Genomic DNA, 144,179 nt, shown 5'->3' with positions numbered 1-144,179 from the left:
TTAAATGGCATCAAATGTGTTTCTTTCTTTTTCAACATCCAGCTCTCACAGCTGTACATGAATGCTAGAACAACTGTTTAACTCTCCTGAACTTGATCAGGATAGTTAAATAGCTTCATCCTTCATAATCTTCTCAAAGTTTGGCATTAATCAGTGGGAAGAAGGTAAACTCCTCTAAAACAAAATGATATACCATCTTCACTTCTTAACCATCAGCTGTAAGTTTTCTAAACATGTTGGTTGACATTACTTTTATCTTAATATTTACATTAAAATGAATTTTTCACTTTCTATTTTTACTTCTTAATGAATTCTTTTCACCTAAAAATGATATATTCTGCATATCTCCAACCTCAGTTTTGATTTCAGATGGCAACTTTTCCAGTCTTCACACTCTTAAGTGTGCTGTATTATGCATCCTTGTCTTACTTCTTTTCCTATTCTGAGCAATGTTTCTTCAGATGCAGTTCTTACAGTAGCTTGTTGGTCATTGTCAATTTTCCTCAGAAGTATAATCAAACGTTCTGACACATCCATCAGACTTAATGTATTCCACAGTCTGGCATGATCTATACAATCAAAGCCTTGCTGCAGTCAATAAAGCAAAGGGAAATTTCCTTCTTATATTCTCTTGCTCTGTCATTATCCATCTTACATTAGCTATTAGAATGTCCCTTTGCCTTTTCTTAAACCAGTCTATTCATTTGTGGTTTCTTTCTCCATGTATGGTTCTATTCTTCTTTGTAAGATCTCAGGCAAAATTTTGCTTGAGTGACGAATTGCTGCAAGTGGATTTGGTAACTGGGATGTTCTCTTGCATCTGTCTTATTCAGTAGAGATATACCAAGCTAAAAATCACTATGAGTTGTCATCTCTTTAAGATTGCAGGTTATAGTGTACCAAGGAACGGAGTATCTGCAAAATAAAGGCAGTTGAAACACCACTGCAAAATGCTTATGCACTATTGCCATTTGTCAGCCATGTACTTTAGAAATCATTAGATAAAAGTCAGATTCTAAATCTGTTCCAGTTGTGTAAGTTTCATGGAGACTGTGCACACTTTTGGATATCCTCATTTTGTATCAACAGTGACCTTAGCTCGGTTTATAGTCCCTGCTTGTTTTTTTTCTGAAAATGCTCTCCTAAAGTTAACCCTCAAATGGGTTTGCAATAAAAGTTATTGAATATGCACAAGTTAAAGAGGAAAAGAGCTGCTGTGTAATAGAAAAGCTGGAACCTTGGCACTTTGTTTTTCAGATGAGACAAACTCTATTATGATTAACTGATCAGTTCCAGTGATTATAGCTATATGAACATCCAGGCATTTATCAATGGTTGCTTGCATGTATGCATACATCTGCAGCACACAAGACTGGTAAAGACTGGTATAAGGCAATTACTTATATCCAGAGGGTCTCCATATTCTTTATCCCATTCCTTGTTTACAATGTACGGTGCTTACAGTCATTATTTGTAAACTGCAATAAGTGAAATAAGGTACAAATTAGTGGGATGTCATCTGTTCTTCAGATTTATGAGTTCCCATCTGGGGACAACAGCTGAATCTTAGTATTTTGTGGTAGTAATTTGAGTGCTCGCCTGAGGTTCTAAAGCTCAGGGGAATTATAGTTTTATGACCAAATATGGCAACCAGACAAATAATGTGTCCCTTTTTGAATGCTGAAATCTTACTCAACTAATTTTTCACCATTCCTTAGCAGCCCTTTTAGGCATTGCTTGATGTTCCTCCATTTGTCCTGAATGTGGGGCTGATATGGCATTTATTCTGAGATCACATTGATTTCTATGGCCACCAAGGATTAATGCACTCAAGGCATAGCAAAAGAGAGTTTTCCATTCTATTGTCATGCTTGGTATCCAGATCAGTATCAGCAAAAATAAGTGGGAAAGTGTGGTTTTGGCAAGTACATGTGAAAATATAATTGGAAATATTAAGTACCCAGTAACACTGTTAGCAAATAGTTACAGGGCTGAAAGCCATCTTGTTATACACACTTTTGCTGACCAAATATGCACATTCAAAAGTTTTACATAAATCAGTATGACAGAAAGGGGTTCTTAGGATGTAGAATACTACCTGCTGTTAAATTTCTGTCTTCCTTCCTTCCCTTTCAATCATACATGTACTATTGAAGTAGCTTACAAATAATCACATTTAATATAACAGCTCAAATTTGCTAAAAAGCTTTAGCAAGGAAGGGCAATCCAGAACACATGTAGCCCCCAAGCCCCCAAGCCACTGAAAGTGATCAGTTTGGACTGGTGTTTCTCAACCTTGGCAACTTTAAGATGCATGGACTTCAACTCCCAGAATTCCCCAGCCAGCCATCTTAAAGTTGCCAAGGTTGAGAAACCCTGGTTTAGGCCTTGGTAAGAGCTATACATTTCTTTCCTGGCAGCCCACTTGGGAGAGAGAAAAAAACAAGGGTCAGAAAGTGCATGAGCAGGAAATCAAGGACTATCTGAAAAAGAAGGGCTGGCCCCATGGAAATCCGTGAAGGCAAGGGGGGCAAATGATGACATGTGTGTCATGACATGTAATTATGTACTTGTGTCAGATGTAATGATGCAAATACATCATATATAATTGTGCCATTTTGAGGGATGACGTTATGACACACATATCATTATTTTGCTGTTCTTATGTCTTATTACAGAGCATATGGGTGGCCCTACTCAGTTTTGATTCTGTCTACAAACTCCTTTCTTCAGATTTTCATTTATTGCTCTGTGGTCTTCAAAGGATTACTGCTGAGAGAATGCACCTCTCAAGAGCAAAAGAAGCTAATTTCCTTTTTTTTTTCAAGCTCTTTCTTTTTCTTCTGACACACACTTTTTTTACTCTTGCTGGGCCTTGATTACAGGCCAATAGCTTTTCAAATTAAATTGAATATATACTGTAACTCTATGTCCATAGGTGGATCACCTCTTGTATGTTAGGAGAAGGATGAATAGGAGGGGGATGGAGTAAAGGTATGTTCACCACCTTGAGTTATTTATAAAAATAATAAAGGTGGGATAAAAAAAATCAAATAAATAAATAAATGATGATATTAAAAGTGCTTACTTTTGAATTTAGCCCTTGATTATAATGTGTGCAGGATAAAATCATTGTTATGCAGAAAATTATAATTAATTATTTGTAATGTTGTATAATCACTCCTAGCACATAAATATTAGTGTGTGAATCAGCCAAGATCTGATTCCAATTCAAGATTCAAAGATTCAAAGATTCAAAGATTCAAAGATTCAAAGATTCAAAGATTCAAAGATACAAGATTCAAATTATTATTATTATCTTCATTCATTATTCAAATTATAATTATAGTTAACTAAGTGTAATGTTGTAATGCTGTATAATCACTCCTGGTACATAAATGTTAGTGTATGAATCAGCCAAGATCTGATTCAAATTAAGATTCAAAGATGGCATAACTTGGTTTGAATCTGCCATTTCAGATTCAAGGCAAAAACTGATTTAAGATTTAGATCTAACCATAGGCTGTAATGGGAAGCAACTAAATGGCATCAGCTGCTTTTTTTTTTTTTTTTGGCAGAATGGGACAAAAATAGCAGGGAAGGTAGGCCCTTCAGAAGATATTAACTCTTTAGAAGGCATCGTCTGTTTGACAGATGGTTTCAAGCATTTCTCTATATTACTTTTTTAAAATATTCCACTCTGAACCTGTTTTAAGAGAAAAATGGCAGAGGTTGTCCAGGAAGGAGAAATTGTGCTGAACAAATGTAAAAGTTGGTATACTCCAGCTTAAAAATAAAAATAAATAAAAAATAAAAACTTCTAAGAATAAAGTTTGACTAAGAATTAAAGGATTTATCACTGTCTGACTACCTGCTTTTCTGGGCTAGCTGGCAAGACTAGCCTCTTCTGAGAATGAAGAGGAAACAGAACAAAAAAGTTTTGTGTGATGTACCATACAGTGTTGTTGCTTGAAGCCGAAACAAGTCTAATTGGAGCCAGTTGGGATTGGTGATGGAAGATGGCTGGCATGCAAAGAGAAAATGGCCTTCAGAACTGAGTGACTATTCTAAGCAGGGGCAAGAAAAGGTGTTGGAGCTGACAGAGAAAAGTTAGCAGGGCTTTCCCCCCAATCTTAAGATCAGTAAGCATTCAAATTGAAACCTGTTGTTAGCTTTGTCCTTATTCACAGTAAGTGAATTCACTTATTCACTTTATCCTTATTCAAACTGAAATGCCCCTAGAAAACAGAAAAATAGACAAAGACCCAAGATTGAATATTGGTCAGTCCTGAATCCATATTTAGAGGGTTAAGAGTTGAACTGACCTGCAAACAATGGCACATGATGAATTTGGGCAAACAAGTTATATACTGCTTGTGCAACTTTTTTTTTTAAAGGTTCTGATGGGTATGTGTATTGTTACTGTTGTGTATATACTACAAAGTGCATACTATAAAGAATTAGCTTAACAGCAAGGAGACTAACTTGTACCCACTCATGCAATGAAGAGGACTCACTCTGCACCAGAAAAGGCATAGTTGGACAAGTAGCGTAAAGAAAATAGGAATTTGGGAGGGAGAGGTTATTTCTGGAGGTTGTGGGGGGGAACTGAAAGAGCCAAGGAACTACAGGTAGTCCTCACTTAACATTAATGTTACTATTTGTTTAACGACAGTCCAAAGTTATGACAGCCTCAGAAAAAGTGCTTTATGACCAGTATATGCACTTACAACCATTGCAAACCATCGCACCACCTCCACAGACATGTGATTGCAATTCGGGCATTTGGCAGCTGGCTTGCATTTACGACCAGTTGAAGTGTTCTGCAGTCATGTGATCATGATTTGTGAACTTTTTTGCCAGTTTCCGGCAAAAAATGTCCACTGGGGAAGCTGGATTCACTTTAACAACCATGGTGATTCGCTTAACAACCCATGATTTGCTTAATGACCATTGTAAAAATGGTTGAAAAATTGGGTCCTGTCACATGATGACTCACTTAATGACTGCATCACTTAACAACCAATTTTCTGGTCCATATTGTGGTTGTTAAGTGAGGACTACCTGTACAGACAAACTAGACACAAAGACTGCCATTGTCATGAGTAAGGATGGCGAGCAGGGGGCTCCCATCCAGGCTGTAAAGCGCATGCGTAGCACTGAGGAATTAGGTAGCCATTCCAAGAGACACCGATCGGGCCCGCCTTAGCCTTTGGGGTTTATATGTCTGGGTTTTTCCCACGCTTCTTCAGTTTGTTAGGATTTCCCTGTTATGTAGCAACAATAAAACACTAGAGACCTGTTCCTTGTCTCAGCGTGGTTGCTGGCTGTTAGGACAGCCATAGGCTATAGGTAAGGCAAGTAAACTGAAATTTAAGGAAGAACAAGGATGAAAGGACATGAACCTGGAAAAAGTTAGAGGTTCACACAAAAAAGAGCAAACCATGTTTTTTTTTTAAAGCATTGCAGAAGAAATCTCTTTTGCCCCCACCCTTCCCTTTGTTTAAGCAAACCTGCCTAAACAAATGCTATCAGAAAGGTTAAGAGAGACAAAGTAACAGTCCCCTCTGTGTTCTGATAGGCCCCAAGACACACAAAATAAGAGGGCATTCCAGGATCTCCAAACGCTAATGATTAATTTTTAAAACTCCAAATTTTGTGAGATCATCAAATCTCACAAGAATTTGATATTCAGCCCTGAAATCATATGAGATTTGGGCAAGAATGCCAAAATTTTGTGACATATCAAGCAACAACACCAAAACCTTGAAAGATTGGATCATGTTAAAAATAGGGACCCAGAATTACAAATTGGGTTCCCACTTGGGAATCTAGTGATAGCAGGGTTAAGGGTTGCATTATAAACTCATGTGTATATTTATTGACTATTTTTTTAAAAAAAATACTTAAATATATAGAAGAGCAATCAGAGAACTTGGGTTGGTGTCAAAAATAAAGAATATGCACACCCCCAAGTACATTTTAGCAGAATTCATCAGTTTTCTCAGTCTGAAGAATTACAGTGGAAACTGCTGTATTGCATGAATTCTTTCTTGTTGGGTAGTAAAACCCATACTCTTTCATTAATAGTAGAATGTCTTATCTTTATTCATGTCTGTAACTAAGTGAACACCTGAACCAATTTGGAAGGCTGTTAAGTATAATAATTCTAACATCATCTCTGTTTTGATTGATAGGTTTTCAAACTTTGTTGCTCTTTGTGCAGACTTGATGGAAGAAGCACACTTTTTTTTTTTTAAGTGAACATCTGGGCACACTGCTATGCAGCCATCAAAATTGATTTCAAATAAAAAGAAAATGGGATATATCTACATATTCTCCCTTGCAGCTAGTGAAGCTGGGTTCAAAGGAAACTGTACCCTGGTGTCCAGAAAGCAGGGTAAATAGATATTGTTCTGTTCTACTTTTTCCTCTTTCTTTTCCTCCTTTTGGCTGGCAGGCTTGGTAGTGACCTTCACAGCTTTTGAGGCTCGAAAATGCATATGAGATGTAGTGTTAGCACTACATTGCTAGGTTTGTATTGGCTGCATACTCGTAAGAGTTTGATAGGACAACAGAAAGATATGACTCAGGCAAATGTTCAGTTGGACTTTGGAACTTACCTAGAAGTTTCCCAGGGTTGATAAATAAGAGGTCTCATTATTAACCTGAACATGTTGCAGTCAGCAGGAAGCAGAACCTGATGGATTCAAGCTCCATTCTGACCAGAGGGAACTTTAGTAAGTAGTCCTTGAAATATCTGAATCACTCATTCTAAAGGACAGAAGGGCAGGAAAAGCTTGAGGCAGAAGAAGATGGTAATTGTTTTTTTTTTTTTTTTGCTGGTTGGGAGTGATTGACTGGGATAACTATTAGGGAGATCCGGTTTGATGGAAAACTACTGACAGTTCATTTAGTTGAGGAAGACTATTATATACAGTATATTGGGGATAATTAAGTATATTTAATAACACTGACAATACCCCTAACCTTGTGCTTATCCTTCTAATTCAAAAGTAATTCTTTATTATTTTATGTAAATAATGCCTTCAATATATGATTACTTTTTCTACATCTGTTGGAACTACTGATGTCTGTCAAAAATCTTTATGTGTCAAGGAGTTCCACAGATCCAGTTCTCAACATATTTAAAATGATAGCCTATTGAAAGATAGCCATATTGTTCTTCCACAGATTGAGAGATACCTCTGGAAAATATGGATACCCATATCTGAAACATGACAGCAAAGCCGCTGTAAACATCAAGCTGGCTATAGAAGAAGAGAAAGAAGGGGTAGAGTTTTGTCCTACAAACTAAGTCTAATTGCCAGATCCTTGCCCCATTCTCCTTGTCTAGGTGTGACAATATGCTTGAATGGGACAAAAGCCCCACCTCCAAAATTATCATGCAAGACTGAGAGGCTACTTCAAAGTCGTAGAAGCTCTTCACAGTGACTCTTCCCTGGTTCTTCCCTTCCCTCAACCCCCTTTAGAGAAGACACACAAGTCCCAAGACAAACAACTGTGTTTTGTCCCCATACCAACTGAGCTGGAGATTGATCTGAAGGACACACTAGATCCAGCTGCATTTTTGGGCATCCAGCTTGAGTAGCTACTAATATGGCCGCTGCTGATGAAAATGACTGGAGGGGGGCTTCTGGTTGGATGAGTAGGGTTTGATATTTGAGAAGCCTCATTTGAATACCTGCAGGCTGGATGGCCCAACCTGATTAAGCTGGCCAGCCAGATTTCACCCACTCCAATAATACCCTGTAGTTATCATTAACGACCCTTGGCATAAGTTTGGAGGTAGTCAGAAAATATGTCTGCTTGAAGGGAAACCTGAAAGCTTTTCATCTTTTCTATGTGACTACTCAGTAGAGAGGAAGGGATGCTCAGATGAAACTAAGGTTTGAGCACATAACTGGACTGTGGTTTAGCATTATGTGCAAATGAAATCACTGGGTTTCTTAGGGTTTCACTGGGTTTCTTGCAGATCTAGTGATCTGCTGGAATGCATGTTGTGCAATAACACAGTTGCTTTAGAAAAATAGAGGCAACAGCCTTGGAAACTGAGTTGCTGAAACCACAATGTTTAGTATCTGTAGATGCATGTGGAAGTTGGGCACTGCAAAAATTTTCCTTTAAAGTAGGGCTGCATACTTTTTTCAGCTTGAGGGCCCTACTCCAAAAGGGGACAAGGCCAGGGACAATTTTAAGAACAAGTTTCAGGAGTGTTAAGCGATAAAATATATGCCTTAAGCACCTGAAAATCTTAAGGTTCCTTGAAAACCTGTAACATGCCAAAAATTGGGGTGGGGGTGGGGAGGAGTCAGATTTTTGGGCCCCATCTATTTTGGAATGTCTCTGACAGTAGGCAGCCCCCTGATTTTAACACTCCTATTTAATCTAATAAACAACATGCACTGATTTTGTGGCTGCAGGTTACTTACAGCAGATCCTCCTCTTGATACTTTTGTTTCTTCATTTCTTTTTTCTGAATTCTATAATTGTCTTTGTCCCTGACATGATTCCCATTATTTCCAATATGCTTAGGATGTCAGCCTTAATTTGAATCCAGCCATGGAAAAATATTTGTACAGTAAACCACTGATCTGGAGTGCAAAATTTATCTCGAAGCTTGAATGACCTACCCTATTCTTCTCAAAGCCTGCTTTTTAGCTTGTTAGCTCCTAGCAAATTTTATTCAGCCACTCCAAAATAACACATGAAGAGGCTGGTGTCTCCCAGTTTTTTAACTGACAGATTGAGACCCTGACATTTAGCAGTCCTATCTCTTAAGTCTCTTTGTAAAGAACCAGAAATGAATTACCCGAGGTCAAGTTCTGTTTATACAGTGGACTGTTCTTGCTGAATTACCTTCTTGACTTAATAGCTTCCTTTTGGGTGACATTTCTCCCAGAAAGAAGACAAATTGTCTAAGGTCACCCTGCAGATCAATTCAGAGTGTAGGAGGAAATTGCATGGGATCAGCTCAATTGCACCAGGTCTACCAGCTAGCATTTGGCAGCACGCCGTCCGTCACAAGGCACAAATGCGACCTTCCTTTAGTGGGTGGATTAAAATGCAGCCAAATGTGTACAGAACAAGGTACTTAAAATCTGCCACTGCATATCCAAGGGCTTAAATGTTTTATTATTTAGGCAGTTCTTGAATCTAATCAAGCATAGAAGTGTTGTGGAACTGAGATCCTCAAATGTTTAATTCCAAATTCACAGAAAATTCCACAAATGATGTTTTTACTTGAGACAATTAAAAGTACTTAAAAATGATTACCAAAGCTAATCAGCTTTGTGATTTGGATCTGTGAAATTACAATAGATAGAATTTTCTCCTTGTTTGACTAGCACAAGGAAATATCAAAATGTATTATCTATAATGCATGACCATTTATTTTCTCTTTTACTTAGTGCTAATAAAGTGGATGTGTGTGATATTCCACTTCCACTAAGAAATATCCTCAGATCACTTAAGTGATGTAAAATAATTTATTGGATTTAGGTCCAGGTTAACTAGCCAAATACTGAAATAATTGTCCTATCTAAACAATGTGAATAGCCATGACTAATTTATATTCCACTTGGTCTGCCTTTAACCCATAGATTTAAAAACTAGGAGCTGTATTTGAAATGTAAGAATGGAAGGTTATTATAAAATCTAGAGTAATTGCCATTGGGATAGAGTGAGGTTGGAGCCCAGAACTGTATTGTTTGATGGATTGGAGATTTATGGTTAAGGCACCAGATTTTTGGTTTTCATTGTTGTTGTGAGCGGCCTAGAATTGTGTTTTGTAAGATCAGACAGACAGACAGACAGACAAGCAGATGCCACACTATCTAAAATAAGTAATTTATTTTAAGGTCAATTATTTTTCTGGCTCCTAATAATTTGAGGGCTAAGAAGTTGTGATATAAATATTTTGTATTTGATACTTGGGAGCAATGTTTCCTGCTTCATGTTCTCATGAACATTTTGGAGAAATTTCAGGAACTGAGGTGAACCAGTTTGGTGTAGTGGTTAAAGCATAGGCTAGAAACTAGGAGACTGTGAGTTCTACTCTTGCCTTAGGTGCAAAGCCAGCTGGGTGACCTTGGGCCAGTCACTCGCTCTCAGCCAATTAGAGAAGCAGGCAATGGCAACCATTTTTGAAAAACTTTGCCAAGAAAGCTGCAAGGACTTGTTTGGGCAGTTGCCAGGAGTCAACACTGACTCAAAGGCACAGAAAAAAAAATGGAGGTGATGAAATTTTTTGAAAATAATATTTATTTTGGCATGTAACAAACAAGCGGAGAGATCACAATTATTAATCTTCTGAAATTCTTTTGAAAAGGAAACTGAGCCAGGAACTAAGAAGCTGGAATAACATCTGTACCAAATCAGAACATTACCGAGAAAAATACAAGATCAATCTTCCCTTTCATTCCATTTCAAACTTGCCACATTTCTGAGGAAATATACTTAAATGTTGCTGACTACAACTGCCAGAATTCCTCACCATTGGTCTACCTAGCTAGGAATTCTGAGTTATAATTCTAAGTATCTGGAAGGCCACAGCTCTCTCAGTCCTGCTGTAGAATTTCTTGAAAACATTATATGAAATATAAATTAAATTCAGTCAGTATTGGCACTCTCATGCATTCATTGCTCTATCCTCTCTGAGCCACTGACACAATCTGATCAATGTTCAATAAAGAATATGGGCTTCTCTCAGCAAAACAAACTGGAAGGAATGGAGTTCCAGCAATACATTTTATCCTACAATTACCTGGTAATGCTTACCTTCAGATGTGTCCACAGGTCACAGGGTTGGCCCAACTACACATGTGAATAAAATGAAGTTGTTCAAAGTAGTACATGAAGAAGATTTAGGTTTATGTTAGCAAAGATTAAGATTATAAAATAACAAGAAAAAGTGAAAGAACCAACAAAAACGTACACTTTGTCATCTACGGATAACATCCTGTTTTTAAAACAGTGGCAAAAGCAGATGTTAGGAAACAGGAAAAATACAGGACACATTGTCATAAGATTAGTGCTTACTATAGTAAATAAACATTTGTAAGAAAAAACTAATGGGCATGGAAATACTGATAATGCTCCCCTCCTCTTATCAATTCCTTGTAAATGTTCTTAAATCAATTTTCATCTTATTTTCTCCAGCCATGAACTCAAGAAACAAACCTTGACAATTAGACAAATGATAGTTGGAGTAAAGGGGGGGGGGAGGGAATACCTGTGGAGAAAAAGGTTTTTTTCCTCTGAATTAGCAATTTATTTCTGAATTCTGGCATGCTACAACATTTAGATTCATTTTTGCAAATATGAGGTGGGGTGTGCATGCATTTGTCCAGCCGGGGATTATATGTGTGGGCGTCCAATGCATAATTAGCCTGAATAAAGACTGTGTACCAATTTCTCATTTTTTTATGCAGAAAGCATTGGATTGACAGTTGAATTTTACTTGACAGGTGACAGGACAACATCTTCAACTATGCCTGAGGGTAGCAGGAGACATTAGGTTAATGTACTCCATCTTTATGATCCAGTGGACACATGTGGAATGTCAATAACCTGTTATGTGTTCTGTCACAACATGGCTACCGTAGTGGGGCATGCACAGCCTATCACAAATCACTATAAGCAGAAGACGCAGTGGTGTGGTCACGTCCTACCAACCTATCTAGTCTTCCAAGTGTCTCAATTTACCTCTGTGTTTTTTTGGGGGGGTCAAATGGGGTCACTTCCAAACAAAGCATGATTTATCTTTTCTAAGAATATATGTGGGCCCCAAAGTATTTTTGGAAGTACCAATGATGCTTGAAGCTGAAGCACTGCTTGCTTCCCATCATCAAGAGGGGGGTTCGGAAGTGCCACACTGTGGACTCAGACTTTATGGAGTATCACATGGCACACACAATTCTCTCTCCAGTCTAGTGAATTGGTGAGCGAAGAACAATTGCTTCCATTTCCCATATATTCTCCAGCAATTTCTGTTTGGGGCAGTTTTTAAACCTGGCCTAATGGCAGGGCCTGATCCTGTGCGTTTTGTTTTGTTTTGTTTTGTTTTGGGAAGCTATATATATTTGCTTCAGGAAAATAGAAGTGCAAACGGTAAGATTAAGACGAAAGGGCTATACCGTGCAGAAAAAAACAAGGTGTGTAAATAATCGAGATGTGGTTTTATTGAGATGGAATTCTGTAGGTATAGAAATAAGGAAGGGAAAGCCCTCCGTGGCATTTGAGTTCCTCAGTATTTCATATGTGGACTGATTTCCAACAGCAACTGCTTCATATTTATAAAATCATGAAGGGATTAGAAAGATTTGCAACAGGAAAAGAAAAAGGTATTTTTCCTGCCATCCTATTGAAAGGACAGCATTGGGGAAAATGAGGGTGGGGAGGAGGAATAAAAGTCTCTTTTTAATTAAGCTTCTTATCCTTTGAAGTTTCCTGATTTTTTTTCACATTGATGATGTAATTTATGTAAATAATCATCTATCTATGAAAGGAGTGTGTCTGTCAAAACCTAAAATGAAAAACATCCGTCATTTTGAAGTGATTAACATTCTCCAGATGTTTAAATCCTCAGATTTCAGGAGTTTCTCTTTGTTGTGATAATGATGTAGTATCCAGAACAAGAATGTTTACTTTTTTTGTATGGGTCAAACACAGATTTTTCACAATCCTATTAAAGCATGCCGTGCGTTGTAATTGTATGTACAGATGAAAGCATATCCAGTTATTATTATTCCCCTTTAATGGTAAACTGCTGCTGGTAATTTTACTGTAAGGCTGAAACAAAAGGAGTCTACATGAAAGGGCCACCATTGCTCACTTATGTAATCAATTTATAGATGTCAAGTTTGCACAAAGATGGTTATCCTTTTCTGTTACCAGACATGAGACATGCTACCACCCTGCAGCACTAGGAAACATACTGCTCACTTGGGCTGTTTCTCCCCCTTTTCCCCCACCTCCCCTTTTTCAGATTGCTTGAGAATACAGTAGATGTAACTGATAATATTAAATGACAGTTAAGCATTGCTTTACTCTAGGCTGTCCAACTTTAGAATCAAAGGAGGCTGACGCAACATTAATACGTCCCTCTGTGAATAAGACTTGAGGACCTGCCCCACTCCTCTTTTAAGGCTTAAGGTCTAAAAAATATCAATTTGAAATGAGTTTCTTCATTTCTCAGGCAGTTTTTTCACTAGCAGAGTTAATGTTGAAGACAGTCTTCCCTTCCCTTCCCTTCCCTTCTCTTGGGACTCCCAGAATGGGAACATTTATTTATGAACTGCTAAATCAAGTTTATTTACAGTGCATACCAGAGGACTTTTAGTCACATAAATGGATTGTTTTTGTGGGTTATTAGAACTACTATTGTTGTCAGTTAAAGAGAAGAAAACGTGTATGGAAAGGCTGTGACTTCTAGTCAGTTCCGGGGCACAAAACAAATTACTTAACTCTGGGTTTCTTCCTTCTAAGCATGCACATCAGGCTCTGACTGGCGTATTTTGAAGTACCAGCTAATGAACAAACAAAAGACCCGGAGGCCACATTTTAATCCTAGCTTATTTTAATGAACTTTGGTTAAAATAAAATGCAACTCTCCATGTTGCTCATATCATGATGTCAAGCTGTGGCTGGTTCTAAAGTAAAAACAGAAATGCCCACTTTCCTCTTCTTCCATCCCCTGTGTTCATATTAATCATATTAACTGTGGTTTAGGATTGCCTTCCTCAACCTGCTGCTCTTTAAATGAGTTGAGATTTCAACTCCCAGAATTCTCAAAGAGCTGACACTGGGGATTCTGGGAGCAAGAGAAGAAGACATTCGATTGGAGAAGGTTGGTGTAGATAACCAGGTTACTATCTGCAAAAGAATTGGAATTTGTTGCTTTCTATAGCTCCAATTACAATAATTTAATTTCTGTGCAAAATAATGTTTATGTTTTAAATAAAATCAAAGGACATTCAGGAGGCAGAATTTTGAAAATACTGTACATTATGACTCAAGAACGAAAAATACTTGTTTAGAAGACAATATGCCCAAGAGACTGGTGGTTTATATTTGTCCTCACTTCCAAAAAAAATCCACAGTACCCCATGGCTTCAGTGATATTTGAAAGCCTGGAAATGACCATCTAGTCCATAAGTCCAGAAATTGCGATCGTCACTGTGGTAAGTGGTTTTTTTAAGCACTTTATACTGAATAATTGCAATTCTATTGTAAGTTCATTCCAGGACAGGATATTTCAAGGGAAGAACACTTTAATACCTTTTCTTTCTTCTTCTTTTCCTAACTGTATTACCACACGGAAGTAGTTAACCATTATCCTTCCTGTGCTAGCATAATTTCTCATATCTATATTAATTTTCATCAATATGTATTATAGAGTGGGAGGTATAGACCTTGGTCAGCAATGATCTAACCATTCAATTATAGTAAGAGCACTTATTTTGTTGTCAGATATGGAGTGGAAAGCACAAGAACTGTTCTCTGAGAGGCAAGGCAATTAACTCAGTGTGCCTATTTTGAATAATTTGTGTAAAGTTATTAAAAAAGAGAAACAAATATTTCTTTTTAAGAAAGAAGGGGGAAAAATCACTTATATTTTCAGAGAGATTTGTTTCCAGTGCCTATAATTTTGTCTATTTAATACCAATAGATTATTTCAAAAGATATTTTAGGGTGTAGTTTTATTAGTAATATATCATTGCATTTTTATATTAGATATTCTTAGCTTGCCTCCAGTAATCAGTTGTAATAGCAATTCTGTTTTGAACTGTTAATTTTTGTCTCTGAAAAACTGGAAAGATTTATTTCAAACTCCTTAACATTTAGAATCCTAGATTATGAATCCAAGTGTCATCAGATTTGAAATCAGGCTAACTACTATGAAGCTCTGAGAATATAGAGTGCATAGAATGAAGATGGATTGACAGGCGGACAGACGAGTAGATGGATGGATGGATGGATAAACAGACAGACAGGCAGACAAATGGATGGATGGATGGCCCTATTTGTGGCTAAATCTGTTGGGTGGATATTTATTAGAATTTCGGGGACTATTACAAACACTTCGCTAAATAACAAATCGGTAGTGTTATAAGCAGATAGAAACCTAAAGCAATAAAATGTGAACTAGCTTTTAAACTTTAAAATGCTTTGTAAATAAGTAATTTTGTCTTGGCACCTGAATGATAGTAAATGGGCAACTGTTGACTTTGATGAAAAGGGTATTCCTAAGACTCAATTTTATAACTTCCCCCCCTCAAAACTGGTTGTGGATTCAAGAGATTTTGCTGGCTACAGTAGATATTTTGCTAGCTACAATAAAGAGAAAGAGATGCTTTTATGGAATGAAAATTTCATTTAAAAATATACTAGTTTTTTCCTTGCCTAGAAAAGGTATTAGGAACCATTAAAATAAATTCCAAAGTCTTTGCTGAAAAAAACCAGAGAGAATTTAAGGAAGACATTCCTTAATTAGAAAGAATTTGTTCCTATTAGTTATGGCATGGAATGGAACACTGACTTTGTTGGAAGTACTGTACATAGGAAACAGGTTGCTCATAAATTTGCAGGTTTATGCACCTGATCGAATGGAAGAGCTATAAATCCATGAACTATTTTATTATATATTTTGGCACACTCTTTGGCAATTCAGGGAATAGACTGAACTAATCAGGACTGTTGTGTCTAATTTATTATGAAGCTGAAGTCTGAAAGTTGCAGCAAGAGCATTCATGGTATGCTCCACTTGTGCCTGGAATGACGATACCTTGAGTGTTGATTGGTGATGCATCCTGAGAACTATTTGCAATGAGCAAACCATTGGAACTAAATACATCTATTTACTGATTTGTTCAAAAATATCCGAATCGCCTTGATTTGATTATTGCATTTACCACCCATTTGTAATCTAGCAATACATTTGCTGAATTCATGTGTATCTAAATCTCTCTTCCCAACATCCTGTTTTAGAAGGGCAATATAATCTTCTTAAGGATACAAATAGAAGTATGGAATAGCAGATAATTTGGGGGAAAATCTGCTCTAATCCAAGTGCTTGATGTTTCAAACTTTATACTGTGTGTGTGTGTGTGTGTGTGTAAATGTATATCTCCTGAAGGAGGCTAAAAGGTGGCAGCTGTGCCAAAGTAGTCGACCCCAAATCGCTGAGCAGAAATGAGCAGAGAAAGCTTTGATTGCTTCTGAGCAGTAGTAGTAGTGTGTCTCAACTACAAATCAAGCAAGCTATAAGGGGGAAAAAAAAGACCCAATCAAGGCAATAATGGCCTCCACTTCACAATCAGACAAGTGCTCCTACTTTAGAAATCCTACCATTTATGGCTGATTGCTAAGCCTGGCCTCATTTCTAATCTAAAGGCGAGTAATAATTTAAGAAAGGAATTATAACAACTTCCCAACAATTTGGTAAATTGTTTTTATTTGGAGGGGGGGAAAGAAAAGAGGTTGTTGTGAAGCTATTGCTGTTTGTAAGCTATTTCAACCCCCCCCCCCAATCTGGTGTATTATTATATCATCCATTCTTTTCAGTTACATCCTAAAAGCAAAAGTAAAACCCCATGAAAAACACCACAAAAATCTGGAAGGAGTCTAGTATGATATTGAATGTTTAATCATTACATGCTTACCCTTATATGAGAATTTAAATAAAATGTTCTAGTTGAATGAGCAATAGTGGGACATAAGTTGGCCTCAAAGACCTAGAAGTCGTTTGTTTGTATCCGGGTTTAGTCAAACTTAAGTTTATATAGTGATAGTAATGTGATTTAATCACAATTCAAACAAATTTACTTATTTCCCTTAATTATTACACTGTAGTGGTATGATCATTGTAGATGCAACAAACATAAAATGATGAAAGTATATTAAGATATGAAAGATAAACCTATTTCTAAGCAAAGATGCTACTCTCAAAGGGCATTCTCTATTAATAACTGTCAAAAATCTGTACTTCTCTGGATACAGGCGATTTATATTAAATTGTTTTCCCAGCAATAACAGATTTATCTGAATTATATTCTTGGGGAAAACTATTATCTTGTCATATTAAATAAAGAGCGCATGATACTGCTCTTGCAAAGCCTGTGCTCAACTCTCCGATTGAAATTATCTCTTAACAGTGCTTAACTGGGTAGAGGATGTCCTTATGCTATAACAATTAGAATATTTACTTGTTTAACAGACCAGTACAATAATTAACATCATTAATAACCCAATCCTAAATATATTTATGGAAAACTTTTATTTATATCCCAGTGAAGATGCCTAAAATTATAGAGAAAGATTTATAAACAAACCAGATGCAAATCTGTACATAACAGCATTTTGGATATCACAATTGATGGGAGGAATTAGTATGCATTTTAATTTCCTTTGTCAATTGCATGTTGCAAAATAATAGTTTTTCCTCCATTTAAAATTTTTTTTATTAGATCATGGTTGATCAATCTATTATTATATTTTTTAATGTCAGCAGTATGTTCTATAACTTTCTAACTGCATATTATGGAGTCATAGATGCAGAAATTTATTTATTTATTTATTTTCTATCCTGCCTTTATTATTTTTTATAAATAGCTCAAGGTAGGGAACATACCTATTACTCCTTCCTTCTCCTATTTTCCCCACAACAACAACCCTGTGAGACGAGTTGAGCTGAGAGAAAATGACTGGCCCAAGGTCACCCAGCCACCTTTCATGCCTAAGGCAGGACTAGAACTCACAGACTCCTGGTTTCTAGCCCATTGCCTTAACCACTACACCAAATCCCTTCTTAATACTTTTCACTTTAGGACTAACATGGAAGCATGGTAACTATTGCTACAAACGAACAAGCAAGCAAGCAAACAAACATTACCAGATATTGTTTGTAGTTTAATGACCACATGCTGAAGCCAGACAGTGAATTAGGGTTTGCTCCTAGTTGGTACTATTTTCATTCCTTATGAATGCAGATTAAAAAAAGATGCGTATAATGTGAACTGTAGGATTTGGATGAACATTTGAGCTACATGCAAGCTTCATCATGTAAAATAATGTCTGGTGGGCAGATAAACCTTCCCTCTTTATTTCTGGAAAGATATCTCAGGAAATAATGTATAGTTCAAACATTTATGGTGATAAATGAATATTTTTTGTATTTGTTAACTCATGTTCTATCCATAAACCCTGATCCAGAAGTTCTGTGTCTTCATACAATTATGCAACTTCTATGCTAATCTGCTACCCTATTAATTTAACCAGCTTAAGCAGACATTTTACAGCTTTAAAATACAATCCTATATCTCTCCTCTCAGAAATCAGCCCCATTGAAGTCAATGACTCTGACCTCAGGTAAGTATGTGCAGGATATCAATCTCAGGATGCAGTGCTAGTTCTATTTACCTGGCAGTAAGCCCACTAACACAGTGAGATTACATTTGACTAATATGATCAGACTTTTTCTGGGGATTTGAAATTAATTTAGTGTTCTCTAATATGGTGCTTTCTAAATAGGTTGTGACTAGGGATGTCCAAAGGGTATGGTAGGAAGAGTCAAGATGGTGGCTATGAAGGTAAGATTGAACTCTGCTTGTTTTTTATGAGTGTATGTGTGTGTGACATGCATTAAAAAAAAATGAAAACAGAGCTTTGTATTGTCACAGCCACCATCTTGACTTTTTTTTTAAACTATACCTGTGAACACCCCTGGCTGGGGCTTTAGCTCCAAGCTCCATATTTGACCCATCTGGCTGGGAATTCTGAAAGTTGTTCAGCTGACTAAAAATAATTTTCTTGACTTTCATTAAACAAATTCAGAAAGAGGATTTTTTTATGATAAATATCTCCCTAAGTTTGAGTACACACAACTATCCATTCAATGTCTTGCTCAGTGTGCTAACTAATACACAACTGCAAAAAGCACACTGGAGATCCTGTGTGAAAATCAAGCCCAGTTGGGGCTAACTCATTCTCAAGATTCACCTAAATTTGGTGCACTGCTGGCAGAAGATTAGGCACAATATGACAATTGTGATTCTTTGATAACATTAGAATTTCAAATTCACTACCCTGTCAGGTTTTCAGAAGGTAAAATTATAATATACCACACAAGGAGGACTTCACTAAATTCCCGAATGTTACAGAAAGGTTTTTAAAGGAAAAGATAATGCTAACGGAGTTTGAAGATTATCTGTATAGGTACAGAAAACAAAATGTCACATCTCATCCCTAACACTTTTGAATTTTGAGTGTATTTTGCCTCTAAGAACTCTTTCCATATTTGGAAATATAACTTACTAAAATAGAAATTAGATCTAAGTTGATAGTTCATCTACAAAGATTGTTCAAAGTGTGTCGCTGCTTTTTTGCCCCTCCTAAGGATAAGGTTATTGTGAATTAACTGAAAATCTCTGCATGTTGTGTATGCTAAAAGTTATCTTAGAAAATATAAGAAATCTTTCTAGAAATCCTCTGTGCAATTCTTTTTTGATGGAGAGTTCTAGTTCCTATCAATTGTGAGGTAAATTGAGGGGAGTGGTTGGGTGGTGGTATCTGTATTTATATCTGTATCTATAGCACGTGAGGAAGGTTGGAAATGAATTATCAGATATGATCTATAAGCCACAAGAAGAAATTGAAAGTGATATGCTGTATATGTCTACTCTAAAGTAAGCCTCAGTTCCATGGGACTTCTTTTTCCATGTACAGAATTACAGCATTACCTTCTCATTCAATTAAATCCAAGCAATGGCATATGTATACATTTATTTATTCAATAATACTCAAATCAAACTAACAGCTGGGATAATAATAGTGTATCTGGTGTTCTGTGATGGAATTTATTATAAAAAAGATGGTAACTTTAAAAAAATCTGAAATCTAAACCTCTATAAGAAGCTGAAATGTTAAAAGAAACATAAATAAACCTGTAGAGTTGGCCTAAATCTTGAGCCCAGTGGGAATGTTCCCTTGTGCAAAAGAAAGGAAATTGTGAGAATCTGAAAAATAATTACATGAAAAGCCAATAATGGGATATGCAGTTATCTTTGAAATCTTCTTTCAATTAATTAACAAGTGTTATTTTATCACACATTTTAGAGTTCAGGAATTCACAAATGTATAATGGTGTGACATTTTCAATGGGGAAATAATCCATTTTATTATAATTCATATTATTTAATTGTGAGGAAAGGAGAGGGGGATTTTAAAAAGCCTAACATAATATGGAAGTAGCGGTATTCATTTATAAAATTTATGATGCCACAAGGCCATGTGGCTTTGATTGATATTTTCACAGATATATCACAGATCAAACATTTGTGCATGCAATGGGATCAATTTACAGCCATATTAACAGAAAATTGTCAGTCAGGACTCAGCAAAATGGTTTTCTTAATGCCACTGCATTCTGAGAAATTTTGTATTCTCTGAGTGTTTAGTAGTACACAGTGGGAGTGCAAGCTTAAATGACCCCTAATGTCAGAAAGCAGCATGCTTAAAACAATTACAAGCACTGAATTTTTTTTCCCCATTCAAAGATAATAGTGCATAAAGAGAGGGGGGCAAATAATCTAAACTACATTTATGGTCTGATCTAAAAATAAAATGGCTATCAGTCTCCCCATCATGAGAAATTGTTGGAAAATCTGTTAAATGAAGAAAAGCTGACTATTTGTCCTTCTGCTCCATTCAATTTATTTAGCTTTTGTTGTTTGGGAAATGTGTACTGTACAATATGAATATTGTCAACAGAAAATGAAATGATACTATGCTGTCAATTTTTTCCATATTCATAATGGTATAAATAATGATGAATATTTGCTAATATAATTTTAATACAAACATATCCAACAAAAAAGCCACCTATTCATTTCAATCAAGGAGATAAATATGCCTTTCCCCCCCCTAATTGTAAAAGCTGGTTTTAAAGGCTAAAATGTTTGAAAATCAATTAGCCATGCTATTCTGCACTTTAATTTTTCTATGATGATTTCTTTCCTTTAAACACTGAATTATACTAGAAACATTTTCTTAAATGCTAACTTGAATTATTAGCAAATATGCTTCCCTGATAAAGTTGACTTATTATAATGAAGTAAAATGTTTGTTTAGTTATTGCAGTGAATTGACTGAGACACAAAGGGATAAAACAATGAAAGAGTACATAAAAGGGACTCTTTTCAAATCAAACTGCAAAGATCTTTTAAAAACTTTGGAAGGAATAGCATTTTCCCTAAAAAATGTAATTATCTGAAATAACACACCCCCAACTATATATGGAAAATATGTATGTGCATGTATGTGTGTATTTTTGTGTAACATGCTCATATAACTGATGGATATAAAAACACTTTAGTATTTGATATAGTAAGAGTTATAATGGTAGGGACATTTTTTGTAGATCAAAAATACTTAGCATACATGATATATGGTACAGCTGACCTCCCAACTTTCTGTTGATCTGCTGATAAACTAGAAGTGAAGAAGTGAAAAGGTCCTGGGGTGTCATTTCAGATTTCATTATTGGGGCATGAAGGAAAAGAGACAAGATGCTTAGTGAAGTATTAAGGACTACATTTGGAAATATTTAAATACTCAGTTGCAGAAAGCAGTGTGTTAAGAATGTAAAATGGTTTCATATGTATGTATGAATTTGTGTATGTGTTGTATGTAATCATAATAACTATAGCAACAATATAAACACATGACAAAGATATCCTTTTATTTATGAAATTGTGGGCATTATGAGTTTATTACCCAAATATATAGTGCATTCTCTCTGTCCCTTTCTTTCTCTCTGTGATAGTCACATGATGTGTCAAACCAATCAGAAATATAGATAAGACCATTTCTTCTATATAGAAAAAAAAAAGGTGGTGGTGGTATAGAAATGGGTTAGGTTTCCCTCAGTAGGTATGCAGAGGACTTTCAATGGTCCAACTCCTCCAGGACTGTTAACAGCTCTCAGGCAGAAGTTTTTATTGGTCCTGCCAGTAAATTAAGAAGTTTTAGACTGCACCGAGGGACTGAACCTGGAGCTTCAAATATACAAAGCATGTGATTTACTGCACAGGTATATAAGGATTTTTTTTTAGTTAATGAGACAATCTACAGAGCACACTGGAGACCCATTCATCCAATAGTTTTATTCTTTATATTATAATAAGGGATATGCATAGGTGTTGAGAAATTGTATTCGTTAAAACATTGTTTCCCTTAAGACTCTTTAGCTCAAGAAGAAACTCTCAATCCACACTGTAATTTTCATTATAACTCCCAGCAAAGCTTGTGTACACTGCTGTTTACAAAATTACTTCTTTGTAGTTAAAAGAAATTGCAAAGAATTGTAGTTTATATTGTGGTTTTATTGATGCATCATAAAATTTATTTCTCATCAACATACTTTTATGGGAGAAGCTCTGCTGAAGTGAAGGATCCACCACAGAATTGTCCTTCAATGAAATGTATGTGTTGCTAGACTGAAAGCATGGTCTGAACTATCTGCCAATAACATAAATTATGGTACAATAGTTGAAATTTTCAAGTCATTTAGTCCTTGCGATTCTTATTAAACTGGCTGGACTGTGGAGTCTTAAGTTTCAAAATTAACCCTGCTGTCTTCTCTGATTAAGTGAACATCTACTTCCTTGTCAGCAAAAGTATTAGTTTTCAGGAAAAGATAATTTTCACAAGAAAATTGAAAGAAATTTTTAAGTGTATAGGCAATTATAAGATTGAAAAATATTAAATGAAATATTAGAGGTAGTAGATAACAATTCTACCTCTTCTGTCCCACCCACAATTAAGCTAGGTAAACAGCATGTGTGGTGAAAGTAAGCATATAATTTTATTCTGAATGCTCAGATTGCTTCACTTGCTTTTGCCACAAAAACAAGAAAATGTACTGAGCAGTGCATAATTTGTCCTCCCACTAGAGCTTCGATATCAAGTTTTTGTTCTTACATAAAGTGAGCAGGGGATCGTGGAAATTGTTTTTTGAACCAGTGCAAAAAAACCCAGACAAAATGTATTCTCAGTCACTATCCTGAATGAGTTTTAAAACATTTTTTTGCTCACTGCTTCAGGAGTCTTTTCACTGCCTGGAAGTAAGATGAAGGTTTTGTGATCAGGAAAATAAATAAAACTGTATTAAAAGAATGAATGCTAAGTTAAAAAGTTCAAAACCATTTGCCAATATGGTATTTATTAATATCAGTTTAATAGAACAGAAGTGCAATTTAAGATCTGGAAAGTGAAAGAGTAGAAAGCCATTTCCATGAGGAAATGTTTTGCCTACTTTTGAATAGCTTCGATAAATGGTTAAATTATAAAGAAGCAAAATATTTTAAGAACACATATGAATATTTTCCATTGATTAATACCACACTTGGCCAATAGTTGTACTTCAGAGGAGGAACGCTTTCCCAAGAATAATTTGTCAGATACTGATGACAGCATCTATATGCCATTTTTTAAAAATGTTTTTTTCACCTCATGTATTTATGGTACAATCCAATAGGTATCTGCTTAAAAACAAATCTCTTTGAGTTTTGAGTAGAATTTAATGATAAGTCACTGTGTACATTAGTTGATACTTAAATTATTAGATGCTGACTCTTCCTTAATAGTCTTTAAAAGTGTGACTATCTGTGGGATTTTATTGCTATTATATTTGGTTAGCTCTCTTAAGGTTTTTATAGTCAAAGGTTGTTTTACTATAATGTGGTAAAACAAAATAAATAAGAATTTTAAGCAGGAGATACACAAATACAGTTTTGGAGCAAAGATATTTACATCTTTGACTGATATCCCTAGCACCACAGAGCTAGTCATAGCTGTGTCCTGCAGCTGCAGAAAATGCCTGTCATTTGCCAATGCTTTCTATGCCAGTTTATCAAGTTTGTTAAAACATATGCCTGTGTGTATATCCTCAAATATTTGTGTAAATGCATCTAGGAAAACAGCCCAAATTGTGTTTGACATAAAATTATTTCAGTGATCGTAACATATTATATTTCCTACGTGTATAAAACATGTGATCTTGCCAGAGTCATAAGTGGATACATGACACAATCTTTTGAAGTGCCAAGCTGAGGAACTGCTACTCTCAGCGCCCCCCCCCCCCTTTCACTGTGTATAACAGGAGTAGTGAATTGGGGCCTCCTGATACTAGAAGTTCCATAAACCCAAGCCAACATGATACAACAGTGTGATGAGTCTTGTAGTCAAAGAATGTCAGGAGGACTGCAGGTTCTTACTTGGTATATGAAAAGATTGTTGCATACTAAATGCACAAGTATGTAAGACACTCTAAAATATTAAGAATTGAGGGTAGGGATGGATGATTCAGCCAATTTCATTTTCCCTGGAGTGCAATCATCATGCTGAGGATACCTTTGCCAAGTTGCATAGTCATTGACATTTCTCTCCAAATTGCAGTCAGTGTGCATATTGTACATATAGTTTGGCCCCACTCTTCAGGCAGAGAGGTTTCACTTAAGCATTTCTATTCATTTTTGTGCTTAATTTTCCCCATTTTTCCATGTATCTTTTTTGGTGTGCCTATTTTCTTGTGAAAAGCACACTTTTGATGTGTGTTACTCTCTAAGATAATATTTTTGTGAGCATCTTCTCAGTGGAAAAAGTTCATATATTTCAAGTGTTCGTATATTTTAAATGACAAACCATGTATTTATTATTGGACTTACAAATAGTCCAGCTTCTTTCTATTCAGCAAGTCTGAAATTGGTGTAACTTGCAGACCGTGTTTAAATGATTTGTTTGTAGCCAGTGGAAATTTAACACAAATATTTCTTTGACATTATTATTTGATATTATAATGATAATAAATTTATCATTGGCAACTAAGTCCATTTTTTGCTACCAAATGCTTTTCTTTCACTTTTCTTAAAATGTTTACATCCCAAAAAGGTTAGCTTCAAAGTTTCTGCATTTCTTCTGAGGGCTGCAAAAAGTCATATTATATCATTTTATTTTTAATGGCATTTCGGGGGAGGGGGGAGGAAATTTGTATCAGAGAAGGAATCATGCTAGCTGGTGTTGAATTATAATTTTTTAAATCATGTATTTAATCACGTATATAATTTCTAAAATCATATATATAATCACCTATATAATTTTTAAAATCATATATATAATCACGTATATTATCAGAAATGATTATATAAGCTGAAGGATAAATAAATATAGGATGCCTAACTAAGGTTCTACTCTAGCCCATTAGCTCTTGATCTGGGACTTATTACTATGATCAATAGTAATAAGGCATTATTAAATGTTAACTGTGTGGACGTTGCATAGCACTCCAACAGATCTACCTGTGTAATTTTAGAATGTAATTTGGTTGAAATTTGTAAACTCAGACCCTCACACTATCAGCTTCGTCCTGCTCCAGAGACTGCTGCCAGTGAGAGGGACTTGTATCCACTTAAAACAGACTCTTAGCTGACTAGGTTTCCTGAAATAAAAAAAATAATTAGTTGCTAATTTGTTGAATTCTGGTTAGTGACTGTAAGAGAGTACTACTACTAGTAGTAGTAATTTTTTTTTAAAATATGCATTGGACTAATTTTCTATATTCAAACTGTCATTTTAAATAAAGGCAATGTCTGCCAATGGGCAGAACATTTGAAACTCATTCACAAACCTCCTATATGTCCTCAGCAAACCTAATATTTCTCTCCAAATACAATATTTAAAATTTTCTTTTGACTTGTACAATCTTATATTTATTTGCCATTTCAAACTGATTTTTTACCATTGGTCTCAGCTCTATGATATACTATACCATCTAGAAAAGTGTTATTTAAGTAACAAAAAAAAAAGTTCAAATGACATAATCCATATATCTAGTTCTCTAGGCTAAAGTTTTTAAAGGCATAATATTTTAGGACAAGTGTAATAGTCACCTATGGGATAATTTTTCAGTTTCTCTTGCAAAGCTTGAAGTGTACACTTCACTCGGGAAATTCCATTCTGTGAAGAGAATACATGCACCTATTAATGAATGTAATAATGTAATAATGAACGTAATAATGAAAGGTTTTGTTTTTGTTCTTTGATCAGAAAAAGGAATACTTAGTAGGAAGTAGGAATACTTTTATAGTCCAAGAAATATAGAAGACAGTTCTACTCATAAACTTATGGTCAACTGATAGTTACTCAAACTGCCTTTAATGGACAGCTGTAATTTTTATACATGGGACTTAGATGATAGCAGTATGATTATTTATTAATTTGTGATTTTCTTTCTCTTTGATTTTTGTCTTTGATGCTAATGACTGGATCTCTGTTTTTCTTGGCCAGGCAATTAACACAAAATATAATCGCAGTATAAATGCAAACATATAGTTCATCAGGTCATTTTTTTAAGCCCATGAGTTAGAGAACGACAGAGTTCACAGCTACAGTTCAAGCAAATTAATCTGGATGAAAGTCTTAATTTTCATTCTATGTATGCTTTATTATTTTTCTCATACTTTATAGTTGCTTACAGGACATTTCAGTGCTACTGAATATTCATTTGTGCTGAATATTATTGACTAATCAAGTAAGGAATAAATGAGTTCCTGTATTTATGCATCAGGAGTGTACTACTTTTGTAATGATTCCCTGAAGAAATTAAAGACTTATGAGAATGCTTGGACTCAAACTATGAATTGATCCATAGTTATTCAGAACTATGCAATCTTTTAGTGTGTGTGCATGTATGCTTTGAAAATGCCTCCAAGGTTGTGTTTTGAATCTTGCTCAAGCATGAGCCGAGTCTTTTTCAAGTTTTTAAACAAGCCTGAAGAAATGGTATATCACTGTAACATTCACCTTAATTGCAGTGTGTGGATTCCTCAGAGCATCATAATCTTTTTTTCAGGTTCAGAAAAAGATTGGCCTACTTTAATTAATAACAGAGAATTATTAATACAAGAGAATTACTAATAAATTAACAGAGAATTGCTACATTCACACAAGGTCTGCACTGCCCTGATAAAATATTATAGGGTGTTTGAATAACAAGTTTGTCTACTTTTTAAAATAGCATTCCCCTGTCATACTTATTGTGTGATTAACTTTTTCTCCTCCAGGCCAAGATTCTCGGTTTCTTTTTGTACTGTCCTGGATCAGTCCTCCATATTTTAATCATGGGCTACTTATATTTGAGATTATGGGCACTGTTATATCTCTTGGTTTGCTCTGTGAACAATATTTAACCCCTGTATACTTTCAGTGAATATTAACACTGTGTATGCATTTAAAAAGTTTGTGAGAGCTGAGCATATTAAAAATGGGAGAATTATAGCATTTGCACATGGATTGTACAAACACAAGCAGTTCTAGGAGAGCAAAGTGCACATTCCAGTCACGTTCTTCGTGCCGTCTCCTTTGCTGCGTTTGAGGTTCCCTGATATTCAGCAGATGGGGTGCAAAGGGATTTTAGAGGTTGATGGAAAAAGGCATGGTATGTTCATGCTGATGGCAGGGCATGGTTGTACTTCTTTGGACACCAGCCAATGTATGCAGCAGGTTCATTTCTCTTAGAAATAGAAATATGAAAATAAGCAGGGCAGGATAGCAAAGGCTCTGGGGAAAGTTTTCAGTTCTGTTCTTAATGTGTCCAATGAAAATGACTGTAGGTAGAATAGCTGTTGAACTTTTATTGAGTATTGGAGGGGTATAGGAGAGGTATTTGAGAGTTAATTATCAAGCAGATTAGAAGCAAGACTCATTGGAAGAAGGCCTCATGACTTGGATTCAGAGATAACTACAGGAGATTTGTGTGGTACAAACTAATTTGATGGTGATACACATCCAGTAGAAGATAGCTATCATGGCTGATAATCCATCCTTAAACCATCACTTCTGTGAAGCTTCTGGCACCAATGGCTAGTTCTAAGTTCTACTGGACTTCATCTTCCCATGTTCTAAAGCCTCAGCCAGGATAGTCACTGGTGAGGCATGCTGGAAGATATAATTCAGCAATAGAGAGATCTAGAGCTTAGTTATTCCTGATGTTATAATTTATATTTCCTCAGTTATTTTTATTTTATTTTTATTTTTATTTATTTATTCATTCATTCATTCATTCATTCATTCAATTCATATTGCCACCCATCTCAAACTAGTGACTCTGGGCGGCATATTTTCCACATGTTTTTGTATTGTAACCTACTTGGGGCAAAACCTACAGTCTGACACTCCATAAAACTCCATGTACATTGTTACAGATCTACAAATATAAATACAAATTACTATTAATACTGCTTTGACCAAGAATGTCAATAGGCCACCTCAGCTGTCCTTGTCTATCTGGTCGTATTTAATGACAATCAAACCTGGAGTATAGGACTGTAGATTCACACTAAGATTCTGTGTATTTTTCTGGATAGTTCCTTCTATTTATGTTTTTCCAGGGTTATCTGTATAGAGAAATGATAATTGTTTCCACTATACTGCATAGTGTTATGAATAAATAAAATTTGTTGCATTGCCATCCTGTACAATTTAAATGGAATTTACTTCTGCGTAGACACACAGAGGCTAGCCTGGCCAGGTTTCAATTCAGTCAGCAAAAATCCATTGATTTCTTTTATACCTTAAGTATATCTGCTCTGTGAGAAAGGTAACAATCTAAAATGAGTTTGTATAAAATATAATGTTATGTGCCTTTAACACACACAAACACACATATATTCATATTCAACATTCTTATTTATCATAACTGCATAATATTTAAGGCTTTATATATTCCATTTATCTCTGCTGTCAGCTTAATTTCATGGTATTCTGAATGAATTGAGAAACTGTTTTCCCACAACAGAACAAAACAACAAAATTCCTCAAATCTAAAGTCCCCTTTGTTTGTTTGTTTATACATTTTCACGTATAAAATTTGGAACAGGAACTTCTCAGCTGACTATATGTAGGATAGTGCCACCTGGTGGTCCCTCGTTAAAATGAAAACAAAAGAAACCACATACCCAAATTCAAGAGTCCATAATTTTGTGTGGTTTGGTCTGCATTCTTCATTTATCATGGCTGGCCTTCTCATCAGGAAAATGTTTCTGATAGCCACTGAAATTTCAGAACTGGTACATAACCAAATAGCAAATTTTGTGTGTTTGCATTTATTGAACAGCTTGCACCAATACATAATTGTTCATTTAAAGGACAGGCTCAGCAAATATTTTATTCCAGTGTTTTGAAATGACCACCATCTTTGTCAGAGAATGGGCATCTTGATTTGAACTGCAATATGCATAGCTTCCACATATTGAAAATCTATAAGTAACAGTAAATGATTCATTGTATAACAACTATCCTGTTCCAAAATGAAATTGTTTCCCAGATTAATTTGTTTGGCCATTAAAAACTGCATGATCAAATTAGGGAGATCCAGGTGTACTCTGGCTTTTTAACATTTAAAATTCCCTTCCATGAGATCCTTGGACAAGTACTAGGCTTCCTTGGTTTCTGCTAACATAAAAGTGCTGAATTACCTAAGTAGGGTTTTACTTAATTTAAGCCATGAGAAGTAGCTGATCATAATCATAGTTACAATATTTGATTGTCCTTTGCAAACTGCAGTTTAGACGCAATATTGTTAGAGTTTATTCAGATGGAGTTCTAATACTAATTTAGTTATTAATATCCCACTTTTTGATACATACTGTTGTCTTAGCTCCCATCAGTGACAGGTAGATTGCCTCAGACCTACATACTTAAATGGACAGCATGCTCAAAGGAAAAAAAGAAAAACATTGAGAAGAAAGATCAGTTTGCCAATGCCAGAACAAAACATTTAGTTGTATACTAGCATTCATATACACTTGCTGCGAGGCTGACCTTTCCTTATTTGGGTAAGTTGTCTTACTTGAATAAGCCTGTTGCAGCTGAATCAAGATGATGGAAGAAATGCAATCTGATGGCAATTGGCAATTCAAGACTCTGTGTGTGTGTGTGTACACCTACAAAAGTCAGGATCAGTCTTCTGTCAACTTATTTTTCTTGACAACGATTATTTATTTATTTAGACAAGACTGCCCATCATACATACATAAGCACAGTACAATAACTGAGGCACAGTAACCGATTCACAACACAATTACACCTATATTGAACTCAACTAACATCCTGGTCCAGTATTTGGGGGAAAAGCCATGTCTTCATAGACTTCCAGAAATCCAGGTTTGAGACTCTCCAGATTTTGGGGAGAGGCTGTTCCATAAGACAGGTGCCATAACTGAGAAGGGATGTAGCAGACACCAGTTTGCCGTTGTCTTCTTCTGCAATGTCTATGTCAGCCAGTTAACTTTAGAAAGGCCTTCCACAGAGTGATTAACTATCTTCATTCATACCTATAAAACAGATATTGAAATATCCATAAAATATATCTAGGATGATAATTGAATAGAATCAGTGAGCAGCATTGAAATTAACTGTTAAAATCAGTATGTGTATGCATATATAATTCCAAATCAATAACTATGAGTTATGTAATAGTCATAGATTGTCTTGTAATTTTGCATATGCATTGTATGCAATTAAATTAATTTTCTTACATCTGACTGGGGAATGAACTAATCCCCCATCCAAAGATAGATACCTATTCTTTTTGCCAAACCTAGGAGATGATCCCAATCTACACATTTTAATGTTCTGAATTCCTCTGAACAATTTTCAGCACTATACACAAGAATTTTCAGCAGTTTCACTGTCCATGACCTTCTAGGTACAGATGGATCTACAAATGTCTTTGACCATCTTCATTCATCAACTAGGAAGCAGCTGACATAGCAAATTTAAAGTTTCAGGTTCTAAACGTATGAAAAACACAATTGCCTACATTTCTTCTCTTTAAACTTTATGTGGGAGAGGTATTATTATATTTAACAGGCATTTTTTTTCCTGGGATATATTTAGCATTACAGTGACAAACCATCTACTTTTGATATTTGCTGACATAAGCTGCATTTGGCTCCCAGTAGTTTGTAATACACACTTCGTTCATATTGAGACCATTTTAGATACTAGAAATCAAGTATTTGATTCACAAATCAATTTACAACTTTTAAGCCTCTCACTTATATATAATTAGCTGGTGAGTTGAAAACCCTCATTGATGCTCTGCTGGGTGGGTAAGGCAATGATAGTTTTAGTCTGAAAGATCTGGAGGGCACCAGATTGTGGAAGACTAAAATAAAGTGTAAAAATAAGGACTGCACACTGGAATGCCTTTTGAATGCATTATTAGTAAGATGCTTAAAAAGTTTTAAATTAGCTTTTGAATTAAATAGAATGAGTACACCAGTAAGATGATCATCTTTTCATCAGTAACACTTTATACTTCTGGATGTTCCTATCAAAAATTGTTTTTTGATTACAAGTAGTAGCTGAGATATATCTAATTATGCCATTTTATTGGTGAATACTACCTCTACCAGTTATATGTATCCTTCATGCTGTGTGACCCGTACATCAGTCTGGAGCAGCCTTTCTCAACCTTTTGACCCTGGAGCAACCCTTGCACATTCAGGCTCAAATATAGGCCAGAAGTGACAAAATTATTGTATTCATTTCATGTGTAGGCCTGTATATATGCATTAACAGTGTTCTTAAACTAAAAATAAAGAATGAAACTTACCTCTTTAATGTGAAGTTGCCTGAATTTGAAATAATTTTTTAAATAAATCATGATCTCCCAGGAAACCCCTAGTGACCTCTCGTGGAACCCTAGGGTTCCATGGAACCCTGGTTGAGAAACCCTGCTCTAGAGAAATATCGAATTGTCTTAAGTAGGATTTGTTATGTGTGAGGAGGATGGAGGGCAAAGAACGGCTGTAAACTAAATACAGGTGAGTGCAAATCAAACTCACAGGGTCGGGCGTAGCCTATTACTACTGTAGTTTACTCAAATCTAGTTATTAGCCACTTGTAATTTTTGGTGAACTACATCCACATCAATCCAAACAGCATAACATAGAAAGATGTAGTTAAGGAGATATACATAAAAGAATAAAGTTCTAGTCACGTGTAGATTAGAAAGTAATGAAACGTCTCAAAATGATTATCAACAGTGGGAAAGGTTAATACTTCTTACAATTATTTATTTCAGTAGCTTAATCCAGGATGCATTTGTTTCCTGCTTTTCTTCCACACACTAAAGAGGTTTTGCTCTCAGAAGTGGACTTATGGTCTCAATTATCCATACTAAATGAAATAGGAAGAGCAAAGTAATTTTAATAGCAGAAGTTTCTTTGGTTATATTCAGAACAGTATTTAACCCTTTAAAGAACATTTTCAAATAAGAAAATCACACACAGAGCAAAACCGTTTATTGTGGCCATGTCTTAGGTACAAGTTTGAGATATTGCACGTTTTTTACGTTTGTAAAAAAATGAAGTCACTTTCTCCCAAAGTTATCTGCCCATCTTACATCCTGTAACAGGGAAAGCACACTCCGGGTCCAAAAATGTCCATAAAAGTTTTGAAGTTCACTTATATGTTGTGGCAGTTAAGACCTTGCTAATAACTAAACATGTTACCTTCTAGAGCACAATAATCTACTAAGCTCTTATAAAGAGCAAAGAAAAAACAACATTATACAAACATAATGTGTATATGGCTACTTCACATAATTCTATCCGCAGCACATCTCAGTGGAAAATATTAGTATTGCTTTGACTACTGTCTTCACTTTCTAAGCTTTTTTTTTGTCTGAAGAAGGACTTCCAGCACCCTTTTTGGTTGCTTGAGATTTTTTTCTTCCACAGGAGTCCATGCCATTTCCTTTTTCTTTCTCCTCAGAAGGAGAACTGGAGTGATTCCTGTTTTCTAGTGCAAACTTCAAAGAACTGTAAAATCTAGAGAGGAACAAAGACTTAAATAAGTTTCAGGTTAGCAATTCAATTAATTGGCTCTCATAAGACAGAACCTGCAGCTCAGAAACACTAACAACAAACTAAGTTAATGCAATACCACAGCTGAATCACATAGTTTTTTTCAACTGATTTCTGAGATGCTAAAATAGCACAGCATTGGTATATTTTATTTATTAAATTTCTATCCTACTGCAATTATATGACTCTTGGCAGGACACAAAAACAACTGTAAAACATCTACAGTATAATAAATAAAACCTCAAAAGTACAAAAGACCAATAATCAAAGATCAAAAGCAACCAAGATATGACCTGAAAATGGAGCAGTGAACAGAAAGAAAATTCACAGGACGGCATCATCTTAATTAAATCTATGCAAGAAGATAGAGTTTAATATGGTACTTATACAATAAATACAAAGAAGTAGAACTAGTTTAATGGGGCTTTTTATGCTATGCTGTTATCTTAAAAACTGGAGACCAGCAGAGATCAAACCTTACCAAAGTGACTCTAACAACGGTTACTCATTAAACCTATCCACCCTTACTCAGGAGAAAAACCTATTGAATGATGTGAATTCCTTCCAAATCACCGTGCATAGATCAGGATAGTAAATAAACCAAACCAAACCAGATATCCTGCCCCCAAGCTCTTTTTTTCCAGATCCAGGGAATATTAAGAGAGTCATATATGGAGTGCCTTACCTGTACCTCAGAAAAGGGCCTACAAAATAATAGATGCGGTAATAATAACAAGTTATGATGCCTTTGCTCACTGTTGACCCATGTATGGAAAGCCACAAAACTATGTATTATTACAATTTCTATATGGTGGAACAGCAGACAGGTAAGAGGGGAATTCATACCCCTTTTTGTGTTAGAGTGTATGGAAGTCTACTAAAGACATACACTGAAGAACCAGTATAACAGCATAAGGCACTAACATAATACTTTTGTAATGCCAGGACCATGTATTTTGATCACTTTAAACTCTGCCAACGTATTGCTGTTACTATCAAATATTTTCCATGTATAGGCCAGAGAGACAGACAGACAGACAGACAGACACACACACACACACACACACATCTTTGTTTGTTCGTTTTTAATGCACCCAAAATGAAACTTCTGGGGTGGATATATATTTTATATATTGCTAACAAACCTGTCAATTCTCTTCCCATTTTCTTCCATCTTCCGATTAGCAACTTGAACTACGAAGTCAACATATTCTTCACTGACCATTAGTCTTCCTTTCTGGGTTAATGGAACTTCTAAGCAATGGGTACTTCGGACAGCCTAGATTGATGCAAAAGGAGAAACTTACATATTAACCAGTTTTATTAAATCTTATAAAAGATGAGCATACATTTTTGAATTCTATATCAAAAACTTGCAACTTATTGCTAAATTAAGAATTATGGACTTACTGAGGTTGGGGGCAGCCAGAAAGACTATTTTTCACTGTTGTTGAGACTGGGCAACCCCATATTTACAGCCTTGGTTCATTAATATCTATTTGCTTTCTGTTCATGCCTTGGCTCTCTAGCAGTGTAATGGAAAGACTGGTCAATGTAGTCAAGGTTTAATTGTGTTTAAAAATAAAGCTGAATTATTTCCTTTATGTAACACAGTATGTTTTTGTTGTTACACTTTCCCCCTTTGCCTATTTTTTTCTTTCTCTCCTTTTACTTCTTTGGGTTTTTTCCCTCTATTTTTTCTTGTATATTAAAGCAATAAAATATAATATTTTTAAGAGGTCTGACATGGAAATAGTTCTGAGGATAGGTAAGATCGTTAAAGAAAACGTAATCTTTTATGGTATTTAATGGAAAAGATACTTGACATGGCAAAGGAAGGAATATATATATTTTCTAATGTACAATTTTTTTAGTAATTACAAAATATTTCACATTGCTTCCATCAACCCAGATGAAATTGTTGATTTTGATTAATATATGCCTGCTTCTGAAAATGGCTGGGGCTCTTGGCTGCACCCAAGATTTGACTTAAAGCTTTTAAGGAGACCTCAACATGGCTGAGACTTGATTCAACCTGCTAATTAAAACATGTATTTTCACAACTTGTCATACTGATGTGATGTATTTGGTTTATTACTGGGTACTTCGGTGATGGTGATCTTATTCTGTGAAAAGAGGGAATCAAAGAAGTGTCCCTGCCATCAGGGGACCTGTGATGGTCATGCACTTACTTTCCATGTACAGATGCTGGTTCACCTTGGTGTGGTCTGTATGCAGTTACACGCTAGCAATGAGCTTGGGAGGATCTGCACATATCCCTTTGGTCAAACTAGAAAAAACAACATACCATCATAATTTTTCCTTTCCGGCTAACTGTAATACCAGAGTTGCGGAACCCAGCTTCTATAGCCACGGTGTGCTGTAAAGATAAGACCGAACAGCTGGTATAAACAACCTACTTCATCTAAATACTATGTCAATTTAAGAACTTTCTTGGAAAGATATACAACAGTGAAACAAAGTGTATTTTCAAATACTGATTTTTCTCCTAAACGTTTCCAGGAATATAAACATATTTGTTATGTCTGAATCCAAAAAGTAGATTTTGTTCTGCACTACTCCAAAATATTTCAGGTAGTCTTCGTACAGTGACCACAATTGGGACCGGCTACTCAACCGGTTAAGTGGTTGTTAAGTGAAACCTGACTGTGCTTATGATCTTACTTCAGCTTTCCTTTGTTTTACAGACCCATGAAGGTCATAAATGCAAGAATTGGTCATAAAGTTACTTCTTCATCACTGTTGTAACTGCAAGCAGTCACTAAACAAGGCAGTTGTTAAATGAGGACTACCTATATAACAGAAAGAAGTACTTCAAAAAGTACATACTTGGAAAGTATTTATAACAACAGGCCCATAGCAATGTGAATCCACGTTCTGAAGCAGAAAAATAGAAGTAACAGTTAAGCAAATTCTCCGGTGCAGACCTATCATGGCATGTTTAAAGTGAATTGTGAAGAATCGTGGTACCTTAAAAGCAGCTTATAACTTAGAATGGACTGCCAATTAGAGATAAAATACGTCTTTTTTATAAGAGCTGTGCAAAACATTTTGAAGTGCAAATATTCCATCTTTAGAACAGCACTGATCTCACCTTACTGGAAGTGTTTCCACCTCAAAACTGGCTATGCTGATTTCTGTTTTGCAAACAACAATCAGTTTAAAGGTTCGAATACTGCTAGTCAGATTGGAACATCTTAAATTATTTTTGGTGACGTTGGAATGAGTTGTCTCTGGGTTCAGACATTTTGATCTATAAAAATGTCCATACTTCTAATCTCTTCCTCTTTCTGAATTCTGTTTATATTATCTACAGCATAGTAAAACAGTAAGAAGACCCAACTGTAGCATATTCTTGCTGATGTGAATCAAAATAATAAAAAGGACCTTACAGTAGTTCCTTGCTGAAACAGGCTCAGAGCCAATATCAAGTATTGATGAGTAATGACTACATAATTTGATGATAACCACCAAAAATTGCCAGCCATATAGAACTGTGTTTCTGAAATTCTCATTCCACATCACAATCCCAACAAAACATGCTTTCACTTACAGTATGAGTATCATATCTGTAGAAACAATAGAAATCCTATTTCCTCCATCAGCACTTTCACAGACCCAGTTATTTAACACATAATGCTTCAGATAATGCCTTTAGGTGTGAAATCAGGGAGGAATCAAACATTACTTACGTAGCAATAATAGTGTTTCAAGCACAATACTTTACCAGAAGTTGTGCATCTTGCAGGCCTTGACATTGTACATGGAGAACAAATGGTTCAAATTTGAAGATGGCATCAGCTGCAGCTTTCTGCAAGGCTGTAAGCTAAGAAATAGCAAAAGGTTAGTATCAATGCTACATCTGTTAGCAATGAAATATAAGCAGCTTATTTAGCATCTAAAAACACCGCATGACAGAAGCTGATTCGACTTGCTAATTAAAATACATTTCTACATGTTATAATACTCATATGCTCTGTCTGGTATATGCTCTGCTTGGTTTTTATTTTCTTTAGTACAACATTCTGCTGGGATTTAATTTTCCAAAAGACTGTGTAATTGATGATAGAGTTTTAGAAATCTTGATGTTGTATGATCTAGCTATAACTCTAAGGACTGCACATCCAGTTTTAAGAAAAGCCTCTGATCAAATCTGGTCTATCAGTTTCCAGATGTCATTCAAACAATACCTTGAAAAATAATAAATTCCATCTAGCTACAAGATCTGCAGTGCTGGAAAAAAACCCTGCACATTTAGAGTGATAATGCATGTGTTTACAGAGTACTTCAAAAACTTTCCTGACCCCAAATGTTTTAGTAAAGATTTTATCTACATACTGACCTCTTTAATCTTTTAAAACTGGTGTTTGGAAGAAAAGGATAATACAAAGCATTGTTTCCCTAAGAATGCTTTCGTTCAATAAAAATTTATTTTCTCTTCAGATCACAACATCTTAGAACAGTGTTTCTCAACCTTGGCAATTTTAAGTTGTGTGGACTTCAACTCCCAGAATTCCCCAGCCAGTTGAAGTCCACACATCTTAAAGTTGCCACGGCTGAGAAACACTTGTCTTAGAATGTTCAGATTGGAGGGTATTTTGGAGATCGTCTAGTCCAACCCCCTGCCAAGGGTTGGAATCCACTTCTACAGCATCACTGGAAATTGTCCTCCTGCTTCTGTTTAAACACATCCAGTGAAGGGAGGCCATCACCTCCAGAGGTAGGCATCTTGCAGGTCTTGCAGTGAGGACTTTTTTCCTCTGGTGTTTGACCAGATTCTTTTTCTTTGTAGTTTAAACAGTGTTCTGGAACAACTCTGAAGAATTCTGCCTCATCTTCTATATTTCAGCCCTTCGGATTCTTGAAGACACCTGTCTATTATGTTGCCTCTCTGTCTCCCCTCCTCCAAGCTAAACCACCCAACACCTTCTGCCATTCCTTGTACATTTTCCCCTCCAGGCCCCTTATCATCTTCGTTGCTTTCCTCTGGATGTGGTCCAGTTCATCAGTCCTTCCTTCCTTTTTTTAAAAAAGTTTTTATTAAAAGATTTTACATATATAATAAGTACATTCACAGAAAAAGATATAGTAAATGTGAAAGAGGAAAAAAAAGGAAAGGAAAAAAGAGATAAAGAAAAAAGGAGACAGGAGAAAGAAAACAAAAGAACAGAAAACATGAAAAGAAATGGCTTCCGACCTTCCTCTTAGCAGTCATACATACAATTCTAATCAAACCTCTCTCTCTAAAGTTACACAATAATTCCCTTCGTTCTATAACCTATTCTTTTTAATCATCAAAACTGTAAGTTATCAGTCCTTCCTAAAATGCAGTACTCAGGGCTGGATACAGTATTCTAGGTTTGACCAATGCAGAACAAATAACAAAGACTTCTCTTAATCTTTATATTATACTTTGATGGTGAAGCCTAAGAATGTAGTTGGCTTTTATGCAGCAGCTGCATTATACTGTTAATTCATGTTCAACGTGATCCACCAAGACATCCAGTTCCATGTACGTCTGCCCAACATAGTCCCTTGCTGATCCTATACTCATACCTTTCATTTTTCCTAAATGAATGTAGACCTTGCATTTGTCCTGTTGAAATTCATCTTGTTTGCTCCTCCCATTGTTTCAGCTTGTCAAGAACCTTCTGGATCTTGATACTGCTCTCTAAGATGTTTCCCATTGATCTATCTTTATGTCATCTGCAAATCTGATCATCATATATTCTAACTCCTTATCCAAGTCTCTAGATCTCATGTTGGAATCAGCTGTGTCATCTTTAAATGAAACATAGTAACATTTCCCCATATGTTTAAACAATCAAAACAGAAACTAGGCCTCATAAAAAAGTTCGTAATATATATAGCTGACAGTTGTCCTATTTGCATTGTATTTGCTGAATTAAAGATTAAAATATCTTTAGCTATTTTTGTGCAACCAGGAGTATATACCCTTATCTGAGCAATACTGGGAACTGGTACAGGTCTCATCTAAGCTCCCAAAAACATATAAATATGCATATTCCTTTCAGAAGCCCGCAATTTTCCACTGCAGAAAAATCTCTTATTGTTATGGCTTTAAAACAAGTTGGTCCTATCAGCAGAAGTCATCATCAAAACATTAAAACATTGAAATTAATAAGGCAATTTAATAATTTGATATATTCAGCTTCTTAGATAGCCTCAAACTTAAGACAACAGTAGTCATTACACATGAGTTAAACATCTGATGGAAAAAAGCATCAGAAAGCCAGTCATGTCCAGCATCCATTGAATGACCCCTCACCACTCCTTAAAAAAGGAGATACAATGTCCATTTACTTTGATTGATAAAGACCAGCATGAGCTACAAACTTAAGACAAGGCATGGAAGAGCAGACCCCTTTCCTTACTGATTTTGTCAAATGAAATGAATTATACAAGCTTAGTAATTCCTAGAATATTGTTAACATACGGAAACAAGCAATATTCTAAAAGTTTGTGTAATAAATAATGTATTGGCCCTTACCACATCTTTTGTAGTACATAATTGATGGGTCACCATAAGCCAAGTGCAGCTTTGCTTCTGTATTTCAAAGCCAGCAGTATCCTAGTTAGAAAAAAAACCCGGTTTCATACACAGTACAAATCTCTTAGTCATAGAAACATATTCAGAACTACTGGCCATATTTCCAAGTTTCCAACATTAAAACACTACAATTTCCCAGCTTGCTGAAGAGAAGAAGAAAAGCCAGAGAGGACAGACAGGGGAATAAAATTTCGCAAATGAATCAGTTTTAAGCTGCACATGCTGGTTAGTTAGAGAAAAAAAGAGTAAGAAGTCATATTTGTGGGGATGATTATCACATTGATCTCTGACAGAACAAGCCTTGACTGGGCTAAAGCAGTAGCACTTAAAACTCTGAATAAGGCATATCTTGCCATCACTATATTTTCAAAAAGGGAAAGGGATAGGCCAATACTTCAGTATATCAGGTGCAACCTGAAGCACCTGTTAACTAAATGTATTAGGTGTTCCATCTCCTTTTCAGAGGGACTCTAAGGTCAAAGTTATGGCCAATGCATCTCACCCAGGTTCTGGATGTTTTTGCTCTTTCATCATTGTCACTTAGGCTGGTGAAGAATTCTGGACAGCTAGCCAGCTTGGAGTAGTAGTTAAGGCACCAAGCCAGAAACTGGGAGACCGTGAGTTCTGGTCCCAGCTCAGGCACAAAGCCAGCTGGGGGACTTTGGGCCAGTCACTCTCTCTCAGCCCAAGGAAGCAGGCAGTGGCAAACCACTTCTAAAGAACCTTGCCAAGAAAACTGCAGGGGCTTGTCCAGGCAATTGCCAGGAGTCAACGCTAACTTGAAGGTACCAAAAAGAAAAGCTTCCATCCTGTGGACTATTTCACGGGATCTATCCAAAGGTGGCTTTTCAAGGCTAAATTCACCGAGCTTCGTCTTCAAGTCCCATAATCTGAAAGAGGGCTGAAACGAAGTTCTCATAGCAGGAACGGGATTGGCAGAAACGACTTCCTCGATGGATTGGAAGGTACTCAGCACCCAATTTAAGGCAGGACAGGGCTTCCAGACTCTGAGCTGCAAAATTCCGGGCGGCAGCAACGAGGTGGAAAAAATCCCAACACTTCGCGGGCATCTAGTGGTCGCGCGGAGCTTTGCAACCCAGATGGAGTATAGCCTTAACCCAGCGGGGGGCTTCCCTAAAGCAGCGCGTTAACTCCAAGGCTTTTTATCAGGTTATAACCCCATAAGAACACAGAGCAGAAAGGGGAGACGGAGCGGTTCCACCCAACTTCAGCTCAGCTTCAGATCTGCGGGGCGAAGGGGAGCCGAGGCCGAAAGCGGGCTTACCGCGCCCTGGGGTGCGGCAGGGGGCTGTTCCAGGACTACCACGCGCCCCGAGCACGAGCTGGTAGTACAGAAAGTCTCGCGGCCATTCAGGAGCCGGACGATCCCCTCTATAGGCTCATCCACGCTGCCCTTCCGGCTCGCGTCTGCGCGCGACAGCCGCTGCTCTTTCCAGTGCTTGAAATCGGCCATCAGCGGCGGCGGAGCCTCTTCCTCCTCCCCGCCCCCCGCAGCAATGGCGGCCCTCATAGTCTCCGTCCCTGGGAGGCGCCATCTTAGCCGGACGGCGCCTTGCCTGGGACAAACTTATTTTCTGAGCCCCAGATACTCGGAAGTAAACGTTCGATGATCCCTTTCGGGCTTTACCCTCCCTCCGTACATCCTTAGAAGCAAAGGCCTGGGAGAGTCTTCTCTGCTTATCCCAGAACCCGAGGTGACGTTGAGCCGAGAGGTACAAAATTGTAACGACGGTTTGCGGCATGACTCGACTGTGATTGTAGGCGTGGTGTCCTTTAGATTTATACACCTCCTGTTTTACGGAGCTACCTAGTGCTTCCTCTTCCAGTTTTTCCCCACGACGACCTTGTGAAGTGGCTCGGGCTGAGAGAGAGAGAGAGTGACTGGCCCGAAGTCACCTAGGATGCCTCTGTGGCTGAGGGTGGACTAGAGTCCGGGTCTCCCTGGTGCCAGTCTTACACCATAGCCCTGTGCTTTTCGACCTTGGCAACTTTAAGATGTGTGGACTTCCAATTCCACATCTTAAAGTTGCCACGGTCGAAAAACACTGGGTTAACCGCTACACCACTCTGACTTCTCCACCAGGTTGCCCCGGGCTAGACCAAGAAGTCAACAAAACAGCGGAAAAAGGCAGCATTAGCCTAGTTTTGTATTGTTCCCAAGTACCTGGACATACCCATGAAGTCACCAGAAGCTGAGATCAATTCAAGGATTCATTCCTCTCCTCCTGACCCCCCGCCCCGGGGATCTATAACACTCCTGATAGAAAGCTCGACTAGACAGCTGTTTAGCACAACTGGGAAGCCAGGGTTCTTTAGTTGTTCAGCCGCAGCACCCCTCCAGTGCTTGGTATTAGCTGCGCTGACTGGAGCTACAGTCCTGCAAACTTCAGGAGGGCCACGTGTCTTTGCTCAAAGGGCAGTCATTCATATTGTGTAATAGCGAAAGGTCGGGGTTGTTTCCTGGCAGACATTCCAGAGCAATAAACCACAGGAGGATTGTTCGTCCAGGAATAACTCTTACTTTGTTCTTTGGGTATGAACGGGATTGAAATCTAATATTTATTTCCTTTATTTATTGGATTTTGAGGCTGCCCAATTCCAGAAAGTCTCTAGGCAGCTTACAGTATTTAAAAGAATATAATTTAAAAGAGACGTGACTGCCTGGACAAAACTCCATAAATGACATCCAGAAAAATTGCAGTCGTGATGGTGGTTGCTTAATTAAGAAGAAATCTGCATTGAATGATAACACAGCTAAGTTCTGAATAAAAAAAGAACTGCTAGGTCTGTCATGTGGAAATGCAGATGCCCACTATATGGCAGCAGAGAGATGTCAAAACTAAGTCTTTGCCATCGTGTGGCCATCCAGATTTCTAGTAAGTACAGATTTAGTAGCCCTAGAAAAGAGAATAGGGATAGGGATACAGTTCTTGCAACCTTATTTTGGAATAGGTCCCATTTAAGGCAATTTTTGCCTTTCGGCTTTTGGTGAGGAGAATGGCAGTTTGAATAGGTCTTTTCACAAGCTCCACGGATTGATCTGTCAGTGCAGCAATTTTTGGGCTCAGGCAGGTATCCTTGGAGCCCAGAAGTGTTCTCCAGATCAAGAAGAACCTCAGGAATTACCCGTCATGTCCTCCAGATCACTGGTCATAGCCAGAAGATCGCAAAACCAAGTTTAATGATCAAACAGCTGGGAGATGGGGCTGTCATCTTTTCCCAAGCTGCACTGAAGCTGAACAAATGGACTCTAAAACCAACCACCCCGTTTCTTAAATCACTAATTTGTTTGCTACTTTTAGTCTAAGAGGGGCTTTCTTCAACATGGATATGTGATTTCTCTTGGTGGCTTTTTCATTATTTTTGAATTTAATTTGTTGAAAAGTTGAACTTGGCTGGATATTTTATGTTTTGGGCAAAAGAAACCAAAAGCAGAAATTGTGGATACATTATTTAGAAACAAAAGGTTTTTTTTTTCTTTTTTAGATTTAACTGGCGGTATTTCTCATTGTTTTTTGTGGGATTTAACATATCTGCTTTTTTGGAATTGGGAATTTCATGGCTACTGTGGGGAAGTGGTTATTGTTGCTTTTTCTTAACAAGCTTATTGGATACTTCCCATAAACAACTCTAATGGAAAGATTTTCGCTTTCCTCACATGATCTTTGACTGCCTAGTCTACCCCTGTTGACTCTGCTATTTTGGTTGTGTTGGCCACTTTTAGTTGCTAAAGGGAGCCAAAGACCATGGCTTTAAGGAGGTTCCAACATTGTGGGTCTGATGATTCTGAAAAGATAAGAAACATGATTGAAGAAATTTCTAACACCTTTAAACACTCTTTTGAGTCCGTTGAAAAGAAGATGGAAATTAAATTCTCTGACTTTGAGAAAAAGATTGAACAACAATTAGAAAAGATTGTTGGAGAGGTGAAACAGGTAACAGATCAAGTGGATTTTTTAGAAACTAAGATGGACAATTTAAGGCAATTTTTGGACAAATGCTCATGCAGTAGATTTTACATCAACAATTCAATACCAGTTTACTAGCGCTGAAGACTAGGACTAGCCAATATAGGTGTGATCTCTTCCAAGACAGATGGAATCAACCTTTGTGCATTCCTATGGCAACTTTAAAAGCTAATGTGTTTGCTAATTTGACCCATGAATCCTGTAGAAGGAGTTTTCTTGGCTGTTCAAATAATGCAGAGATAAAGAAGGACAACAAAGAAATTCAGTGACTCTGGTGAACTATATGTTATATATTTGGGGCAGAAGATGGAAATCATAGCAGAATGAGAAAATGGAACATGAACACAATTGAGAGTCCAGCAAAGAGCCAAAGAATATATTTTAAAATAGTGGGATTTAATTCAGACCTTTGCACTATGATCATTTATAAACTACAATGCTGAATTATAGTTTATTTATTAACTTACGGTAAATGACCAACGAAGTAGTTACAACATTAAATTAAATTTAATTAATTAAAAAAATCTAAAAGCAGGCTCAAATACAATAAAAGCAAATAAAACCCTAAAGACCTGCTAGTTAAAATTTACATGTATAGAAAGTAAACATAATAAAACATAATAAAACATAATAAAACAGAGCAGGACAAAGTAGCTAAAATTACAATAAATTTAAAATAAAAGAATGAAAGAACTTCCTCATTACAGAATTCCAAGATTAGGACATTTTAAGCCTTCTTATGGCAATAGTTGCCAATAAGAACGTGGAAACTGTTCGTGATAATGGGGTTCCAGTCCAAGAGTAGGAACTCAATCACCTCTTCCTTTTAGAAGCTTGATCTTTACAAGGAGGAGGTATAGGTATATCAGTACGTAGGTTCTTATAAAAGGAACAGTGCAGGAATATGTGTGCTAAGGTCTTAGGTTCATTCTGGCCACAGGGGCAATTTTGTTGTTTATTCGTTCAGTCGCTTCCGACTCTTCGTGACTTCATGGACCAGCCCACGCCAGAGCTTCCTGTCGGTCGTCAACACCCCCAGCTCCCCCAGGGACGAGTCCATCACCTCTAGGATATCATCCATCCACCTTGCCCTTGGTCGGCCCCTCTTCCTTTTGCCTTCCACTCTCCCTAGCATCAGCATCCTCTCCAGGGTGTCCTGTCTTCTCATTATGTGGCCAAAGTATTTCAGTTTTGCCTTTAATATCATTCCCTCAAGTGAGCAGTCTGGCTTGATTTCCTGGAGGATGGACTGGTTTGATCTTCTTGCAGTCCAAGGGACTCTCAGAATTTTCCTCCAACACCACAGTTCAAAAGCATTGATCCTCCTTCTCTCAGCCTTTCATATGGTCCAGCTCTCTCAGCCATATGTTACTACTGGGAACACCATTGCTTTAACTATGCGGACCTTTGTTGTCAGTGTGATGTCTCTGCTCTTAACTATTTTATCGAGATTTGTCATTGCTCTTCTTCCAAGGATTAAACATCTTCTGATTTCCTGACTGCAGTCAGCATCTGCAGTAATCTTCGCACCTAGAAATACAAAGTCTTTCACTGCTTCTACATTTTCTCCCTCTATTTGCCAGTTATCAATCAAGCTGGTTGCCATAATCATGGTTTTTTGAGGTTTAGCTGCAAGCCAGCTTTTGCACTGTCTTCTTTCACCTTGATCATAAGGCTCCTCAGTTCCTCTTCGCTTTCAGCCATCGAAGTGGTATCATCTGCATATCTGAGATTGTTAATGTTTCTTCCAGTGATTTTAACCCCAGCCTTGGATTCCTCAAGCCCAGCATGTCGCATGATGTGTTCTGCGTACAAGTTGAATAGGTAGGGTGAGAGTATACAGCCCTGCTGTACTCCTTTCCCAATCTTAAACCAGTCCGTTGTTCCGTGGTCTGTTCTTACTGTTGCTACTTGGTCGTTATACAGATTCTTCAGGAGGCAGACAAGATGATTTGGTATCCCCATACCACTAAGAACTTGCCACAATTTGTTATGGTCCACACAGTCAAAGGCTTTAGAATAGTCAATAAAACAGAAGTAGATGTTTTTCTGAAACTCCCTGGGTTTTTCCATTATCCATCGGATATTGGCAATTTGGTCCCTAGTTCCTCTGCCTTTTCTAAACCCAGCTTGTACATCTGGCAATTCTTGCTCCATGAATTGCTGAAGTCTACCTTGCAGGATCTTGAGCATTACCTTACTGGCATGAGAAATGAGTGCCACTGTTCAATAGTTTGAACGTTCTTTAGTGTATCCCTTTTTTGGTATGGGGATATAAGTTAATTTTTTCCAATCTGATGGCCATTCTTGTGTTTTCCAAATTTGCTGGCATATAGCATGCATTACCTTGACAGCATCACCTTGCAAGATTTTGAACAGTTCAGCTGGGATGCCGTCATCTCCTGCTGCCTTGTTATTAGCAATGCTTCTTAAGGCCCATTCAACCTCACTCTTCAGGATGTCTAGCTCTAGCTCACTGACCACACCGTCAAAGCTATCCCTGATATTGTTATCCTTCCTATACAGGTCTTCTGTATATTCTTGCCACCTTTTCTTGATCTCTTCTTCTTCTGTTAGGTCCTTGCCATCTTTGTTTTTGATCATGCCCATTTTTGCCTGGAATTTACCTCCAATGTTTCTAATTTTCTGGAAGAGGTCTCTTGTCCTTCCTATTCTATTGTCTTCTTCCACTTCCACGCATTGCTTGTTTAAAAATAATTCCTTATCTCTTCTGGCTAACCTCTGGAATTTTGCATTTAATTGGGCATATCTCCCCTATCACTGTTGCCTTTTGCTTTCCTTCTTTCTTGGGCTACTTCTAGTGTCTCAGCAGGCAGCCACTTTGCCTTCTTGGTTTTCTCTTTCTTTGGGATGTATTTTGTTGCTGCCTCCTGAACAATGTTGTAAACTTCTGTCTATAGTTCTTCCAGGATCCTATCTACTAAGTCCACTCCCTTAAATCTATTCTTCACCTCCACCGCATATTCTTTAGGGATATTAGTGAGCTCATATCTAGCTGATCTGTGGGTCTTCCCTAATCTCTTTAGTCTGATCCTAAATTGTGCAAGAAGAAGTTTGTGATCTGAACTACAGTCAGCTCCAGGTCTTGTTTTACTGACTATATAGATGTCCCCCACCAGGGGCAATTACAGTCTGTTAAATGCAAGGAAACCCTTTTAATGTGGGTGGGCACAAGGGAATCTATAGTCCAATATATCTGGAGAACAAGGCTGTGCATTGCTTAGAATTCAGTTCCAAAAACATCCTTTAGAGCATCTGTGAACTTTGCACCTATCTGCAAGTCTTTTAAATCAACTACTTTAGATAGCTGCAGACTTTAAAGTAGCTGCTTTAAAGAGTTGCAGACAAGCACTATGTTTGTTTCCTAAACTCTCCAAGGCACTGGATCCAAAAAGGTTTACAGTCCTACTGGAGAATGCCATGTTGAAGAAGACTAGTGTGGGTAAAATGTGCTGTATAATACTTACTGTAGTGGGTGACTCTTCACTCCTAGTTGGACTTCTAGATGTTTAAAATGGACAAAGAAACCAACAGGAAATTCTTTCTCTATTACTGTATTGTGTCCACCCAAACCAGGGTTCTCAAACTGTGTGTTGTAACCCGCATGGAAGTCATGAACAACTTCAAGAGGTCATAGAAAGTGGGCTTAGAGTTTTGAATATTACTACCCTTGCAAATAATTTTTCCACTTGCTTGCTTTTCATTCATTCATTCAATTTTTATCCTGCCTTTATTATTTTTATAAATAACTCAAGGCGGTGAACATACCTAATACTCCTTCCTCCTCCTATATTCCCCACAACAACAACCCTCTGAGGTGAGTTGGGCTGAGAGAGAGTGACCGACCCAAGGTCACCCAGCCGGCTTTCATGCCAAAGGTGGGACTAGAACTTTCAGTCTCCTGGTTTTTAACCCAGCACCTTAACCACTAGACCAAACTGGCTCATACCAGAAGCATACTTTCATACCAGAAGGACAAGGATTCTATGAATTATCAACAGTATTATATTATTTAAGCTATTACTTACGTTATAAAACTTTATTTTGAAATAAATGCAAATTCATCCATTAAAATCTATTGATTATTTATTTATTTATTTATTTTCTATCCTGCCTTTATTATTTTTATAAATAACCCAAGGCAGTGAACATACCTAATACTCCTTCCTCCTCCTATTATGTCAGAAATCGCAATAAATAAATAAATAAATTGCTTTGATTAAAGTATAATGTATTTTGTAGAATAGTTTTTTTAATGCAATTGAAAAGGACAAAATTCTTATTTCTGAGAGTGTAACAACTGATTCCAATTGATCATGTGAACAAATTGTTACAAGATATTGACGATCCACTGACTGTAATGATTGCCTATTCTAAAACATTATCAGACTTGCAGTCAGAAGTTTAAGGATATCTGATTTATTGAAGAACAGTATGCAGGATTGCAAAGAAAGCTGAGAATGATGAAAGCGCGGCAAATTCAAACTAAAAACCCTTGGTGCAAACGAAATCCCTCCCCCGGTAGAATCTTCTCACGTCCACAATCCCAGGTACTCCTAACGGTTCCTGATGGTCTGCGGGAAAAGTCCTTGAACAGAGAACATAACCCAAACATATTCCATTCCCCTGTTTCCACATACAGATCTTGGTACAAGGTCTCACAGCAGCTCCCTCCCAAACGGAAACGCACGTCAGTGCCATGGCATGTGAAATGTTACGATGTATGAACTACATTGAATCAGTGAACATGACACTGACTTTGACCACTGATAATCGGACTCAGCTGTTCTCAGAAATATTAGTATATCTCTGACTTCTCTACTGATATGATCTGTAGCCATATATCACTGGTGTGTCTGTAAGTTTTCATATATTTTGGTTTCACAAATCTTTTTGTTACTGCAAAAGGATGGGCTCAATATGTTTTTTAAATCAGAAAACACTCTTCACTGGGAATATGAAACAAAGCAAACTGAAAAGACATACGGAATGACACCATGCAGTCTTAGCCAAGAAACCTTGAATTTTTTCATTTGAATAGTTGAAAGGAAGGAATAAAATGTGAACTAGTTAATTCAATCTGCAACATTCAGTTTGTGCAAATCAGGATTTTCTATAGTTGGCACTCTGGGGAGCAAATATTGATCTGCAGCCAAATGTTCTCAGGAAAAGGCAAGGCTGCTTTAAGGTGTTTCACACAAGTCCTAGGTTCATGCTCCCATGTACCCCAAATCACTTTTTGGAGACTGGATCTAAAACACTGCATAGCCCTTTATTACTGTTTATGTGTTCATCTGCCAAGGACTGTTTGCATTTTGCCTAAAGAGGAGGGTTTGCATTTTTGTCCTTTATTGGTTGAGATCACATAATACACTAAATCCAAATTAACGAAACAGTGGCTCCATTTTACCGTAGTCTAGCATGTTTTGCAAACCCAGTCATTCTGAGTTCAGGAAAGATTTTTCTCTGTGAATGAGCATTTGTCTGGAATTTGAGCAGAACTGAGCATACTGTACAGTAATAATGCTATGTTATGAATAGTATTATTAAGTTATAGGTATGCCTTTGCTTTCTTTTGGTCCACAAACAAAAAGAAGGTGCCAGTTATTTGCCTGTCAGATCAAAGTCCCTGTAATCCTAATTTGAATGTTTGTTGATTTTGCCTTCCCTGAGATTTTATTGGCACCAGGATCCTTCAGTCTATGTGGTATTTTGATTCTATCCTTCCAGGAGCTCAAGGTAGCACATGTTGTATTCCCCTTCTGGTTATTTTCACAATTCTGTGAGGTGGGCTAGGTTGTGTGGCAATCCTCCTTGTGAGTTTCATGGTTCAGTAGGGACTCACCAGTCCTAATCTAGCACTCTGTTCCCTCGCAAAGTCCTGTTAACTTTGCAGTGCAGTAAATCATTCAGAGGATGTGATGCATGATGCCAGCTCAAAGTAATATATTTGTTTATACGTACTTTGCTACGTTTGATTCATGATTCACATTGTGGGTGGAATTTTATCCTTTTAGGGCTAAGAGTCAGATGGCCCCATGGGGAACATAAAGTAAAACAGAAAGAAATAGGTAGAGAACTACTGATTTAAATTTCAGCTGAAGAGCAAGTCATTTGATTCTCTTTGAAGTGAAAAAGGTAGCAGATATTCAGATACTGTAGTTTTATATTTGTGCATTTTCAGGTTGTCATGGCAACAGGAAGAAATTTAATGAGAGCCATAAAAGTGTTTGAATTTGGTGGGCCTGAAGTGCTCAAACTGCAGCTGGATATGTTATTACCAATTCCAAAAGAGAACCAGGTAAAAACAAAGAATATGGAATCTTGTTGGTTTTGCTACTGCTACTGTTAATACTATTCTTAAACATAAGGTCCTGCTCAGATAATGAAAATGCAAAATACGCTGCAGGTTGACTAAAATTTGATAGGATAATGCAAATAATTCCGTTTCAGAAAGTACAATGAAGAAAATAATGGCAATGGCAGCTTAATAGGAACCCAGCATTTGTATTTGGATAATTGAAATTGACATTAACAGTCTGGAACATATTCCTGGACTACTCCACCAACGGTTGTGGTGGATCTGTGTGTGGATTCCCACTTAGTAGGAAGACAGCAGGGAAATAGGATGATTAATCATTCCGGGGGGATGGACGATAGGAGTGAAGATATTGTCCAAGCCATCTTGTTCAGTGACTGACACATCCATGTGGATGCTGGGGGTTGTGATTTAATGCCTCTGAAGGGAGGCAAATCAGGGGTGATTGCAGTCTTATCTCTGACCTGAGAGACCTTAGATTGTGGGGTTGCACACTTAAAAGTATTCTCCTTCCTTTTGAAGTGAGTTATTAAACATAATTTTTTCTCCTCCAGGTTCTCATCAAAGTTCATGCATGTGGGATTAACCCACTAGACACCTATATCCGTTCTGGAACTTATAAAAGGAAGCCATCTTTACCATATACACCAGGTACAGATGTAGCTGGAGTAGTACAAGACGTTGGAGAACATGTAACTGCTTTCAAGGTACTGGATTGCTAGTTGCTCACTTCCTATCTCTAACACATTAATTTTTAGGCCTGGGAAATAGATTCTTACTTGGGTTTTCTGGCCTTGATACAGTTCCCATACCTCATCTCCCCAGATGTGTGACATTTGATTTGTTGCCATTCCTTGCTATATTGCTTCATTTTATTACTGCCAGTTTGCCTTTAAAGTGTAGTCTTTGAAAGCTGAATTATTTCAGGCACATCTATATCTTGTATTCAGAGTCTTGTTTGTTGATTTGACGATTCCTTTGTTGCCTGAATACGCCCATCCATTATTGTCATGAGTGCCGTTGAGCTGAAGACATCAGCGCAATGGCACACATGACAATAACAAGGAAACAGGGGAAGGGGCTCAAGATAAGTAGCCATCAACTTACAAAGACTGAAGGACAAGAGACAATGGCTAAACGGATCGCGAGGCACACCCAAGCTGTTAGCGCTAACGCAATGGAGATCGCCCAGCTGACAGCAATCACCGGAGGAATAGGGAAACCGATGATGGGCGATCCCGGAACGCCAGCGGGGCCTCGCAACCCCTCACCTACCGGCAGGACAGCGTGTTGGACAAAGGGGGGTGACGTAACCGCGAGTGAGGGGGCGCTGACCGGCGCGGGGTATTTAAACCCCACACCGGCGCGCTCCTGTCACTCTCAGCTTTTTTCCTATACTGTACCTACACTGCGAATAAATCAGAGCCTGTTCCACAGAATCAGCGTCTGAGTATTACTCGGAGGTAGGCAGCGCATGACAATTATTTACTAAGGATTTCCACTTAAAGAAAAGGTTCATTTGAATTGCTTACCCTACCTTTATTAACTATCCAGAGTCTCTCTTTCTCTGAATAATAGTGCAAGAATTACATGCATAGATACTGAAGAAATAGCTTCAGATTGTCAAGTTCAAAGGATATTTTGATTTTCCTTATTTTCTGTGTGCAACGGCATCATTCTGCTAATAGCCAGAATTCCTGTTAAAAGAAGATACCTCTGCCTGGTTTTCCCGCTTGGTTTTGTGAGGGAAATACAAATTCTGCACACTCTTTTCTAAATAATATATCTACTAATATAAGGAGGTGGGTTTTTAGGCATCAAGAATTACCTGAAATGTATCTAAAATCTGGAAATCTGGGAAGTTGGATCTCATTTTGGAAGTTTGTCATTTTGCTGGTATTTTTATGATAATTTTATTAAACATTATTAAACATTACAGTTAAAAAGATAAAAATTAATACAAACTAAAAAAAAGAAAAGAAAAGAAAAAATAGGAAGTGCAGAAAAGAAAAGAAGAAAGAAAAATAAAGAAGAAAGAAAAAGAATATAGTAAAGAAAAAGAAAAGAAATATATAATTGGGACTTAATCCTTTCATCCCAAGTGTAAACAATTTTAGTAACTTATCACCTTCTCTTAAAATACAACAAATGATCTCTTCTTCCCATATCTCATCTCTTATCTATAAACAAATCCTTAAAGCCTTGTCATTCAGTCTGGGTCTGCAAAAGTCCATTAAGGACAACATATCTATTTTAACCTTGATCAAGTTAACCAACTTTATATTCCTTTCTTTTACTTTTAATAGTCTTGATCTCTAATCCTTTCAAATAATGTCCTAAAACTTGATTTCTTTTCATTTTTGATTTGTCCCTTCTCACAAAATCCTTCAAAACTTTAACAAATCTCTTTTGTAAATCCAATATAAAAAAGTTATCCAGGTCATTCTTTTGGTTTGTTATATATATATATATATATTTAATTGCTAAGACATCAGCCAATTTCATTTGTACATCCAATATAGCATATTTTTTCCATATCATTCTTAGATCAGTCTCAGTCTTGTCTGGTAAAACTTGTTCCTCTTCCATAACATCTTTTAAATACAGTCTATCTATAATGACAGACGCTCTTAAAATTAACTTCTAGGTCCATTGTTCACAAATATCCTTCCATAGTCCAATGTTAAAGTATTTTGCTCCATTCTGTATTAGTAAGTCAAATTTAAGTGTCCTTCTCCTTTAATTGTAATCTTAAGTTCCTTCTGGTTCCCGCTAGGTCCAACCTTCAAAGTCCCATCCTATCATGTTTTTTTTAAAAGAATTCAAAACAACAGCATTTTCACATGGAAGGCTTCTTATAATTAATTTCAAAATCTTATTTCAGATCCATCTGGACCTTTAATCTGTTTGTAACTTTCCAAAATCAACGTTCTAGTCACCTTTTTGCAGTTTATTTTTTTTGAAAAGAATGTTTTAAAGTCCTTAAACTTGTATTTAAAACTTCTTTCACTAAGGATTGAAGGAAACTCACCTGGTGTTTTCAGACTTGTCATGCCAAAGGTTCCTAATAGCTGAAAAGTCATTAACAAGCAATTTCCAAAAGTGATTTAAAAAGGCAGTATGTGAACCCAGTGTTCTTTGAAAAGATGCCAACCATGGTTTGAGCTAAGGTGCTATTCCCTCATCTCCCGGAGCTCTAAACCCTCTGGAGACTGCTGTCTTGCAGTCCCTTTGCAAGGAGCAACTGTCTGGAGCACTTGTGGGCGATCTCAAGTCCTCTCCTTGTCCGGAGAGGAATTACAAAGAGCTGGTCTATTTGCTGGCTCTTCATTTGCCGTGGTTGTCGGCTCCGCTTTTAGCAGAGCTCTCTTCAGTTCACCATTTCTGCCCCGGAAGTCCCATTTTGCTGGTATTTTAAGAACAACCTGATATACTATATATGCATTTTTGTTCACCTCATGTTTCTCTTCTAACTGTATTTTGTCAGGATTTCATTCTGTTTTTATGTGCACACTCGCAAAAAAACGGAAACACCCCCCCACCCCTTTTGATTAATTTTTGTGCATTTGTTTACTCCTGTTAGAAAGGTGACCGGGTTTTTACCCTGGGCACTATCTCTGGTGGTTATGCTGAATATGCTGTCGCATCAGTTGACACCATTTTTCCTTTGTCTGATAAACTGGACTTCAAGCAAGGTGCTGCAATTGGAATTCCATATTTTACTGCATACCGAGCCCTCTTTCAAAAGTAAGATACCACTTCCTAAAACTACTTTTAAGCTCTTAATTAAGACACACACCCCTGGCTTTCCAAATTTACTCCTATTAATTCTTTCTGAATTAGAATTGTAAGCGTAAGCACTTTATGACTTTAGTGCTTTTCCGTTTTGAGCCTCAGGAAAAAGTAACCATATAAAAAGAAATCTTCACAGAGGTTGCTGGAGACATTCATTGAATATTATTTTGCCAGTGGTACTGCAAGCAAGCATATGTCTGGTTGTTGGTTTGTTCTGTAACAAGAGCCTACCCTGGTATTATGCAAGTGATCAGATAAGTAGATACACAGACACACACACGGACACATTTTTATACAAATCTGTACAACTTATACATCAGCATTTTCCAAATAAGTGCCCTTCAAAGGGGATGGACTGCATCATCCCAGTACCATCCAGAAGCTTAGCCAATTGATATGCTGGCTGTGGAATATGGGAATTGTAATTCAACATACCAAGTTTGGAAAGGCTCGGATCTGCAATGAATATTTTTTTGTTTTTAATATTATTATATTTCTTGCTCATCTCCTCAGTGACAGTATTAATTTATAGGCATACAGGTAGTCCTTGGTTAATGACCACTCATTCAGTGACCATTTGAAGTTACGTGGTGCTGAACAAGTGGTACTTATGACCAGTCTTCGAAGTTCTAGCTGTCCCAGTGTGCCTGTGGTCACATGATTGTGGTCTAGGCACTTGGCAACCATCTCACACTTATAGTGGTTGCCACATCCTCTGGTCACGTGATCACCATTTGCCACCTTCTCTGCTGATTTCCCACAAGCAAAGTCAATGGAGAAGCTGGCAGGGAAGGCTGCAAGTAATTCTGTAAGTCTCCCCCACCTAGCAGGAGTCACCCTAGCCTGGCCACCCTTGCACCCTCCCCCACCTGGCAGCAGCCATCCCTGGCCTGGCTATGCTCGCACCTTGCTGGCTGCCTGCAGACCCTCCCTCACCTGGCAGCAGCCACTTACCGGCCCACTGGCCTGCTTACAAGCTGCCTCGGACTTGCAACTCCCTGCCGGCTTCCCCACTGTCTTTGTTTGTTGGAAGCTGGCAGGAAGTTACATGCAGGTAGTTGCTTAACAACTTGAAATCCTTGCTTAATGGCAGCAATGGGGACCGCCATTGCTAAGTGATGCAGTCACGTGACATCGTGCTTTATGACCGCATACCTTAGTGGCGGAAATTCCGGTCCCATTTGCCATTGTTAAGCAAGGACTACCTGTACTGTAATTTTTACATGTAAATAAATACTGACAGTCACATAAATATACAGGCAGTCCTCATTTAGCGACTGTTTGCAGTTAAGACGGTGATGAAAAAGTAACTTTGTGACCAATTCTTGCATTTACGACCTTCGCAGGTCTGTAAAGCAAAGGAAGCTGAAGGAACAGCATAAGCACACTCAGTTTCACTTAGTGATTATTTCACTTAATGACCAAGTTGCCAGTTCCAGTTGTGGTCACCAAATGAGGACTACCTGTAGTTGCCATAAATGGGTCTTTAGGGAATTAAAAATATTGAACTGATCCCGACTTAATTATCAAGAGTCCACTAATATAATTTTGAATGGATGATACTTTTTTCTCTGGCTCTGTAAATACTAGATTTTTGGGCTGCACAATGTGAAACTGTCAGACAGTTGTTACATTCAAAATATTCTTTATGTTTTTGCAGAGGATCAGGCAAAGCAGGAGAAACTGTGCTAGTCCATGGAGCAAGTGGAGGAGTAAGTGATTCTGTTTTTATTGCTGTATGCCACCCAGAGTTGCACTTTTGTGAGTTGGTGGCCATATAAGTCCTTTAAATAAATAAATATGTATGTATGTATGTACTTGGAAAAATTATCTTGTTCTTAAGCGGGGTTGATACTCCCTTTCAGGGTAAGCAACATTACACAGAGTGCAGAAAAGGCATAAGAAATGTTAAGCCCCCTCCCCCAAAGAACCATGAGATAAGAAAAAGGAAAGGAAAAGTACAGTACCTAAAGGTAGTTTACACCAGCGCCATTCACTATATCTATATGTATCTATCCTTTCAAAGTATCCCTTTTTTCACCACATCTGTTCACTGGCTCACACATTGCTTTTTGTTCCTTCGCTTCTCACCTTGCTCTTTTTGAGGTTCTCATCAACTTTATCCAATCACAACCTTCTTGGTCTGCCACTGCCACTTAATTCAGTCATTCTTCCTTCACTTTTTTCCAATTTAATTCTCATTTATACTTCTATCTGACAAAACCACCTCAGTTTTCTTCATTCGTACTGGTCACTTACTTTTGTATTCAGTCCATACTTGTTCCACACTGACCCATTCTTGATGCTTCTTGTTTTACGATACACGTTCTTTCAGTAGCCCATTCCACCTGCGTTCAACTTTTTTTTCCTGATCTACTCAGATCTCAAGTGGGCAGAAGCATACTTCATACACAGCTATTTTCACTTCATTGGACAAATGTTCATTCCATGCAACTGATCACACGACCCATAAAACCCATTTGTTTGTTTGTTTGTTTGATTTTTACCACCGCCCATCTTCCCCGCCCCAGGAGGGACTCTGGGCAGTTTACAGTAAAAACAAGTTAAAATTCAAAACAATTATAAATACAAAATACAATAAAAATGAAAATATGATAAAAGCTAGATGGCTGAAAGTTCTCTATCAGCCCATGAGTCTGAGGGCCGTTCCAGGATCGTCCTAGGATGCCAGCCATCCCCAAGAGTGGCAATTCTTCCCACTCCAGGCCTGCTGGCAAAACCAGGTTTTTAATTTTTTGCTAGGAGGTGTATGTACTATAAACGTCCCTTCTCAAATCCACATATTTCTCACCATCTGCTGAAGAGCAGAAACCTGGCCTATACGCCCGGTGAGTAGCAAAAAGCCACAGTGCAGTTCCCAAATTTTGTGCACTATTACCTTTAGCGCCTTTCAGGTAATTCTGCCAAATACCTTCTCTCACACACTTCACAAATAGCCCACTTTCTTTTTCTTGATTTGTCTTGTCTTTCCATGACACTTAAATATTGGATCATGTTCATTCAGAACTTTGTGCAATTTTTCCCCAAACACATTTCTAGTTTGTCCATCACATTATATAAAGCAGAATGACATTTGATTTCAAATTATGTAACGTATCCAATGAATCCCAGTACATTTCACATACAATATGCTTAGTGCTCATCCTACAGTACCCCCATAAAATATAAAGGGTTGCAACAAAGTGGTCCTCTGCTGGCAACTTCTTAAGCATTAAAAAAGGCTTATGATACTTGGAAATGTGTTGCTTGGAAATGCATCTTCCATAATGAAAAGTATGGGGTGTCTGCATTGCTTAGAGGAGTATTAAAAGGAGTAGCTTAAAGTTGATACCTTGGAAATGTGAAGGGAGAATGGTTGCATTATAGTGGTAATTGAGCAGATAGATTTTATACGCTACCTGAAATGGAATAACAGTATACCCTGATGGTTGATTTAATTATTCATTTGCCTGCTTTTGTTTCAGGGATGTTTGCACTATTGTTAAGAGAAAGAGTAGATTGTCTCATGCAGATGGTATCAAATAAGGGTGAGCTATAAACATATTAAACGCTATAACAAGTGAAATAATAGTTAATGAGTTAATGCTATGTGGTTGAATGTCTCCCATTCCGTAGCACTGTTGTTATGATATTATTATGCTGGAAACATGACCAATTCTTATCACTACCTTTGCTTTGCTTTCTCTTTCTGTTTCCTAGGTTGGAATAGCAGCATGCCAAACAGCAAGAGCTTATGGTCTGAAGGTTTGGGGCACAGCTGGGACAGAGGAAGGAATGAACCTAGTTTTGAAAAATGGCGCTTGCAGAGTATTTAATCATAGGAAGACAGATTACTTTGCTGAGATTAAGGTGATTTGAGAGTGCTGTCTGCTGTCCCACCTGTAACCTTTCAAAGATAAGTTCCCTTTAATTCCAGGAGACTCAGCTTTTAGGTAAACAAGTTTAGACTGCAGTCCTACTATGCTTTCCACATCTTGTTGAATTATGTGGGCTTTATTCCAATCGTAACCTTAAAGGTATGTACTGATTTCATTTCTCCCTTGTTGAATAAATATATAACGTTTGCTTCAGACTGCAGGTGGCAACATTTTTAGATGCTAACTTTCTCTCAGTCTTTGATACCAGTTTACTCATTCATTTTTTGTTTAGATCACTCCCTACTTCTTCCATATTAACGTGATGTGATATTTGTTGCAATGTTTGGTGGCAAACTTTGTGGGATTTTTTTAAAGTTAAAAAAAGACATCATTGAATTAGGGTAGGATCAAGATTATGTATCACACTATACTGAAAATGTGCCTATTATCATGAGTGAGAAACTTGTGAAGTCTTTCATATTCTTTTACTGAAATCTACTTCATAAATAACTTCACTGGTTGTTATATTACTTAATATTTTACAAATATGGAAGTGAGAACTAATGAACAAAATAAGATTTTTTAAAAATTTTTTTATCCCGCCTTTATTATTTTTACAAATAACTCAAGGCGAGCAATTCCTCCTATTTTCCCCACAACAGCAACCCTGTGAGGTGAGTTGGGCTGAGAGAGAGTGACTGGCCCAAAGTCACCCAGCCGGCTTTCATGCCTAAAGCAGGAGTAGAACTCACGGTCTCCTAGTTTCTAGCCCGTTGCCTTAACCACTAGACGAAATTGGCTCTAAGGTATATGTTTCCTTGAAGACATATATGTTTGTTAATAAAATAACATAGATTTCATACATACACATATACCCTTTGAGTCTGTATATTCCTGGCCACTGCTTGGACTAGTTCCTGCAGTTTTCTTTGCAAGGTTTTGGAACTGGTTTGCCATTGCCTGCTTCCTAGGGTTGAGAGAGAGGAACTGGCCTGGTTTCTAGCCTAGTACCTTAACTACCACATCAGACTGGCTCTATTTCTCTCATTAAAATACAGGTAATCCTTGTTTAGCAACTGCCTTGTTTAGCAACCATTTGCAGTTACAACTGTGATGAAAAAGTGACTTTACGACCAATCCTTGCATTTACAACCTCCACAGGTCTGTAAAGCAAAGAAAAGCTGAAGTAAGATCATAACCAGAGTTGCGGTTTCACTTAGTGATTGTTTTGCTTAACAACTGAGTTGCTTGTCTCAATTATGGTCACTAAATAAGGATTGCCTGTATTATTTCTGGCTAAATATATCTATCAATCAATATATATAGATATATAGCTATTTTTCTTTTATGATATAGTAGCATATGTGGAACAATTTTTTGGATTCTTTTAGGCAAAAGTTAACACCATAAAAAAAAGGTTTGGGTGTGAGAAACCACCATCCTTTCAGCCTTAAAGTTGGGCAGTTGAGGGAATGAACAGAGAAGGGCAACCGCCTGAGAATGCAAGAAGAAAGATGTAAATTATAAATGACCATTTGCATCTGTTTGGAGTTGGAGCTTATCTTCCCCACCTGGTCATCTTCTCTAGAGTTGCTGCACCTGATACCCCTGCTTGCTTTTTAAAATTTGTTTAAAATGTGTTTAACCCCCCTTAACATATGGTCTAGTGGTTAAGGCAATGGGTTAGAAACCAGGAGACTGTGATTTCTAGTCCCGCCTTAGGCATGAAAGCTGGCTGGGTGATTTGGGCCAGTCACTCTCTCAGGCCAGCACACCTCACAGAGTTGTTGTGGGGAAAATAGGAGGAGGAAGGAGTATTTGGTATGTTCGCTGCCTTGAGTTATTTATAAAAATAATAAAGGTGGGACAGAAAATAAATAAATAAAATATGGGTAGGGCAAGAGATAAATGCAATAATACTGTATCTATATTGATTTTTAAAAGTAGGTTATAGAAAATAATAGTTCCAATAGAAAGACTCTGTTGGAGCAAGGACTCCACGAAATAACAGTAACAATTCATAAATGACAAAATCTGCCAGTCTTCCATGGTTTCACAATGCGGCTGATTTATTTATTGTGTAGGAAATTGCTGGTGCCCAAGGCATAGATGTGATAATAGAGATGTTAGCCAACGTCAACCTTGCAAATGACTTGCAACTGCTGTCAAACAGAGGAAGAGTGATGGTAAACAAGCAGTTCCACTTTTTAATTAGTGGCTTACCATAAAGCATTCTATTTTATAATTTTCTTTTCATTCCTCTCTGTGACAGATTGTGGGTAGTCGTGGCCCAGTTGAGATAAACCCTAGGGATACTATGGGGAAAGAATCAAGCATCAGAGGAATTAGCTTATTTTCTGCCTCTAAGGTAAAAACTAAAATGATGTGACATGATAATAGGTTAAACTGAGCTGTTTATCTTTTCTGTTACACAATCTCAGATGATTGCCTCCATATGGAGAATTCTGGAAGTCTTTCTAACTTCCAGTCTGTTTTGTTTTGCCTTTCATTTAGCCATATAGTGTGAACTTTTCCATGAGTTGGGGGGGGGGGGCGCTTTACATTTACTTCCTGTCCAGGAGCTTTGGATTGGCTAATGAAGGGAATGGCTGGGTCTTGGTTTTTATAAGGCTTCCTTGGGACGAAGTAGATCAATGCTGACATTCCCACCAGTGTCAAATCAAAAGTCTGATTTCTGGAAAGGGCAGAATGTCTGAAATCTCCTTTAAATGCTTGATTTTAAATGTTCTCTTCTCCATTTAGGAAGAGATGCATGAATGCGCAGTGGCAGTTCTTGCAGGAATAGAAGCTGGTTGGCTGAAACCAGTAGTGGGCCCTGAATATCCAATGGAGAAAGTGGCAGAGGCTCATAAAGACATAATCCACAGCCGAGGGGCTTTGGGGAAGATGGTGCTTCTTACATGTTAATTCATGTTGTTAAGTTTCTCTGCAGAAATCATATAAATGCTGATTGCAGTCTTTATGCAGTGCATTTGAAATGCTATACAAAAATGTGATGTGGAAGTAAAAAACAACAGATACAACTGGTGTGAATTTGCATAACACATCTAAATATTTGTATCAGGTTTCACATGATTAAATGATTTACTTGTACCTTTCTGAAAGACTGCACTGTTTCTTCTTCTATGTGTCATTGTAACAGATATTTGGATTGTACTGCTGAATCATGCTTTGCTACTTTGTCTTCATAAAAATATATTTAGGCTGATGCAGAAATACCAGTAATGCATACCTTCTGAGATTTACAGATCACAGAATCCTGTTCCCTCAGAAACAAATGCAGAGATAATAAATCGTTTTATTATCTTACACATTGGCATTCATTAGTTGTATCATTTGCCAATGTACCATACTGTACGTCTAGCAGTAACGACAGCAAAATTCCAGCTCATCCAACTACTGATCTTTTGTGCAAGCTGGAGAGGTGTGGCTTGAATACTGTGTAGGCACAGCCTTTACCCAAGAGGATGGCCCAACACAGGAGGAGCAACACCACAGGACCAGAATCAGCAGTTTACCTTCAGCTAAAAGAAAAAGGACAGTCATTTGAGGACAAGAATGTTCATATTTTGGACACAGAAGATAGGTGGTTTGAGAGAGGGGTTAAGGAATCCATTCATGCCAAAGTGGAAAATCCTTCCTCAATAGAGGCGGAGGCCTCAGACACAACTTGTCCCCCATTTTTCATGCTGCTCTTTTATCAGTCCTCAGGAAGATTAAGACCACCAGGAAGGCCACTCTTAATGATCCACTTGGGGATGAACAAAGGATCTAGGAGTAAGACATCCAAAAGGCAATCCACACCTCCATGGCACAATTAGAAGCCATTCAGGTGTAGGGACAATGCAGCCTGGAAGACATATATGGGGTCCCCTCACCAACCTTTGCCCAGACTGAAGAAGCTGCTTGGACAAGCAGCGAAACGTTTCTACCAAAAAGAAAGAAATCCAGTTGCCATGACTCAACCTACCAACAATTCCACCTGGATGACTGAGAATCTTCATCGACATCCATGTGCCCAACTTACACAGTCCTTCTGCTCAGAAAAAGCAGGGAGGAAATTACACAAGCTTTCCTTAAGGCGAATATTTCCATTTCCATGTGTGCTTGGAGCTGCAGTTTCTGGTATTCCCGGCAGGTAGGGATAATGCCCATATTGTCTGAGGAATTCTGGAAGTTGCAGGTGTAAGATATCTAGAAAGTGCCAGGCTTTGGAAGGCATACTTAGGTGCATAATTTGCTGCCATCAGTTGTGGTGATTGAGATGGTTTTAAAAAGAGATTGGTGGGATTCAAGGAGAATTGGGCTCTTGCTGAATAGTACAGGCAATATGCCTTGAACCAGATGCTGGGGTAACAGTGGCCTTCTTTCTGTTGGCCTGTCAATGTTTATGAGCTTCCTGAATATATCTTGCTGGCCACTCTAGGACCCAGAATGCAGGAGTTGATGTATCATCATTAGCCTAATCCCCCAGGGCTCTTACATCCTGACACCAGCAGTGCAGTCAGGATCTTCTTTTGTGAACCTCTTGCATATAGTAACTTCATTTGGATGTAATACAAAAGTAATAGTTTAACACTATGAGCCACAGCGAGTCTCAGGGTGGCCCACATTACACCTGTATAAAAACAATATAATGGAAATAACAGACAACAAAATCAGCCTAGAATAAAAGAAAGAAGAGCAAGATGGCAATCCATCTTTCCTTTCTCTACTCCTTTTTAACATCTGTGTGAAACTTTTGGGAGAAGACATCTGTCAGCACAGAGTTTGGTATTGTCAATATACTAATGATACCCAGATACACATCTTGTCCCTGAGCCAAATGGTGGATGCAGTGGAAATACTGATCCATTGCCTGAAGGCTGTCAGAGTTAGGATGTGGAGGAGCAGAGTCTGATTGAATCCCTCCAGAACAGAATTGGGTTTGTGGACCTAATGATTCCTGGGAAATTCCATCTTTGAATTTGAATGGGGTTGTACTCCCCTGCTTAGAGGAGGTTCACAATTGGGGGGTTCTGGACTCACAGCTCTTGCTTGACAAGGTGACAGCCGTGGCTAGGAGGCCTTTGCCCAGTTACATCTTGTGTGCCAGTTGCAACTGTCCCTAGACTGTGAGGCCCTGCTCACCTCACTCATGCTCTACTCACCTCCTGTTTGAATAACTACAATGCGCTCTTCACAGAGCTGCCTTGAAGAGCATTCAGAAGCTACAGCAGTTACGGAATGTAGTAGCCTGAGGAGTGAGGGGTATGTCCCTATATCTTGGGTGAGCCCACTGCATTGGGAACTACATTGGTTGCCAGTCAACATCTGGGTGTGATTCAAGGTACCGGTTGTCCGTTTAAAGCCCGATGTGGCTCTGGACCTAGTTATCTGAGGGACTGCCTTCTCCTGAATTTATCTGCCTGTTTAACAAGATCAGATAGGGTCAACTCCCTCCAAATCCCATCCCTGATGGGCTTCAAAACCATGCATTTTGACTAGCCACCCTCGTCCTTTTGGCTCTCCCTTCTGGCACATGGTCAGCTGTGTCCCTCTTGGGCTCCAGGAAAAGGCTGAAGACCTACCTGTCCCATCTTGCACAGGAGGAAGGGGGTATGTTATCACCGAAGGTAGGGTTTGCAGATGCATGGCAATTCTATGTTTAGTTTTAATCTTTTCTGAGTTTGTCATTCTTTATGTGTACTTGGGGTATTGGGGTATTATTTTATTCTATCCTGGTATTATTAGCCACCCAGAGCCTCCAAGAATGAGCAGCCTACAAGTACAGTAAGAAAGTAAAGAAGTAAATAACTGCAAACAATAAAGAGAAGAAAGATGATGTTCTCTGTTTCTCAGTAGATGGATAGTGGGAAAGGAAAAGTAAGACAATTTAAACAAAAACAGGATCTACTGAAAGCAGTGTAACTGACTTGGGTGGAGACTAGAAGCATGAGAAATGAGATACCCATTCCCCCCGCCCCCACATTCCACTGCCTGTGTTTCCTCTATAGTAAATACCAGCTTCCCGAGTGAAGTTTAATACATTCTAACAAAAACTAGATTTGCTGATCATGTGCACAGAAAAATTATTCCAGCATTGAAAAGGCCCTCAAAGCCCCTCAAAAGTACTGGGGTGGAGAAGGTTGATGATCCAAAGCATTCTGAGGTTTGCCAGTCCCAGAGCACATGCCTAACCTTGGGGCAGATTCAGGCTAGTAGAGCATAAACACTAGAATTTCCAACAATCTCTTGTTGGAAGAGATGGAAGGAAAGGTCAGGATGGCCTCTTTATTATAATTTGGATGTAAATATGCATATTGTATTTCCATAAGGGACTTCAACTTGAAAGAAAGCATTATTTAAGGCGGGGATAGGAATCTTCTGTTCTACAGTATTTTGGACTGCAGTTTCTATAAATTTCCCTTGGCATGGGATTACTGGAATTCTAGTCCAAACCATCTGAAGAGATAATTTTAAATATGTATAATTTTTAAAACCATTACGGAGATGTCCTGCCTATTTTATATTGGTGAGACTTCTCAGGGGTGTTAAAGTAATTATGAGAGTTTGCTGAGTTCCCACCAGAAGGTGTCATACTAGTCTTATTTTAAACACATTTCTTCTTTATAGCTTTTGACTGTGATGGGGGAAAATAATTGTAACGGCATTTGCCAGAACACAATTTCACACCTTCTACTTGAGATGCACATGGGATTCTCAAGAAAGATGGAAATTATTGGAGACCTCCCTTTGTAATAGATTGTGTTTTGTTTGCAAGATCTATGACAAACCCCCTTCACAAGGAATGAGCAAACAAATCGGTCTGAAATCCTATGAGCTCGTAAGAAGTTTATGAAGGCAATATACTGATGCCAATGCTATAAATGTATTTGTAGGAGATACAAGCTATTGGATTAATATAGTGTAGTAAAAGTGTCAAGGTCTGGAGGACCAATTTATGCTGACATAAAAAAGCCTGTTTCATACTTTTCCGTACAAACAGATAAGCATAATGTTTTAAAAAGTGTCCAGCTGTTAAGTGTGAAGCTCTGGTGATTTATTTGCTGTGACTATATGGGTCAGATTGTACAGTGAAATAAACATAACATGACAGTATCAAATTCGTATACTTCAGCTCCATTTTGTTTAGCATTTGGATCCTTGTTCTAATGTGCATTTTAAATGCTTTTTCCTAAGATGCATTTTTAAATGCTTCTATGCATTTTAAAATTCTTGATAATATATTCTTAATTTTTTAAGGATTTCAACATTGGATAGTACAAAGCAAAGGCAATAGGGGCAGCTGTTCACATTTAGGGCTCTGCACAGTAATATGAATGTAGGAAACAGAAGAACAGAAGATTTGGTCCCCAGCTTATTTCTATTTAGCTTAAATCTTCCTTCTGGTATATTCTATCTGAAGTTGGAACTAGGTGATAGTAAAAAGTAAAGCCAATGAAGTAGAGTTGCAAATTTTCCTGGTATTGTTAGCAGGATGGAATGATAACTTTCAAATCAGTGAGCCCAATCTTCTCTAATTTTCACTGTTTTTCTAACCATGTTTTGCTTGGTAGTCTGTGTTTTTTACAGCTTTCTAATTCTTTTCCTCATCACAGTTGGAATGAGGGAAATTTATAGGACTTCAAAAGAAAGACTTAAAAAGTATTTGTTTTGATCAGATATTGGGAAATATTCCTGAGGATGCCTTTTCTTTGTTTTCAAACCAGAATGTTCTTGTTACTATTCCTGTTCTTGTATTCTTGGTCCTCCAATATTTTTTCTCTGTCATTCAGTTATTGCTGAGCTACAACTCATAACAGTGCAACCAGCATAATCTTGTTGAGAAACAGCATGGTTGTAGTTCAGCAATGTCTGGTAGACCAGAGTTTCCCATTCCCACTCTATAGAGTCTCTGACCTTATAAATACATGTGATTTTCAGTGCCGTTTCTAGACTGGTCAGATCCAGCTATATTACTCCAGCCTCACTTACTTCCCTTATCTATGTGGTATTTGATACATTTATATTCTACCTTTTTCCTGCCATTTGGGACAGCATCCCTGGCCTCTTCTCTACACACTAAAATATGTTTTATATGTATGTTAATCCCATGAAGGAAGTCCCCACATAGAAAGGGGAAATGGGGCTATTTTGTGAGTTCCACCTCTAAGGCTGTACATCTTCCCATTCAGGGAAGCTTTCAAATACAGATTTTAGTGTGCATAGGCTTCTCTGGCAATTGGAACCAAGCCTCTATGGAAATTTTTGTGAATAAGATATTAACACTCAGGCACTGGAGTGTTTATGGATCAGACTGGAAATGCAGCCTGCTTAATTACATGAAGGGACTCCATGTGATGAACCAGGAGAGATGACATCTTGTGTTTCAAGCACGTCAGAGACTTTGGGGTCTTTTATCAAATTTATATAGCCACCCATCTCACAAATATGACAAATTTCTATGTGTCCATTTTAAGAACTACATTCTTCACTACATACTCGTTTGATCTGGCTTTCCAAATACACAAGTATTATCCACGTGAGGAACTAGTTCATTACTGTCAAGACTTTACAACAAATATGACAATAAACATCAATTCTTAACAACCCCATGTTAAGTAACCACTAGGAATGTCAAACTTAATCTGGCTAGATGAGTTTATTGCAATATAGAGAAGATCTGCTTCCCACAGAACAGAGGCGTCAAACCCTATGATGCCAACACTAAGTCTTTGCTTAGTGACCACAGTTGGGACCGGCAACTCAGTCACTAAGCACCACAGTTGCTAATCACATGACCACAATGGGTTTACAACTTTACATCCCCTTCACTTGTTAAGTGGAGTGGCACAGTCAGTAAGTGAAAACCATGACTGCAACTTACAATTTTACTTCTGCCTTTTCCATTAACTCTGCCTGTCGCAAGCCAATGGCAAAGCACACAAATAGTGATCACATGACATGGGATGCTATGATGGTCCTAAATGCGAGGATTGCTTGCAAAATTGTGGTTTTTTCACCGTTGTAACTTCAAACAATTGCTGCATGAGGCAGTCGATAAGCAAGGACTACCTGTATATATGTTTCTGCCTCAGGGATTAAAACCTAGGCCTTTATCCTGTCCTTTCTAGTCATTGGACTGTCTTTTTTTCCTGGCCTTCTAAGTCAGAAACATCTATTCCATGAGGCTTCCAGTGTGAGTCATGGCTGACTGAAGACATCTCCGTGAAAGAGTGGAGTCAATGACCGCTGTGAAGAATGAAAGACTGGCGAGTATACTGGTCCTTCAAATCTCTCTGGAGAAGGAGAGAATGGGAGATCACCTACGAGTGCTCTGAATGGCAGCTCCTTGCGAGGAAATCATAAAACAGTGGTCTCCTGCAGGTTTGAGTGCCAGGAGTTGAAGGAGACAACATTTTTGCCCTCAGTAGCAGCAAAGATTTTAATAAGGACACCAAGCCAGCTGAACTCACTTTCTAATCACATCCAGAAATGTTCAATTTAACCACTTACGGATATTAGAGATCTTCAAAATGATGAGCTTAATTTGACACCTGGTGAGTTTTACCTTTTTCTTTGGATTTAAGAAATTTTAAACAGAGGCTTAAGAATTTAAAATGATACACCATTGGCAAAAAGCAAAAAAAGGATTTTGTTTTAAGAAACTTTTAGATGGATTTGGAGACCAGAGAGATTTGGAATATTTTTGCTGCAAGATGTGAAAAACAAGTATATAATCAAATAATATACTCCTGGGAAACAACTGAAATGGAACTAAATCCATATTAGGAACTGAGGCTTGATGAAGGTTGCAAACGGACACTAGAGGAAACTAAAGGACCAGGCAGAAAAGTGTTAAAATGGCTAAGCCAGCTATAACTTTTGTTTGTCTTAAAGAGTCTTTTGAAAGATGGACTGAGATATTAATAACTAATATCTCAGAAAGCATACAGGTTTCAATAGATAACCTTTTAGAAGATGATAAGAAAATTAAAATTTTTTACCTGGCATAGGCATTATAGAGTTCAAAGGCGTGGAAGACAACACAATTGATATTACCAAAATGGGAATACAAAAGACAAATCAAGAAAAGGATCTGAACGTGAAACAGCTGTAACAAGAAATCCTGAATGATGTCTCTTTATGGGATTAGGCTGAATAGATTCTATTGTCAGATTAATATATCTAGGAGGCCAAATCTGTTTACAGTGGAGTCTTTTTAATTTATACCCATCCTGTGAGATGGGTTATGTTGAGAGGGTGACTGGCCCAAAGTCACTCCGTGAATTCCAGTGGCTGGATCTTCCTAGTATAACAATTTAACCACTACATATCAGAGCTAACTAGATATCTCCAAAAATCTTATAAAGAAGCTGATGTCATTCTTCAGTACCTGGCATTCCTAGAATACTGTCTGTGTACATTTTGGGTAACTATCAGGAGTAATAATGGTTACAAGTCTCATCATGAATATGTTTAATTGCTTTGAAAATCATCAAAGCATGTGGCCATTGCTACATGCTAGATTAAAAAGTAGCCCTTTCCTCCAAGTGGAAGTCCAAGTAGTCTTCTTGAGAACAATACAGAATGGGTTTGCTCCTACTTTCTTATGGGATTTTATTTTATTTTAACCTCTTAGTCCATCCTATAGCTCTAAGATTTCCTAGTGGTCTCTTACCCAAGTACTAGTTAAATCCAAGTCTAACTTTTCAAGATTAGTCAGCATATTCAGTGTCAAGAAACAATTCCTTTATTGTCTCCTGAATCATCTGCCACTTCTAGGATCATGAGCAAAAAGGAAAATCTCTACCCCAGGCACGATTCTACCCATCTCAACCATGCTTCTTTCTACAATTGCCTTTTAACTAAGCTAAAAGGGCTCAGCTCTGAAACTTCATCTTGAAAGTTAGATGCTCAAGCTGGCTACAAAGTGTATTTTGAAGCGGGGCAGGTGAAAGAATGGCTTCTGCACCGCAACCAGAATAAAGGTGTGTTTGGGACCTTCTCTGGTCTGTTTACTCCCAAATGTAACTGAGTTTTAAGTGCACACACTTTTTTTCATTTCTACCCTTCCATTCCCGTTCCTCTACTGCACTCTCCATGGCTGCTTCTTTTAGATGCAAATACCTTAGAAGCGGCGCCTACCTCTTTAACTGTGGAAGCTGCACCCTCACAGCGCACTTCCTCACAGATTTCAGAGTTCTGATTTTAGAAGCGTCAAACTATTGCTGACAGGTCGGGCTTGATCCTTCCCCGGCGACCCAAGTGAGTTCCATATTCTGGGAGCGGCTGGCCAGCTGTTACCTTAACCCCGAGTTGGAGAATCTTAACTTAATCAGCATTCAGGCGTGAGACTAATGCCTCTATGTATAAAACGAAGCCCTAAGCGAATTTGCAGAAGACAACTGCGCAAGAGCAAACAGCTCGCTTCTGCTTCTCCCTCTTCCTTTATACTTGTCCGCGTCGGGTTACAGGCGCCTAGGGAACCGGCTCGCCGCAGAGCAGAAATGGGCAGCTCAGTTTCCCCTATCAGCGGGAAGAGCCTCTGCAGCCTCCCAATTCATTGGGTCAAGGGAGAGCTTTGCGCCCACCTCCTTCAAAGCATCACCACGTGGTCCTCTCTTAGCAACGCGCAGATCTGCGTTGATACAGGCAGCTGGGGGCGAGGCGAGGGCTTCCCCCCTCGAGGGCATCATTTGGGTCGGGGCTTTTGCGCGGGGCTGGGCAAGCCAGCGCAGCATCCAGTCGCTGAGAATGAACGTTCTCATTTAAAAGCATCCAGCCTATTAGCGCCCAAACCTGCCCTTTGGGTTTCCAGTGCAACATACCCTCACCAAAAAGACCTATTCTGTAAGCATGAGTCATCCTCACTCTGGGTAAGTCAGAATCTTCCAAATACTCCGGTGAGGGTGGATGGGATAAGATCCAAGTCATCTCTTCGACTGCTGTCAGCCTATCTATCGCCTTAGCCCGGGTTATTAATTCATTAAAAAAACAAACTGTTTTTCTATCTATCCCTCCGAGAGCAGAAGCTTTTTCTCCCGGTTACTGAAATGCCGTTTCTTTGCAAATTGAACAGGCTGGTGACTACACAGGTCACTTCAGCAGCCAGAGCTGCAGGCACTCCTTCTAAATCCCAGGTAAAGGAGATGCTATTTAGCGTGTCATGTTTTAGACTAAATAGCGTTCTGACTAGTCTGGTGTTTCTCAACCTTGGCAGCTTTAAGATGTGTGGGACTTCAACTCCCAGAATTCCCCAGCCAGCAAGGCTGGCTGGGAAATTCTGGGAATGGAAGTCCACACATCTTAAAGTTGCCAGGCTTGAGAAACACTGGACTGGACTGAAGCTCATCCATCTTCTTCAGGAATGATGGACTGGCAGGGAGCATGGAGGAATATTTCTAATTTGCAAAAACTGCATTTCAGAATGAAATGGTTATGTTCTTCATTTTGGACAGCTTGTTGGAATATAGATTTGGCAGCTCCTGCTAGTTCGTCAATGAAGTCTTTCAAGCAAGGAGAATGAGAAAAAACACTAATCTAAATCCCCTTGCTGTGGTGAAGTTTTTGTTTGTTTAATGAACCATAATAAATATTTTTAAGCAAGTAAGTGAATGGCTCAAGAGCTTGTCCTATTGCAAAACCTGTCCTGTTGTAGGTAATACAATCCCTTGTATTTATTACCTTTCTGAAGAAAAAAAAAACAAATAAATTAATGCAAAACCTAAAGGCAGCCAATTTAAATTATTGTAAGATTTGTGCATTGGAAACTTAATAACCTTGATGTTGAATGTTCATAGTCAACACTGAAAGTTTTCTAATTAATTCTTGAGGGATTGTGAAATCAAATTTTAAGGAAATATGAAGCAACCTTAATAAATTCACAATTGACAGAATGCTGATGGCTAGAAACTCTGAAGTTCATCATGGAAAAAAAAAGTGTGTGTGTGTTTGTGTGTGTACACCTCTGTGTTCTAGCAGTTAAATAAAATATTCCACTAGAAAATAATGGCAGGCTCCACATATTGCACTAAACATAAATCACATTTATTTAGATTTATCAATCTCAGTCCCTGATTTTCAAAACATTTATATTGTAACACTAGATATGGATCAGTCTACTTCTCATAAACTGTTATGCTCATGTAATATATAGAGGGGGAGTAAAACATTTGTGTTTTCATGAATTGAAAACAATTAGTGTAGAATCTGTCATTTTTCTGTACAAGACTGCAGCAGAGAATTGATTTCTTTTTTAAAGTACTTCTTCATATAAAAAGTCCACCCATGTAGAAAAATAGTACATTGTAGAAAAAGGAGCTATCCAGATTTCTCAAATAAGTTAAGTTTTCTTGGCACAATGAGATGTCTCCTCTACTCCCCATATAGAGCACAGACCATATAGGTCAGCTCCCAGGTACAGTGGGAAAAATGATTAATCAAAATCACCGGGTTAGTTGCAATTAGTTTAGTCAATCAGATAAGTCACCCTGGAGAATGTTGTCCTTTTTAGATTATGCTGATGCAGTAAGAAGCAGTAGTCACAAGAGGACAAAACTGTCCTTCTATGTAATTATTATTAAAGATAAATAATCCTTACATTATATACTGTATATCAGTCTTGCTTAACATGATAATATCCCCATGAATTTGGATTAAAGTTCTCAAACAGTATGGCTGCACAGGTCCTTGCTTAATGACCACAATTGGGACCAGAATTTGGTTGCTAAGTGAAGCAGTCGTTAAGCAAATCTGACCTGATTTTATGACCCTTTTTGCAGCAGTCATTAAGCAAATCACTGTGGGTGTTAAGTGAACCATATGGTTGTTAAGTGATCATGTGGTTCCCCATTGATTTTGCTTGCCAGAAGCTGGCCAGGAAGGTAGAAAATGGTGATCATGTGACCACAGGACACTGTGATGGTCATAAATGTGAACTGGTTGCCAACTGCCCAAATTGTGATCACATGACTCCAGGGACACTGCGACAGTTGTAAGTGTGAGGACCGGTTGCAAGTTGGGTTTTTCAGCACCGTTGTAAGTCTGAACTGTCACTAAACAAATGGTTGTTAAGTGAGGTCTACCTGTAAGCCACAGAGACTGGGAATTCTAGAAATTGTAGTCCCAATACACTAGGCTGAGAAAGGGAATGTATAGTCCTGCTGTAGCTGTCATGCCCATCTGCTAGACCTTCCTTTGCTATTGACTTTGTTGTGGATTGCTTGCTATGACTTTGTAGGAGATTTTCTCTAAGCCACCTTTGTTCTTCCTATCTTTATCTTGATTGCTTCTACTCATTGTTTTCTCCATCTACTGATCCTTTCCCCTTCTCAGATCATCCCCCTTGCATTTCAATTTCCTTCTCCCTGCAAGATCTCCTAACTGTAACCACAGTGATATTTGTTCAGTACCTTCTCATTAATTTCTTTATGCCTCTTTTCCTTGTTCCTTCTTCCTTCAAGCCTTGCCTTCTACCTATTCTTCTACCAGATCTTAAGGTTCCATTTATAATTGGCAACTTCCTTTAATCACTAAACTTCTACGTTCTTTGCCCTTTAACTTCCCCATCTTCCAGGACCTTTTCCATCTACCTTGGAAAGTTAGTTCAGATTAACTAATCAGCACCTCTGTCATAGTGACTTTTTATCTTAGGCAGAGTAATAGCTTCTTTTCTTCACTGAGGTTGCATTGCAAATATCCTGACAGTTTTGTTTCTGGAAATTAATATATTCATAAACATACTAATGCCCTTTCTCCATGTTAAAAATTTCACAACTGAAAGAACTACAAGAAAAAAACTCATTTACGAATGGAACATGTGAAATGTGTATATTGGTACAAAAGTAATTTGTACAAATTTAAGGAGGTTGATGGGAATCTTCAGAAGAGAAACACTTTATAGGACATAAGACCTCAGATTTCTGGGTGAAGGTCCTTTTGGTGTTTTCACAAATAGAGACTGCCAACAAAACTGATGCTGATTCTGTGAACTTGCAATATGAATAGGACTAACAGAACCAGGCCAAAATCTGGAAGACCACTAGGTAGCAGCAGAGAGATAATGAAACTCTTTGCAACTCTCTAATGCAGCCTTGCCTCTGCTCTTAACTATTTTATCGAGATTTGTCATTGCTCTTCTCCCAAGGATTAAGCATCTTCTGATTTCCTGACTGCAGTCAGCATCTGCAGTAATCTTCGCACCTAGAAATACAAAGTCTTTCACTGCTTCTACATTTTCTCCCTCTATTTGCCAGTTATTAATCAAGCTGGTTGCCATAATCTTGGTTCTTTTGAGGTTTAGCTGCAAGCCAGCTTTTGCACTGTCTTCTTTCACCTTGATCATAAGGCTCCTCAGTTCCTCTTCGCTTTCAGCCATCAAAGTGGTATCATCTGCATATCTGAGATTGTTAATGTTTCTTCCAGCGATTTTAACCCCAGCCTTGGATTCCTCAAGCCCAGCATGTCGCATGATGTGTTCTGTGTACAAGTTGAATAGGTAGGGTGGGAGTATACAGCCCTGCCGTACTCCTTTCCCAATCTTAAACCAGTCTGTTGTTCCGTGGTCTGTTCTTACTGTTGCTACTTGGTCGTTATACAGATTCTTCAGGAGGCATACAAGGTAGCGTGGAAAGGGATGACTTGGTATCCCCATACCGCTAAGAACTGGCCACAATTTGTTATGGTCCACACAGTCAAAGCCTTTAGAATAGTCAATAAAACAGAAATAGATGTTTTTCTGAAACTCCCTGGCTTTTTCCATTATCCAGCGGATATTGGCAATTTGGTCCCTAGTTCCTCTGCCTTTTCTAAACCCAGCTTGTACATCTGGCAATTCTCGCTCCATGAATTGCTGAAGGATCTTGAGCATTACCTTACTGGCATGTGAAATGAGTGCCACTGTTCGATAGTTTGAACATTCTTTAGTGTTTCCCTTTTTTGGTATGGGGATATAAGTTGATTTTTTCCAGTCTGATGGCCATTCTTGTGTTTTCCAAATTTGCTGGCATATAGCATGCATTACCTTGACAGCATCATCTTGCAAGATTTTGAACAGTTCAGCTGGGATGCCGTCATCTCCTGCTGCCTTGTTATTAGCAATGCTTCTTAAGGCCCATTCAACCTCACTCTTCAGGATGTCTGGCTCTAGCTCACTGACCACACCGTCAAAGCTATCCCTGATATTGTTATCCTTCCTATACACGTCTTCCGTATATTCTTGCCACCTTTTCTTGATCTCTTCTTCTTCTGTTAGGTCCTTGCCATCTTTGTTTTTGATGATGCCCATTTTTGCCTGGAATTTACCTCCAATGGTTCTAATTTTCTGGAAGAGGTCTCTTGTCCTTCCTATTCTATTGTCTTCTTCCACTTCCGCACATTGCTTGTTTAAAAATAATTCCTTATCTCTTCTGGCTAACCTCTGGAATTTTGCATTTAATTGGGCATATCTCCCCCTATCACTGTTGCCTTTTGCTTTCCTTCTTTCTTGGGCTACTTCTAGTGTCTCAGCAGACAGCCATTTTGCCTTCTTGGTTTTCTCTTTCTTTGGGATGTATTTTGTTGCCGCCTCCTGAACAATGTTGCGAACTTTTGTCCATAGTTCTTCCGGGACCATATCTACTAAGTCCGGTCCCTTAAATCTATTCTTCACCTCCACTGCATATTCCTTAGGAATATTAGTGAGCTCATATCTAGCTGATCTGTGGGTCTTCCCTAATCTCTTTAGTCTGATCCTAAATTGTGCAAGAAGAAGTTCGTGATTGGAACTACAGTCAGCTCCAGGTCCTGTTTTTACCTACTGTATAGATATCTGCCACCTTTGGCTGCAAAGGATATAGTCAATCTGATTTTGGTGTTGTCCATCTGGGGAAGTCCATGTATAAAGCCGTCTCTTAGCTTGTTGGAAGAGAGTGTTTGTTACGCAGAGTGAGTTGTCTTGGCAAAATTCTATCAGCCTATTTCCTGCTTCGTTTTGTTCTCCCAGGCCATGCTTACCTGTAATTCCAGGTGTCATTTGACTGCCCACCTTAGCATTCCAGTCTCCCGTGATGAAAATAACGTCTCTTTTAGGTGTGTTGTCCAGTAGGTGGTGCAGATCCTCATAGAACTGCTCTACTTCTGCTTCTTCAGCATCTGTGGTTGGGGCGTATATTTGGATCACTGTGATGTTAGATGGCTTGCCCTGAATTTGAATTGAGATCATTCTATTGTTTTTTGGATTGTAGCCAAGCACTGCTTTAGCCACTTTCCTATTAATTATGAAGGCTACTCCATTTCTTCTGTGGTCCTCTTGTGCACAGTAGTATATCTAGTGGTCATTTGATGTGAAGTGGCCCATTCCAGTCCATTTCAGTTCACTGATGCCCAAAATGTCTATCTTTAATCTTGACATCTCACCAATAACCACATCCAATTTGCCCTGGCTCATAGATCTTACATTCCAGGTTCCAATGGTGTGTTGATCTTTAGAACATCGGATTCGCCGTTCACCACCAGCACCGTCGGCCGCTAGCCGTCCTTTCGGCTTTGAGCTAGCTGCGTCATCACGTCTGGGGCTAGTTGAACTCATCCTCTGTTCCTCCCCAGTAGCATTTTGACCATCTTCCGACCTGGGGGTCTCATCTTCCAATGGTATACCGATATATCTCTGGTTGTACTGATCCATTTAGTTTTCACGGCAAGAATACTGGGGTGGGTTGCCATTACCTTCCCCAGGGATCGCATTTAGTCTGACCTCTCTGTCATGACCTTCCCGTCTTGGGTGGCCCTTCACGGTTTAGCTCATGGCATCATTGAGGTGTTCAAGCTCCAGCACCACGACAAGGTAACGATCCTTTGCTGAAGGTCTTCTAGCTACATCAAGACAATGTCAAGTAGGTAAGTTGAGTTTACATTTTTAGAACAATTTTTAAAAAACTAACTTTTGTTAGTTGCACATCATATTCAAACTAAACTTTGAAAATAAGGCCACACTTTTCTCTTTGTTCATAATACACACTCCTGAATCATCTAACTAAGCTGAATAGTAGAAAGTTCATAGCCAGAGAGTGGCAGAATTTCTTCATGTAGAGCATAGAATTCACTTCCACATGATGTGGTGATGGGCATCATTTCTGATGGCTTTAATTGTGTAGACAAATTGATTGAGGGATAAAGCTATGAATGGTTCCTAATCATAATGGTGTTGTACTGCCTTCAGAATCAAACAGCATGGCTTTGAATCATAACGCCTGGGAAAAACAGTGGGAGAAAGCCATTTCCCTTATGTTCTGTTTGGTAGGCAGATTGAAATGAAATTGACTTTTGATCTTGACTAGCATGTTCCTTTTTAATCAATATTTCCATGTTTTCCCTCACCCCACATGAAGATGTTTTATTCACTTTTATCCTCAGGTATGATCAATAAAGTTGTGGTAAACAAAGTAGCATTCCATTAATGGTCAGGGACAGGTAACTTGGAAGAGGGTTGCTCCCCCCTGATCTTTCCATCACTGTAAACATTTTACCTGTAAATAGTTTGCTATTAGCACGTAGCAAAGAAAGCCTAGCCTAGGATTTCAATAATTTGTGCATGTTTGAATGAAAGGGACACACTTCATTAAGTTGGTGGAAACTATATCTATGCAGGCAGCGAGTGATGTTACATTATATGGCATTGTATTGGAGTTCCTGGGCAGCAGAAAAGCTAATTTGGTTTGAGGATTTAGGCTCTCCTATGAACTGTGCTACCTTACTACTTAATTTTCAAACAAAAGGGGCTGAATTCCAGGTCTGTCTAGAACAGTGTTTCTCAACCCTGGCAACTTTAAGATGTGTGGACTTCAACTCCTTGGCTGGGTAATTCTGGGAGTTAAAGTCCACACATCTTAAAGTTGTCAAGGTTAGGAAAAACTGGTCTTGACCAACCAAAAGGCCACTGACTTGTTTGCCCTCATTGTTCTGTGGTGTACTATTACTTCCCAGTATAAATACCAGTACCTGACCTTGCTTCTTTCCAAGAATCAAGCATGAACAAACTTGTGGTTAGATAGCAACCAGATCAGCCTTTCACTTAGTTTCCAAGACTGTTCCTCATTATACTTTCCTAATAGTATAACTCAGTGTTCCTCAGCATGCTGGCTGGGGAATTCTGGGAGTTGAAGTCCACACATCTTAAACTTGCCAAGGCTGAGAAACACTGGTATAACTGCTCTGCTGTAATGCCTAATTTAAACTCCCAAGATTCCCAGGTTCCTTCTCTGAACCTTCTTGTTGGTTTCCAGTGTCCAGAAAGATCTGGGTGGCCTTGTACCCCTTAAAAGTTTAGCCTGGCAAAGCAGCCTTTAGCAAAATCTGTTTCCATAGACTCATAATACATCTGTCAGGTCCTGATTTCCTCCACTCTTACTGAAACCTTGTGAAGTTGGTTAGGCTAAGAGAAAGTGACTGGCTTTGCATTATCCAAAGGGCTAGCCATATAACAAGCTGAACTGAAGTCCTATGTTCAAAACCGTAATCATGCAATGACTGAATTAGGACGATTAAGACTACAGGCATTAATACACTAAAGAAGCCATTTTTGTCTTTTGTAATGAGTCTTTTCAATGTAAAGACTGAAACCTTGACTTGAGTGCTTGTTTGACTTATTCTTTCCTGATTTAGTGTAGCTAATGTTGAATCACAGTGGACAGATATGCTGTATTTTAGCTTGTTAGGTAGGCCATGAAATACTGAGAAGGAAGTAAATAAAAGGATATTGGGTTAAGCATTCCTCCCCCCCCCCCCACTTTCATGCAGAACACCAGAGCCAGCAAAGCACACTAAATCAATATTTGGTATAATTACCGTAATCTGGCAGTTTCAGATGCAAATGCAAACAACAGGAGAAAGAAAGTAACATAAAACAGTTGCTATAGCACCCATGTTTAATCACCAGGCATAACACAGCAAACTAAATTGTGTGTTTAAAGTTTAATTTATCTCGTGCAGGCTACCTGTGGGATTATTGTGAAACCAAAAATAAACTTCCTGTAATTCTCTTGCCTTTGTCATGTTTTATAAAGAGAATAGTTTATTCCTTTTTTTTCCCTCTCACCATCAGAGTGTTTTTTTTATTCAGTAAAACTAAATATCCTGATAGCATGTAATCTAGTTTCAAAGGCACAGGATTAATGCAGAATAAAAGAGCAGAAAAATTGATGACTCAACCCATTGAGGTGTTTATCATTTTCTTATGCTGTGCTGGTACCTCCTTGTTTTGCTTGATATCTAAAAGAGGTACTATTTTAATCTCTCTCTCTCATGTCTTTACCACTGTAGAGCACGGAAAGTAACAATGCAGGCACACAGTTTTAAGTGCACCATGTATAGACATCAGAGAGCTCTTGTCCAGTCACTGTAACTGTTCAAGGGTTAGCTATAAATTATTCTCACTGTTGTTAGTAATTTTTTTTCACAATTTATAGCTAACAAGCTAAGCTGGGAATAGCTAATAGTCAATGCTGGAATATTAATATTAAACACAATACCCTGATGAAATTACAGAGGGCCTTTCCCAGTCTAACCCCTGTTAGATACAGCAGACTTTGACTTTCATATTTTCCAGCCAGCACACCAATGCATTGCAGCCTGGGGATGAAGGAAAATGGATTACAGTTTAGCTGGAGGACTCTAGGCTGGATTCTAGGCTTGGGCAGAGCCACTCATAATTCTGAAAAAAATAATCCTGACATCTATGCTATTGTGGGTCCCTTTAATTTTCTATTTAAAAAAAACAACTATATTCTCATACTATGCTTCTATGGTTATTTCAGATATCTTGCAAATTATAACAGCTTAACAGACGAGCATCTTGCAGGCTATTTCAGCAACACCAGGATAAGACGTCATCTGCGGAGATCAGGACTGGTAGGTATGCAAATACTTCCTAGTTTCTCTAGATTTATCTTAGCCATTTATTTACCAGCTTTCTCGTAAGGAGTTTAAGAGGATAGACATGATTTCCTCCACTCTTACTGAAACCTTGTGAAGTTGGATAGACTAAGAGAAAGTGACTGGCTCTCCATTATCCAAAGGGCTAGCTGTATAACAATCTGAAGTCCTATGTTCAAAACTGTAATTGTGCAATGACTGACGATTTTTCCTGTTTTTCTTGTTCCATAATACCTCATCTCTCGAGCTTATTAAAATAGGCTTGTTACTTTGATCAAATCTATCCAAAAGAGACCTGATGCCTTACCTGTACTGGAAATGCACAGCAATGCAACTGATATCACTTTTATCACAGTTGTCATAAATCATTGTGACAGCACCCAAAGTTACCAATTAATGTGACAGCATAATATAGTAACCAGTATACCTAAAGGCTGCAGACCTATGTTCACTTTCTAAGGAGTGTCCAACTGAATTTTGTGGGACTTACTCCTGAGTAAACATCCATAAGACCGTGCTGTATGGGAATTCTCACACATAATGGAAAGAATGCCATGGGTACCTGACCTGTAACTTGACTCATCCCACAGTCAGTGTTACCTGAGACAGTGGGAACCCGAAAAAGCCTAAATGAAGAGATGAGGTAGGCAACCACCACTATTCATATAGCTATTTGCAAGTTATTTTAATAGGGATTGAATTATGAATAACTTTGGAAGTAGAATGGTAACCTAGAGACACAGTCATTGGCATGGCTGTCTCCTGTTATTTCTTTTGGAGTGATACTATTATACTGATTTCAGTGTTCCTGAGAATGATCCCCACTTCTGAGAAAGCAGTCTGTGAGAGTGAAGCAAAACATTGGCCTCTGATGTTACATTCATTTTGAGGTACAGTCTGCTTCTCACAGAATAACCTGTGTCCATAGATATCTGTGACAAACCACAGTGGCATGAAATGACATATACATCATGTCATTGTACCATTGATGACAATTACATAATCTGCATCAGTTACATCATGTCATGAAATCCAGTGCAAGTATTTAAGTCATGTTATTTGTGCCAAAATGTCATGACACATGTGTCATCATGTCCCTGCCCCTTGTCTCACTCTTGTGAATACCCATGCTATCACCTGGCAATGTCATCTGACCATAAACAGTTATCTAAGCAGCATCTGCCCCTCTTTAAAACATACATAATGTCACTGGCAGATGCTCTCTTTTGTGCCAAGATGAGGGATAAGTGGGACATCTAACATTAAAAAGCAGAGATGTCAAATCCAAATATTTCAGCTATCATGGTAGCCATGCACCATGGAACATGAATGATTAGTAGAAACAATGGCTACTCCAATATTATACACTTGCTTTTGCTTTATTTATTTAATAGAACAGAGAGAAAGAAGACTAAGAAAAAAATAAAATCAAAGAATGTGTTGCATACAAATATATTAAGCTTTATTTCAAAATCAAATTAATGCCTGTAATTGCTTCTTCCCAGAACAGAGTAACATTAGGACATTGCAAAAACATGTGTTTTAATGAAGTATTCCAGTTTCATTAAAAACATGAGGATTTGCTCATACTCCAATATTAGACATATTGAAGTTAATGAGTAGGATTCCTGAACTAAATTCTGTGTAGTTAATATTGGGTGAAGATGGGGAGAACCGATGAATTAGAGAATGCCGCAGGAAAGTAGAATGCCCCCTGGACTTGCAGAGCTCAGCCTGCAGGCATAAAAGCCAGTCTAGGCTATTTTCCGTTTTTTCCCCACCAATTGTGCTATTTTAAAAATGTTGTTTTCCTTCAAATCTGTGGGAGGGAGAATATCTAAAGTAGCCTGAGAACAATGGAAGAATGACTTATGCTTTCAGTTCAGCAGATCCAAAATTTAATCACCTAAGCTTTTTGTAATATAGGTGTGCCTTTCCAGGATGATGAAATGATTGTCACAAACTTGGGTGGCTTCATTGATTTATTTCATTTATATCCTGCCTTTTCTTTAAGGAACTCAAGGTGGTCTACATGGGATTAGCCCTCATTTTTATTCCCAGAACAGCTATGCTGGGAGGTAGATTGGACAGAGAGTGTATTAGGATCAATGTCTCCCAGTGAGCTTCAAGGCTGAGTGGGGACTTGAACCTGCTTGTTGTAGTCTCAGTGCAACCAATCTACCATTACTATCACATTGGTAAATTGGACAAATTCATGGGAGCTAATCCAATCATGATGCTATTTATATTCTTTTCAGTACCAGTGACAAAATGCCTGTCAACACTGGCTGCTGGGGAACATAAATGAGAAGATGCTGTTATAGTCCTGTCCTGCTTGTGGCTTCCAGAAGTATCTGGTCAGCCACTTTGAGATTAGAATGCTGGATTAGTTAGATCTTTGGTTTGATCTGTTCTTATGATATTCTTTCCCCACCAGCCAATATGCTTTCTACCAGGAGAGGGCACTTTCACACCATCTTAATCCACCCAGTTGCTTGTCTGAAAGGGCTAGAATTGCTTCTCTGTATACCTTTAGACCATGACTCTCAGTGGACCTTAAACAGTTAATGAATGTGTTGCTGCACATCCTAGAAAACCCGTGTTTCATTAAATGCCTAATAGTGCAGGAAGAAGTACAGAAATAAGTCCATCTGGAATATCCATTCTTTTGTACTGTCTTGCCCTTACGTTATAATCCTCTACTTAGTGGAAGGATTTGGGGTTTCTTTTGCTTTATGTTGCCATTTCTGTTTGTTTATAGAGTTAAAGGATCTTAACCTTCTCTGAGAAAAAAAGCCTTAAGCCTAAATTGCAATCAGTCAGAATTTTAGTTGAAGAATTGTGCTATGTCCATCTGTGTTGGTAATGCAACATTTAGTAAAGATAACAGTGTGCGTGCCTGTAGATATGGAGCTAACTATTTTAGTATTTGTCTTGAAATAATGTATTTCTCCTCCATTCCCATAATAATCTGCTAGGCTTCAGTGAGAAGATAATACTTCCCAATATCAGAAAAGAAGGTCTCTTTTTTACTCTTTGCCTTCCTTTTTATTCAAGGAAGCCTATAAAACTGGGAACACGAAGAATTTAACGGTAGGATTCTGTGCGTGTTTACACACATACGTAGATACATCACCATTATACTATTCGGTTTGGGGGTGAATAACATTATGCAAAGAACAAAAAGGAGTAAGAACTTGAAATCCAAGGAAACAAAAGATATGAGATAAGGAAAGGAATAAATCGAGTTTATTCCAACCTCACTGACTATACTTTTACATATCTTTCTGTCCCTGCAAAATGTCTTGTTTCCAACACATCCATGGACTGCTTCATATCTTGCCTTTTGTTATTTAAACTCCTCACTGCTCTCTTTTTGAAGATCTAATCAACTCTACCCAACCATGGCTTTCTTGGCTTCCTCTTGACTCATTCGTTCTTCATATATTTGTTTTGCACTTTGATCCTCATTCATTCTCTGTGTATGATCAAGCCACCTCAGTTCTTTTGTGGTGACCACTCACTTGTATACTCAATTCACATTTGTTCAGTACCCATTTTTTCTTGATGCTCTTTTTGTTTTACGACTCTCCACTCATGTTCTCCTATATTCAACCCATATTCAACTCAAGTTTCTTCTGACAATCCAACTCTCACTACCATATAACAAAGTAGGCAAAAGCATGTTCTTATACACAACCAGTTTCACTTCTTTTAACAGACATTTATTCCTCACTTTCCATTACCTTTTTACCAATATCAAATGTCTTCAGATTTTTCCACCCACCTTCTCATCTTTAGTAAACTTCTAGTAAAATACCCAATTTAACCTATATCATTTATTCCATTTTCTCTATACATACAGTACATGTTCCCAACCAATTACATTCCATATATATATAATACATCAAATAATCAAGGGGACATCATATACCCCTGTCTCAATCCTTTGTGAGTGTTGAACTAACCACTAAGCATTTCCATTTATTTATTTTCATTACGTGCTTCTTATACTGCTATTATTGCTATTATTGCATTCAGCAACCACTTTCAATTCCACATTCACACAAAATGTTCCGTAATTCCAGCCTATTCATTATACCGTACACTTCTTCTAAATCACGAAACATACAGGAAATGTACTTTTTTACATTCATCTTAATGACTTGCTGAAGAGCAAAACTCTAGCCTGCATATCCCTTGCTTGATGTACAGTATAGCTATTTCCCAAATTCTGCTGATTATTTCCTTTCATATCCTTTTGAACACAGTTCTGCTACACATGCATCTGTATATTAACTTTTCTCCAGTAACACCACCTACACCTTTTTTTTTGTATGTGTGTATGTGCCTTCGAGTCAGCGTTGACTCCTGGTGAGTGTCTGGACAAGTCCATCAGTTTTCTTGGCAAGATTTTCAGAAGTGGTTTGCCATTGCCTTCTTCCTAGGGCTGAGGGAGAGAGACTGGCCCAGGATTACCCAGAGGGCTTCATGCCTAAAATGGGACTAGAAGTCACAGTCTCCTGGTTTCTAGCCTGGTGCCTTAACCACTATACCAAACTGGCTCTTGGCTACACCTACAGCCTTAGAATTTTTAACATTCTGACAGCTTTTGTTATTTCCTCATTGTCATTCTTTTCCTGGACACCAGCATTTATTCCATGCCATGCCATGCCATGCCATGCCATGCCATGCCATATAGTATCATTTTCTTCAAAATCTCTAAAATTCTTCTAGCATTCCCTCATTTAAACTCCATTGCAAATCATTTTCTTACTTATATTTTTAATTAATTCACTCTCCTGGTAGCCTTTTTCCCCCACTTCCAAAATAATGTTTATTTTAATCAAAATCATTCTGACTTTTCTTTAAAATGTCTTTCTCTTATCATTTTTTTGCAGCAATCATTCTCTTATAAGCATTTTTTCATCCACAGCCTCTTTCACTTCATCATTCATTCAGCATCTTTTTTTTGTAAACTTCCCATTAGCATTACCCCACACACTTCTGTGGCTTTCTTTGTAACATAACTCTTTTCAATCTGTTTCAAGCAGCTACCATATCCTTTTTTTAATGTCCACTTTCAATTCCAATTCAATTTAATTCTGTTGAGAAATTAATCTACCTTATAATGTTGTTCATATAAAACTTGTACTTTCTTTTCCTGCAGTCATTTTACTTTCACCTTCCTATCTTTCCTTTTCTTCCACAGCCATTTTTGTTTCCTGAGAATCACTTTTGACTCTATGAAAAAATGCCCTGTCCCACACTTAGCACCCTTCTGGGCTTCAATAATTCTCTCAGGCTTTCATTATAAATAAGCAAATCAGTCATGTTTTAGATATATTAATTGTTTTACTATGTATATGCATGAATAGACTTCTGCCAAAAGCTGTTCAAAACAAATGTATCTTTTCCAATGCAGATGCTGCAAAACAGTCTTCATTCTCGTTCATTCTTAGTCACTGAATCACTTCTGTAATCTCTTGTTTAGTTGTCATCATCCATTCATTTCACTTAACAGATTTTTTCTTTCTTTCTAGATTGCATTCATTCAGAATGTTGCACAGTTTTTTCCCCCAAAAGCTCATCTTTGGCTGTTCTATTAAGTCCATTTACTGGAGTCAGTGACATCTGCATAATTTAGCCGCACAGTTTAGCTTGTGTTGCAAGTTGTGCCCCTTTGGGCGTGTGTTAAATTTTGTGATGGATGTAAAAAAGGATCAGGGCATGCACTTCATTAGTCTGACCCTCCCTATTTCCCTTGCAGATGCTGCTGTCTGGAGTGTAACATGCAGCTGCCATCAATATATGAATCCCTAATTTTATTCAAGTCTACAACACTTAGATAACACCAATTCATACCTGTTGACACTCAGTTTAGCCCTTTCATTTCCCTGAATGTTTCATCAACCCTATTCCGCAGGATCAGACAACCTTCATTCACATCTACAGTACTATATCTTTCTCCTTTCTCAGTTTCACAAATAGAAACCCTATTGTTCTTTAATTTCATTTATTAATTCATGCTCATTACTATTTACTCTCTTACATTCTATGTTTCAACCTTCATTATGTCATGACTGCCACCGAGTAGGCTCATAATTATTGACCTCTACTGCATATCATAGTTTTGGTCAATTTAGGATTTCACATAATGCTTTTTGTAATAGTCTTTATAGGTTATCGGTTTTAATTGTTTCTGTGTCTTATGTAGCATACCATTCTACAGCATTCATTAGTATGTCACAAGTGTAACCAAAGCCTAGTTTTACTCCATGTATGCTCATCCTGTTCTATGCAAGCTAAGATCTAAAACCTAGGTATACTGACCTATACCCAAGATGAATATTTACTCAGAGGTGTATCCACAGAGTTGAATGATACTTGCTACCTAGTTTGTGTGCCTGGGATTGTAATTTAATCTAGTGGGATTTCTATGCAAATACTCAGATTATGTGATTTATAAAGAAGTGTCTTAGGTTCTGCTGCTGAGTAAGGAGGGGGCAATCTTCAGTTTCAAAGGAGGAAGGCAATATTCTAGTGTATTAAAACGGTTATGGATTTTTTTGTGTTGGTCTGCTGTATAGGAAACAAGGAACCCTGATAAAATGAGAATCCAATAGGTAATCTTGGTAATATGGAACAGTAGACTGTTTGGTCAAAAAGCATTTGAATAAAAGCCATGTAGAGAAGAATCATGCTACCAAATGAGCCACTTAGCATTTTCAAGTGACATTTGAAGCTAAATAAGCCTGTTCTGTGCTCAAGATGTCTAACACACTGGGAATGACTGATGAAGAAGTATTAATGGAATTTGAAGCTTTGTTCCATCTTAATAAACCTGGCTCACTATCAATAATACAGCAGCAACCTATTTTAATGCTACAGGAGACCTTTTGGTGACATGGATTGATTAGGTTCTACATAGACTTGCTATCTTGGCACAGAGCTTGGGCTTTTAGCATAGTTATATTAAATCATTATTACCCATGAATGGCACCAACTAGAAAGCTTAATATTAAGCTATTTCTTACCAGGCTGCTGTTCCATACTTTTTCAGGCATGATTTGTTCTTGAGTGGCTTCATAAATCTGGTGTGTCAGTGCATGTTTCCAGTTGATAATTGGAAGGCTACTCTTCAATGCTTGAAAGGATGTGAGTGTTTTAAAAAGGATGCCAAAATTAAATTCCAGCAATTCAGCTTTGGGAGTTTAGAAGCCCTCCTTCTGCTTATAATAACCAACATAGCTATAACAAACATGTGGGTCAGAAAGGCCTCTTGGGCTCATTTTAAATCCAGAAAGCTAGTTCAACTCCCTATACCACATGCTTGGGAAAGAGAAAGGAGGGTTTTGGAAAGAGAAGGGGTATTCCCACCCACTAGTTTCATCAACATTGCCCACCATATGGCCTATCAGGTTACCCCTGTAGGTAAACGTGGCCTGTGATGGAAGAAAATTGCCCACCCTTGCTGTAATGGATAGAAAATACAGACACAGAAAAAAAAAGATAAGCCACCAGCTGATTTCTGTACCCCCTCATTAGCTTTGGTAGGCTGCAATCCTATACTTACTCACTGGAGGTAAGCCCCAGTGACCTTATTTTTTCGCTAATATGCAAAGCATTTCCTCTATGATGTTTTTTTCTAGATGACAAGAGGAGTGCTATTGTCTTTTTTTCTTTTGAATTCTAGTTTGACTAAAAGCCAAGCAAAACTTCATGATAGAAGAACCTAGCCAGTCTCTCTGATGCATATATAACAAGGTCCTGGTTATATACACTTTTGCTAGAGAAAATAGGGAAATCTTTGCTTATTTTAATCTCAGTGCCCACAGAGGAGGTTAAGATTATGATGAAAATGCTTTAGTTTATGGTGAGAAGCTGTATAACTCTTAGATCCTCTTTCCCCAACGCACTCTGGCTGCATATTTTGTTTTCTTTATGGCAGATCTCAAGAAGTGGAAGAATAATATCAGACAAGGAATATCGACTAAATGCCATGAAGAAGGATCATCAGAAGTATATACGGGAATGCTTGGCTCAGGCCATATTCCACAAAGTCCTTGATATGGAAGTATGGTTATATTATGGCTACTGTTCTCAAAAGTCATATTCATAGTCATATTCAGGATTTCTGAGAACATCTACATGTGGAAATGTCATTAAATATCTTAGATTGGTGGAAGATCTACACCACTGATTAGTAACCCATCAGTATGTTGTAATTACCCAGTTTTCACATATTTGAAAGTTATCGTGGGTTAGTAATTATGAATAGAATATTGATGCCAAATTGCAAGAAAATTCTAAAATACATTGGAGCAGAAGAATTGTCCTAATTGTAAGTGATGAAACTGGCAAGGCAGGAACCAGCAGCTCCCAGGCTAGAGAGAACCATTATGAAAATATATCCCAGATGCCAAGGCTATCAAGAGACTAGCCAAGAGTCCATTAGCTTAGAAAGGTGGTGGTGGGGAATCTGAGAGTTTAAACATTGCAACATAGATATATAAAACTTTGAATTCCTTGCTCTGCTATGGTCAATCAACTGTTGTGTTGGAGGCTTCATTCTTATCTGCAGTAAAGTTTCCAATCTAGCTGAGTTATGTCAGAGAGTCTTCTGCCAAGATAAGTCAACTCCTGTGTAAGGGGTTGAGCATCTGGAAAGTTGTGATTAATTGGTGTGAAGCCTGACATAAATTTTAAGAACATTTAAAAAGCTTAAGTTTTGTTTCAGAAGTAATCTGTATTGATTCTCTAACCTAAGAAGTGTCTGTGGTTCTAACTTACGTTAGTAATTATGATGATAGAATCAGTAATGTCATTTATTCTATAGTTGTTAATGTAGAATAAATTCTAGGAGAATGCCCTAAGTGAGAGAGAAATTAGTTGTCAAAAGATAATCCATTGTTTTATAAATAAATAATAATAACAACAACTATAATATCTTCTCCAGTAATTTCATATTGTCAGGAAAGAAAGTTAAGGGAAGAAGCAAAGAGAATGACCTGTAATTGGCCAGAACTAATAAACTGGCAAGATCTCAGAATGTAAGGATCCCTTGGTCACTAGATTCCACACAGTCATCTCCTGTGGGAAAGGCAGCAGGAGGTCATGTCCCATCTGTGTACTCAAGAACTGGTCACAGCCCATCAGAGAAATGCTTATTTCTACCCATGTGAACACCAAAGGTCACGGAAAACTGGCAAGAACAAACAGAAGCATAGATACAAAGAGTGAGCAAGGACAGGGAGGAGCAGATGCTATTTCATTTACACAAAAGGTGGAAACATGGCTGGAGGTAGGCCTCATCTAGCTTGGTTCAATCCATCAGTTGTTTCTACCTTCTGATTTCCTTTGTGATGCTGCTGTTTCCCATGGTTTCACCTATAACTCAGATATATGGTTCAGGAGCAGACCCCTAAGAACTTTGGATCTCTGAGCCTTGCTAAGAGGTCAGCATTCATTTTATAGAGGTTCTTGGCAAAGTTGAAAAATCCATGTGCTACTTCTCTGAAGAACAGAAAGCAGCAGTTGAGACCAACTGTCTTAGAACCTTAGAATTCTAAGGAGGTACCACCTAAGTCAGATGTGCACACACATACACACTTGCACAAACATGGAGATTATTTAGCAGTGTACTATAACTTTTCCTCCCCTGGCTGGTCAAACAGCTGGTAACATCAGAAACACCTTGCACAGCCAGAATCTTTGAAGAAGTCTTATGGATCATCTAAGCCAGTAGTTCTTAACAGTTTGCCAATGGAATCCACAAAGAGAGTTTTGTTATGGACTTCCATTACCCTTCCTCCTATACATAAAGAGTCTGGAGTCTGCTTTGGAAGACAAATGATGGCAAAGGAAACTTATTATTTGGTTTGGAGTATAATAGAAATTTTATATTCCCTTCTCCCCATTTCCTTTCCTGAGATAAACAAGAAAATTAAATAGATAAGGATAGTGGGGAAAGGTTGGGGGTAAAAAGAAAGATCTAAATAGGGCCCGTGAAAAGGAAATGTTGGGGCATGGACCTTTGGAATGGAGACAGGAGATCTCTCAGGTGGCTTTTAATGATGATGCTTCTGCTGGAATGAAAAATAGTGGCTCATCTCAGTCTGGATCCTTCAGATATAATAGATTACATCTCCATTACCCCCAGCCAGGATGGAGGTTTAATCCATAACATCTGGAGGGCACCAAGTTGGGGAAGCTTGTTACATAAACTGTAGCATGTATTTTGAGTGTAAATTAAACTCGTTTGAATATGAGAAGTGGTAGCAGAAGAGTATGGCTACCACATAAAGATTTTGATCATCTCATATATCAGAGAACTTTACTTACTTATGAGCTATATTGGGGCATATACAATATCTATTTGTTGTTTTGCCATGACAATATTTATTTATTTATTTAAAAATCCTGAGCAAATGGCCCACTGGTGACATTTTCCTTTTTGTGATTGCTGTTGAAGAAAACTGATGTAGCACTTGCTCTCCCTCATTTGTTCAAAAACATATACAAACACACTTATATTTGGGCCTATCCATACATCATGCACAATATATGACAACACGTATCTATTCATTCTTAAAGACAGATCCTTCTTCTTTCATGAGGCAGTTAAATACAAATAGAAGCTTTCTATGAGGCTTTCTTGTTGCGCGGGGGGAATTTCATCTGATCACAGTGGATAAGCTAAAGAGAATTCATAAATGGAAGATCTTTGCAAACCTAATTACTTTGAAGGTAGAAAGCAAAGAGGAGAAATTCCATGTTTGGGAAATTCCGTGTGCCAAAATATCCAAATTTCTAGCTTGTGATTTCATATTCAAGATTTAGATTTGATGTACTAATTAAGAGTGTGTCTTGACAACACAGTAAGCTGTACAGATATGGTTGAACAGGACTACTTAAGCTCACTGGCTTTTTCTGTGGAACAGTACAGCTTGTTTGGGTCTTATTGTATATTCTTTAGGTGTTCCTGGGAGCATGTAAAAGGAGAGCACCCATGTTTTATTTTCAGCTTGTTGTTCTTCAGAATACCATGCAGAGAACACAGCAAGCCCTAAATTAGCTACAAATGGGGGAAGAAGCCAGCAGGTACAAGTCTCCTGTTCTAGGTAGAACACAGTCCTGGGACAAAATCTAGCTTTAGTACTTAGATCTCTTGATAGGCAAGAGACCAAGCAAGGTCTTATTCAGGATTAAGACAAAATGTTTCAGCATTCATAGTAAAGTTAAGAGATTTTGGTAGTAAGCACTGTGTCAAAATTTTGCCTACTGCAGAAATCTAGATGACTCCCTAGATGGCACCAAAACATTAAAGAGGTTTTGTGTCTTTGTTGCCATCTAGTGGTTGTCTGGATTTTTGCTATCTAGATATGGTAGCTCTGCTGTAGCTTCAGAGACTAAATCCAGGATTGCATGGTCAAGGATGGTAAACGGTAGTTCTGTCAAGGCATCACAGCTAGGTACTGGATTTTTGAGGATCTCAGTCTTAGGTTATAACATTCATAGAAGTGTTACTAGATCCAAATCCCGGAGGGATTTACATATATGAGCTTATTGCCTATTACCTAAGAAACTTGCAAAAATGGTTGTCTCTCAGGATTAAGTTAGACATGACACTCCACACCTAGCACCTGCTGTCTACATTTAAAAGACATTTTCACAAGAGCTCATTAGGTATAGAGTGTCTTGTTATTCTTCCTTGCAAAGGAAACCTGGTATGCTCCATTTCTAACAGCAGCTTTAAGAAGCATTGGAAAAATGCTTGTACTTGTCCAGATAATTTTTCAACACTTAAGCACTCCTCTCCACTTATTGTGGTATAGGTGATAGATCTGTTCACTGCATTCATCTTAGAAAATTACTTCATTATTGAGTGGTGAAGCTGCAGTGCTTAATTATGCAACATGTGGCCACTAGGCATTACAGTGGTGAAATGTTTGGACTGCTTGGGAATTGCCACCTCTTTTTTCTTTCCTTTCTGCTGCAAGCCCCCCCCAATTATTGTGATGCATTGCAGAAAATGGGACAAAATGTTACAGAAACAGGCACCACACTTTGCCCCTGTGTGTGCACTGAAAATTACATTGGGATTTTATAAAATTCCATAGACTGCTAAAGCATTGTATAATTTTCCCATCCCTTCCCTTCAGCGTCCTCACAGTACTGCTTGTGTTCTTAAAAGTGATATAAAACATCATCATCAACGAGGCTGGGTGTGTTGCTTGCTGGGAGATGCGGTTTGAAAAGACAGAAGTAAGACATAGAAAGGGAACAGGTTGCCTGGAAGTTGGAGGCTTTTTAACGCTATACAGCCCTTGTACATGTTTTAGTAATAGCTATTTGAATAAAACTCATGTTCTTTAATCACTTGACATTCACTTACTTGCTCTTTGACACGAACCTTGCTACACAATCAGTATGTGCAGCCATTGGGGTGGGGGACTTTGTTTTGCTTTTTATAAAAAAAAACCAGACCCAAGTCATCCTCTTCACTCCCCCCAAAGGCTGCCAGAGCAATGGGTTATGAACAGGGAAGAAAAAACATCACTTCAAGATTGGCAGGAAAGAGGGAAAGGTGTAACAATGCAGACTAGCTGTTCTCATTGCTTCCAGTAATGATGGAACGGTACAGTAAATCTGACATGTGATTTTGTCTTTTTTTTTTTTAAATGTTCCTATTAGCGACATCATCAGGTTGAGGTAAAAAGAAGACTTGAGAGCTCTGCCAGGCGAGAGCGTATCCAGCGAGTCAAGGTAATTACTTCCTTCTTTGTGAATGGACTCTGGACTTGTTCCAGGACTAGAGCTGATTGCCATTGATAAGACTTCTCTTAAGAGATACATATCTGTGTAGGGCTACCAGCTCTGGGTTGCAACAGTCTCAGTGATCACTAGGCAACACCAAAAGAGTTAGGGTTTTCTGAATTTCTTGGCTGCCTTCTAATGATTGTCCTGTTTATGCAGCCCAAGTTCAGTGGCCCTATGCCTGGGCCGATTTCGTGAGCGGTTCCTTTTACCTACGTATAGTAATCAGACTGCTATTTCTTTGTCTTTTATTCTGTTCATGATGGGTATTTGGCTATATTCTGCTACTGCTTCCTCATCATTTTCTCACGGTGAGGCATAAACACGTTTATATAAATATAAAAGCCAATTTGAGAGCCAGTTTGGTGTAGTGGTTGAAGACACCAGGCTAGAAACCAGGAGACCACGAGATAGATTAATTAATTGATTGATTGATTGATTGATTAATTAATTAAATGTGTACACCACACATCTCACTATAAAAGGTTTTAGGCCTGCCTTCGGCATGAAACCAGCAGGGTGACTTTGGGATGGTCGCTCTCTCTCAGCCCTAGGAAGCAGGCAATGGCAAACCACTTCCAAAAATACTGTATGTCCAAGAAAACTGCATAGACATGTAGAGGCAGTCACCAGGAGTTAAGACAGACTTGAAGACAGCAAAAAAAAAAAAAAAGCCAAATTATTAATATCTGTAGGTTCAGGTGCTGGTCTTGATTCTCTCCAGGGATCTGAAAATATTGGTTGAATTGCTGGGCAGAGGTCTTATTTATAAAGAGCTTTGCCTAGAGAGTGTAGTTTCCTAACAATATTGTTTACTCGGGCATCTCAAGCCATGTTCAGGCATTACATTTCCATGTTCAAACCAATGCTGGATGAGCAGCAAGCAGGCCCTCCCTTGCCTTAGCCATATGCTTATAGCACAGTTCTCTGCAGCAGCCACACTAGCTCTACTGATAATTGCTTCTGCATGAATCTACATAAGCCTGATTGTGGCTCACATGGAATTGTTCATATATAGAACTAAGTCCCTGCTAGAGGCCATCAGGCTGTAAGAATGGAGACCATCTCTGCACCTATGTCACCAACAGGACATGGAGAAGGAGATTGCTCACAGTTGCTCATAAGGTAACTTGTACACTTGTGTGTAATGTCTGAACAGGTCTACCATTTCTCTTTCATTTAGGTGGAACGATCAAGAAAGGCAGTAGGTAGTACACATCACCTACTTCCCCCACATCCACCCACTGTACCAAGAAATCGCTTTGGACGCAGCAGGTTGAGTGACAGAGGACAATCAAGTCACTCGGTAAGTCTGGAGCAAGGCCCTGTAGGATGAAAGATAGTCCTGTTTCAATTCTGTTTATAAAGCTTCCCAGAGCTGGAGCCCAGGTCTAACTGGAATCAAAGCAACACCTTTCAAATTTGCAGCACTCGGAGATTATCATAAAATTTTTATTCCCTTTTACTCCAAAGGATCTCAAGGTGCTGTGCATCGATTTGGGCATAAATGACCTTTTGCAGATCTCCACCAAATTTATAGATGGAGAAATTGGATGGACATTTTTCAGAATTTCTTCAAGGAAGGAGTCCTTTTTACTGGTGAAAGTAACACCACTACTGAAAAAGTCAATTAGAAAGCTTTTGTTTATAATACCTTCTGTTGGAATTTTAGTGAAGTGTGGGAAGACAGGAAGGCTGCAGATCCACTGAAGAAATGTTTGAACAGTGAAAATAAGATATTCACAAATAAACCTTGGCTATCTGGAAACTAAATGAGTCTGACACCCATTTTACCATGAGAATTTCTCTGAATTTCTCTTCCAGTTCGAAATGACTTCTAAAGCAAATTCTCCTTCATCACTGAATTGGTAAAAAAAAAATGCTGGAGATTTCTTTGCTCAGCATGGGCCATATATTCTGTAGTTATCTCATTTTATTCTCATAACAACCTTGCAAGATATGGCTTGCTAAAAGACCTAGGTGCCTAAGGCCACTTTATGAGTTTTGATGTTTTAGGAAACTTGAATATGGAGATTTGGTTACTCAAGGCCAGTACTGTAGGTTTTACTGTCATGTTCCCGTTCCGATGTTTATGGTTCCTTGTAACGTTTCACATGTCATATCTGCAGTTGCGTGCCTGCCTGGCCACGCTGGTAAATTTCCTTTGTGCTGACTTGTGATCTTCTGGAATGTATGTTTGGGTTATCTCTGCTGTTCAAGGTTACTTTCTCAGGCCGATTCTAACGGTTGCTAGCGTCTGGGGTGGGTGGTTGCTATGCTAGCCTGAGGGGAGGGTTCGCATCGGGAGCAAGGCTTTTTAAGTTTGCATTTGGCGCGCTTTTGCTCATTCTCAGCTTTCTTCGTACTTTGCATACTATTCATTCAATAAATTAGTTTTCTCTAGTAATTACTGATGAGACTCCTTTTTTTGGAATAGGCAATCATTACATTTACTTATTTTTTTTTATTTACCAAATTTGTTAAGGCCACCCAATTCCAAAATGGCAGTGGGTAGCTTAAAATATATGTGAATTAAAAAAACACAAAACAACATGAATGCCTGGATCAAAACAGCAGTCCCAACATTTAGAAAAAAATGTGCCTCTTACAATTCATGTAACTTATTCATGTGTCCAATTTAGTGTGTGCCCAATTGATCCTTTAGGGTATAAAGGATTAGGGTATAAAGGAACTGTATGCCCTATTGTGGACTGACAATACATAAAAAAACTTGCTTTATTTCTTGAGAAGTCTCATATACCAATATTATCTTCTACATAATTTGGCCACTTTAAATATATCTGTATTAGAATATAGCCATTTTTGAATATGTATTTGAATGAAATAAGTATTGGCTTGATCCTTTGAATAGTTTTGCATTTTTTCTGCAATTATTTTAAGGAACATAAATTAATATGGGTGCAAAACCTTCATCTATCCATTTTGAAACAAAAAGACCAACAGTAGACAGATTGCAATTTCATTTTCTGAAATGTGCATAGGCCACATGTTCTTAAGGATAGGTAGTGTGGAGTCCTCTTACTGTTTTTGATTACAAATCCAGTGGTCTTAGATACTTGGAGCTGTAAATAAATACTTACAGAGTACTAGTTTACCCAACCTATCTTAAGCATTTACTCCTTTTCTATTAATGGTGCAGATTACTTACCCTCGACCAAGCACTGCTCCAGGAAATGTACAACAGTCGGTCCGACTTCAACCCCTGTATGGAAATGTCACGACAGAAGGTTCATCAAAGACTGTTTTGAGCTCCAGACCAAAGTTTCTCACCGTTGAAAAAGAATACCAGTTTGCCAGCGAGGTTAGCTTTTACATATTTATACATGCACTTCAATAGGAAGAATGAGAATATAAAGTCATTTTATACAATCAGGCACAAGGGATCTTCTAGTACATTTTTTTTAAATAGCAGAATGCAAGGTAATACAGAATGAATTCTCTTGATGGCAAGGAAGGGCATGTGTTTGTTACAATTATTTGCAAATGGGTGTGGGGGTCATCTCCCTGGTATGAAGAGAAGCAGCTGCTGAAAATAGAGGAAGGGAGAAGAGATGCAAAGGATTTCACTGCTGAAGAGCATGGATGCCTCTGAAGATTAGATGTTGCTTGGAAAATGCTGCCTCCTGAATGTCCACCATTTCTGTAATGGACAGATGTGACTTCTTTCTCTTTCCCTTCTTTCATTCTTCAGGTCCTTTTTCTTCTTTCCTCATTGTCATCCACTGTGGCTCCCCTTCTTTTTGCCTTCTTAGTGCAGTTCCCCTTACTACAACTCTATACGTTTTTTTCCTTCTTTTCTTGCTGTTTCTGCTGGAAGAGGAATGTGTTGTTATTTTTGTGCTTCTCTGTATGAGCGAGAATGGTTGGTATACACAGATGGGGAATCAGTGTTATAAATGATATACAATCCTTTATTTATGGGCAGTTAATTTTCAGTTTTTTCTTGTCCTAGCCCTGCCTTTTATGGAGTATAGCTTCTGGCATGTATACATAGACAAATATAATGGAGAGGGGGAAAGAGGGAAAAACATGTCTTGAAGCTCTGTGTAGCCCTAATTTCCAGTACTACTGCTCTGCTGAATTAAGTTGGAGTCAGCTTATAGCTTCTGAAAGTTTGTGAGATCAAAATACTTCATAAAATATTGTTTTATGTTGCAGTGTTACGGTTACTCACTGATTCCTGAATACTCACTGATTCCTGATTTGCTTCACACCGTGCTAAGCTTTGGCATGGTTAGGCCAAGCAAAACAGTCAAATTGTGAGGAAAGTAGAGTGGCTGAAACCAAATGTATATTCAAGGCTTGGAGATAGTTTTCTACCCTTAACCATGGTTCACCATAATTACCTGAACCTGGGAGACAGACAAGAGGACATGGTTATGGGAAGCAAAGGAGCCACAAAATGGAGCAACCTAAGCTCCAGGAGCTCCAGTGGGGCAGTAGTGGTGAAAGAAGGACATCAAAAGGGTGTGAGTAGGCCCAGCTGCACACACTGGCTCCAGCCTGGAGTAGACCACTGCATTTTATTAATAAAATTAAATAATATATTATTAAAGTTAAGCAATGTTTACAGATATTAAGACTACTAATAAATCATGCCCAACCACACTGCAAAGTGTCAGATGCTCAGTCAGTGCAAAAATGACTGGGATACTTGTCAGGGAGGGGAGAACCTATCTGTTATAGCAACAACCTTATCCATGAATTGTGTTGGACTCACCTTGTAAATACCCCCTAGATATGGGAAGATAGTCTTCAAATTCAGCTTAAACATTTCAGGCTTTAGAAGTCATAGTCTTTTAGATAATGCTGGTTTTATACTTCTAGCAGTCCCCGACAATATGGGTAAAACTAGGATTGTAGAATTAGAAAATCAGTATGTCTGTTGGACAACTCGCTTGCAAAACTTGGCTTGATGCTAGCACTCCACATGTACGTCACTCTTAGCTCCTCCAGATTTATTAATCTGAATGTATTTTTTAAAACTAAATCTCTGAATGCAGTTAGTAATTTGGTTTAGGTCCTCAACCAGCAATATGCAAGAGAACAGATTTAGAAAAAAATGGCACTTTTGGCTTTTTCTTTGTTTTCTTTTTTCTTTTCTTTCTTCTCTTTATATTAGTTCTTGTTAATTTTTATCTCTTTAATAAATACTATATGAAAAAAAAAGATTTAGAAAAAATGGTCTTTATGGTAGCTATAAATCTCACCCACAGTGCAGGAATGTAAAAGCTGAAGGAAAACAACCTTATTTCAGAAGCTGAAGTTCTGTACAGATAAATCCAAGGTGTAGGAATCAGAGCTGAGTAGAGTCTCTTCCTTCCAAAAGTCAGTCAGAAAATCAGAAGCAGCATACTTCCAGGAAGGGAAGTCCAAAATTAGAAAGTAGTTTGTCAGGAGAAATTTAACTCCCAAGTACCTGTTGTTGTCAGGCCTGCAACTAGGGCCTGTGTCACCCAGGGCAAGCATGGATTCCGTGCCCATTTTGACACCCCCCGTGCTCATTTTGGTGCCCTCCAGTGCGGCGCCTGGGGCACATGCCCCACTTGCCCCCCCCCAAGTTGCGGCCCTGGTTGTTGTAGCACTGATTCAGGCATGCTGTTCTACTTACTTGGTTTTACTGAGCAGAAAAAGAGCTATGGATCTTTTCTGCTCAGGCTCTAGATCAGGTGACCCAGCAGCTGCTGCACTCCTGCAACAGGTGGCAGCTTACCTGACTGCCTCAGAACTGCAGGCCCCTCCTCGAAAGGTCTTGCTCTTTCTGAGCAGATCGCTGAGACCCCTCTGGCTCCTGAGTTGCAAGTTCAGAACATGCCAAGCCTTGTTCCTCCAGTTCAGGATCTGACTCATAGATAGGCCCGTAACAATTGATCGATCTTGTTGCACGTATAAGCTGCCTTTTGAATACTTGTCAAGAACCTTAATTGTTTATTGCAAAATGGGGTCAAGGAATAATCTGTTTTATACATGGGGTTCAGGAATCCCTTTTAACTGGGAATCCATGCTGAAAATAATAAGAAGAAATATGCTGTCCATGCATGGAACCAATACTGTAAATGGAAAACTCTAGCCAGATAACTTTCAACTGCTCTGTAAGTATTAATGAATATTAATATTGTTACATTTTTCAGGGGGACAAAGGGATGTTAAGGCCTGTGCGTTCAATGGATTATTCAGCTGAAGTATCCCCATACAGACTTCCCATTATTAACAATTATATGATACCTGTTCCACAACCACCCAGAAGTGACAAGAACATCAGCCCCATGAAACCTGGGGCAAGAGGTCGACGGTTTCGCCCTACAACTTCATCAAATGGCCTGGAGCAATTGCTGATGAAGGTGATTCTTCTTTTTCTTCCCACTATTCTCCTTTTTTCTTATGTAAGTAATTTCGTAATGTCCTCTACTAAGCATATGAAGATGTGCTGAAATACTCCTTGCTGGGTTTTTTTTTTGCTAAAGAAATGCCTTTCCCCATCTTTTTTAATCACGCACACAGATTGTTTTAGAAATAAAGGAAATTTGCTTAAGTACATTCTCCTTTCCTGTAAAACCTTCGTTTTGTTCCTAATATCATTCCTTTGAATAGATAAATGTAATATTCTGAATTGTTCTCCTGAATCTAATTTTACTGCTATTTCAGCCAAGCTTTCCTCAAAGTATTTTTCAGAATATACAGTACCTTTTCCCAACCTACAGCAGTGCCAAAATGCTAGCTGTGAATTCTAAGAATTGCCATCTGAATTCTTCTGCTCTATTTTGGGGAAGGCACCAGTGTGAGGAAAGTGGATGCAGATTGATGCAACTAATAATTTGGAAAAGAAAGATGACCTTTTTTTTGCAGAGGGTCAGATATTCCTACCAGCTAGAGAAGCTGTATTTAAATGCACAGGTTTTAGTCTTTTAGACAAAATATTATATATGATGTCCATTGTACTAAAGAACTGAAAACTATACAGGTTGAAGACATTTATCTGTGGCCAAAGAGGCCTAAGTGTAACATTTTTGAATAAAGTTTAAAGTCAAGGGCAATCACACTGATGAATCTGCAAGGGCTTGAATATCACTCATAAACTCAATAATTGCCACTCTGTTGTCATGTCTTTTCCCCTAGGTATGTAATGACCTATGTCAGGAAGCATATCTGCTCCTTGGTCTCAATGAACAGATTTTATACTACGTGAATCCAAAACTGAGGATGATGACTTTAAATAAAATACAAGTAGGCAACTAACTGAAATCCCATAAATTTCAGTTAAGCATATAAATAAAATATAAATAAAAAGAAGCTCTCTGTAAGATAGACAATTTCAGCCCATTTGTTTCCAATGACTGGCAACTACACCTGTGTGATTTAAATATCTTAGATCCACTTTGCTGAAGTGGACAGCACTCAAAGTATTTTGAAGAAATACTTTGTAAAAGTGATGTATGTGAAGATTTGCACAATCCAACTGCAGTGATTGGGGATCAAACCTGGATGGGGAGAGAGAGATGTATGAGATACCTGAAGAAGGCTAAGAGCAAGACACATACCTGAAGGCCCTGTCCCTATTGTTCTCCAGCTAATGTTTCAGAAGCTAGTGGCAAATGTAATGATAATCCACTCATAGCCTTAGGTTGCAATCTTATATTTACTAGGTCTGGAGGAAATTATATATTTTAAATTCATGATCCAAAGATCATCAGGTGGGGAGATCTGACTCAGATATTCCCTCCCAGCCTCAGAGAAGCCTTCATAAGCCTTGCCTCCTTGGCACTGTAATTTCAATATTGGGAAAATAAAAGGGAAACTTGTGGGGCATTTCCTGCATATACTGAGAGAGTGATAATTCATATACTTCCTGAAGTTCAGTGGGGTTTTTGATTCCTGAGCAACTCTGAAACTGAAACTCTTGGCAATGAACAGTAATACTGCTTTATTAGACTGTAGTCTAATGATTGCTGGGAAAGTATCACAGAGATCATAGGATTTGTCAAATCTTCTACTCCAGGGTGGAGAGAGATCTGCTTTTGGATCCTTTTCATAGCCACCAAGATATTTCCATGCCAGTTCTTTTTCAGAGTTGGAAATCCAGTGTTAAAAAGGGGAGAAGGGTATGCTGACTTAGACTGCTGATCTGGGCTATGGAGCTGGCCTGGATGTTCCTTTCCACTGGCTTTAGTTAGATAAAATACACAAAATAAAAACAGATGGCTCCAGTGAAGTAAATGTAGTTGAAATGCCATGCTTCTCTTTTTTTATTTTTTTCAGGCTTTTCCAGCAGGGTTTTAGATTTATCAGAGGCTTCAGTATGGGAACTATTCACAATGAGATACAGAATAATTATATTAACTTCAATGAATGCATCTAATCCTATTTTAAAACTATTAATATGGGTGCTGTCACGATATCTTCTAGCCTCAAATGTAGTTGTTTATGTTCGGCATGAAGAATGACTTTGGTTCCACTCTCCTGAACATCTACCCTTCAGAATCATAGGATGACTCCTAATTTCAGTATTCTCTATATCCTCACAGCATACCTAATTTTATAAACTCTTATTACATTTCCTCTTACTTAGCTTTCTTGTACTAAAAAGTTTTAGTTGTTCCGGTATTTTTTTTTCATACAGATACAATTTTCCGTACCTTTTCCAATTCTACGATATTCTTTTGGAGTTGCAGTAACCAGTACTGTACAAACTATTTGAAAAGTGGTCTCATAGTAGTTTTATAGAAAGGCATTGTGAAATTAAAGCCATTAGGAAATTAAAGGTTTTATTTATGATCCCCTTCTTATAAGGGGAGCCATTACTTGTGTTAGGTTAACCCTAACCCTAACCCTGGTTCAATTGCTGGCATCTCCAGATAGCTTCAGACACTTGTCTGAAATCCTGAAGAACCCATGCCAATCATTCAATAATTCTAGACCAGGTTGTCAGAGGCAGTCAGAGGCAGTTTCATATATCCCTAAGGCAACTCTTCTTCATAGAGGAAACCTTCACACAGCCAAATTAAGCTCCAGTTGTAGTTTACCGTGTTTCTGTTGGAGGGCCTTTGTTGTGGTACGTGCAACAAATACTTGGGATGGTAGGAATTCCTTTGAATTTTAGCACTTGCTAGTGGGTGACCGCTGAAGTGATTTTAGAATAGGATGGGATATCATGTGGAAAAGTCCAACTTTTTCAGTAGAGTTTTCTGCCTTTTTATGCAGGACACTGGAAAATTCTACAAGCCTCAAATACAAAGCAATGCATACGTTACCATGGTCTACTTGGGAAAAACCGTGCACCTTTCATACGACCTTTTAGATTATCGGGAAGAAATAAAAATATATCAACAACACTGTGGAGGAGAAAACCTATGTGTGTACAGAGGCAAACTGCTGGAGGGAGGTGAGCCTGAAAAAAACCCAAGAATTCATCTGAATTCTGGCAACCTCTTATTTTTATATGGATAAACTGTTGAAGTGGTAGCAAAATTATTTCTGCAAAGCTCAGTCTGCTTATGTGTGTCCAGGGACTTATATTCCAGCTGCCTCAAACCAAGTCTAGATTTACTGTTTCATGATTGAAAATGAGGCTGCAATTACTTTTGCAAATTATGGAAGGAGGGATGTACAGGGGTGATTTAACAAAATGCAGTGGGTTAGATTAATTTTTGGATGGAGATGCATGGTTAATAAAATGCTTGCAGGGGTAAAATGAATACCAAATTATCTACGTACAAGAAGCTATAATATATCAGTGTGAACTGTTTATCGCTCCAGAAGGGAAATGAATGCAGGCTTGAGGTTTGATTCTGAATGTGAATCAATGGTGATGATGTTGACTTAAGCAAAGCTGTTCCAGGTATAATTGCCAGCAGAAATGAGGGAAGAATAGCATGCTGGGTAGAATTAATCTCATGCCATGGTCCTGGGCTATTGCTGAGGAATGATAGCTTTTCTATCATTAGTTATCATTTATTTAATTTGTCATAGTGCTAGGCACTATGTAGAATGTAGAAATAATGTAGTCTATGCCCAAAGGCCTTAAATCTGTATTAGACTGACTGGTCAACAACAGGGGAAGAGGTCAAGGAGTAATGGAATAAGTAATCAGTTGCTAATGAAGAAACTATTAAAGTGAAGTTGGAGTGGTATTTGAGAAAGCCATGGATAAAAAAAAAGGGGGGGGTACAGAAAAAAATGAAGGAGAACAGGGAAATTAATTCCCTAACAAGAGTGGAACTGTTGATTCATAAATATGCATTTGAATGGCAGAAGGCAGTGAGGTTGCTACTGAATGAAATAGCAGATACATTTCTGGAGAAGAGAAAAAGAAACATGGCAGACTTGCAGTAAATGATACTTGAGAGTAAGGGAGTATTTTTTTTTTTTTTTTTAAAGCATTACTAGTAAGATTTGACATGGAGAGTGCAGACGTTTAGGACTGCAGTGGCCCAAAGCAACAGTTGGAAAGTAGACAGAAGTAAGGGGTCAAACTAGAGAAGATGTCTTCATGCAATTAGCAGTTGCATGATTTTTTAAAAAAAACACTTAATAGGAAATTTGAGGACTTTGATCCAAAGTGGGATATAAACTAGATTATCCCTTATTGTAATCCCAGTGGATATTTGTGCTCCTACACATACATACCTACTATTTGCAATGGGAAAAAACCTCCTCTGGCATAAATATACTTTTGTCTCTAGTGTAACTAGCTGGTATATTGCTGTGATTGTTTCATGTTGAGGTAAAGGCCTCTCCCCTGATAACACTGGGATCTTGATCTTGTTTGGGCCTAACTAAAGCACAAATTAGAATAGTCTAGATGGGATCTGACTAAAAGAACAATAAAGATCTAAGTAAGCATATGGAGGATTGGATGGGGAGGGATCTTGAGAATGCAGAAAACAAGAGTTAGATTTTAATGCCTGCTTGGAAGTAAGTTTTATTGTTGTTGTTGTTATTGTTCATCAGCTTAGAGGGAGCGGAATTACTTCAAAAGCAGCCATAAATAATAGTATCAAGCAGGGCAATTTTGACAGAAGGCAAGGAAAACCCAAATAAAGCTGTTTTTATTTATTTACTCCATCCTGACAACAAGATGAAGGCATGTTCTGTTTAGTCATGTAGTAAGGAGATGATATGTGAATGTGTGAATGATGAAGCTAACACCAGCTGATCGTTTTTATAGCTTGGTTTGTGTTTCGGAAGGGTCTCCATCTTACATTTATTTCCCTCTGTTAAATTCTGTTCCCACAACTTTCGGTACATTATGCTCCTAGGGTAGCTTCAACAAAAATAAAACCATTACAATCAAGAAATCATTATCATAACAAAATGAAGGGCAGATCAACTATAACAAGTAGAATCTGGAAAGCAAATGACATTTTTTCCAACAGTGACTTGAAAGGTTGCAAAGTATAATATACCCCAGGAATAAACAAGGTTCTGTCTGACATCAGAATTACAGCAACAACCTGGTGAATCCTTGACTTCAAAAACTGGATACCTAAACAAAAGTCTCAGATAGCCTTGATAAATGAGCCAAATGATATAGGGGAAGACAGTCTGGCTATGGAATTCTGGGAGTTGAAGGCCACACATCTCATAGTTGTCAAGTTCGAGAAACACTGCCATAGAGGCTTAATTCTCAGTCTGATTTACTCAGTCTTGTAGGGAACATTTGGTTTGCCATACATTAGTGAATTCCAGCCCTGAGTCAAAAGTGTGCCAATCTCAAGTCCATTTGCTTGGCTGATTTGCCTGTTTGAATTTGGATTGTCTTCCAAATTGTACCCAGTGTGTTGCTTTACAGCCTAAGATTTCAAAAAGTTGAAAGTTGGCAGGCCCTGCAGCAGAACATGATTGGATAGCTGCCACCTGATCCTTTCCACCTCCTTATTGCCTTACCTTTTTTAAGCTTCAACTGCAAACCTAGATTAAGCCATAAAAAACACTATCTCAAAAAAAAAAACAACCCCTACTTGTGAAGGAATACCAGGAGTTAAATTACATATACTGCAAGGCAGTAATTGCTCAGACACAGCAGGGACATCTCTCACCAGAGAGATGAGAAAAGTTCCTTGTGTGAAGTGACTCATTGTTTGCTCTTTAGTCTTCTCTTATGGAATACTTTGATCAATATGGCAGGGGATGTGTTACTTGGCATATCGTAGAGCAGGAGTGGAGATCCTGTTGCCTGTAGATGTTGCTGAACTCCAACCCCCTACAACCATATTCAATGTGTTGACTAAGGCTATTGCAAACAGTGTTTCAGCAACATCCTGAAGGCCACAGATTTCTCATCCCTGATGAGGAGCCAGTTGTATCACAATGGGGTGGTGGTAGTTTTCCCAAACTATATCATTTGGCTTCATATGAAATGTTTCTGCACCTTGAAAGCTCACCAAAGAGAATTTGAGCCTCAATTTCTCCCAGAAGTACTACCTCTTTATGCATATATGATCCCTTTGATTTGGGACAGCTTTGAAACATGCCACCGCCAACTTACAGCTTGAAGCCGTACAGTCTTAGAAGAAGTGTGAATATGCTCGTCTTGAACTGGTTCCTTGTCTATCTTAAATGTGGTCAAAAAGTCCCCAATGATTTTTTTTTCTTTTTCTCAACTACAGAAACATTTCAGTTTGTCTCCAGGAGGCATTATGGCTTTCCCTTCAGTCTCACATTTTATCTCAGTGGAATTCAGGTTGACCGATTAAGTTCTTGCTGTGAATATAAGCATCGGAAAGGTACTCGGCTAGGAGGCAAGCATGGATACTTTGGTTTTGTCAATGTGGAAAGATCATCTCCTTGCTATAGGTATGCTTTGATATTTATCAACTTGTTTTGAGGTATTAGTGTTGCCTTGAGTTTGCCACCAGTTTTTTCTTTCAAGCGGTATACCTATTCAGTTGTCTGTTTAAAGAGTATTTGGATCACAGCGTTGGAGGAGAAATCATGTAAGTCTTATTATAAAGCAGAGAGTCCCACTGCATCTTTAATATGAAAATAAATTGTATTATAATTTAGGAATAAATCTCTCTCTATATACAGTATATTTCCGTGGGACATAACACACTTGATAAGTTTTATGTGGCATGGTACACCTGTATATTTATGTTCCGAGAAATGATCTGATGGAACAGGAGTGACATTGTGCTCCTCATCTTTTCCTCAGAGCTGGGTCCATGTGTTGGGCCCATTTGATTCCCAATGAACCCCTACATGGAAGAAGCTTTTGAAAGGGTCCAGTGCATAGCACCATAGCATTGCTACAACCTGTGATGTTGGTGAAAACGACTCCTGTACGTAGATGTAGCTACTCACATCTAGGGGTCCATTTGCAAATAGCTACTCAATGCGTCAGTGTTAAGAAGAGCCTGAATAACACATAGATGTAGCAAAAGTCTCTCCTACCCAAGAAAGCTTATCCCACTAATTTTTATGACATCCACCATTCTCTGTTACTTTTTACTACAGTAAATTGATCTCTGTTTGCATCGTAATATGAATTGTAGCACATCGTGCAGTGGATATGCATGCTAAAATAGGATGAACTGCAGAGGCTAAATCTAAATTACCAGGGTAGAATGAATAATTCTGGGAATACAAGAGGTCTCAACCAAAAAAACTGATTTTAAACTTTGGACTGAAATGGCTAAGTATAATCAGTAATCGTATCAATAACAACCATATAAAAAAATCAGTACTAAGCAATTGCTGGAGCACTCCAGTGAAAGAAAATTGCCATGAGTAATAGTTATTCAGACACAAATCCAGAGGAGAACCTCTGTACTTGTAACTGTTCTGTGGAATTTCTGATCCTTCCCTGCACCTATTTTGATTCCAAAATCGTTATTAGCAAACTTTCCCATTAATTCTCCAATTGCACAATACTGTCAATTTATGCTAGCTGGAAGTTTTTGGAAGAACTGTTATCCAAGGCCATAAATTATCTCAGATCTCTCTTGCCTAAGCTTCAAGACACATTTTGCATTTTTGTATATAGTCTCTTGATATGGTCAATCGGCTAATCAATAACATTATATTACTACTGTATATAGTCAGAATTTGATTATTTTTTTATTTTGATAGAATAGGACATCTTCTGAGCCATTTATTTAGGCTACAAAATGGGATGGATTAAATCTTTTCCAACTATCTAACTTTTATATCCACTTTAGTCAAAAAGCTGCGGAGGAAGACTGAAACATACTTAAGCCTATTTGGGAGTTCAGAGGATATTTGAAGGGAAGATGGGGCACAGTAAGGCTGTTACCAGCTGACTGGCCTCACGATCTGTGGCCTCAGAGATTTGGGGTTTGATTGTAAAGTTAGAAAGAAAAATCTTTGCATGTTCAGCTGAACATAATCAGAATCATCTCCACGATTGGAGACATAGTTCAGGCAAGCTTTCCAATGGTGTGGGTAACTTTAGCTGCATTTATGTAGATTCCCACTTTGTACACATTGTTCCATAAGCAAAGGACTGAAGATGTTGACAGTGACGATCTAAATGTTTGGTGGCAAATAACCAATCAGCATGCCAGTTAGAGGCACTGAGGTATAGTTTTCAGCTCAGTAAACTTAAGACATCTATCAGTATAATGTAATGTCTTAGACTGGCTCAAAATAGTTTGTTCTCTTCGCTCGTAGTGCATGACATCCTTTGCGTGATATGTTTTGAAATTCCATTTCCCCAGATCCTGCAGCCTAGGATTCTATAGGTTGGGCTTTTTGAGTATTTGTGGCTCAATTCCACTTCACAGAGCAGTGAAGATAATAGTTGTTGAATCCTTTTCAACTCTGGGCTCAAATTCCTTTCAGTAGGATACTTATTTATAATTTGTCAGCATTGCAATATTTAACCTATATTTTCGAAATACGTTTAGGAAGTACAATGCAAAGAAACGTAAGATAAAAATACAGAAAGTTGGTTCATATATTACATTGTTCTTTCAAAAGATGGGCTCTTCTGGGCATTCCCTGTCTGAGAAAGATACTGGTTTATGCTGATTGCGCAAATAAAAGAATATGGCATTTATTTTTAGTCTAGGCCAGGAACCTTCTTTATGTCTTTTGCCAGAAATCAAAACATTAACCGCATCCATTTCTTCTGTAATATTTTCATTTCTTTGATGTGCAAAGCAGTGACAGGCCAAAAAAGTTGCGCACATTTTCCCACTGAGAAAAATATTGTATAAACAGCAGTGAAAAAAAATGGGGAAAGGAAAGAAATAGAAACCCCCAGAGAGCCAAATGATTTTTCCGATAAGCATACTGCACCATCCAGAAACACTTCACTTCCTCTTAAGACTCAGATTTGCATGATTAATGTAAATGTTATGCTATCACTAATGTGATAAGCACTTTCGGAGGAGTGGAAAGCATGCAAATTCAAGCAGTGGTGATACTTTTTCACTACGTTTCCAGTCTAGCCATATAAATGTGCTTATATGCCAATTTATTTTGACAAAAACCAGGTATGAGAAGAGTAAAATGCTTCAAACAATTACTCTGAGGAACAGTGTTTTCTTATGACATATCTTTGTTGTACATTTTAATCATTTTCATTGATTTTGCTTTGCTTAAAAATTCCTGTAATCTTCTCTATAGGCAAACTATTTTTTATTCCAACTGCAGGCTATTCTGATTGATTGATTGATTGATTGATTGGATTGATTTAGATCATGCCTTCCCAACTACATGGCACTTAATTCGATAGCTTACCAAAGCATTGGAATAGTAGAAGCCCAATTACCATAAAACTGTTATACATTTGTAGCCCTTTGCAAGAGCAAAACAATTGAGTGTGTAATGTTAAGTCCCTAGTAAAATTATGTTCATTTAGCTATCTTTCAACATATGGGTAGTGTTGAATTTGTTTATTTATTTATTGTTCAAATTTATATTGCCGCCCATCTCATATATATGACTCTGGGTTGCTTACAAAGACCTAAAATAAATATAAAAAGAACAAAAAAAGAACAATGCCACAACAAAAAACAAGAAAAGAACACTATAAAAGCATATAAAATTCATAAAAATTCATATACTTCATAGCCAAGGTAATCGGATCTAACAATAACACTCAATACAACTACTGGGCTGGCTCTGCCACATGCCCTGGTCCCCATGCCCATTGGCAAAACCATGCTTTAAGGGTCATTTGAAAGGCCAGAAGGGTTGGGGCCAATCTAATCTCTGGGGGGATGATGTTCCAAATTAAAGGAAAGATAGTATAGATAGTAAGGAATTAAAAGAATACTGAAATATAGTATAGTGCCCATTGTGAAATTGTCTTTTCTTCCCATGCTTTAATGATTTCTTAGGGTTTGTTTTTTTTTCTTTTTTTTTAGCTAACCCATAAAATAACTTTCTTTTTATTCCCCAATTACTAAGGAAATTATAACAGAAGCCAAAATTAACCAAATAAAGCTTCTATAAACTGCATCTATACAATCTAAGTTTATAGCTGAATGTGGAATATTAGCTCTCCATGAATCTTTGAATTCTTAGTTTGGAATTTAATTGGGGAACCGAGGAAGAAATCATATCTATCTATCTATCTATCTATCTATCTATCTATCTATCTATCTATCTATCTATCTATCTATCTACCTACCTACCTACCTACCTACCTACCTACCTACCTACCTACCTACCTAATTTTACAGAAATATTTTTCAATGCTTTTGTTCATTCTATGCCCAGTGAATTCTGATCTTGAAGTGGTCCTTTGCTTTCTTCAAATTAGTACATCAATACATACAGCTTTTTCTCTGAAAGCCTGTTTTGGCTGTTTCCCTCAAAATTGATTTTATAAAATTAATTGACCCTGTATTTTCCTTTAAGTTAAGCTTCATCCACCATTCCTTTTTTTTAAAAAAAGACATTAAAAACTCTGCCATATTTCCTCTTAATGCATTATGAATCCATTGATCTGAAGATGGACTGACAGATGGAAATCCCGCCCCCTCCCCGCAAAAAAGGACTCTGAATTTGCCAAGGTCTTTGAAATAAATATGTGTGTTTAAAGAATTGGAACCTTATATCTCCCATGATACAGTTTTACATTAAGGTCAATTAGCTGATAAAACAACCTCTGAAATGTCTCCAACTATTTTAATAATACTTCTACAATTCTAATATACAGAAATCTTTTTTTTTTTGCGTATTGTTTCTATTTCTTTAAAAAAATACAGAAACTTTCTCTATTTTTATTTTCTAGTCATCCATAGAACAGGACACTTTATTGGTACGTTTTCATAATATTATACTAAACTTTTATCAGATGTATCATTTCAATGGGCCTGGACAAAAAGCCTACACCTCCAAAGAAGAAGACTCTTGAGGATAATGCAAAGCAGGAAGATTGGAAGAAAGAGGAAGTGAGATACAAGCTGAGAGAGGAAAAAAAAGTCTTAATGTCCCAGTTTCCTTCAACTCCTGCAGCAAAGAAAGGATTTGCAGAACATGCTGAAGAAATGAAATTGGAGACAAGAAAAAAAAGAGAAAGAGACAGTGATAAATTTGAGGATACCCAGAGAAGTGCTGCTCATGAAGGTACAGTGTGAAAAGAGAAAATGGTTTGGTTAGTAGAAGTTGCATGAAGGAAGTTCTAAATCCCTTAAATTGAAGTGATCCAAAACAGCCATCCTGAACCCACTGTCTTCCAAATGTGCCAAACTAGAGCTTCTAGAGGTCCCAAGGTGGCTTTCATCCCTATCACTGAACCAATCAATAAAGCCAAAGTAGTTAAGCAGAATCCTGTGTGCGATAGGAACTGAATATCTTCTAGGAGAATAAAATAGGTTTTGTCTAAAACAGTATTTCTCAACTGTGGCAACTTTAAGATGTGTGGACTTCAACTCCCAGAATTTCCGAGCCAGCCATGGGGAATTCTGGGAGTTGAAGTCCACATGTCTTAAAGGTGCAAGACTGAGAAATACTGGTCTAAAAGGTGATAAAAGGATATGATGAGCCTCTTTGCTGCACATAATTTAGGAAGTGTTGGCACTTCATAAAGCAAATGTAACACTGCTATACCAGTTGTTTTGATGGAGTTTCACAAGCAGAAAAGAGAGGGATCAACACAATCAGATTTGTGCTGCTTTAGCCACATTCTACTGATAATAATTTATTTCCTTAAATGATTCCTCATGAGATCCCTCCCTTGCTTCTTGGCATTCTGTCATTTGAACATGTGAGGAAAATATAAAAGGAATAAAAGCAGGGTGGACAATTAAATTGAGGAAGTGAGAAAATGTCATACAGGGCCCCTAGAATGTATCTGATTGACGCATAGCTTCTTGTTAACTTTTGTTTATTAAGAAGGGTAGTAAAAAAGGGGAATATATATACAGTACATACACGCACACGCACGCGCACACACACTCAACAGGGAGCTATTCCATGAATGCATAGGACTCTTTCATATATCAGATTTTGAAGGAGATGCATTTAAAACTCTTAGGTATTTAAAAACCTTACTGTATAAGGAGATTCATACCTACCAAAAATACAGATAATTTTGTTTCCTGCTGATAGATAGCTTGTGGTGTTAATATGGGTTTAAAATATATATTAGTCATATTCCAATCACTGTTCATGGATATCATTCTAAAGTAACATGGTTACCTTAGAGTTGGCAGCGTCTTTGTCGCACCTTTTATTGGAGTGGCAAAAATAAGTTTTTGACAGTATGACAGGATTACACATTGTACAGTTTCAGTCCTCTGTTAACTATGATGGTATTGCTATTTTTTAAGAAAAGAAGTTGGGTCAAGTACAAAGGAGAAAAAACGCTAATGGACTTAACCCTTTGGGGGTTAACGAGAACCAGTAATAATATGCATTCAATTTCCTATCTCACAATACGCGTGCCATCTTATTTCAGCCTATGAAGAAGATTTTGAAGCTGATGAAGAGAAATCAGTTGGGAAAGTTCATAAAGAAGCACGTGCTGGTGATCAAATGAGTGGAACAGGAAAGTCACTCTCGGACAATGAAACAGACCATGAAAGGAAGAAAAAAATCTCATCACAGAAATCTTCGCGGGCTTCTGACAGTGAGCGAGATGAAAGCGAGGGATATACAGAGAGCAACACGGAGGAAGAGGAGAGGAAACATGGTTAGTTTTTCTTAAACTGAAGTACAGTGGCCTAATGCCTTTATAACATTTCACAGGGCTTTCAGAGGACTTTTCATTCTGAGGATCATGGTTAACTACCAGTTAGAGTTGGATTTCCACTATGCAATGAAAGTCCTCTGAGTGACTTCCTAGTTAGATATGTTAACCCTTTGCTTTCTGAGAATATTCAGATGGGCCCACAAAACACCAGGAAATATGGCAGGGCAGGGAAGATGCTGAAGGTGAGGTTTCTCTTTACAGCCATTTCCTTTGATGATTTTTCAGCCTGGCTCCATATCTGTTAAACCAAAGGGAAGTGTATGAAGAGGAATTAAGTTTCCAGTTATAGAATGCAATATTATAATCTCTGTTCTGAATTGTGCCTGCACTGCATATCTGGACTGTGAATGGTCCTGTCTTGTGTAGAATAGAAGACACTCTATTCCACTCTATACAAATCAAGGTTGGCAGGATGGGGAAGCTTTTCTTTCTCATTGCCTTCTTTAAAATCTCCCTCCTACATTGCACACCCATGCTATGTGCTACTTCCTCTCTATACTCTTCTACGTACTACTGTGAAATCAGAAGCAGATCTTAGGTTCTTAGGAAGCTCCTGTCAACAGATCTTTGAATACTTTCTCTGCCATCTAGAATCTATGCCATTTAGCTAACAAAAGCTCACTACAGAAGGGACTGGGAAGGTGGGAATAGATACTTACAAACTCAAATAGCTTATAACCCCTGGTTTGCACTGAAGAAAACAGAGGCCAGTGTACAGTCGATCACTTTGTTTGCGAAGTCTAGTTGCATGAACAGCAGTCTGTTCTACACATAATCTTTTCTGAGTTGGTGGCATACTTTTCCCCCCATTTTTTTACTACTATCTTGCAGGTCAGCCAGTAGGTGTCACGTTAGCACTGTAAAGTGTCAAGTACTGTGAGAGTACCCTCCATCTGCATCTCCCTCTGTCATTCTGTCTCTCTCTCAGCAGTTGCAGAGGTCTCTTGTCCTCTCTTTGTGATCTTGCAGCACAGCACTTTCTGGTCCAACATTTCTACCCACCTCAGTTTGTTGAAATGCTCCCAACCTCAAGGTGAAAAATACATGTTCTTGTGCCAGTTGGGTTCTAGGCAGAGAACAAAAGCTCAGTGTGGTGAACCTTCAATAATTATTAGCACAAGGAGATTAAAATACCCCAGGATTTGTTTCAGGAGCATAAATAATATTTTTGGTAACCTATGTCCTCTCCAGTCAGCATAACTGATGGAGATAATTATTTCCTATATGTATTCACAGCCACCCACTTTCATAAATAATCTAGCGGGAAGCATGTATCTCATTTCCCATTCATTAATACAAAGAATGTGGAAGGGGGTCTAAAGCAGAGAACGCTTGCAAAATTATGGAAGCTGCCAGCTTTTTGGCTTTCTGTTGATGCAAAGCTGATTTCTTCCTGCTTGTTTTGTATCCTGCTGTTTCTTTCTGATGTTGCTGTAACTTACGCCACCATTGCCAGTGAAGCTGTACCAATCTCTCTCTGTTTACTGCTTGCCCCTAAAATTCTTCCTAATTTGACAGGCCTTACATGAGAACGCTATTTTTTCAAGCCAAATGTTAATGCTGCTTTTACTTCCATATTTTCTGTGTAAAATATAGGCAAAAGTAAAGCAACTGACTGGGAAATGGATGCAGCTGCCAGAAAGATCCAGTGTTTTTATAGGAAGCACAAAGGTCAACCGCAAACTCAGGCTGTCAAATCAGGTTTGGAGCTGGTTTGCATGGAAAAAAATCTTTGTTCTGATCAAGTCAAAGCCACGTTTTGTACACAGTCAGTGACTCTGACAAATAATCAGCTTGCAGCTTTGCTAATCATTAATAGGCATAATTACATGTTCTTTCCTTTTTTAAAAAAATCTGGCATTTCTTCTCAAGCTTGTGTCCACAAGGCATCAGGTATAGTTGCATTGTCTCAAAGACATTTGATTAGATTTTGGTCATACCTGGATCACTGATATGGTTTGAACTTCAACAGTGATTATATTTGGTGTTTGGGAAAGTAAATAGCAGCTAATTTTTTCTTCCAAATGAATGTGGGTGACTTGCTTGGGATATGTAGAGCTTTCTCTTAAGGTAAAGGTACAGGTTTCCCTTGACGTAAAGTCCAGTCGTGTCCGACTCTAGGGGACGGTGCTCATCTCCGTTTCAAAGCCTTGGAGCCGGCGTTGTCCATAGGACACTTCCGGGTCATGTGGCCAGCATGACTCACGGAACGCCGTTACCTTCCCGCCGAAGCGGTACCAATTAATCTACTCACATTTTCATGTTTTCGAACTGCTTGGTGTGCAGAAGCTGGGACGAGCAACGGGAGCTCACCCCGCCGCGCGGTTTCGAACCGCCGACCTTCCGATCGACAGCTCAGCGGTTTAACCCGCAGCGCCACCGCGTCCCACAGAGCTTTCTCTTACATTGGCATTTTTCTCTAGGGCACCTGCTGTCTGCATGGTATGGATGCTACAGTATATGGTAGTGGGTAGGGAGTGTCGCTCTGTGGTAGGGATTGCCCAGACGAGGGATGGCAACTAGAAGGCCAGGAGTCATCCCATAACAGTCCATTGCATTTCCTCTTTGGTCCTACTGTTTATGTAACATTTAGACATTTGTTAAAACTCCACCCCATTTCCTTCAGATCTCTGGATGGATAGCCATGGCTGAATTCAATTTGTATACCCTGGTCTTAATCTAAATTATCTTTTGATTTCTTCTATCTCCTTGATTTGGCATTGTGTAGTTTATTTGCTGTGGTAGAATCCCTTGTTGGAATGGAACAATGCCATTTGGTTCTACTTAATGGGCATTGCAAAAATGAGGCTTCATTTGCCAGATGATCCACCCAAACCATTAGGAAATAATGAAGAATCTCTGTTACACAAACCTACATGACTAATGTCCCCATGTAAATCATCTTCCTCTTTGGAGATGTTTGTTCTTTTTATAACCGAGAATGTATCATTCATTGTAAAGCATCTGCCTCAGCAGTCCAGGAGAGAAGAGAGCAGAGATGCTGATAACTTGAAAATGGAGAGTTGGAAAAAATTGCAGTGCTATAATACTTACTTGGAAGTAAGGCCCCCTGAACCCAGGAAGGCACAGTTGAATAAATATGCACTGCATGCAAGCACTTGTATGAAACAGAACATGTGTTTCTTCTCACTTCTGCTCAGAAGTAACAGCCAAAAAGTATTCCATTTTCACAGTGTGCGAAGTAAAAGAAAAAAGGGACACACTTGCAAAGTACACAGGGAGACTCGTGTATCATCAGGGTGTTTACAAAGGATACTCATCACTGCTAATATTTCCTTTGTCCATGTCTTTTATCCAACTTACTATTGAAAACAAAAACATTCAGGAGGTGGCATTCTCCCTGTGTTTGAGTCTTCTGCTACTGCAAGACTATATCCTTCTTGGAGCTGCAGGTGGCATTTGATCTTGAAGTAGTGTGCCAGGAGGCATTTCAACAGCTGAAATAAGAGGACAGGGCTTGAACCAAAACAAGATCTGATTTAGTTTAATTTGAATAATTTGAATAAATTAAGTACTACCCTGAGCTCATACTTTTCTATTTCTGCAAAATTTAACTTGTAGAGGATTTGAATCAGGCTCCTCTATTTGGCAATACATAAAAGTAAGCATGAGGTTTCAACATTAGTTTGTTGCTGGTGGAATGGCAAATACTTCCTATACTTGAGAATAAAATTATCAATTGGTTAAGTATATACTTTACCTTGGGCCAAAAGAAAAAAAAAAGAAGTATTCTTAAGTATTAGAGTGAATGTTGTGTCATGTGCGTGTTTGGTCTATGAAGGACAGTGAAGTTTTGTGGAGTGACCCCACCTAAAGAAGCAATGCCTGGAGAACTTTCTTCTCACAACTTTCTTCTGCCAGTCACCTCTCCTTTGATTCTTCCCCTATCCTGCTTTAATTGCTTTTGGTTTCTAGGATGCAGAGATTTCCTGCTACTATACTATTTAATTTTGGAAGACAGCTCTGTTACCATCTCTACAGGGACAGTTTAATCCTATTTGTGAAAAGGATCTTAGAATTGTACATGATCACAAAATAAATATGGTCAGGAAATGATGATAGATCAGGCAGATGGATTGAAGTAGTGATGGGTTGAGGGTGATTATTATTATTTAAATTTATTGGCTGCCCAACTCCAGTGGACTGATATGGCAGGAGATGCAGGGCAGGCTGTATTAGGGAATGGGTGATGGGCAATTTGATGTCCATCTCCTTCTCCAGCCCAGTTTGCTTAAGTCAGTGCCGAGGTGACCAGAATCCTTGTGGCCTTGGCATGCTGCAAGTACACACCAGGTCTGTTTGTAATAAGACCATGTTTGTCTATAACCTAGATGCAGACTTGGCAGATAATTCTAAGTGCTGGTTGGAAGAGCTTGTTTTTATAACCCTCTCAGAAATTTGTTCCACTTGATTTTCAGACCTGCATCACCTACCAACCCAGAATAGAGGAGATGGCATAGCACAGATTGTGGTCAGGGGTTGTGCAGTAGAGGTGATTGGCTGTGAATGCCTGTTGGCTGTGAATGTCTGGTTGCAATGCTTGATCTTAGGGACAAACAGAAGTTCCTGCTTCTGTAACACCCACCTCGTTGTATAACAGGGTCCTTTCCTGACTTCCTGGAGAGAGCCTGAATGCTGGTAGTAGAATACCCTCAGCTTTTGTTATTGGGAAGGGAAAGGAATGAGTGAACTGTTAAGAGGAAATTTTCAGAAAAGATTACTCAGTCTTGAGAAAGGGGAAAATGTGAGAAAGAAACTCAAAATAACCCTGACTTTGATTGGGGTAGATAGGGAAGAGAGAAAGACTGAGAGGCTTTGAAGATTGTTGTCTACTTCAGAGTAGACAAAGTCAAAAAAACAGTCATGGTAGGGATTTCAGGAAAGCTCTTCCTTGTTGTAGGGTAGAATAACAGAATCTTGTATCCAGGAGATAGTCACTACTACTCTAGAGATTGCTGCCTTCTACTTTGAAGGAGGCAGCCACATGCCCTCTCCTAAAGAGATATTTCCTGGAACCAGTTAATCTGACAACTATCATCAGATCTCCAACTTTCTCTTTCTAGGGAAGAGAATTGAGAAAGAATCTATTTCAGTTAGAGAATGGTATGGTGGAAGTGGTTTATCTGGACCATTTTCATCTGGAATTTGGGAGCTTTCCAGGTTCCTGAACAGAGCTGATCCCTCTCTTAGCTTTCTTTTGAAGATAATTCTTATTTGGGGTTAAAGTGGAGATAGACAACTCTTTGTAGTTAAGGCTACACTTTTTATCCAAACAAAGCAAAATTTGCCAGGTCTCTGAGGGTTGGAAGAGCATGGCTGGGACTGAAGCATTTGGCCTTTCAAGTTTGGGGAAAATGGGAGTTAAGAAGTAAAATGTCACCCCAAACCTACTCTGGAATTGCTCTGGGGATGGGAAATGGTGTTTAGCCCTTGATCTAGAATAATGCTACATTGAACACATAGTGGGAAATGATAATGTTGCCTACTCCCCATTGCCTGGCATGTTATTTCCATCTCAATCAATTGCATCAGCAAAGAAGAATCCACCAGAAATCATTTTGTCCAGGGTCCTTGTAGATCTGACTCTTGGTTCCATTATCAATGGGTTTCTTATTTAAAAGCATCAGAATTGCATCTTATGCTGGACTCTTCAGACACAGTGACCAGATGTGTCACATGAGGGTTTCCTCTCCTTCTTTCCATAGCTGAGGATATTGGGAGTGGTGTACCTGTTCCCCATGGGTAATAAACCATTTGATATTGCTGGTGATTCATGAGAATAAGAGCTGGTCTCTATCTATCTATCTATCTATCTATCTATCTATCTATCTATCTATCTATCTATCTATCTATTTTCAGGTAATAGTTACAGAAAGTTTTGAGGGAGTATGTATTTTTTATTTCGACTAAAAATTCAAATTCAAATGCTGTAGTAGTAGACTTATTTTCTATATAAATACAATGGAACAATGATCCACAAAATCTGTGCTTATTCTTGACAGCTGTGGACTTACAGGTCTAATTGAAGGCAAAATTTCTCCCAATGTGGAAGATTTTAATAACCTCTCTAGATAGAAGAGGAATCTTCATTCTTATTTTTTCCTCCCATTGTTTTGTTGGGAGCTGGTCAGAGAGACTGAACTTATGTTTTTCAGATCCTGGTAGGCCATAATCCTGTGAATAAATCAGAAGGACTCATTAGTTAGAAAGCATTTCATGGTGTTTTGCTGAGGGCAGCAAACAGCCATTTTGCTATTAGTCTGCTTATATTCTCTAAAATTCTGGTAATATTTTTAATGAGCTAGGTAGCTCAAAGATACCATGGCTTTTTATACACTTGGAGATTTAAATCTAATGCTATTTTGCATATTCCTCATAAGCCATGGCAGAGTGAGCATCACTGACTTCAGTTCCCACTTGCATCACTTCACTGCCTTGTATAAAAAGGGGGATAATATAAAGCCCCAAGTCAGTTGTGTGTTTTTCAGGTGGATGGACAGACTATGCACTGTGTGTGTGTGTGTGTGTGTGTGAGAGAGAGAGAGAGAGAGAGAGAGTTATTAAATGAGAGCCTCATTTGTTTGGTGAGAGAAAAAGCATGATAATCATGATTCTCTCACTGTTTCTAAAGAACATAAAAAAGGCCGAGAAATTGAAGGTGGCTTGATAGTATTAGAAGGCACCAATGGCTGACTGCCATAGATAATTAAATCTAAATACTTTCAAATTCGGCTTCTATTTTGTTATCCTCTTCTAGGTAGCATTTGGGTTCACACAAACCCATAAAGAGGCATGAAGCCTTTAAGGTGATTCCCTATGGCAACTGTCTCTGTGTAGCAGAACTGCATGTACGTCGGTGGAGTTGGTCTCTCACTGCTCCATTGCTGGCCTCCCATTGCCCCCTGAAGGGGAAGAGTGAGGCTTGGATGAAAAGGAGCAAGCCTTCTCCAGGAGCTCAGCTAGGATTTGCTGCTGCTGGTTTTGCCCATGCCATGTTTTCCTCTCTCTGAGAGGAAGAGCAGGACAGAGGCAAAATGAGGAAGGCCAGTCAGCAGCAGTGGGAAAGGATGAACCTTTGAGGGAAGAGGTATGACTCATGGGCAAGATGGGCCAGGTTAGGACCATTGACCAGGAGGTTTCCCTGCCCTGCCCTACCTTACCATAGGCTTTATGTAAGTGTGCAGGTTTATGGTAGATTTCAAATAGGGGTGGACACGAAACAGGACGTTTGGCTTCCCCGTTTCCTGTCTAAACTTACACAAGGTGATAGCTGATGCTCTCCATTTATTAGAGCTGGACCACAGATATGAAAGTTATTTTGCAAATGGTCAGGGGTAGACAACTTGATATCAGTCAGTTGGCCAAAAGAGGAAAGCTAGAAATTGTCTCTCCTGCTGAAAAGAGATTCTCTTGTAGCCTTTTATGTAGAGCTGGCAGGAGAAAGAGGTGCAAGAAATCTGAATATTGATTGTTAAAAATAGAGCTGACGTTTGATACACAAGAGTCTCTGGAATTCTTCCTAATGGCTTCATGGGTTTTACTGCAATAAATCTGTTTATCTGAGCCTTCATTTTGTGGGAAACACATTCTTGCCTTGTCAGCTAAGAGAGGCCTGACAACAGATTACTCATCTCTGGACCACAGATTACTCAAATTCTAGCTCTCATCAAGTTCTTGACTGGCTGTATATATTGACTAGTTATGTGTTCTTTAGCTTTGCTTTCCCATCTGGAAAATTAAGATTATAATGACCCTCTCAGTGGTGATGCAGTCATTTTTATAACACTGGCTGTAAAATATGTTGTATTACCTTAGTGTAATGCAAAAGATAACCAAGACCATACATTTTAGTTCAAGTGAACATGTTTCATTTACAAAAATCGGCAAACTCTGCAGAATAATTAGAACAGCACAAATGGAAATAACAATTTAAAATATTTTCAGAAATTACATTTAATTATCATTAACAGCAGGCAAAACCTGAAAGACACCAAAGTCAGAACTGCATTAAATGGAAGGCACAAGAATTAAATATGTGATCACATTAACAGTAGTGTTTTTAAAACAAAATTCTTATGGCTTCCCTTGATCAGTTGAACTATGAGGCATCTACTAGTAAATGGATATTGCTTGTCAAGAATATATGGCCAAAAGAAAAAAATTGGGGAGATACACCATTTTCCAAATTAATTCTGTAATCCTTAGTTTGATTCCTTTTTTTTTAGCATTTCTCTGGTGACATTACTAGAAAGGTCTGTGTATGTGTTGCTGGACTTCAGCACCAATCTTCTCTTGGCACAAGCAAGAGAATAGCAGAAAGAAGATTGAGGCAGTAGCAACAGGAACTGAGGGCCAGATGGAGGGACACAGCCAGGATAAGGAAAGTAATAGCCAAGATGAAACTGGGAAAGACATAAAAAGTCTGTTTCCTTTACTTGATGCAACCAGTTCTTAGGGTACAGATTGATAGTCTTAGATGAGCTGATATTAATTGACAAACTGAATCAGTTGGTAGTAACTGTACTGTAACATGTAAGTAACAATAATAGGTGCCTGAGATTGAAATTGAGATCCAATACATGCTCACATGTCACCCAAGGATAGATTTTGACAAATGTGTTGGGGCTATACCTTCTGGCATTCCCAGCCAGTGCATGCTGGCTGGGAATTCTAGGCATTATATTCCTCTACATTTGGAGATCACCTAAGGGCTTCTTTAGAAATAGTTAAACCGTACTTTGCATTTCCATGGAGGGAGGCATATTTTCATGCTTAATTCTAGTTTTCTCTACTTGACCTGACAAATAATGAGTACAAAGATTGGGTGCAGGATACCATTAAAATGTAATTGTCTTTACTCTTTGTAGATAGGAAGCATGTGCTTTCCCTCTCCTGCAGCAGCACGTTATACAGCAGTGAAAATGAATCTGGGTCTGAAACCAGGAAGCGTGATGATGAGGAAGACCATACAGACATTCATTCAGAATGTGAAACAGAAACCACCAAATCTCAGCGAGAGGGAAGTCAGGAAACTGATGTGGAAGAAGAGGAAAGCTTGGGGGAAACAGAAAACATGGCCACCAGGGATGTGCCAGATATCTTCTATGAAGAAAAGGTGGAGATGAACCTACAGGACATGAGTCCAGGCCGTGAGAAACTCAAGCCTATAGGGTCGGTAGACATGAGGGAAGATGGGGAGGAGAAAGAGAAGGATAAGTTAGTGCATTTAAAAAGCAGTGCTCTAGAAGGACATCTGAGAAGCAAGATTTCTGAAGATGAGGAAGGTGGTGAGTATGGTTTGCAGAGAGATCTGTGATGGGTCTGGTGACTTCAAGTGTGTTGCTTTGTTGATTCTTAAATGAATGCTGATTTTCCTGTGCTGCATCTTGATATTGCATATGAAAAAAAAACCTGCTCGAATCTTCCTAAATCTATTAATATCCTTGAATGGGGCAAGGTTCTGCTTTGCTGTCATGTGCCAGGTAAATGGAATGGTTTTGCCTTGAAATTGCCTTGTTATCTTATTGTTTCAAGTGCTGGGATGGAGTACTATTACATGTATGGCTTTGGTGAGTCTTTCTGTTGTCTCTATCACTATTGTGCGTGGGACATTTTTTGACTGAATTAATTTCATTCCTAATTGGTAGCAGGGGCAAGCAGATGGAATGAAACTTAGATCAGTGAATATGCCTGGACTTGATAGCAATCATCATTTGAAATCTTAGCTGGCAGAACTATTACAAAAGAACAAAATTGTAAAATATGATTGTATCAAAGTAGTTGATTTGTGTGTATTTTGTAAAGGCTCAGAAACATAATATCTCAAACAAACCTTTGTGTATTTTTATCATTTGAGACAATGAATTGAGAGACCCAGATACAAGGTTTTTTTCCCCCCACATTTTTTAATGTTGTGGAGACTATGGATTACCAAATTTAGGTTATCCTTCCTTATACTAGGCCAGTTTATTTGACCATCTAGGCTACCATTATCCAATCCAATCTTCAAAAACCTATTGCCCACTAAATATATTGGGCTACAATATCCAGAATTCTAACCCATATGATTGTTTCCATGAATCATAAAATGCGTATTATTTATGCAGATTATTCCTGTTTCCTGCATCAGATCCATTGGCAAGAAAGACAGAAGTATTCTTTTTTTTAAAATTTAGCTTGTGATGGAAATATTGTAAGAGTGAATCAATTAATACTAATTAGCATGCTATCAGTGGTGATGCAGACGTGAAAGAAAGCCATAAGTCATGCTAATATTTTTGATTTGTGGTTTGGAATATGTTCTTTGGATGGTGATATACTATGTTCTTGCTTGGTTTAATAGATGTTGATAGATTGTTTCATACTGCTTTGTGTTGCTGGATTTAATAGTTTGGCATGAGCAGAAGGTTATAAAATGGGAATTGTTTGCTAACATCTTGGTGCTGGATTGCTTTTCATTGCCTTGCAATTTGTTATGTATGAAACATGGAGGAAGACTGAAAAAAATACAGTTCTGGATAATTATGTTGAATTATTTTATAGGTGTTTAGTTGTTTGAAATATTTTCCTTCATATGCTAGGTTTTCAATGTGAGTGACTTTGTAATTAGACTGTTAGATGAGATGAATATTTAAGTACAACTGAGGAGTGAAGTTATGAACCACTTAATAAGAATACATATAGGATTAAATATTCTAATACTCTGTAAATGCAAGCATGGAGAAATCATGTAGGTTGAGTCAGTGGCCTGCCACAGTTTTTAGTGTAAAAGAATATCATCATTTCTATTTTGCTCAAACTTATGACCATGATAATTAAATGACTTGTTTGATAGTTTTAGTTTTGAGTTACTACAGCATTTAGCAGTGTCTTCAGATTCTGCTGCTGTAGTAGAGGATAGTAAAAAATCTCAGCTACCAACAGTTCTTTAAAAAAAGTTTTACGGGGTAGTAGGTGATATGGTATGCCATGAGGAATGTACTGGCAAACAAAGAAAAAGTTATCTAAAATTTTCTGAATGGGAATGTGAGGACAGATTTAACATTGTGATGGATGATTTTGAAGATCAGCATACAATGAATTGTTTAGGGAACAGCAATATATTCAACCTTAAAAGGTAAAGGTAAAGGTTTCCCTTGACGTAAAGTGCAGTCGTGTCTGACCCTAGGGGGCGGTGCTCATCTCCGTTTCTAAGCCTTTAGAGCCGGCGTTGTCCGTAGACACTTCCGGGTCATGTGGCCAGCATGACGACATGGAACGCCTGTTACCTTCCCGCCGAAGCGGTACCTATTGATCTACTCACATTTGCATGTTTTCGAACTGCTTGGTTTGAAGCCCAAATACTTTGATCAATCCTAGTCAGGTCCCTTTATTCAGACAAATCAGAAGAATCATCCATGCACAGAATGCCCCCCCCTGTTTTGTAGCAGGACTCAGATTATAACATTTGACAATAGCCAGCACAGTAGAGTAGTAAAGGAAGGAGAAATAAAGGTCAAGTTCATCAGAGAGGAGTAGCAGGAATGCCCAGAAGAGGCATATAAAAGAAGCATATATGTGAAAATGATGCAAGGACATTCTCCCTTGGAAACATATTACAGACAGTACCTCTCAAAGCTCTGTAAATTGAATGAATCTTATTTCGTAGCAGGTTGCCCAAATCCAGTGAGAGAGGCATCAGCTCTTGTTCCTTTTTTGCCAAAACTTTTTTGCCTGCCAGTGGGTTTCATGCACCAATTGATTATATCTGCTTATTTTGGCTGTCCTGCACTTTTTATTTTTGACCACCAAATGGGTTAGGGCAGTGTTTCTCAACCTTGGCAACTTTAAAATGTGTGGACTTCAACTCCCAGAATTCCCTAGCCACCATGCTGGCTGGGAAATTTTGGGAATTGAAGTCCACACACCTTAAAGTTGTCAACTGAGAAACACTGGGTTAGGGTTATTGATCAATGGCTGACAGTTCTGCAAATATATGTACCCACGTCATAATGACAACAAAGATATCACACCAATTGATTATGTCCGTGGTGGGCAAAAACTTTTCAGAGGAGATTTTAACACTACTGGCACGCAAAAGAGGAACGAAAGCTGAGGCATCAACCCACAGAAACTTCTACAGGTAGTCCTCGTTTAACAACCACCGTTGAGACCAGAATTTTGGTTGCTAAGTGCAGCAGTCATTAAGCAAATTCAATATGATTTTATAACCTTTTTTGCGGTAGTCATTAAGCGAATCACTGCAGTTGTTAAGCAAACCACGTGGTTGTTAAATGAATCATGTGGTTCCCCATTGATTTTGCTTGCCAGAAGCCAGCCAGGAAGGTTGAAAATGGTGATCACATGACCACAGGATGCTATGACAGTCATAAATGTGAACCGGTTGCCAAGCACCCACATTGTAAGCATGTGACTGTGGGGATGCTACGATGGTCATATGTGTGAGCACCAGTTGTAAGCCATTTTTTTCAGCACCATCGTAAGTCTGAACTCTCAAGTCTAAACAAATGGTCATTGAGTGAGGACTGCCTGTATATCTGCAGCTGCTGCAGGAGTCTTCTAGGTATTGGACACCCTCACTGCTAGTTGCAGGCTATATATTCTTCACATCTATGGTTGGATCAGTGGCAGGTTGTTTAGGATCCACTGCAGCCTTAAACTGCACATTGTAGTGCCTTAGCCACCTTGCTTACATTGTAGAGATAAAATAAAGGAATCTCCATGCACCAAGCAGGGTTAGCCATGTTATGCATACATTAACCTATAAGCGTTGCAGCACTGCTGAAGGTTTTGCTGCAAAATGCATGAATAGCGTGTCTGTGCTGAAAGAGACCCTTCTGTCTTTTCCTTTTTGAAAAGACAAAACATAAATGCTGGAGAGAATTTTGACTTTTACAGAGCAATTTCTTTCTCCTTTAATGTCATTTTGGACAGAAGAAAAAAATGTGCTGTTATTCAGGTGATCATGGTTTCTGAGCTGATAGGAATGTGATATTAATAATGCATATTTTGTTATAAACAAGTGAAATGTAAATAACCTTATTATGAAAACCCTAAAGTTACAGTGAAAATATTACTACCACTTCAAGCTGTCATGGACTCTAATAATAATATGGTGGAAGTACTGCATAGCAAAACCGGAAATGCACATACTGAACATGTGGGGATTTGCATTCAGCCCTACGCATTCATCAAAATGAGACAAAGCTTGCAAGCTATTTTACTTCTCTAAGGAATTAAAAAAACTATTGGAATTGTGTCAGGAAGCTTAGTATTCAAAGATGCCCTTAGTTTATCTGTGGTGGAATAATAGCTTTTCAATTGTATTGCTGCTGTTGTTGTTCTTGTTGTTATTTGTATCCTGCCTTCAGGATACCTTTCTGTTTTTAATTTGTGCACAAATTAAAACCATTTCTGAACAAAGGTGACCTTATGGCTTGGTGGTATTTGAAGGTGGTGAGCGCTTTGTGTAATGTTTGCAGGGGGGAGATAGCGCTGCATGAAATTTTCATTGCCTAAAGAAGCAATGACGTTTGCTTGCACATGTGCCTAACTCATCTTTATGAGATCGATGAGAAGAATTTTGCTGGATCTTAATTGCCATCCTTAGCTAGTTGTTGAGTAATTTGTACGCTCATTTTATGTTCGGGGTTTTTGTCTTTTTTTTTTGTCTTTCTCTTTTTGCTCTCTTCTTTTATGATTGCGGTACTATTTGTTTTAAAGATCGCAAATTGGTCAGAGAGAAAATAGCTGAGGCTCTTGAAAAAGATCGCCTTTTGAGTTCTGAACCTGAACCTAGTGATTACAGTACAGAGGATGAGGAAGAACAGACCACTGCCGCTCAAAAGAAACATGAAGGTAAATTCAACTGTTTGCATGGAAGCTCGTCATCAATATTGCTTTCCAGTTAAATGCCATGTCTAAATGATTTTTAATCCTTATATTTTATACTTTCATATTTTTTTTCTCTCTTCCATAGGGGAGAAAGGTTCTCAGTAACTACTGTCTTCCTCAGGAAGTAGTGATCCTTGAAACTGCTTAATCTTCAACCCATTCCTTGCACATCACCCTATGTACTACAAAACCCTCATACGTGCAGGGAACTCAGATATAACTTAGGTCGGGAAAGCAACTATAGGCTTCATCGGGTCTTCCCCAGCCTCTAATTTATGGTCCCCAAAAGCTTTCCAAAAGAGCCTAGATGATTTTTCCTGGGTCAATTAAAGTTCAAATGGATGTCGTCAATCTGAGGTCGAACGCATCAGTTTTATCCTTTGATTTGCCAAACCCTCCCAACTCCTACAAATAGCATGTTTAATCACCTGTATGGTGACAAGATTGCATCACCAAATACATTCCCTCTAGCTCCTGGAAGTCAACTTTAAAAAAAGCCCCCCTCCCCACCTGACATTGCTTGCTCGCTCATGTCTGAGATTATCCAACAATTTTACACAGCATATTGGCTGGGAATATTTGCCATCACGTGAACAGAAGGTAAACTTCAGGTCACAATTCAGGCTCTTCTGCAGTTCTACACTATCGGGGGGAAAAAAAATAGTGAGATGAAGTTGTCTTAAATTATTGAAACCTCTGAGGAGCCCGCAAAAACAACTCCACAAATAATGACTAGCTCTTGTTCTAGAGTGTTTTAATATGGGTGGAATCCAAGTCAGATTTTAACAGCTGGCTGGCACTACCCACCTGACAGTGAGTTGAAATCTCAGCCATGCAAAATCCAGTTACAAGTATAGAAGAAGAAAAATATAAATATCTGACAAGTTTTGTTCATGCTAGAGGGGAAGTATTTTATGCACATCAGCTGGTGCAATCATATATTCAATATACTTTAAACAGTTCTGATTGCCTGTTGTGGGAACCCAGCAATTCTGGTTTGTAAACCATGCTTTATGGCTTAGTATTATGCATGACCTTCAATTGGAACTTATTTAACAAATCATTTATTAATGTTCATGAGGAGCAAGAAAGTATCACCTATGAATATACATATGTTTTATTGAGTTTTATTTGATGTTATGAGGAAATGAAGGCCAGTATCAGTTACCTGTCATCTGTAATGTCTAGTTTGGGCCTGAATTACCCAGATCCCTAACACTTGGATACATGTTAGACTGGCAGCCTCTTGATGAGACTGACCAGCAGGTAAGAGTTTAGATGCTTTCTTCTGCTTCATACAATGCCATACAAATTTTACAGCTTCAATAAACCGTTTTGTCACAAGGCAAATGGAGGTTTTCTTAATAATACTGCTGTTCTTTTCCCTTGTTCTCCTGGCTGAATTATAAGTACTTCCTTTAGCTCTGTTCCCCTAAGAAGCAATTTTTGATTCCAAGATATGTCTGATTTGATTGCATTGTTCGCTGGAAGTCATACAGTATAAAGGTCTAGATGGATGCTATCAGCACTTCAACTCCAACAGTTTTTAGTGCCAAGTACTTAAATTATACAAGCATACAGGTTAGAAAAGCCTATAAGAATCTGTCTTCTTATAGATTCCATTATAATATTTTCCTTAATCCTTTAATTTTTTAGAAGACAATTTATTGAGTATAATTAATAATGAGTACATTGAGAGCTTGTATAGTATTTCCAATTAAAGGAAAGACTCTAGTGTAAACAGAATTAGGCAACAATCCAGAAATAAATCCCATCAAAGGCCATTGGACATTATGTTTATCTGTAGTCCTGCATTACCTGTTACACATAATTCTCACTGAAATCGGTGGGAAAAGTAAAATCCAAATCCCAAATAAATTAGGGCTTATTATTCTCAAACAGAATATTAACACTATTTTTCTGTGATACATGCTAATAAGGCACACTCTTAATTTTTCTGTTGCCTTTTTTCTGGCTTCACAAAATGGTGATTTACTCCCATCCAGATCAGAATATTTTATTGTTCCTTACAATTCTTCCAGACTGGATCCTAAGTTGTTCTGCTGATATTTATAGAAAGCAGTTAGATGGATTTTTGGTCAGATACATTTGCAAGTAGGGATCAAAAAATCAGGATGGTAGCAGTAACCATTTGATCGAAGATCTGCCTGTTTTTTACATGTGTCACACAACAAACATAAAAAGGGGTGTAGCTTTGATTGTGGGTTTTGGCTCCCATCTTAACTTTTTAACCCCCTGCAGACACCCTGTTCTTAGTCTCAAATGGTTATTTCTTGTTTCCTACTAAACTGCATTTTTAATGTACTTGTTTTAACTATATGAAAAGTCACATTCATATATACTAAAATGCATATTTATAAATGTATTTCAGTAACCTTTTTTTTAAAGCTAGGAATAGTTTTATGATAGACCAGGGGGTATAGAATATTAGAATTTTTGGAAAGAAATTCTTAGAAACATTACAATTTGTGGAAATAACTAATTATGTTAGATATTCAATCCATGCTTATGCTTGTATTTGAAGTTATATAGACACAAAACTGTGGAGAGGTGGCCAATAACTTCATTTCAGCAACTAAGACCAGGCTTACTTTCTAGTGGTTAGAATATAATGTGTCTAAGGTATATTTTAGACACATTGATTTTAGAATAAATTCCCAGGTATTTTGATGTAGGGCCACATTTGTTTTCAAGGTATATCATTCTGGTATATGTGTGTGTACACACTGACCTTTAATGTTTGATTTAATACATTTCCAAATCTTTCTATTCCTATAATTCTAATCTCCTGAAACTGTTTTCTTTTCATGGACGTCTTCTGCACCGAAGAGCTTCTTACTGATTTACCATTTTTGTTCTCCAACTTCAGTGATATGGCCATTCTTTTTCAATACTTTGTAATAGTCAGTTCTCTTGGAAAAGGAAGGCTTTGCTGACAATGTTATGTGTAAAAGAAGCAGCAGCAAAGTTAGTAGTGTAGGAGGAATACTAGGCAGCATGCAAAGTAGACTAATAATGAGCCATAGTAGAGCAAGGGTCCATAACACTCTTCTCTCTTAACTTATGTAGAATAATGTGGGGCTAGAAAATTACCTTGTCCAGTTTACCATTGTACTGCAGCATCCTTCACAAATCAGCTGCTCTCAGGTTAATCCAAGAAGCAAAGCCACCAATAGCTATCCATTCAAACTGGCTGAGCCAACAAGGGCAGGTGAAATATACAGTATGTCAATGTATTTTTTTAAATGCCACACTGACAAAGTTGTCACAATTACAACTCATACTGTGCTTATTTTAATAGTACCAGATGGAGATTCCTTGGCAAAACAGTCAAGAAGGATTGAATCACAGAAGGCTGAAAAGCAAATGAAGGAAGAGAGACAGATGGTGGGCAAGGAAAGAGGACTTGAGGAAGAGGAGCTTGTAGATGGGGAAGGCCCCAAAGAAGCAGCTCTAACAGAAGAATTGCTAGCAAGTCTCAGAGCAGACCAGGCAGTAAAGCCTGAACTTGTGGCAGAAAAAACAGAATGGGAGAAAAAAACGATAGAATCAGAAAAAGCAATAACATCCAAGGAAGAAAAATCATCTGAGAGGGCAAAAGCAGAGGAAGTGGCAAAAGCAGAGGGAATGGCCATAAAACATGAAGTTGCTCCAAAAGAGGAGGTTCTAGGGGGATTCCAGTCAGAAGAGGAAGAAGTTGAAGACACTGATTTTACTAAGAAGCTAAGAGCCACTAAAAGAGAAGAACGTGTGCAATGGCAGGCCCCTGAGGCAGAAGAAAGTACAGAAGTAACTGAGGCATCAAAAGTTTTAAAGACGAGAGAATTAGGAGGAACTGAGGCAATGGAAAGAGACATATATGAAGCAAAAAAAAAAGGGAAAGGAGAATATCAGACAAAAGAAGCTTTGGAGGCAACATCTATAGAAAAGATCACTATGGCAGAGGTACAAGAAAAGGTGGGAAAAGCAGAACCTGAAGAAAAGGTAACTTTTCAGGAGAAAACACGTGAAGCAGAGGCTGGGAAAAAAGATCACATAATGGAAAAGCAAAGAAAAGATGATGTGTTTTTGAGGGAAGATGAAAATATAGAGGAGGGAAAATATGAATTGAGCCCCAAGTCCCTTATGGAAGCAGGACTTAGAACACCAACATTAAAAGTGGGAGATGCTCTCTCCAGAGATGAAAAAGCAATTGCTTCAGAAAAGGCATTAAGTGAAGTTCCACCTGAGACAGAAGAAATAATCCAAGGTATTTCGTCCAGATGGGATGAAGAGTTATACCAAGCACCTCTAGATGTGAATGGGATGAAAGCTATATCTACAGAAGATTTAGCCCTCAAGAAAATAGAACCTGGGGTAGAAGAGGCCTTCCTTGACCATGAAACTGAAAGGGTTATTTTAGCAGAAGAAGAACCCTTGAAAATGACCGAGGAAAAGAAGGCAGCAGGCAAACCATATCCTGAAAGGGAGAAAGACAGACAAACAGCAGAAAAAGATATTGTGGTGACTGAGCCAACAGCCCAAGAAGGAAAGGATGTAGTACAATCTATGGAAAGAGAAGCTAAACAAAGAGAGACTGAAGAGAGGCGAATGTCCAAAACTGTACCTCTAGAAGAGAAACTGGACATTGAGAAAGAAGGGCTTTTTACTGAAACCAGCTTAGAAGATGAGGCATTGCTGACTGAAGAATCAGCAGGGAAGGAAAAGGCAAAAGGAGAGATGTGGGCTGAAGATTCAGAGAGAGAAATGAAAGGATTGCCTCAAAGAAAGAAAATGATTGAAGAAGAGCATATAGCACTCAGAGGAAAGGCAGAAGCTGAAGAGGGAGATGCTGAGATGGGACTTAAAGGAGAGGCAGAAACTGATGAGGCAGGAAGAGAAGTTAAAATTAAAGGGAAGGTAGGGAAAGGAGAGGTAGGAGAAAAAGTGGAATTTCAATGGGAGGTAGAAGGAGACATGGCACTTAAAAGGAAGGCAGAAACTGGTGAGGCCAAAGCTGAGGTGGGACCTAAAGGGGAGATAGAAGCTGCAGAGACAGAAGCTGACATGACACCTGAATGGAAAGCAGAAACTGGACAGGTTAAAGCTAAGGTGGCACCTAAAGGGGAGTTAGATGCTGAAAAAGCAGAAACTGAGGTGACCCTTAAAAGGGAGGCAGAAACTGGAGAGGTCAAAGCTAAGGTGGTACCCAAAGGGGAGTTAGATGCTGAAGAAGTGGAAGCTGAGGTGACCCTTAAAAGGGAGGCAGAAACCGGACAGGTCAAAGCTAAGGTGGCACCTAAAGGGGAGTTAGATGCTGAAGAAGCAGAAGCTGAGGTCACACTTGAATGGAAAGCAGAAACTGGACAGGTTAAAGCTAAGGTGGCACCTAAAGGGGAGTTAGATGCTGAAGTAGCAGAAGCTGAGGTGACCCTTAAAAGGGAGGCAGAAACCAGACAGGTCAAAGCTAAGGTGGCACCTAAAGGGGAGTTAGATGCTGAAGTAGCAGAAGCTGAGGTGACCCTTAAAAGGGAGGCAGAAACCGGACAGGTCAAAGCTAAGGTGGTACCCAAAGGAGAGTTATATGCTGAAGAAGTGGAAGCTGAGGTGACCCTTAAAAGGGAGGCAGAAACTGGACAGGCCAAAGCTAAGGTGGTACCCAAAGGAGAGTTATATCCTGAAGAAGCGGAAGCTGAGGTGACCCTTAAATGGGAGGCAGAAACTGGACAGGTCAAAGCTAAGGTGGTAACCAAAGGGGAGTTAGATGCTGAAGAAGCAGAAGCTGAGGTGACCCTTAAAAGGGAGGCAGAAACCAGACAGGTCAAAGCTAAGGTGGTACCCAAAGGGGAGTTAGATGCTGAAGAAGTGGAAGCTGAGGTGACCCTTAAAAGGGAGGCAGAAACTGGACTGGTCAAAGCTAAGGTGGTACCCAAAGGGGAGTTAGATACTGAAGAAGTGGAAGCTGAGGTGACCCTTAAAAGGGAGGCAGAAACTGGACTGGTCAAAGCTAAGGTGGTACCCAAAGGGGAGTTAGATGTTGAAGAAGTGGAAGCTGAGGTGACCCTTAGAAGGGAGTCAGAAACTGGACTGGTCAAAGCTAAGGTGGTACCCAAAGGGGAGTTAGATATTGAAGAAGCAGAAGCTGAGGTGACACTTGAATGGAAAGCAGAAACTGGACAGGTCAAAACTAAGGTGGTACCCAAAGGGGAGTTAGATGCTGAAGAAGTGAAAGCTGAGGTGACCCTTAAAAGGGAGGCAGAAACTGGACAGGTCAAAGCTAAGGTGGTACCCAAAGGGGAGTTAGATGCCGAAGAAGTGGAAACTGAGGTGACCCTTAAAAGGGAGGCAGAAACTGGACAGGTCAAAGCTAAGGTGGCACCTAAAGGGGAGTTGGATGCTGAAGAAGCAGAAGCTGAGGTGACACTTGAATGGAAAGCAGAAACTGGACAGGTTAAAGCTAAGGTGGCACCTAAAGGGGAGTTATATGCTGAAGAAGCAGAAGCTGAGGTGACACTTGAATGGAAAGCAGAAACTGGACAGGTTAAAGCTAAGGTGGCACCTAAAGGGGAGTTATATGCTGAAGAAGCAGAAGCTGAGGTGACACTTGAATGGAAAGCAGAAACTGGACAGGTTAAAGCTAAGGTTGTACCTAAAAGAGATTTAGATGCTGAAGAAGCAGAAGCTGAGGTGACAATTACATGGAAAGCAGAAACTGGACAGGTCAAAGCTAAGGTTGTACCTAAAGGGGATTTAGATGCTGAAGAAGCAGAAGCTGGGGTGACACCTAAAAGGGAGGAAGAAACTGGACACATCAAAGCTAAGGTGGAACGTAAAGGGGAGTTAGATGTTGAAGAAGGAGAAGCTGAGGTGACACTTAAGGAGAAAGCAGAAACTATAGAAGCAGAATCTGATGTGGTAGCTGAAAGGGAATTAGCAGTCAAAGGGGCAGAAGCTGAGGGGACACTTAAAAAGAAGGCAGAAGGCAAGGTAGCACTTCAACCAAAGGCAGAAACTGTGAAGGCAGAGGCTGATGTGATATCTGAAGGGGTATTAGAAGCCAAAGAGGCAGAAGCTGAGGGGACACTCAAAAGGAAGGCAGAAACTGGACAGGTTGAAGCTAAGGTGGTACTGAAAGGGGAATTATATGCTGAAGAAGCAGTAGCTGAGGTGGTACTTAAAAGGGAGGGAGAAACTGGACAGTTTAAAACTGAGGTGGTACCTGAAAGGGACTTATATGGTGAAGAAGCAGAAGCTGAGGTGGTACCTGAACGGGAGTTATATGCTGAAGAAGCAGAAGCTGAGGTGATCCTTAAAAGGGTGGCAGAAATTGGACAGGTCAAAGCTAAGGTGGTACCCAAAGGGGAGTTAGATGCTGAAGAAGCAGAAGCTGAGGTGACCCTTAAGGGCAAAGCAGAAACTGTAGAGGCAGAGTCTGATGTGATAGCTGGAAGGGAATTAGAAGCCAAAGAGGCAGAAGCTGTGGGGATGCTTAAAGAGAAGGCAGAAGGCAAGGTAGCAGTTAAATGGAAGGCAGAACCTGTAAAGGCAGAGGTAGACATTGCACTTGAAGAGGAGGGAGAAGCTAAAGTTGTACCTAAAGGCAGGGAAGCAGGAATGGAAGATTCAGAAGTAGAGGGAGAAGTGATTTCTGTGGTCAGAGGATCTCTGAGAGAAACCATCATTGGAGGACAAAGGTTAGTCACCATGAGAGAAGAGATTATAGCAGAAGTAAAACATACTCCTCAATCAGTGCCACAAAAAAAAGCATTTGGTGGAGGAGATAATAAAAAGCAGGGAATGACTAATGAAGCTGGTCTCCAAACTGGAGTATCTGACAAGACTGAAACAAGTGAAACATTTCTTTACATGGAAGTGCAGAAGGAAATCATAGGAAGTGCAGAAGGAAGTCCTGAAGAAGAAAAGGAAGATGATGAATCAGAAACAGGAGAAGAGATGGCGAGAGAAGGAATGATAACACTTGCAGATGTAGAAGAAGCTCTGTTAATAGGGATACAGCAGTTGATAACAGAAGTATCGCAGATCAATGAAAAATTGGAAGATAAAGAAGAACCTCTGGTGGAAAGATCAGCAGAAGACATATCAACTCAGGAGAATGCTGTGAGTGAAGATTTTTTTGCCGTTGTAGTAGCAGAAAGGGAGATCACTGAGAGCACTAATGCTGAAGAAGAAGGAATAGGGGATCCTTTGGAAGAAATCCCTTCCGAGGAAGAAGATGGAAGTATAAACTGTGAAATAGGATTGGCCATTGTAGTAGCAGAAGAAAGGGAGATCACTGAGAGCACTAATGCTGAGGAAGAAGGAACAGGGGAGCCTTTGGAAGAAATCCCTTCCGAGGAAGAAGATGGAAGTATAAACTGTGAAATAGGATTGGCCGTTGTAGTAGCAGAAGAAAGGGAGATCACCGAGAGCACTAACGTTGAGGAAGAAGGAATAGGGGATCCTTTGGAAGAAATCCCTTCCGAGGAAGAAGATGGAAGTATAAACTGTGAAATAGGATTGGCCATTGTAGTAGCAGAAGAAAGGGAGATCACTGAGAGCACTAACGTTGAGGAAGAAGGAATAGGGGATCCTTTGGAAGAAATCCCTTCCGAGGAAGAAGATGGAAGTATAAACTGTGAAATAGGATTGGCCATTGTAGTAGCAGAAGAAAGGGAGATCACCGAGAGCACTAACGCTAAGGAAGAAGGAACAGGGGATCCTTTGGAAGAAATCCCTTCCGAGGAAGAAGATGGAAGTATAAACTGTGAAATAGGATTGGAGGAGACTACAGATGAAACTATCTCAATGACAAATACCATTCTCTGGAGCTCCCAGCAGTATGAAAGTGAACATCAAGATCCTACTGGATCTGACTGAGAAGATAGTGATCTAGGCTGAAGGTGAGCATGTCTTGGCATAATAGCCAAGGTTAGAGGAAAAAAAACTACAGCTTTTGGGCTTACACAAACTAAATAACACATTTCTCTGTGTGTCGCTCTCCTCAAAGGCCCAGTCCCCAGTTCATCCCCAGTCCCATGATGCATTGTTGCTACATATGTATGTATGTATATAAAATCATGTCTACTACCTGAACTTTAGCCCAGTGTGTCATGGAACAAATTAAATTAAATTAAATTAAATTAAATGCATTAAAACCTGCTTTGCACTAGGCCATAATATGGTATGGCTTTTGCTTGGCATGTTATCTGAAGTTATCCACTGTGGTTGGTAAACTGTGGGGTAGGGTGTACATGAATATGAACTCAGCCAAGAATGTTTCTTCAATAAACCATGGTTGAACAAATCATGGTTTATTTGCTCAACCATATATGAATTAATTAATCCCAGGAATTCACCGGGGAGATATATTTAATTAAGAAAAATGATTGGAGGTCAGACTTATTTAAATAGGTTATTTGCGTATTTATTTAGCACTTTGAAACTGTGATTTCTGAAGAGTTTACAGTGGCTTATGGGGCAAGATTTACTTATATTCCCTATAGTAATGCTTTCACTACTATTATTTGAGCTATATATCTGGTGTTTAAAGTTTGGGTTTTTCTGCACAGCTAACTCAGTTATCTGACTTCCTTCTTAGCAATAGATTGCACACCAGATCTCCTGAGTGGTGAGGAGGCTTCTGATGGACAGTGCTTATCTGGGTTTGGTTTCCTTTGATGGAGGAGATCATTGACGATATACCTAGTATGGTACTACTTGAGCTTATTTGAAAATAAAGCTAAACATACAGTTTAAGTGTTCCAAGAAAGCATTTCACTGCTGCCCAATCAGTTATCCAGAGAAAAGCACCTCTCTGTCCAAAGATAATACTAGCTTGTACACCTTGGAATTCCTCTGCCTCTTTCTCTGTTTCATATTCAGATCTTGCTTAAATCATTCTTATCTGGTGGGGAACAGAAAGGGAGAGAAAGATATATTTTTCCCAAATGCTAAAGTCCCGAGCTATTTCCTTGTCATTCTGAGCCACTTATGTGTAATTTCCCTGACGCTGGCAGTTTGGTCTGCTGATCAATAAGGTACTTTAATATGTCCTTTTGGCCCCATTAACTCTCTTTCTAAACTCCCAACTTAAAATTGAACTCGTAAGTATTATTCTGCAACCTGGTGTGCTCCAGATGTAGAACCATTACATTTCCCTACCACCATGTCTGGCCTATCATCACACCTCCACTCTCATAAAGCAGCAGAGACAATGTGATATAAAATCTACATACCACATTATAGTATCTTCTAGTCATCTCACTCTCTGCTGCCTGCCATATACCATTAACTTGGGACTGAGGCCAGATCCACACGTTTTGCTTGCCCCATTGTCAATAAAGGCCACTTGCCATACTTGAGTGCAGGTATGGGTCACTTCCACCTACTCCTAGCACATTGCAAATGCCCCCCCGCTGCCCACCACCTAAAACCTTTCTGAGGAGAGGATCAGCATTTCCTTTAATGCAGTAGTAGCACCAGCTCTGATTGGCTACAATGCCTGGTATGCCCCCTTCACACCAACAACTAGTTGCTGTCCAGGGCAGGCATTTCATCCTGGTCTAGCTAACATTGTAAAGATAGTCTTACAGTTGATTCAGCAAGGATTTGTTACATCAATTTACTTTCCTTGCTCATCACTCCATTTGATCCTTACATCTCCCAGGGGGCACCCTTTTGTTTTCTCCCATGTTGGGTGGAGCAAGCTCCCCTTGTTTTCCTATCCTCTGTTATATTACTGCAAAGCTTCACCTTCCCTTCCCTTAAAAAAAAAATCCTTAAATTGCATGCCAGGTATGTTGGAAAGAAGCTACAAATTTTCAGCGAATGCTACTTTGCTTCTATAAAGCTGACCTACCAATTCTTTCCTTCTTTTCTGTGGACCTACAATTTCATTTGGAAATGAAGGAATATCCTGATTCCTTTACTTTGATCACCGTAGGGTTAGACCAATGGTGATAGAGTAAGGGGAAAAAAAAGAAGAAGAAAGGGTCTCTGTTAGTGTTAAATGAGATAGAAGGGATGTGAAGGCATCTATCTATGCAAACATCTAGGGAAGCCAAGGAAATGAATAGGAACCAGTGAGAGGGTAACAATTGCTGCAAGGAAGAGGAAGACACCGGTAGACTGGCCCATACCAGAGCAAGCCGATGAGGCTTGCCTTCCCTGCGTGGAAGGGCAAGAAGCAGGAGAATGACCAATCAAGGCCGGTGCTAGCTGTGGTTCACCTACCCATACTCCACCAACCTGGCCCCATTTCCACACCCCACTGCATTCTGGAATGGAATTTTTAAAGTCAGCTTCAGGAACAGCCAGGAGAAACAGGAGAGATAAGCAGCTTAACCTGCTATGTGGAATGGTCTGGAAGCAGCTTAATATTATCTGTTTTCTCTCTGGCTTTCATCTTTTGTGATTGCCATGACTGAACTAAGAACTCTTTGGGGGTCAAACCTGCATGAAAAGCCATTGACTGTCATTTCCACCTTGAAAGGCACACCACCTATATCTTAGTAGCTGACGGGTTTTTTGCCAATGAAGTATCAATTTTAATTTTGAAATTGTTCTGAGAGCAAGCATCATCTCAGCACAAGGGCAAGAATGCATTTGGCATTGGAGTATCAGCCATCATAATGACCTCTCTGGTAGCTAAGCAACTTAGAGTTGGGGGTTTTTTGCCTTGAAAAAAGTGTGTTGAGCAAGTACTCCACATATCAAATACCCGAAAACCAAAGAAGCTGCTGCAGTGTTACATTGTTAACTTAGATCTCTTCTTCCTGATAGGAATATACAGCAAAAATGTTTAGATATTTTGCTTCTAAAAGTGCTATATTTCCCAAAATTCAAATTCTGAATCACAAGTTATGGTAATCAGAAACTAAATATTGAATGATAAATATGTTAGGCTAATTACTGTTTGTACTTTGAACAGTGCTTAGATTTAAAGACAGCCACATCCTCCACTAAAATTGAGAAAGAATATGCACATCTTTAATGGGCTCGATTAAAATAAATCCTCATTCTGGTTGCCTTAAGAATCTACAGCTATTTTAAAAGACATTGGGGCTATACTTGTCTCTCTTAAATTTCCAAAGAATTATCCTCTATACACTGTAAACCAGTGCTTCCCAGACTTTCTTCCTTCATTACCCACTTATCAGAAAGTCCTTTTTACCCATTGTAGGTAAAACACTTTATGTTGATTTAAATGTCCCTGTTGTGATTGGGTAATGGGTTTCTGTGTCATTACACAAAGAAAACCCACTTTTACCCAATTTGGGGTAATTTACCCAGGTTTGGGAAGCACTGCTGTAAACTAATACTGTGTTTGTTTGTTTCCCCAGAATGCTTGGGGGTTGGAACTTCCTGTCTCATCACTGCTGCCTCAAGACTTGGTGGAAACATAGACTTATTTGAGCATCTTCTCACATTCTTTTGATGCTTGCAGTTCATCTTTCCATTGTTGTTCTGATTACCGTGATCATTTAGTACCATTTTTTTCAAGGAAATCATTCTAGATCGGTGCCAGCTGGGGTAACTGCCCTCTTTGATTCCTTCTCACACAGGATTAACATCTGCCACTGTGCACCAGGACTGCTCCAGACAAATGAAATACTATCTAGCCTATTTCATTAATAGCATTCCTTTATAATTCTGAAAATAATAATGGTGAGGCCTGTACAACAGCTGCCACACATTTCTTTTAAAAACAAAATAAAACAGAGAATTATTATGTAACGGGAACTTTCCCAAAATCAACCAGCTAACTCTGCTGCACAGTAAGAGTCACCTGAAGTCTTTATGTAGAACAATAAAACATCTGCAAACAGATCTGAAAACTTACATATATTGTGATTGTCTTCTTTCTTTTCCCTTTTGTATTTTATGTGTTGTTTTTAAGGCTAGCATAAGCAAGGCAAGTGCTTTAAGTTCAATCAGATGCTCCAAAGAGTGGTAAATGGGTGCCTCCTGATTAGATTTTCAAACGACTGTCATTGATCTTGAACTTAATCCTGTACATAATGTAGTAGGTACAGCCACATTTGTTTCTGATATTGATTGACACCATAGTTACAAGGGGAGCTGCATCATCTCTAAAGACCAAAAATATATCGGATTGTCGCTGTAGGAATAAATAAGGATAATTTATGCAGACATACGATGCTGTTATACCTTTCCACTGCCTTTTGTCATGGGCTGGGATTCAGACTGGCACTTGCATGAACAGAAGGAGCGGGGACTGACAATCTCTCTTTTGCAATGGAACTTATCCCTTTATTCTTTGGAATTCAGCCGTTGTCTAGACAGGTTACACACTTTATCAGATAGATTCTAAAGTTCTACAAAGCTTTATGGGATTGTACAGAAATACTGCATACATCTGCTCATGAAGATGTAGAATTCACATGGAGAAGAATGAGGAGAGCAAAGATTTCTGACTGAACCCTATATTTAGGGTTGAAAAGCTGGGAAGAAAGGATGATGCCAGAATACCAAATCAGTAACACTACAAAATCCATCAATGCCAGACTGTGTCAGTGTTCTGCCTTAATTTCATAATTTTGCCATTGGCTGTTATGAACCCTGCAAGGATAATGTATTAGAAGCTAGGCTTTCGACATTAGAAACCATTCTGGTTTAAGGTCTTAAATGTATTCTTCTTAAGATGATACCCTTCACCTCAGAAAACTATATGCTACTTGTTTTGAAGATTTTAGGAAAGTTTCTGTCTTTCCCTTTAACATTATAAATATCTGGGAGGGGGACAAATGACCTTCCTTATGTACTTACCTGTGACATTGTGACATAAATACAAAAGGGCAGAGCTTGTATCATGATGTCATGACACAAGTTTCATCATTTTGGAATCAGTGCCATGGACACCTATGGTTATAATGGCTTAATTCATACATTGTTCTAAACCACAACCTAGTTTGCTTGGTTTTGGCTTAGGGTAATGTGTGAATCTACTGTTGTGGGTTTGTAAAGTGTGGTTTATGGCTTAGTAAGCTGTATGAACCCAATCAGCTGTGATACAGTCAATAGAGCCTGGTTAAACTAGCTGTACTGTTAACACCTGATCCAGCCAATGTAACTTGAAAAACAGCAGTGGATTAACAAGTACCAGTTTCAGCAGGTATTTGGCTTCTAGTTGCATACCTGTTTCTTTATTCTTGTCTGAATTAATTTTGATGTGTTTGTAAAATAACAGGGTACCTGGAGTAGGGATTTGGGAAACCTTTGTTATTACATGCAGAGATGTTAGTACCCACTTAGAAGGATCTTATTCTCTTGATACAAGTGCCCTGCTTTCAATCTGCTGATATTCAGCATACTCCAGAACACATTGTCACCGCAGAACAAGTCTCACCAAATCTGATGGATTTGCTTCTGAGTGAATAGGCACAGCATTAAACTGTGTGTCATTTAACCATCTGTCTGGCAGCATTTATTCTGAAAACTCGCTAACATGCAGTTGGCAAAGCAGCACATATTAATACTTGAGAACAAAAGCATTAGTTTAATACTATTTAATCTCATGTTTCCATTGCCTTATTATGGATTCTGTACTAGGATTTCATACTATGTTAGTACTGAGCAAAATTTGTGTTAGCCATGCTGGAAAGCAGGACCAGGCAATTAAAGCCCCCAAGGTGACATATGGCCTGGGGCCCTTTTTTGAGGATGGCCAGAGCACTCCATCCCAACCATGATGATCAAAACTCAGTAGCATAGTTTCCATGAAGTGAAATGGGATATATGAAAATGATAGTGATAATCCTAAAATATGTTTATGGCACCTACTGGATATGTGGCCTTATTTTTCTTAGCTCACCTGTTTAAAAAGTGGGATGGGAATATAGGAGGGAAGGAAGAATGTCATCAGAAAGACTCCTGAATTTTTGAGCATGTATGTGAGTGGAGGAAGGAGAAGGAGGGATGTGTATCTACTCTCTTACTGGCCTTGCCGATGTGCATAAATGCCTGCATTTGCATGGAGATGTGGGGTACACAGGAGCATCTCCAGGGGTGGGTGTGTGTCAAAAAAAATCAAGTTGCTGGCTGTGATCACACGGTCAAAGGCCCAACTCTTTTTATGTGGGTCACACCCACCATCTTAACTTTTTTGGTCCCAATAAGTGTGCACATATGCATTTAGCTTAGACATTCCCGTCATTTGGAATGTACAATAGACTCACAAAAACAGCTGTACTCTCCCCTGGCTTTCCCACCCATTACTTTGAAGTAAAGTCAGGTCATTGAAATAACTTGCAGCAGGAGCAGTAGAAGCAAACTAAAGGCAACAGAGACGGCAAACTGATGAATGGACTGCATATTAACAGTGGGAAAAGCTCCTACTCAGTGAAATTAGGATTAGCTTTTCAGTTGGTAGGGAAGAAGAGAAAACATAAACTGAATTTTCCCATACATGCAACACATCATGAAGCATGGCAGATATAATCACCTACAGTTTGGCTTTTAAATGTTTATAAATATTGCAAATTAGCAGAAGGGGGGGAAGTCAGACATTTAATACCTTTTAATTTTTTTTACTTTTCTTTTTTTCTTTGCAGTCTTTTTTCTTATTTACCTTTTAGTATTTTAATTTTGTTAAACTTGCTTTGTACATCACTTTTTTCCCTGTTATTAACATGTCTAATACACAGAGAGAGAGAGAGAGAGAGAGCAAGTAACAAAATATGTACTGAATTTCACAGAAAATATGCGTGGTGAATGAGGTTTTTGTTTTGCTGGCTCATCCATAGTTTTTATTAACAGGACCTTGGTTTGCAGATACTAGAGAAAGTGATAATGTTTATTTTTAATGCTGTAAAGTGATTCATCTGATTGCCGCAATCTAGCCTTCACAGTTGTGGACAAATGTTTAAGGTTAGAGGGATAACAGAGTCTGAGATTTAAGGCTGACTTGTCACTGACCCAAATGACGTGACCTGATTTGATTTATGAAAATTCTAATGGATGATGCAAGGTTCATTTTCACTTCATAGCAAGAGCTCTAATCCTTTGTTTTGTGCTACGATGAGTAGAGATGTGATGGAAAAAATAGTTCCTGTATGCTTAATTGTTATATATGTGTCAGAGAATTTTTGTAAAGGTCATAATCTTCCTTGCAGCACCTGACATGTTAAATTGAAGCATGCATGACATGCCTTTGCTGAACCAGTATTAATACCGGATTTGATTTTCATTTCTAATATTTTGGGATCTCCAAAGCATCTTATTAGACATAAAATACCCAGGAAAGTATCTTGTCTTGTCTATTTTAAGTGAAAAATAGAGATTGTGCATATGTGGACTTCTGGGGGAGGTATGGTGAACTGAAGACAGCTCTCCAAAAGCAGAGCCGACAACCATGGCAAAGACCAAGGAACTGGTGAGTAGACTGGTTCCTTGGAACCTGTCCTAACAGTCAGGAACCATGCTGAGACGAGGAATAAGTCTCTAGTGTTTTATTACTGCTATGTTAGACAGAAAATCCTAACAAGCTGAAGAAGCATGAGAAACCCCAAACAGATAAACCCCCAAAGTCAAGGCGGGTCTGTTCTGTGTCCCTTTGAATGGCTGCTCAACTCCTCACTACTACGCATGCGTTTTCCCCCCTGGATAGGGGCCCCCTCCTGCTCACCATCAGGGCTCATGACATAACATCTCTAGATAAGGAGATGATGGGGGATCACCGACATGTGCTCTGGACAGATACTGCCTGTGAGGAGACTGCAGGACCAGGTTTGAGTGCTGGGAGATGACGGGATTAGCCATCTTGCTCACAACTGTGCTGGAGACTTTTAAAGGATACTAAGTTCACAAACCTCACTTTCTACTCACTTTCGGAAATTGCTCATTATCTATTTCTAAGCTATTAGAGACCTTCAGAATGACAAGTTTGAAAATGCCAGGCAAGGCTGCCTTTAATTCTGAATGAAAAAAGAATAAGAATTATAAGCTTAAGAATTTAAAGAATCTGAAATAAACAGCAAAAAGTTAAATAAGATTTTGATCCTAGAAAGCTATAAAAGGACTGAGGGTCCAGATAAAATTGAAATCTTACAATAAGATTTGGGAATTAATTATAATAAAGTACAAACAGCTTCTCATGGGAAATAGATCCTGTTTTGGTTTTTACAAGACATAACATAGACAAAGAATTTCATGATTTCAAAAACTGGACACTAAAGGGGTCTAAAGTTTTTAGGTAGAGGAAAGATTTTCAGGCCTGCAAGATGGTACAAACATAATAAAAATACTGAAGCAGATGTTTGAAGAATGGAATCAGAAAATAGTACCCATAATATGAACAATGTCAGTAATGATGTCAGTGATTATGTCTGCTTCTATGGCTACATCCAAAAGATGTTATGGAAGAAATGTCAGATGTCGAACAAATTTTATCTGACAATATAGAAATTGTATTGAAAGTGGATTTACAATTGACAGGCCAAGAGAGTGATTTAGAAGAGGATCTACAAAAGAAATTGGCTGCAGTTTTAAAATTTAAAAGGGAAATACAAATGACAAACCAAGTGACCTGGATAATTTTTTCCTACTGGATTTACAAAAGAGGCTTGGTAAAGCCTTGAAGAAATCTGTGTGATGGGACAAAGAAGAAATGAAGAGAAATCAAATCCTATGACAATATTTTTTTCTTTTTTAAAAAAAGAAACTTTATTAAATTTTCAATATACAGATAAAACGCAAAAAGATAGAAAAGAGAGAATAAAGAAAAAAAACTAAAAAGTGCAGGAAGAAATAGAAAAAAAATAGCAAAAAGAGTGACTTCCAACTTTCTCCAACACAGATTCAAATAAAAAATACTTTTACTCTAATTTTAACTATGATAAACACTATTTCCATAATCTATACCAATCTAATCATCAAATCCCAAAATCAAAATCAAAATTTCATCATTTTCAGTTACAAACAGAAGCTCAAAAGTGGTTTCTACGCAGAAACAAAACTAGACAAATTATTTTGTCTAATCAATATAGTTAGTTTTGTCATCTCTGCCAGTTCCATTACATTTATTACCATTCTTCCATTGTATGAATTTGTGAGTCCTTCCACCTTTGTGCATACAAAAGTCTTGCCACTGTTATCATAGCTAAAAACAAAATCCCAAATTTTGTTTCAAGCTGTTTGTCCATCAAACCTAAAAGGGAAACTTCTGATTTCAATTGCACGTTCATCTTAAGAATCTTTTGAATTGTAATACATACAGTATCTGCTCCCAATATTTCTTAGCTTTCTTACAAGTCCACCAAAGATGATAAAAAGTGCCCTCACCTTCAGAATATTTCCAGCATACATTTGATATTCCCTTATACATCTTTGACAATTTATCAGGGATTAAGTACCAATGATACGTCATATTATAAACGATATTTGAATGAACTAAAGATTAAGACTGTTAGAAGTAAAAGGAAGGAATATAAAGTTGGTTTATTTGATCAAGGTTAAAATAAGATACATTGTTCCTTCTGGCTACTCTTTATGGACTTTCTGCTGAGACCAGAACTGAAAAGATGGTGCTTTATGGATTTGTTTATAGATAAGAGATGGGATATAGGATGAAGAGATAAATCTTTGTGATGTTAGAGAGGGTGAAGAGTTACTAAATTTATTTATACTTGTGATGAAGGCTGGAAGTCACTTCTTTATATATTTCTTTTCTCTTTCTTTATTATAGTCTTAATTTTCTTTCTTCCTTTTCCTTGCACTTTTCCTTCTGTCTATTCTTTTTTCTTTCTTTAAGTTTAGTTTGTATTAGATTTTACAATTATAATCAAAATTCTTTATGTAGATAGATCGTGCATATGTGTGAGAGTTATGTATTCTGTGTGATCAAAGTGATACTTTTTTAATATTCAGAAATATACATTATGGCATTTCAGATAATGCGTGATCTCTGTTGTGTTTTATGCAATACTTTTTTTTCAAGCTGGAATTCTCTTTGTGGAAGAGAAATTGAAGCATGCTTTGTTTTTCACCCAAACAATGTATTTGATTGTACCCACCATAATATATAGTCCCTTTTGTTTTTCCTATTATTCAAGGTAATACATTTGTTTATATATTTTTATGGGGGAAAGTTTTTTATACTTTATATTTATGTACAGATGAATATGTGTAGATAATATACCATACAATTGTTTATACATTTAGATGAATACATGCATACATATGTACAGTACTTGACTCCATGCATCTAACTGGGGGGTGGACTATGATCCACTCAATTGTACTCAATAATAAATATATCAGACTGTGATGTGCCGTTCTTGATGAAAAAGGGTAGTATGACTATACCTTTGGAAACTCTCCATAATCCTATTACTCAGGGTAATAACAAAGTCATTATGAATCAAATCAACACTGGAGCTACATTTGCACTGTAAGTCACAGAGCCGGCAGCTAGTGCAGTTGGTTGATGTCAAAAATTATTCTTTTTTTCCAGATTGTGGTCAAAGCCCATGGCTAAGTGACCAAATGCATTTTAAATCTGAAAGTAATTAAATTAAGAACTTCTCAGTTATGGAGCTCATATACTCAGATAATGCATTTACATGTTAATATTGTTTTTCAATCCAAAAGGGGCAACACTCTGGAAGGGCCACTAGGACTTGATAAAATTGCTCTCGCATGGTCCATGATTGTCAAGATATAATCTAACCAGTTGCCAAAATTCAAAGTCTTTTTTTAAAAACTAATTTGAATCATGTGTGTAGTACTGCTCTGAGTGAATATACTGCCGCCTTGGCTGTTTTTTAAAACATTGTATAATAAAT

The 144,179-nt window shown here is 38.3% G+C and overlaps 3 protein-coding genes and 1 long non-coding RNA gene across 4 annotated transcripts; 3 read left to right on the top strand and 1 right to left on the bottom strand.

The window, feature by feature from the left end:
- Positions 1-32,368: 32,368 nt before the first annotated feature.
- On the bottom strand, positions 32,369-41,131 carry TYW3 (tRNA-yW synthesizing protein 3 homolog). The gene is made up of 6 exons (XM_063298133.1): positions 40,829-41,131; positions 39,484-39,564; positions 36,700-36,798; positions 35,260-35,331; positions 34,097-34,230; positions 32,369-32,915 (listed from the first exon to the last, which is right to left on the bottom strand). Exons 1-6 carry the CDS (start codon positions 41,072-41,074, stop codon positions 32,753-32,755), a joined length of 795 nt encoding a protein of 264 aa, XP_063154203.1. The 5' UTR covers positions 41,075-41,131; the 3' UTR covers positions 32,369-32,752.
- Positions 41,132-41,134: 3 nt separating this feature from the next.
- CRYZ (crystallin zeta) lies at positions 41,135-60,664 on the top strand. The gene is made up of 9 exons (XM_063298132.1): positions 41,135-41,276; positions 49,738-49,854; positions 50,427-50,579; positions 53,456-53,619; positions 55,328-55,379; positions 57,388-57,537; positions 59,630-59,731; positions 59,818-59,913; positions 60,309-60,664. Exons 2-9 carry the CDS (start codon positions 49,744-49,746, stop codon positions 60,471-60,473), a joined length of 993 nt encoding a protein of 330 aa, XP_063154202.1. The 5' UTR covers positions 41,135-41,276; positions 49,738-49,743; the 3' UTR covers positions 60,474-60,664.
- Positions 60,665-77,889: 17,225 nt separating this feature from the next.
- ERICH3 (glutamate rich 3) lies at positions 77,890-132,939 on the top strand (the record flags this gene model as incomplete). Its single annotated transcript, XM_063299861.1, has 14 exons — positions 77,890-77,924; positions 78,341-78,434; positions 86,410-86,535; positions 91,155-91,226; positions 92,461-92,583; positions 94,438-94,599; positions 97,430-97,639; positions 100,497-100,677; positions 103,904-104,090; positions 108,565-108,836; positions 110,170-110,403; positions 119,352-119,780; positions 124,207-124,341; positions 127,700-132,939. Coding segments are annotated over exons 1-14 (7,500 nt in total), but the record flags the coding sequence as incomplete, so codon positions are not given.
- Positions 132,940-132,956: 17 nt separating this feature from the next.
- On the top strand, positions 132,957-137,217 carry LOC134494891 (uncharacterized). The gene is made up of 2 exons (XR_010067718.1): positions 132,957-133,277; positions 136,719-137,217. It is a non-coding gene; the product is annotated as an uncharacterized LOC134494891 (long non-coding RNA).
- The last annotated feature ends 6,962 nt before the right edge of the window (positions 137,218-144,179 follow it).

The sequence above is a fragment of the Candoia aspera genome, chromosome 3 (assembly GCF_035149785.1).
Source record: "Candoia aspera isolate rCanAsp1 chromosome 3, rCanAsp1.hap2, whole genome shotgun sequence".
Taxonomy (NCBI): domain Eukaryota; kingdom Metazoa; phylum Chordata; class Lepidosauria; order Squamata; family Boidae; genus Candoia; species Candoia aspera.
The sequence above is the reverse complement of the archived record's forward strand: the minus strand, read 5'-3'. Positions and strand labels throughout refer to the sequence as shown.

What these genes read in the sequence shown, in the direction of transcription:
- TYW3 (XM_063298133.1), bottom strand. Translation starts at nt 41,074, where the DNA reads ATGAGGGCCGCCATTGCTGCGGGGGGCGGGGAGGAGGAAGAGGCTCCG. An exon ending in CTGCCGCACCCCAGGGCGCG is followed by an intron (nt 39,565 to 40,828) that starts GTAAGCCCGCTT and finishes TTTTCTAACTAG; the next exon opens with GATACTGCTGGCTTTGAAAT. An exon ending in TGCAAGATGCACAACTTCTG is followed by an intron (nt 35,332 to 36,699) that starts GTAAAGTATTGT and finishes TTATCTTTACAG; the next exon opens with CACACCGTGGCTATAGAAGC.
- CRYZ (XM_063298132.1), top strand. Translation starts at nt 49,744, where the DNA reads ATGGCAACAGGAAGAAATTTAATGAGAGCCATAAAAGTGTTTGAATTT. An exon ending in CAATTCCAAAAGAGAACCAG is followed by an intron (nt 49,855 to 50,426) that starts GTAAAAACAAAG and finishes TTTCTCCTCCAG; the next exon opens with GTTCTCATCAAAGTTCATGC. An exon ending in GCTTATTTTCTGCCTCTAAG is followed by an intron (nt 59,914 to 60,308) that starts GTAAAAACTAAA and finishes TTCTCCATTTAG; the next exon opens with GAAGAGATGCATGAATGCGC.